Raw genomic sequence first — 144,179 nt, 5'->3', positions numbered from 1 at the left:
TCAATCGATTGGTGCTACCGTTGGAGGTATCCAACGGCTATTTTGCAGTGCTAACGGTTTGCCAATCTCATGAACCCGAGCCATAGGATGAGCTTCCCAAGCTTAGCCGCACCAAGCTCCTTATGTGTGTTTCACCCAGTCCTGCATGACTCAACAACATATCAAAACAATATGAAAGTCTAAGTTAAACTCTTTGATACACACATTAAAACCATGATCAAACTTGGGTCGATTGCACTAATGCTTACGACCAGTGCGGCGACGACGCACGAGCTCGGGGCAAAGACATTCGACGACAGAGGGAGGAGACAACTAGGATGACGGTGGCTATGGCTGTGGCAGCGACGCATCGTCGATGGTGAGACACGCGCTCACATGTGCAAAAGGAGGGGGTGGTAGACAAAGAAAAGCACATAGAGTTTGATAATCTCAAAACTAGGTTTTAATTTAAGGATTTAAAATGATTTTAAAAAATTAAACATTTCCTTATTTAAATAGTATAACTAAAACAAACTTTCCTTTTATCCCATTTATTCCTATCAAATATAAAAGATTTCATTTAAAAATAAAAAAAATTCAAAAAACCTATAAATTCATATAAACCTATTTCTTGATTAATTATCCATTTTGTGTTATTATTTTTCTAAACAAATTCAATTATATCCAATTTTAATCATTTTAATCCATATATATTTTTGATATTTTACACGGCGTCCGATTGACCCAATGGTCTGGTCAGATAATCTGATGGACTTGGCGTTTGACCAACCTAATCGTCCGGTTAGATAACCTCTCAACTACGATAATTGACTATGTTGACTTCAAAGGTTGACCCTTCCTTGACTTTGTCTGTCATATCGGTCGACCCTCTTAACTCTGACCCAACTTGGAAGCTCCACATCATTCGTCGTATCTGTATGAATTCAGAAATTGAGAGTCCCCCACACTTGCTATCTCAAGGATTTATATAGTCATCAGAAGAGCATCTCCACCCTAGGTGTTGCATCATCCTCGTATGCCCCCATACCTCAATCTCAAATCCCAATATTAATTTTTCCTATTTTGACCTTAGTTGCCGACTTCGTCTATCCTCAAGGTCACTCAACCTCGACCTCATTCCCTCATCCTTCAGTTAGGCCTACACTCTACGATCAGGCGCACATTAGAGTAGCATAATTGCCTAGGAACCGTGTGAATGGAGAAACTATCATGCAGTTGTCAGATCTGGTCTACTAGATGTCGGGCATACAAGACATCCCAATTTTCTAGTCAGCTGAGCCATCCCAATTCCCAAGCAGCTCTTCCTTCCCTGCTTACAGCCTAAGATTATCAGCTCAGGTCAACTCAACGAATAAATCTACATTTAGTTTTGTAAATTCAGAATATTTTACCTCTATCTCCAGCAAAATTGTCCAACAACCACCTCAAGTAAACCCTCAACTCAACTGATAAGTCTGAATTTAGTTTTATAAATTCATTATATTTTCCATCAATCTTTGATAAGATTTTCCAACAACCACCTCAAGCAGACCATAACTTGAGCGTCGAAGTGTCCTATCGGGATTGTCAGTGTTAGTCTAATCCTCTTTTAGAGTGTCTTTTTAGGTCCCCTCATCTTTTTGACCGACAATCTCCAAACATTTATGTCAACTCGTTCGTTGATTGATAACTTGACCATCCATTAGACTCATAACTAGTTTGGAACCAACGGTTTGATAGATCGGAATCATCAGGTCGATGGTTCCTGAGGTCGACCCTCAACCTTAACTGTTCAAGACGATTACGATTCACTGTTTGGAACTGCTGGTTTATGATTCATGCATGATTCATCAAAGTTTGTCACGGTTCAATATATATATATATATATATATATATATATATATATATATATATATATATAGCTTGAATTTATTAAGAATAATTATATAATAAAAAATTATTAATTTGTTATTAAATAAATAATTAATATATAAAATTATTTACTGATTTAGTAAACGATTATAAATTAATTCTCTTTTTTTTGCAATTATTAATAATAATATAGCAAAAGAAACTAAAAATAATAATAACTATAGTCTAGTTGGTTAGGATATTTAGTTATAATCTAGATGTTTAATCTCAGTTTAAAAATAAAACCAAAATCAAATTGAATATTTAAAATAGAAAAGGGGAAAGTAGTTAATTTGGACCCGAACCATAACCGGTCCGACACCCCATAGGACCAGTTACGATTTTGGCTTAAGAACCGGGTCACCGAATAACCGATCCATTGACTCGGTTATCAGATCATATCCATGGTCAAGTCCATCATGCATAGTATTGGACCGGGACAGAGGAGATTCTCAAAATATAAATATTCATTTATTTTCAAGCACCAGTAAATCCAATAATGAAACATTCGACATATATAACACATTCTGCATAGCTGCCGTTACAAGTGAGTAGTGACAACCAACGAATGACAGACCAACTTTTGTGCTTATGAGATCACAGATCCAAAATATAAATATTCAATTGAATTTGTTTTCCAAATTAAGTTCATCAAATCCTAGCATAACTCAATAAAACCGCTAGGAGACAAATACACGATGGACCAATATAACAGAACGGTGCAGACGTCGAGGGCGGAGCCACTCGATAGCCTACACGGGTTTTAGCATGGGGGCTGATGAAGTTGAGGAAGAACCGTAGCTCGGATTTGTGATGTGAAAAAGGAAAAATATAGAAAGAGACAGTAGCAGTTACAATTAATTTCGATGCTTTGGATCTTACACTACAAGCGCGCGTTGTATATAAATTACACGAATACGAAGCTTACAATTATAACTTTAAGCTTCTTCCATCGTCATCTTGTACACGGCGGCACGCCTATTAATTAGGCTAAAAGCATGCAAGTTAAGTTAGTTACACACGATCCTGAGAGCCAACTGCACCCGAGCAAACTCTATCAATTTGTCGATCTCATCCGCGCCGATGAAGCCATCTCCGTTGGCGTCGGCATACTTGATCCCTCGCTTCCCCATGCTCCATCCTTTGAGACGCCCGAAGATGCTGGTGATCGCCCTTCGCAGCTCCTCACCGCTTATCCGACCGTCCTTGTCGACGTCAAACCTCCTCAGCCACTCTTTGAACTCATCCACCGTGACGACGTCTTCAACTAAGGCCTTGCCGCCGGCGTATCCGCTGGGCTTGATGGCCATATTCCTGCAATGCTGCAGTTTTAGTAACAAGCAGGAAGCAGTTTATAGGAAGCATGAGCGAGAATTCTATGGGCATTCTATCCAGAATCATGTAAAGTGATGGATGACACACTCACTTTGGAACCCCATTGAAGTACCAATAATTTAGCTAGGACTTTTTTCCTTTTCTTCGTATCAAACCTTGGAAAAGAGGCATATATATAAAAGAGAGCATAAATAAGTGGGTCACGTTCGTAGAGAAAAGTTCAAAAAAGCAGAGAAACTCTTAAAGAAAATAAAAATTAATCAGGTTAGTAACGTTGACAACATGAATATCCTATCGCTGCATCATAGTCCCGGGGGCAACAACGATCAATGATAAATTTTATTATTCATTAATATTTATCCCTAAGAAATACATCTAATGTTCGATATATGTGGATGGAAAAGAGGTGAAAGAGGGAAAAAAACTCCATTATGAATGAGATTTTAGTTCTACATTGTGAGTTTTAAAGCATATTGGTTGGTTTATATTGATTCACATGTATTGATAATGTGAACAAATACATCGAAAGAGACTCTCTTTCACGCATGAATGCGCATGACTTACAAATCCAAGGTCCGAATTATACTAAGCCAAGTTGATTGGTGTGTGAACACGATAATGAAATGTTTGTAAGAAAGGACTAAGTATGGCTATTCAAGCTCAATCTAATGGGTATTAGGCCTAAGATAAATGATCTTCCATTACATTTCAAGGACTACTAGAGTTAATGTGAGGGAAAACTGTTTTAACAACTAACTACCTTTTAAATAAGGTGTCCCGAAAGAAAAATAAATAAGAGTCCTTATGAGTTATGGAATGAAAGACAATCGTCCTATAAATAATTACAAATATAGGGGGTCTTGCCCAAATTTTTTGTGCTTGCTCTGAAAAAGATTAAGATAGGACCAAAGACTGTTGATTGCGTATTTATTGGATATACACGTAACAGTGAATCACAAAAATCAGATATACACAAGAATTTGATAATAGGATCAAGAAGTACCTCGTTCTTCAATAATGTGTTTCCATATAAGACCCGAGAGGAAGTTACCTCCTCAAAACGGGCATATGAAACATAAGGTGAAGATGATGATGAGGAACCAATTGAGGTTAAGTTTAAACAGAGTAAAAGAGCTCAGGTGAAAAAAATCTTATGGAATAAATTTTATCACTTTCATGTTGAAAAGTGAACCCTGTAGTTACTTAGAAGTAGTAAGCTCTTATGATATATCTCATTAGAGAAAGGTAATTGCATCTGAGATAAAATCTATCTTGTAAAATCACACTTGGGAACTTGTTAATCTTCCTTCAGGAAGTAAACCACGAGGTTGTAAATGGATCTTCAAGAAGAAAATAAAGTCAAATGACATAATTAATAAGTATAAGATTAGATTGGTAATCAAAGGATACCGACAACTAAAAGACCTTGATTACTTTGATACGCATTCTCCAGCATCGAGAATAACTTTCATTAGAGTATTGTTGGTTATAGTCACTCTACAGAATCTCAAAATACATCAGATGGATATAAAGATAGTCTTTTTAAATGAGAATTTAGAAGAAGAAATCTACATGAACCAACCTTAGGGGTTTTCTATACCAAGACAATAAAACAAGATTTGTAGATTGATGAAGTCATTATATGATTTGAAATAAACACCAAAGCAGTGACATAAGAAATTTGATAATGCTATAAAAGAATGTGGATTCAAGATTAATAAATGTGATAAATGTATCTACATGAAAGCCACAAAGAATGACTATTTCATTTTGTGTCTATATGTAGGTGACATACTTATTATTGAGAGTAATGATAAAATAATCAAATCTACTAAAGATATGTTGACCTCAAGATTTGACATGAAAGACATGAGCCCAACTGATGTGATTTTAGGAATTAAAATTCTTAGAATAACAGAATAACTTGTTTTTAGTCAGTCTCATTACGTAGACAAAATTTTTAAGAAATTCACTAAGGGTGATACTACATTGACATAAATGCCAATAGATACGAGTCAACATCTATCGAAAAATTAAGATAAAAGTATCTTTCAGATAGAGTACTCTCGAGTGATTGGAAGTCTGATGTACCTGATGAGTTGTACACGACCAGACTTGGCATACGCAGTAAGTAAACTGAGTAGATACACAAGTAATCTCGATATTGAGCACTGAAAGGGATAACAAAAGTACTGAGGTACTTAAGATATACTCATGAATATGGATCACACTATACAAGATATCCTACTATGATCAAAGGATACAGTGATGCGAGTTGGATATCTGATATAAAAGACTTTAAATTTACAAGTGGATATATGTTCACTATTGGAGGTGCAAGAATTTCCTAGAAATCTTCTAAGTAAACTGTTATAACCATATCCATGATGAAATCTGAGTTTGTAGCTCTTAACAAATGCGGTGAAGAGGCTGAATGACTATGACAATTCTTATAAGATATTCCGAGATGGTCGAAACCTGTACCGACAATTTGCATTTATTGAGATAGTCAATCAGTAATTAGTTAGGCACAGAGCCATTTGTATAATGGTAAGTCTAGACATTTATGTCATAGACATAATACTATTAGACAACTACTCTCAATGGGAGTTATCACTGTTGACTATATGAAGTCAAATGATAACCTAGCAAATCTGTTAATCAAGGGGTTAAATAGAGAGTTAGTTGCAAGCTCATCGCGAGGGATAGGCTTGATGCCGATGAGAAATGTTGGTGCAAAGGAAATCCAAAGAATTATGTTCAAAGGGACAACCTAATGTTGGACCGTGAGATTCGATAGAGGGGGAGGGGTGAATATCGATAAACAAAATCGTTCGAAAAGAGTTACGCACAGCGGAAATAAAAGGAAATGCTAACACAAGCTGGTTTTACTTGGTTCGGAGCCTGTGTCGACTCCTACTCCAAGGCCCGCACACAAGGGTGCTTTCGGTGGGCAATCACTAGCAATTCGAAAATTGTTACAAATTAAAGTACATGAATGCTAATGGAAATAAAGCAAATACCGACAAGAATTTAACCAAACAGGGAAGGAGCGTGTTGTCGGAGCTTTGTTAGCGTCGCAGGAGCGCAGAGCAACAGAGCAAGCAGTAGAAGACTTTCTTTCAGTTGTTGTATTGAAGCTCCTCTCTGACCCTCCTTTTATATGAGGCTCGGGGCACCCCGGATCTCTTTCGAGCGCCCTGGTGAGACGTGGCAGGTCCAAGTAATGAGCTCCACGTGGCGATGCGTAATCTAGATAAAATTCACCTCCCGGGCGCCCGGACCACCTTTCTCCAGAAGATAGCTTTCCTACAAGACAAGGTTAGTCCGAGGCAAATAGATAAGGTATATCCTGCAAAACAAAGTGTTAGCACAGTTTATAGGTTTAATATAAAAAGTATGACTTAGATTCCGTCTTTCCGAGACCGGAATCTAGTCACGATCTCGACTTGGATATCCGAAATGGATCTAAGCCGGATCGACGCCTAATGTTCCCTTCCCGGGAACGCGTCCTCACAGTCACTCCCCTCCAGTGACTTACCTTACTTACCTGCCAGACGTCCGGTCAGCCCTTCGACCCGTCTGGACTTCTCGCCAAGTGTCCGGTCAGCCCGTCGACCCGCTTGGACTTCTCGCCAGCTATCCGGTCAGTCCGTCGACCTAGCTGGACTTCTCGCCAAGTGTCCGGTCAGCCCGTCGACCCGCATGGACTTCGTGCCAGACATCCGGTCAGCCCGTTGACCTATCTGGACTTTGTCTGCACACTCGGTCAGAGTGTTAGATCACAACAAACCTAACTTAACCCGATTTGTCATTCATCAAAACCTGAGTTAGACCGTTAGTGCTAACCGCACCAACAATCTCCCCCTTTTTGATGGAATGACAACCTGATTAAGTTAGTAAAAATATACGAGAAAAAGATTAAACATTTTGTTCTAGCATGAGGTTTAAGTTAGTTTTTAATTTTGTTTTTCTAACTTAACCACCTATCCCTCCCCCTTTGGCATTCATCAAATAAGGAAGACAAATTAACCATTCAACAGTACAGAATAAAAAACTGTAGGAGGCTTTTGTTTCTTAACTCTTGTAAATTAACTAAGGTTTTAAAATAGCTAAATTAGCAACATAACTTAGTATTTTAGCACATTTTGAATAATTTTAAGATTAAATTTTCAAAGTAAGTTTCTATTTAAAATCAAAATTTCATGGTTTAAAATTTTCAAAAATCAGTTTTCAAAACCTTAGTTTGTAAAATCTAATTTAAAAATTTACGTTATAGAAGCTAGTATTCAAAAGCAGATTAACAAAACGTAAGTTTCCAGATAAAAAATTTCAAATCTAATTCTATTTTTCAAAACTGATTAAGATTTTTCAGTACTAAGTTTGTTAAATTTACTTTTCGAAACTAATTAAAATTTATTTTTCAAGTCTAAGTTTGCAAAATCCATATTTTCAAAATGAGGTGAAGTTTAATTTTCAAATCAACCTTTAAAGCTAGATCCAATTATTGTAATTTGTGCCAATAAACTTGTAAAGTTAAAACACTGTTTTAAACATAAGCTTTATAAAGATTATTTTGCAAAAGTAAGATTTTCAAAACCAAACACAAATATGAGACTAAATAATTCTCCCCCTAAGCCTGACATCTAAAATAGCTGTCTAATCAATTAGTTACTTACTGACTATCAGAAGATGGCAGCTTTCACTTGGTTAATCAAGTTAAGTTCATTGTGATCAGTTAGTGGTTGACTAAACTGAATAATTTAACTTGATTAATGTAGGTTTTGTATTTAACGCCCAGACTTATATCGATGTACTGACATAAGCATCTTAAGTCTAGGCAATTGGCCTATACATCTCACCCCTTTATAAGTTTGTCAATCACAAGCAAGGTAATCCTAGGGTGTTGGTGAGATGTTCAAATGCTAGTCCTAGGGGAACATGATTTCTAAGGGAATTTTTCTAGTCTAAGGCTAAAGTTGTTTTGAAATTCTAAAAGTTGGAAGGTTTTAAAACAAATGAAAACAAATTTAACCTAGAATTTTAAAGCAATCAATTTGAAAACAATTTTGAATTTAAAAATCCTAGTCTATTAAACACATTCCTAACTGTCTACGCAGATTGCTAAATTCACTTTCAAGGAGTGGTTTTGTGAATATGTCAGCTAAATTGGATTTGGACTCAATGTATTTGAGTTCAATGTCCCCTTTAGTAACATGATCCCTGAGAAGTGATGTCTAATTTCAATATGTTTAGTTCTGGAATGATGCACTGGATTTTTTGTTAGGTTGATTGAGCTAATGTTGTCAATTAAAACTTTGACATTTGTGAGGTTCAAGTTGAAGTCTTTTAGGGTGTGCATCATCCATAATAATTGTGTGACACACTCTCCTATTGCTATATATTCTGACTCAGTTGTAGAAAGGGCAACACAATGTTGCTTTCTACTAAACCAGCTGACAAGTGATGGACCTAATAATTGACATCCGTCACTTGTGCTTTTGCGGTCTAACTTGCATCCAGCATAATCTGAGTCAGAGTACCCTATTAATTCAAAGCTATTAGTCCTAGGATACCAAATGCCTACATTTGTTGTTCCTTTAAGGTATCTAAAGATTCTTTTGACTTGAGTCAGATGGGATTCTTTAGCACAGGTTTGGTATCTCGCACACATACTTACTGCAAATAAGATATCTGGTCGACTTGCAGTTAAGTATAGTAGGCTACCTATGGCACTCCTATAATGTTTTAGATCAACTGGTTTTCCATTGGGATCATCATCTAGGATTGTGTTTACTGTCATAGGTGTTTTCATCTCTTTGGTGTTTTCCATTTCAAATTTCTTAAGTAATTCCTTAGTATATTTTTGTTGATAAATGTAGTTACCTTCGTTCGTTTGTTTGATTTGTAACCCTAAAAAGTAGGTTAATTTGCCTACCAGACTCATTTCAAACTCGTGTTCCATTAAGCTTGTAAATTCATCTAGGAAATCTGAATTTGTTGAACCAAAGATTATGTCATCTACATAAACTTGTGCTATAAAGATATCTTCCTTTATTGTTTTGACAAATAAGGTTGGGTCAATTTGTCCTTGGTTAAATCCTTTAGATATTAGGTAAGATGTTAATCTTTCATACCATGCCCTAGGTGCTTGTTTAAGTCCATATAAGGCTCTTTTTAATTTATAGACATAATCAGGATGTTCTAGACTCTCAAACCCAGGTGGTTGTCCTACGTAGACTTCTTCCTTTATTAGTCCGTTTAGGAATGCTGACTTAACATCCATTTGATATAGTCTAAACCCTTTGTATGCTGCATAACTTAGTAGCATTTTAATGGATTCCAGTCTAGCTACTGGGGCATATGTTTCATCGTAGTCAAGTCCTTCTACTTGACTGAACCCCTTAGCAACTAGCCTAGCTTTATTTCGTGTAATTTCTCCAGTTTCACTTAATTTGTTTCTAAATACCCATTTGGTTTCTATTATTTTTTTATTTTTGGGTGTGGTACCAAGTCTCAAACTTCATTTCGCTCAAATTGAGCTAATTCTTCTTGCATAGCTATGACCCAGTCTGGGTCAAGTAGTGATTCAGCTATGGTTTTGGGTTCAAGTTTTGAAATTAAAGATATTTGACTTAGATTTCTGAAGGATGATCTAGTTTGAACTCTAAGATCTGGGTCACCAATTATTTGATCAGTTGGATGATTTGGGTTGACTCTTATAGTTCTAGGGGGTTGACTTTCCTGAGGTTGTTCTTCCTCTTCAGGACTTAGAGTTTGGTTGATTCCTTCAGAATTATTATTTTGTTGAACAAAATCAATTGGTTGAAGTTGTGTTTGTTCTGGGTTTTGTTTGGATTCTTCAAATTTCACATTAGTGGTTTCTTCAATTCTTAAGGTTACCTTATTGTAAACCCTATAGCCTCTACTTTTTAGGGAGTAGCCTAGAAAGATTTCATTTTCAACTTTAGAGGTGAATTTTCCTAAGTGTTCTCTTGTGTTTAGGATAAAAATGGGACACCCAAATACTCTAAAGTATTTTATATTAGGTTGTTTATTATGATAAACTTCAAAAGATGTTTTGTTATGGATTTTATTTAGTGTTGTTATGTTTTGTACGTAGCAAGTGGTACTGGCAGCTTCTGCCCAAAAGTATTTAGGTAGGTTATATTCATTTAACATTGTTCTAGAGGCTTCAAGTAAGGTTCTATTTTTCCTTTCTACAATCTCATTTTGTTGGGGGGGGTTTTAGGACACGAAAATTCATAATGGTAGCCATTTTCAAGACAAAATTTGTTGAAATTATGATTTTTGAATTTTCCCCCATTATCACTTCTAATTCTTTTAATTTTAAGGTTCTTTTCATTTTCAACTTGTTTACAAAAGTTTGTAAAAATTTCAAAAGTTTGGTCCTTATTTTTTAAGAATTTTACCCAGGTGAACCTAGAGTAGTCATCTATTATCACTAAACAGTATAGACTTCCATTTATTGATTTGACTCCATGGGAGTCAAATAGGTCTAAGTGTAATAGTTCTAGTATTGAGTTGGTTTGTGATTGATTAGTTGGTTTGTGGGTGGATTTTGTCTGTTTACCTTGTTGACAAGCATTACATATGGTTGAGTCTAAGTTAGGTAATTTTGGTAGACCTCTAACTAATCCATTTAGTTTACTTATATTTCTAAAATTTGTGTGTGACATCCTTCTATGCCATAACCAGGTTTCTTCTTTTTGTGTTAAGTGACACTCAATTAAAGAAGTGGTTAAGTTGATTGCATAGATGTTGTCTTTTCTAAACCCTTTTAGGCTTATGTTAGGGTTGTCTAGATGTTTGATTAAGCATTCTGTAGCTAAAAACCTAACCTTATACCTAGTATCACACAGTTGACTGATACTCAAGAGATTATATTTGAAATTTTCAACAAGTAAAATATTTGTAATAATAAAGTCAATTTTTAGTTCTATGTTACCTATACCAATTACCTTGAGTTTGTCATTGTTCCCAAAGGCAACTGTTCCTAGGCTTTTGTAGGTGAGTTGAGTAAATTTTGTGTGATCTCCAGTCATGTATTTGGAGCAACCACTATCTAAAATCCACTTAGTTTCCTACAATAGGTAGGAATTGGGGTTAGTCTAACTATTGAAAAAATGTATCAATAAATTTTTAAGTTAAAGTATTTAAGTTTCAATTTAACATAAACTTTTTAAGTTAAAGAAAATTTGAGTTTTAAAAATAAATTTTTAAGTTAAAAAAAATTTTAAGTTTAATTTTAAAGATTTTTTAAAAAAATTAAGTATAATTTTTAAAATAAATTTTTTAAGTTAAAAAAATTTAAGTTTAATTTTTAAATGAATTTTTAAGTTAAAAAAAATTTAAGTTTAATTTTTAAAATGAATTTTTAAGGAAAAAAATTAAGTTTAATTTTTAAAATGAAAAAAATTTTAAGTTTAATTTTTAAAATGAATTTTTAAGTTAAAAAAATATAAGTTTAATTTTTAAAATAAATTTTTTAAGTAAAAAAATTTAAGTTTAATTTTAAATGAATTTTTAAGTTAAAAAAATTTTAAGTTTAATTTTTAAAATGAATTTTTAAGGAAAAAAAATTTAAGTTTAATTTTTAAAATGAAAAAAATTTAAGTTTAATTTTTAAAATGAATTTAAAAAAATTTTAATTTTAATTTTTAAAAAAATTTGAGTTTAATTTTTAAAATAAATTTTTAAGATAAAAAAAATAAGTTTAATTATGAAAAAAAATTTAAGTTTGATTTTTAAAATAAATTTTAAAAAAATTAATTTAATTTAATTTAATTTTAAATTTAATTTAATTTAATATTTTATTTTATTTAATTTAATTTAATTTAATTTAATTTAATTTAATTTAATTTAATTTATTTTAATTTTAATTTAATTTTAATTTTAATTTTAATTTAATTTAATTTAATTTAATTTAATTTTAATTTTAATTTTAATTTTAATTTTAATTTTAATTTTAATTTTAATTTAATTTTAATTTTAGTTTTAATTTAATTTTAATTTTAGTTTTAATTTTAATTTTAATTTTAATTTAATTTAATTTAATTTTAGTTTTAATTTAATTTAATTTAATTTTAATTTTAATTTAATTTAATTTAATTTTAATTTTAATTTTAATTTAATTTAATTTAATTTTAATTTCAATTTAATTTTAATTTAATTTTAATTTAATTTTAATTTAATTTTATTAATTTAATTTCTTAGTCATCTCACCCGATCTATGTTTTCAATCAGGGAATCCTATAATTTTGTGAGATAAATTAGGTTCAATTTTAAGGTTTGTTTTTAACTTGTGTTAGATTCAGGTTTAGCTTTGGGTTCAACAAATAGGCGTACTCTGGATAAACTTCTGGGCTATGGTGAGTCACTCGGACATCATTAAAGTAATCATGCCTTCGAGGTTTTCCAAATAGTCCTATCCATTGGACTTAGTACAAAACCTTGGTCTAACTAGTTAGGATTCATTAAGGGTAGGTTCGGTCAGTTCCACTTAGCCAGATGCACCAGGTCGAAGTCATATCTTCCTAGACATGCATATACTAAGCTTCCCTAACGTACTATCATCCAAAACTTCACCAGTACCATTTTTCAAGTTAAACTTAAACCCTCTTTAACTAGTCCTAATTACCCTGTCGGGTAGGTTGGTTGAAGTTACCCTGCCGGGTAGGTTAGTTTTGGAGGTGTCGGCTATTCTGGAGCCTCCCCCTGAATTAATGACCATTAATTTAATTTTTGTTCTTTGATTTATGTCTATTTCTTTTATAATTAAAATTAACTTGGTGATAGTCTAATTTTTTATGGGTCTTAGATTTTGAGTTGTTTGATTTAGGTTTGTATTTTGGTTTTGGTTTATTTGAATTTATATAATATACTTTTTCTTTAGGTATGTAGAATTGGTTAAGTCCTACTTGCGTTGTGAGACACGCTTTCGGAACCCAAGCTTTACGTGTTGGTTTGTGTTGGGTTATTAATGATTTAAAGGTTTTAGTCGAACTTGATTTATAACCAAGTCCAGTTTTGTTGTAACTTGCTTTTTTATTGTTTAAAATTAAATCTAAGTTTTTGGACCTCGTTGTGAATTTTTCTAGTATTTCCTTTAGATTATTAATTTCTATTTTTAGTGTTAGATTCTCCTTCTCAAGTGTTAGATTTTGAGTTGGACTTGAGTTTTTGATTTGTTCCTTGAGGTCTTGATTTTCCTTAAGGAGTGATTTATTTTCATTTTCTATTTTTACTAATTTATTGTTTAAGCAGGAAATAATTTTAAAAAATTTTCTATTTAGATTTCGGCATACCTCTTCGGAACCTTCGGAAACAAGTATGGACTCGTGGCTCGATTCGGGTTCGGATCCGTCTTCCGATTCATCCTCCGATTCTTCTTCACGGGCCATCAGCGCGAGGTAACTCTGGTTCTTTTGTTCTTCGGCTTCCGATTCGTCCGATGAAGTGTCGTCCCATGTTGCTTTGAGCGCCTTCTTTTTGGTTAGCTTTGGTTTGTCGTTCTTCAATTTCGGGCACTCGTTCTTGTAGTGGCCCTTTTTGTTGCAACCAAAGCACGTTACGCTTCTTGAATCGATTGGATAGTTGATCTTCTAAAGGTCCTTTTTGCGGAAGCTCCTTTTTCTCATGGTGAACATCTTCCTTACCAGGTTCACCAGGTGTTCTTCGTCTTCAGAGTTCTGATCAGAGTCTTCTTCAGGTTCAGTCTTGTTCTTCTTTTCTTTTGAGGAACCTGCAAATAAGGCTACACCTTTCTCGATCCCGGCGTTAGTTTGCGCATGCAGTTCTAATTCACAGAAGAGTTCATCTAGTTTTAATTTTGATAAATTTTTAGAAATTTTGTAGGCATCCACTATGGATGCCCACAAGGAATTACGCGGAAAGGCGTTTAGGGCGTACCTTATCAGATCCCTATTTTCCATCTGGTGGCATATCGCATGGAGTCCGTTGAGGATGTCCTTGATCCTCGCGTGTAGCTGACTCGCCGTTTCTCCTTCCTGCATTTTTATATTAAATATTCTATTTAATAGTAAATCCCTTTTCGTTACCTTGGCGTCGCTGGTTCCTTCTAGCAGCTCGATCAATTTGTCCTACAGCTCTTTTGCATTCTGATGTGGTCCGACCCGGTTCAGCTCTTCCCTTGTTAAACCACAGTGTAGTGTGTTAATCGCCTTGTTCTCTGTTGATGCCTTCTTTCTCATGTCCGGAGTCCACTGTTCCGGGTCTAGTGGATTTCCGGAGTTGTCGACTGGTGCTCGATAGACTTTAATGACGCTGAACCATTGATCGTAGTCCGTCTTTAGGTAAACTTCCATTCTTTTCTTCCAATACGAGAAGTCATCCCCGTTGAATAGGGGAGGGCGTACTGTGCTGAAGCCTTCCAATTGGGACATTTTTTGATCTGCACAACAAAAACAAGTAGAGAGGTTCCAAGACTTGGTCTTGGATTAGTAGTGCGGGAAAAAATAGCTAAATTGGTGTTGCACCAATTTAGATGTATTTATGACAAAAAGAAATTTCCAAAACAAAAGGTAATTATATCCGTTTGGAATTTTACGAAAAACTGAAATCCGAAGAAAGAAGAAAAAAAATTAAAAACAAATCCCCTCTTGTCTGATTGGTGGTTGCACCAAGTCAGAGCGGTACCTGCTCTGATACCACTTGTTGGACTGTGAGATTCGATAGAGGGGGGTGAATATCGATAAACAAAATCATTCGAAAAGAGTTACGCGCAGCAGAAATAAAAGGACAATGCTAACACAAGCTGGTTTTACTTGGTTCGGAGCCTGTGTTGACTCCTACTCCAAGGCCCGCACACAAGGGTGCTTTCGGTGGGCAATCACTAGCAGTTCGAAAATTGTTACAAATTAAAGTACAGGAATGCTAATGGAAATAAAGAAAATACCGACAAGAATTTAACCAAACAGGGAAGGAGCGTGTTGTCGGAGCTTTGTTAGCGTCGTAGGAGCAAAGAGCAGCAGAGCAAGCAGTAGAAGACTTTCTTTCAGTTGTTGTATTGAAGCTCCTCTCTGACCCTCCTTTTATATGAGGCTCGGGGCGCCCCGGATCCCTTCCGGGCGCCCTGGTGAGACGTCGCAAGTTCAACCAACGAGCTCCACATGGTGACGCGCAATCTGGATAAAATTCACCTCCCGGGCGCCCGGATCCCTTCCGGGCGCCCGGGCGCCCTGGTGAGACGTGGCAGGTCCAACCAACGAGCTCCACATGGCAACGCGCAATCTGGATAAAATTCACCTCCCGGGTGCCCGGACCACCTTTCTCCAGAAGATAGCTTTCCTGCAAGACAAGGTTAGTCCGAGGCAAATAGATAAGGTATATCCTGCAAAACAAAGTGTTAGCACAGTTTATAGGTTTAATATAAAAAGTATGACTTAGATTCCATCTTTCCGAGACCGAAATGTAGTCATGATCTCGACTTGGATATCCGAAATGGATCTAAGCCGGATCGACGCCTAATGTTCCCTTCCCGGGAACGCGTCCTCACAGTCACTCCCCTCCAGTGACTTACCTTACTTACCTGCCAGACGTCCGGTCAGCCCTTCGACCCATCTGGACTTCTCGCCAAGCGTCCGGTCAGCCCATCGACCCGCTTGGACTTCTCGCCAGCTATCCGGCCAGCCCGTCGACCTAGCTGGACTTCTCGCCAAGCGTTCGGTCAGCCCGTCGACCCGGTTGGACTTCGTGCAAGACATCCGGTCAGCCCGTCGACCTGTCTGGACTTTGTCTGCACACTCGGTCAGAGTGTTAGATCACAACAAACCTAACTTAACCCGATTTGTCATTCATCAAAATATGAGTTAGACCATTAGTGCTAACCGCACCAACACCTAATTATACCGACAAAGTTATCACTGTGGGGGAACGACCCAATGTACCAATGAACGATGGAGGTTGAGCACACTACTTTTAATGATCTAGTAGAGTAATGAGTAATACTATTAAGAGATCATCTATGTGAGAAAGAAGTACGGTCACTTTGAAAAGAATTGGAAACACAATTCTTAGAGCTTTTCATAGAATTAGGCGTGCTCATGGCCAAGAACGAACACACTCATGAGAACTAAGTTGTATCAAGGAGAGTCTTGGGTGAGATATGTCAATGCTTACACAGATGGCAAAACAGTTCAAAGACATCGCGTCTACTGTCAGCTAGTAAACAATCAGATCTTCATAAGGGAAAGTTTAAAGGGTAAAACCTATCTGTCCTATATTGGACTCAACTGTTAAATGCTATCACATACTCTATTTCCATTCATATGAGGGAGGTGGAAGAGGAAAGAAGCTTCATTGTGAATGAGACTTTAATCCCATATTGGGAGTTTCAAGGCATATTGGTTGATTTATATTGATTCACATGCATTGATGATGAGAACAAATGAGAGAGACTCTCTCTCACACATAGGTACGTAAGGTGATACAAATTTCTAGCCTGAACTACACTGAACCAAGTTAACTCATGTGTGAGCATGATTTGCATGCGCCTGCACACGCTGAATGTCGAACCGATTAGGGCAAAATTTGCCCAAGGGGAACAACCAACAAGGTAACAGAAGCACTAATCATTGTTAATGGTGATTTCGCAACCTCTATAAAGTGAGACCATGGTCTTGAGCAGCACACACATAGGAAAAGTTGAAGTGCATCTCTTGCTCGGTGGAGTATCCGTGATAGCAGTCGGGTACCTCTCAGTTCTCCGTAACCACAACGATTAACCATTGTATCCTGGAAAATAGATTACCCGAGAAAACCTCGAAGCACAGTCGGAGGTGGAGCGAATTTATTTCAAGGAAACTGTGTCCATTACATGCCTCGATCAGACACTCTACTGCACTACCTAGTCGGTCGATATACTCAATCGGTCACTCAATCTGATCTGTGACTTAGCTGCCTTGCTCACTTGGTTGCTCTGCACCACTCGGCATGATCAGACACTCTGTTGTACTATCCACTCGAGAGCTTTACTCGATCAACGACTCTGCTCCACTGGTCCACTAAGACTCGACATTCGACGGTCTCTACTGCTTGACCTCTTAGTTGCCCGAATATTAGGCCAGCTCGATCGATCTATGTTCTACCCATTCGACTATCGTGTAGTTTGCATTTAGTACTTAATAGAAATTAATCTTCGTTGATAATTTAAGATTATTTATTTAAATATCTTGACAGATAAATTAAATTTAATTGAATATAATTTAAATTTGACTTCGACGGATTTTCCAATAATAACATGTGAAGTAATTAGAATGTTCGGTTTCGCACCTTTTCCCTTTTAGCGCATGGTGAAGCAAATAACCAACTGTTCACTGGCAAGAAAATAAGTACCGCCGAAAGTGGTGAAGGAGAACGACAGTACTCTAAGTAGCAACCAAGACCGATAAAGTATTACGATTCCTATCTAGCCAATGCAAAACAAAGTGTAGGCATTAAAATTAGAATATTCGATTTGAAGCATATAATCAAATGTTCACTGGAAAAATACTGCCGAAAGTGGTGAAGGAGAACGACAATACTCTAAATGGCAACTAAGATCGACATGTTGGACAATCGGAGATATAATGGAAATTTATTGAATTGGCCTGAGTTGGCTTCCTCAAACCACATTTGTTCTACTATACTTAAGGTTAGGACGACTATTTTTCAAAATAGCATAACCATATACCCAACCAAATACTGATGGTTCACTATGAATTAAGAAAATATCCAATATGAATTTTAACAATTAATATTCAACGCGCACAAGTAATATGATGAAATGATGATGAAGGACTCTATCCTACTATCACGATGGAGATTAAAAGAGATCAAAATCAAGACGGTTAAAATACAGATGGCATCGACCGGTCGGACGAAGCATGCCCCGACCGGGAATAAGGTTCCGACCCGTCGTCGCCTTCGACACGGGGAGCAATCAAACAACTGACGCTCAAGGGAGACAATGTACAGAAGCCGAGAAGAGTAACTACCCCGCTCGGTCAAACAACATAGATCAATGTGTGCAGAGTTCAACTTCGGCCGAGCGGCTATCCCGCTCGGCCGCCGCTCGGCCTTGCAGCAGGCTTCAACCGAGCGGCTACCCCGCTCGGCCTGGAAATGGGTCTCGACAGTGGCAAAATGGAACTTCGGCCGAGTAGACACGCACGAGAGTAGCAAGATTCTGATTGACCGGACGGTGCACCAGAGCGGCGAGATCCAGGCCGAGTGGCCATCCCGCTCAGCCAAGCAGTACAGTACGTTGATATCTATCGACATCCTTTTAGGAGTTGGTGCCGCCGACACCGGGCATGGGGCAGTCAGAAGATCGTGCAGCAGAAGCTTTCATTGTCACTTCAAAGATATATTTGCCTTGTTAAGGTACTGTGTCAAGGACACTTTATTGACAAGCCTTTTCAAGGGAAGCTTTGAGAAGCGTGCTCACATTAAGAAGTGTGCTCACCTTGAGAAGCATGTACACGCGCTACTGGAGCTCTATATAAAGGGTGGCCAAGCATCAGTGAAGGTACGTAATACACGCGCTATTCACTGTTTGAGCTACAGTTTTCTTATTGCTCCGCTTTTCACTTCATCATCGGTGACTGACTTGAGCGTCGGAGGGCCAACACCGGGGACCTCTTCCCTAGCTCGGCACTGACATGGTATGTGTTTCAGGTCCGTGCGGAGTCCACCAGAGGTCAGCATGAGCGCCACATCCTCAGCTTTCCGTCTCTTTGACATTCGGACATGATCATATTTGGCGTCGTCTATGGGAATATCACCTAGTTCCGAGCCTAGAAGATGGAGGATGCTGGACAACTTAACATCGTGACGCTCACCCAAGAAGAGCTCGAGATGCTTATTCAAACCCGAGCGGCGAAGATAATCGAGCAGCAACAACAACAGGCGTTAGCCAATTGGTAAGCACCGCAGCCTGCAACATCGGCGGCCGATAGATAAGCGGGCCCGGAAGACAGAGTGGAGAAAATCTCCGTATAGGGGCAGAAACGAAGGTCGACTTACACACAGGGGGAAGCGTCGCCCGCGCCGATCCCCTTTCATCACGCTTTGTTCCAAAGCCCCTCGGAGATAGCCTAGGCACATCAGGAGCGGGGATCGTCTTTGGATGATACTCTTGTTCGGAATGTACGGAAAGGCAAGGCGCCCCGAAGCAACACGTCGCCAGAACAGATCAACCGACAGTTCTCAGAGGAGATCTTAAAGGACCCTCTACCCAGACACTATACCTCGTTGGCGATCGGGACATGCAACGGATCAACCGATCTAGAGGATAATTTGGATCGGTTCGACAACGAGGTCATGTTGCACTAGTATACATATGGGGTGAAGTACATAGTCTTTCTCACAACACTCTCCGGATCGGTGCAACGCTGGTTCCGAAGATAGTCGGACGGCTCGATATGAAGCTTCAAAGATTTTTGAGCCACATTCCAGCATCATTTCGCCAGTAGCCTACGCTACCAGAAGACGAGCGTCAGCCTCTTTACCCTAAAGAAGGGCCTAAGGAAGCGTTCCGAGTGTACATCCAGTTGTTCAACCAAGTGGCCATAGACATCCCCTCGGTCTCATCTGAGATAATAATGAATGCCTTCACCCAGGGGGCTCGTTGAGGGAAATTTCTTCCAATCGCTCGTCAAAAAGCGGCCCAGGGACTTCGACCACATGCTCAAGAAGGCCAATGAGTATATAAGCGTGGAAGAAGCCCAAGTGGCCAGAAGAAAAGAGACGATGACCGAACACTGACCGACAAGCAGCCATCATCCACCCAAGGGGCGCGGCCACACCAGGAGACAAGAGTACATGTCGTACAGCATGTGGCGTCCGGTCGACCGAAGGCATGTAAGGGCAAAGTATGGACGCCGATGTTTTGCTCTTTCCACCAGTCGCCAACCCACAACACTATGATTGTCGCTGTCTGACACCAATCGTCAGCCGACCAGCTCCAAGAGAACACCACCGCTAATCTCCTTCTCCCGATCAGCGTCAAAGACATCGATCTATCGGGCGACGAGGCGAAAGAAAGATGCTCGAGCGGCACGATTAGCACCAATGGAAGGATAGTGTCGATCCGTCCTGAGGCCCGGCCGAGCGAAATAGATACTCCGCTCGGGAAGAAGAGAATAGAAGTAACGTCGCTCGAGGAGAGATAGGCATGATCGCCAGTGGGCCGACCAGCGGCGACAACAACAGAGTCAGGAAGTCGTACACTCGGCGGCTGGAGATCCACGCCGTAGGATGCGGCATGGAGAATGCAAAAGGGCCCGAGATCAGCTTCAACCCCAACGATTTGGAGGGAGTGGAGATCCCTCACAATGACGCGCTGATCATCCGAGCGGTAATTGCTAATTATACTATTCACCGAACTTTTATTGATATAGGGAGTTTGGTGAACATCATCTTCAAGAAGATGTTCGACCAACTACAAATGGATCGAAGTGAGTTGTTGCCCATGACGACCCCACTTTACGGCTTCACGAGCAATGATGTATTATCACTCGGACAAGCCCGACTGACCATCTTGCTCAGAGAAGAGCCACTGAGGAGAACCAGGACCACCAACATCATCGTGGTAAACGTCTCGTCGGCTTACAACGCCATCTTGGGCCGACCGACCCTCAACGAATTCGAGCGGTGGTGTCCACCTATTGTCAGAAGATCAAGTTCCCGGTGGACGACCGAGTGGGTGAGGTTAAAGGCGACCAACTGGCCACTCGGCGATACTATGTCGAGATGGTCAACATCGAGGTGAGAAGCTCTCGGAAGATTCCACGACTGGAGGTAAATGCGATCACCAAAAAACCCCCTACCTTGGTGTACAAAGAAAAGGAGGAGGTTCAGATCCACCCCAGCCGAGTGGAAGCAACAACCTTCATCGCCGCCGACCTGGAGGAGGAGAAGAAGGCAGAGCTGGTCTCCTGCCTTAAGCAAAATCACGATGTGTTCGCCTAGTCAATACATGAGTTGCCCGACATCTCCCCGAGCATGGCTCAGCACGAGCTTCATGTCTAACCGGACGCTCGACCAGTGAAGCAAAAAAAAAGGGATTTCAGCGTAGAGCAAAATGTGATCATTCGGGCGGAGATAGAGAAGCTACTAGAGGCCGACCATATTAGGGAAGTTCAATTCCCAAGCTGGCTAGCTAATGTTGTGTTAATCTCCAAGCTAGGCAACAAATGGTGAGTCTGCATTGACTTCCGCGATCTGAACAAGACCTGCCCAAAGGGCTTCTATCCACTGCCCAGGATAAACCAAATGGTGGACTCAACGGTGGGATGCGAGCTGATCTGCATGTTCGACGCGTACCAAGGATACCACCAAGTGTCGCTCGACTGCAAAGACCAGGAGAAGGTCAGTATCATTACAGCTGACGGAATGTACTGCTACAATGTCATGTCGTTCGGACTCAAGAACACCGAAGCCACTTACCAGAGGCTAATGAACAAGGTGTTCCGATGGCAGATGACAGTAATATGGAGGTATATGCCGATGACATATTAATTAAATCCCTCCGAGCTGCTAACCTATGTGCAGATATCAACGAGACTTGCCGGACGCTGAGGACTTATGGGATAAAACTGAACCCCGGTAAGTGTCTGTTCGGCACAAAGAGTGGTCGCTTCCTGGGCTATATTGTCACCGAGTGGGACATTGAAACCAACCCGAGCAAGGTTAAAACTTTGTGAGATATGTCGTCGCCTCAGAACTTGAAGGAAGCTCACAGGCTGACCGGTCGTATCACAACCCTATCCAGATTCATATCCAAGTCGTCCGATCGGAGCTTGCCATTCTTCAAGGTGCTGCACTGAGCCACGAAATTCCAATGGGATGCTGAGTGCCACCGTGTGCTGGAAGAGCTGAAGGAATATCTAAACTCGCTGCCTATATTAGCCAAGCCAGTTGTTGGTGAGCCACTTTGAATTTACCTATCATCCAACGAATATGTTGTTGGATCGACTCTGGTTAGGCAGAACAACCAAGAGCATCAGCTTATATATTTTTTGAGTCATATATTGAAGGATGTTGAATCTCACTACACCGGTCTTGAAAAACTAGCGTAGGCTTTGATTCTAGCCGCTCGGAGGCTTCATCCGTACTTCCTAGCGCACACAATTATCGTGCTAACTAACAGCACCTAGGGACGAGTCCTTCTCAACCCAGAAGCATCAGGAAGGCTAATCAAATGAACGACCGAGCTAAGCGAGTTCGACATTCAATATCAACTCCAAGCGACAATCAAGGCTCAGGCCCTGGAGGATTTCATCATAGAGGTCCAGAGTGATGAGCCGGCGGTAACATAGAAGATATAAGTGGATGGCTCATCCACTCGGCAAGGCAGCGGAATCGTCATATTGCTTATCTCACCTTGGGAGGACCGGAAGTAGCTATCTATTCGGTTGGACTACAAAGCCACTAATAATGAAGCAGAGAATGAGGCGTTGATAGACGGCCTACAGGCAGCTCGGCATGTGGGAGCAGTTAAAGTCTTCATCCACTCAGACTCCTAGCTTGCCACCCAGTAGTTATCTGGGACGCTCTAAATAAGCAACACTCGGCTGAGCCTCTATGCGGAGGCTTTCGAGAAGCTGAAGACCAACTTCTAGGAGGTCATCATACAAAAGATCCCCCGATCGGAGAACCAAGCGGCGAATGAGCAGGGAAAATTAGCCAGTTTGCTGTCCCTGATCGTCATAGGGAAGCCGATCGAACAAGTCTCGCTCATGGCGCACATCGACCGGATGGAAAGAATAACCTTCCCGAACAACTGGAGGGCGGTCCTAACAGAGTTCCTGTAGTCTGGAGCTACACCTACCGATCCAGAAGAAGCCCGCTTGTTGAAAAAGAGGGTCAGACGATTCACCTTAATCGAGGATCAGCTTTACAAGAAAACCTTCTCCAGGCCCCTCCTCAAGTGCGTTGGATCGGAAGATGTCGAGTACATCCTGCGGGAGGTGCACCAAGGCTCTTGCGGAGGTCATCCGAGTGGCCACGCACTAGCCCATAAGATACTCTTTGCCGGATGTTTTTGGCCGACTCTCCAAGAGGACGTCGCTTGGACAGTGGCCACCTGCTTGTCCTGCCAGAAGTATCACAACCTGCCGCACTGACCGACTGAGGAAATGAAAGCATCCATGGTATCATGCCGGTTCGACCAATGGGACATGGATATCTTTGGGTAATTCCTAATGATGGTCGGTCAACGGAAGTTTTGCTTATTGCGATTGACTACTTCTCTAAGTGGGTGGAAGTCGAGCTGCTTACGAGAATAACCGAGCAAATGGTCATCAAGTTTGTTTGGCAAAACATCATTTGCCAGTTTGGTATCCCATGCCGACACACCGACTAGTATCCGACAATGGAAGACAGTTCGCCGATCAGAAGCTCAGAGAATGGTGCAAGAGCTATGACATCCAATAAGCCTTCACCTCTGTGGCCTACTCTCAGGGCAATGGGCAAGCCGAAGTTGCCAATCGGGAGATCCTCAGAGTTTTACGTGCTCGACTCGACCACATGGGAGGCAGCTGGGTCGATGAGCTCCCTAGTGTGTTGTGGGCCCTCCGCACGACCCTGAAGGAGGCGACCGGAATAAACCCCTTCCATCTGATATACGACGACGAAGCAGTCATCCTTGTGAAGGTTAGAGTAGAATATGATCGAGTGCAGCACTACAATGAAGGAAACGCCGAACGGAGGCTCATGGAACTTGACTTGGTAGACGAAATGCATGCAAAAGTCGTGGTTCGGATAACGGCGTACCAACAGTAGATGAAATAGAACTACAACCGGAGGGTGATCCCGAGGTCCTTCCAGGTCGGCGATCTTGTCTGGAAGAAAGTAAAGCTGGTCGGCAACATCACCAAGCTCGAGGCTCCGTGCGCAAGACCTCTCAAGATCGTGCAGAAGCTCTGTTCAGGCACCTACTATCTGGAGGATGAAGAGGGGAGGCAACTCGAGAGGCCATAGAGCACGAATCATCTTCAACTCTACTGGGCAGGATGAGAGGTGTGCGAGTGAATATTGTATTTTTTTGCATTTCTTGTATGTCTCCCGAACGTAGGGCACAATATGAATAAAAAGTGAAGGCTTCTTGAAATGCATATTCCTCAACGGTCGAGCGACGACCTTAAACCCGGGTCTACATCGAGTCAACATCAACAGTCGAGCGATGACCTTAAACCCTTGTCTCGATCGACGGTCGAGCGGTGACCTTAAACGCTTATCTCCACCAACGGTCGAGCGACGACCTTAAACCCGGGTCTACATCGAGTCTACATCAACGGTCGAGCGGTGGCCATAAACCCTTGTCTCCATCGACGGTCGAGTGGTGACCTTAAACGCATGTCTCCACCAACAGTCGAGCGACGACCTTAAACCCTTGTCTCCATCGATGGTCAAGCGACGACCTTAAACCCTTGTCTCCATCGACGGTCGAACGACGACCTTAAACCCGAGTTTTCATCAACGATCGAGCGGCGACCTTAAACTCGAGTCTTCATATATTCTTCATCAACGGTCGAGCGACGACCTAAAACCTGGGTCTTCATCAACAGTCGAGCAGCGACTATAAAACCTTGAGTCAGAGACTCCCATGCCAATCGGCCGATGATCCTGTCCGAAAGTCGATGAGATGAATGTTGGGGATGCGGCGCTCCTGCTGACCTCCTGTGGACTCCGCTCCCGCCTACAACACAAGCAACGTCAGTGTGAGCCAGGGAAGAGTTCCCTGGCAATGGCCCTCCGACGCTCAAGTCAGTCTCCGGCGAAGTGAGAAGAAGGAGAAACAAGAACTGTAGCGCAACAGTAGAAATCACGTGTAAAACATACCTCCGCCGATGCTTGGACCTCTTTATATAGAGAGCCCCAGAAGTGCACGTCCATGCTTCCCTAGGTAAGCACGTATCTCCAATCTTTCCTTGAAAAGACGTGTCAGTAAAGTATTCCTGACACAGTACCTTAACGGGCCAAGCATATCTCTGAAGTGACAGTGGAAGCTTCTGCCATAAGATCTTCTGTTAGACCATGCCGCCTGTCAGTGGCACTAGCTCCCAAAAGGATGTCGAAAGATATCCTGCCATGCTTGATGCTTGGCTGAGTAGAATGGTCGCCCGATCGGAATTCTGCTACCCCTGCGTTGTCCGCTGCCACGTCGAGCGGGACAACCGTTCAACTGAAAGTCTACTGTCCAAGTGTCGTCCATTGCCAGGCTAAGCGTGATAGTCACTCGGCCGGAAGCCCACTGTCCACATATTCAACTGCTGCCCGAGCGGTATAGCCGTTTGGTAGGCAGTTCAATGTCTGCGTGCTTCGCTGATGTCGAGTTTGTTGCTAGACCGAGCGGAGGAGCCACTCGGCTCGGCTTCTGTAGGTCCCTTAAGCGTCGGTTTGATTACTCCCTGTGCCGAATATGATGGGTTGGTACTTGATCCATGATCGGCATATGACTCGCCCAACTGGCCAACACTGTCCACTCGTTGACCGTCTTGACTTTGACCTCCCCTGTGGCAGCAGGGTGGGGCCCCTCATCATCACCGCATCACAAGCCTCCCGTTCAAGTCTAGTCGAAGGAGGTTGTAGTCCGACTGACTTGATAATTGTGTGAGCAGATTCCCTCTCGATCGGCCTTTATCACCGCAAGCTTCGAGGTGGATTAGATCCTAGCCAATCGGCCTGCTGGGCATGTTGAACGGACATAAGTACGCTCCTTCGATCCAATTGGTAGGACAGAGGTTTGTACTTGTAGAAATTTTCCTGGGCTGTCTTGGGCGAGTGCAATCTGGCTGACATCACCTAAATTTCTTGGAAATCGTGCAAATCCCTGTGCATTAAGGTCGAACGAGCTTCCATGCCATTCCATCATTAAATGTCGACCCATGGTGGTGCGACATGTGTCGTGTCTATCTCCGTCGCACGCCTGACGAGACAGGCGTGATGCGACATTTGACGATTTGAATTCAACGGTGAGAACTTGGCCTGGATTTCCGTGACCTAAATCGGACAGCTCCGGTCGATTGAGCCCGGGCCTTATAAGCCCACTACGCCACTTCCTTCGCACCTTTCGCATGCGAGTTCCTGGCGTCCAAGTTCTTGCTTCTTTCGATCTCTGGCAATCTTTGGTGCTTCTTCTCCGGCGATCCCAGTTTTCTCGATGACCACCCTTCTCCCGTAAGCTGTCTCACCATCGCATCTGTTTCTGATCCTTTTTCGGCTTTTCTCCTTGCTTCGACGACATTCAAGCAACCTTTTTCTATCTTTTTGATCGCCTTTCTTCCTTTTTGCGTCTGTTTTTGCAATGGCCAACTCCTCTCAGTAGCTCGCTCTTGTCCCCGGACTCTGGTACACATCCATGGAGTCTAGGTTTGATGAGGGCGACGCTGAGAGCCTAAGAGACGTTTCTGAAATTCCTTCTGATCATCATATCATCCTACCTTCTTCGTCCGATCTGCCCAGCTACCCACCGACTGACTGCATTTGTTTCTTTCGAGACCAATTTATCACCGGTCTTCGGTTTCCCCTTCATCTCTTCATTCCCGTAGTGTGTAAATATTTTCACATCTCTCTTAACCAACTCATGTCGAACTCCTTCCACTGCTGTGCAGCGTTGTTATTTTGTTTCAGCTGCACGACATCCCTCTTACCCCCGGATCTTTCATTATTTTTATTATCCCAAACTGTCCGATCCAGAGACTTTCCTTTTCCAGTCTAGAGTCGGTCTAGTCTTTTTCGACAAGATGCTGACCTCCAATAAACACCGGAAGGAATACTTTTTCTTCATGCACCTTCTTGAACGGCCAGATTTTTCGACCGGCTGGTAGCTCTAAGTGGTGCCTCAGCCCCCTCTGAAAAGCTACAAGAGCCGATCAGACTACTTGAACGTCGCCTCCATGCTGGTCAGTTAGAAGTATGACATCCATAAGCTATTGCTGGAGGGCGTCTTGTACATCTTTGGCCTGAGTCCGATCTGCACCCGGTTACCAACCAGCCGAGGTATGAAGCTTCTTTAATTCCTCCTTTGATGTTAACTAATTTTTTCTTTTCTTTTGCAGTCGTCGACATGATGCGAGCACGCATGCATTGGAAACGCGAAGCTTAAGGACATCGTGATCGATACGGTGGCCACTGAAGAACTGGAGAGCCAAGGCCTTCAGCAGGTCGGCTCCCACGAAGATCCGCTCGACCTGAGCGAGGAGACACCCGTGGTGGTGGGCAAAGGTGAGGCTAGCCGCGCGCTGAGCGAAGGAGCCACCCCGGGATCGCAACCTTCGACTGGGCAACACCCCACTATTCCTGTCAAGGAGCCAGCGAGCTCAGCCTCCTCTGACGTGCCGTTGAACTGGTGCAAGAGGCGCCGAGCCAAATCCTCATCGTGCTCCACCACTTCGGGGGTGCAGTCCACCAAGTGGGTCGAGACATCGACCCCAACTCTGGTTCAGTAAACGGTGGCCTCCACATCATCTGATTGGACGTCATCCCTTGTTGAGCTTCCACAAGAAACTCTTGTCGCGCCGTCGGTGGCCTTCATGCCGCCGACATCGAAGCCATCAAAGGTAAAGAAGTCTGGCATTAGTCTGGAATCCACCTCCCGACCGTCCGGGCGAGATGCTTCAGCGCAATCGGCCCCAAGCGGCCAGCGCCACATTGCAGCGATCCTCCACCTGCCCACTGAGGAATACAGCGAGCCGAACGCTAGATCTCGAGGCCCTGAGCACCAGATTATCATATAGGGGCCGCTCGCCAAAATCTAGGAGGACGCCCGAGCTCGCGCAGCGATGATGCTGTCGGGCGCTCTGGCGAACAACCACACCAAAATGTCCACTAGAGTAAGTATTTTAATGTAAATTCAGAATTTACCTTCGATCGGCCTTCACAAACTCCTTATTGCTTGTCCACAGTACTGGGTGGAGAGCCTGACCATATGTCATAGGCTTGCATTTTTGGAGGAAGAGGTGAAACAGCTGAAGGCGTCGAGCGGCCAATCCTCCACCGCTTAAGAAAAGATCATGGCCGAAGTGGCTAGACTCCAAGCCGCTATGGAGAAGAGCGATAAACTGCTCGAGGCCGAACGACCCAAGAGCGCCGGGCAAGCCACCATGCTGGAGCGGGTGAATAAGTAGGTCGCCACCGTTGATAACAAGATCGAGTCGGTGATCGCGAGGAAGAACCGAGCCATCGCCGACCTGGATGAAAAGAATAAGGAGGCCCAAGCCCTCGCCTAGAAGCTGAAGGAGGCTGAAGACTTTCTGGTGGTCGAGCGGGATAGTAGCTCGGCCAAAGAAGCGGCCCTTCACGGCTAAATTTCCTCCGCCAAGGATGAGTTGGAGGGCTCTTGGGCGGCATTGATGATTTACCAAGATGCCGAGGGGAGTAGGTTTGAGGCATAAAACAAGCCTACATCTGCTCGGACGCATTCTACGATAAGGTCGCTGACCATGCCCTCCGACTGTTCAACTTGGCGATCAACAAGATGATCGATCAGCTTTGCGAGGGCAGTCATCTGTCGGACGATCTTACTAACAAGATCATAAGTCGGGATAAGCTTACAGCCGCGCTGCCCGACATAGTCCTGGATTACCTTGAGTGAGGCTGAGGGCTTTATCCTTGTAATCTCCCTTTTATAAATTTTGAAGTATTAATGCATGCTTGTCCGTTCGGACGAGGTCTTCTTCCTTGCACATTTTTCGATTTCTGATTATTTGTCAAAGCTCCCAGCTTTGCTCATAATTTTTCTATCAGCCAACCGACCCTCTGACAGCCAAAGTTCGTGTTTACGTGACCTCTCGCTCGGCTGAGGCATGTCCCGAAGGCTAGCGTCATGCGGCTTCCGCATTCTATGAACTTAGGTCGCCGCTCGACCACTGTTGAAGGATTCGTGCAAGACTTGAGCTTAAGGTCGCCGCTTGACCGCTGATGTAGACCTGTGTTTAACGTCGTCGCTTGACGATTTGAGGTTTTAAGGTTGCCGCTTGGCCGCTGATGGGGAGAAGAGTTTAACGTCACCGCTTGATGATTTCGTGGAGACCCGCGTTTAACATCGCCACTTGATGGTTTGGGAGAGACCCACGTTTAACGTCGTCTCTCGACGGTTTAGTGGAGACTCGCGTTTAATGTCGTCACTCGATAGTTTGGTGGAGACTCTCGTTTAACGTCATCGCTCGACGGTCAGTAGAGACAAGGTTTTAACGTCGTCGCTCGACGGTCGGTAGAGACAAGGTTTTAACGTCGTCGCTCGACGGTCGGTGGAGACAAGTTTTTAACGTCGCCACTCGACGGTCAGTGGAGACAAGGTTTTAATGTCGCCGCTCGATGGTTGGTGGAGACATGGTTTTAACGTCGCCACTCGACGGTTTGACGATGACTCGCGTTTAAGGTCACCGATTGACCGTTAAGGGAGGTGCATTTGGCAAACATACAATAGATACAAAGTACAAGATTCACTTGCGCACCTCTCGTCCAGCCCTGTAGGGTTGAAGATGGTTCGCACTCCATGACCTCTCGAGCTGCCTTCCCTCTTCATCCTCCAGATAGTAAGCGCCCGAACGGAGCTTCTGCATGACTTTGAACGGTCTTGCCCATGGTGCCTCGAGCTTGGCAACGTCGCCAACCGTGGATGCTTTCATTTCCTCGGTCGGCCGGTGCGACATATTGTGATACTTTTGGCTGGACAAACATGTGACCACCATCTGAGTGACATCTTCTTGGAGGATTGGCTAGAAATATCCAGCTAGAAGTATTTTTCAGGCTAATACGCGTCCGCCCGGATGACCTCCGCAAGAGACTTGGTGCACCACCTTCAAAATGTATTGAAGGTCCTCTGGTCAGACGCACTTGAGGAGGGGTCGGGAGAAGGCTCTCTTTTAGATCTAGTCGCCGATCAAAGTGAACCATCCAGCCTTCTTTTTTAGCAAGCGAGCTTCCTCCGGATCGGCAGGTGTAGCTCCTGAACGCAAAAACTCAATAAGGGTCATCCTTCAGTCGCTTGGGAAGGTTATTCCCTCCATCCGGTCGATGTACGCCACAAGTGAGACTTGCTCGACCGACTGACCTCTGACAATCGGCCTCAATGAACTGGCTATCTTCACTAACTCATCCGCTGCTTGATTCTTCGATCAGGAGATCTTCTGTATGACGACCTCTTGGAAGTTTGCCTTCATTTTTTCAAAAGCCTCTGCATAGAGTCTTAACCATGTGTTGCTTATCTCAAAGGTCCTAGATAGCTATTGGGTGGTGAGCTGGGAGTTCGAGTGGATGAGGACTTTGAATGCTCCAACGTTCTGAGTTTCCTGTAGGCCGACTATCAGCGCCTCATACACTGCTTCATTATTAGTGGCTTTGTAGTTTAGCCGAACAGACAACTGCATCTGGTCCTCCCGAGGCGAGATAAGTATTATACCGATCTCGCTGCCCTTCCGAGTGGACGAGTCATCCACATATATCTTCCATGTTGCTGTCGGCTCATCATTCTGGACTTTTATGACGAAATCCGCCAAGATCTGGGCCTTGATAGCCGATCAGGGTTGATACTAGATGTCGAACTCGATCAGGCTAATCAAATGGGGAGGCTAATCAGGGTTGATACTAGATTTGGGCCAACATCGCCCATTTGATTAGCCTCCCCCGATGCTTCTAGGTTGAGAAGAACTCGTCCCAGGGCACTGTTGGTCAACACGATGATCGTGTGTGCTAGGAAGTAAGGATGAAGCCTCCGAGCAACTAGAATCAAAGCGTATGCAAGTTTTTCGAGACCAGTGTAGTGAGATTCAGCATCCTTCAATATATGGCTCAGAAAATATACAGGCTACTGATCCTGGATGTTCTGCCTAACTAGAGCTTACTCGACTGCATGCTCATTGGATGACAAATAGATCCAGAGCGGCTCACCCACTACCGGCTTGGCTAATATAGGTAGGGAGTTCAGATATTCCTTCAGCTCCTCCAGCGCTCGATCACACTCGGCATCCCATTGGAATTTTGTGGCTCGGTGAAGGACCTTGAAGAACGTCAAACTTTGATCGAACAACTTGGATATGAACCAGGATAGTGCAGTGATATGCCCGGGATAGTGCACTTGATGGTATCCTTGATACACGTCAAGAATGTAGATTAGCTCGCAGCCCGTCGTCGAGTCCACCATTTGATCTATCTTGGGCAACGAATAGAAGTCCTTTGGGTTGTCCTATTTAAGATCATGGAAGTCGATGCAGATCCGTCATTTGTTGCCCTGCTTGGAGACTAGCACAACATTAGCTAGCTAGCTCGAGAATTAGATTTCCCTGATATGGCCGACCTCCAGTAGCTTCTCTATCTCCGTCCGGATGATCACATTCTGCTCCGCGATAAAATCCCTTTTCCTTTGCTTGACCGGCCGAGCGTCCGGTCAGACATGAAACTTAAGCTGGGCCACACTCGGGGAGATGCTAGGCAGCTCATGTGTCGACCAGGCGAACACATCGTGATTTTGTATGAGGCAAGTGATCAGCTCTGCCTTCTTCTCCTCCTCCAGGTCGACGACAATGATGGTCGTGGCTTCCGATCGGCTTGGGTGGATCTGAACCTCCTCCTTTTCTTCATATACTAAACAGGGAGGTTTTTCAGTGATAGCACTAACCTCTAGCTGTGCAATTTTTTGAGCAGCTTTGGTCTCAGTTTTGACCATCTCCACATAGCAATGCCGAGCAACCAGTTGGTCGCCTTTGACCTCGCTCACCTGATCGTCCACTGGGAACTTCACCTTCTGACAGTAAGTCGACACTACTTCTCGGAATACGTTGAGGGTCGGTCGGCCCAAGATGATGTTGTAAGCCGATGGCACGTCTACTACTATGAAGTTAGTAGTTCGGGTCCTCCTCAACGGCTCCTCTCCCAGTGAGATGGCCAACCTTGCTTGGCCGATCGGCAAAACCTCGTTGTCTGTGAAGTCGTAAAGTGGGGTCACCATTGGCAACAGCTCGCTTCGATTAATCTGTAGCTGTTCGAACACTTTTTTGAAAATGATGTTCACCGAACTTCCCGTGTCGACGAAGGTCCAGTGAATAGTATAGTTGGTGATCGTCGCTCAAATGATCAGAGCATCGTTATAAGGGATCACGAACCCTTCCAGATCTCTGGGGTTGAAGCTGATCTGAGGACCTTCGGCCTTCTCCTTGCTGCACCCTACGGCATGGATCTCCAACCGCCGAGCGTACGACTTCTGGGCTCGGTTGGAGTTGTCGCCGATCGGCCCTCCGACGATCATGCCTATCTCTCCTCGAGAAGCGTTGTTCCTATTTTCCTCTTCCCAGACGGATGGTCTGTTTCGCTCGATCGGGATCCTGGAGGGATCGACTCCTTCCCTTCATTGATGGTGATGGCACTCGAGCTCCCTTCTTTCTTCCTCTCAATGCCTGGTCAATCGATGTCGATCTCGTCGATCAAGGGATGGGGAGCGGCAGCGATTGTTAGAGTGTATACTGAAAGCCTAAGCTTTTGTAAACATTTATTTAGAATAAAGAATTACATTTGGTCAAATTGTCTACATTTGTTTGTAGTTGTTCAATTAATTTATATTGTAGATAACATAGTATGTGGTGTCATGTACAGAAGATGATGTTATCAGTACCTTATAAATTATAAACAGTAGCTCACGACCAAAATGGAAGGGAACAAACCATTGGAAGGTCGTAGTGTAATTAAGAATTAGTTTATCTTAACTATATAATTACACTAGTACACTTAGAGTATATTGAATAGGACCATTAGAGGTCGTTTCTTTTATACTGACTTTATAAAGGAACAAAGACCTCAGTTATTATGGAAGTGTGTGCTCTTAATCATAATATAATAACAAGCACATATATTTGATATTTATTTATTTAATTTATCAATGGGTGAGATTTAGTTCGATAAATCAATAAGCCCGATAAGTTGGGAAATGATATCACTTATAATGTGTGTTGTTGATTATAGAAGGAAACTGTGTCCTAGTGATCTAGGTTGATAATGTCCCCAAGAAGAGCTCATAAGGATTATCATGTTAAACCCTGCAGGTGGACTCAGTCCGACATGACGATAAGGTTGAGTGGTACTATTCTTGGATTAAAATATTAATTAAATGAGTTGTCAGTAACTCACTTAATTAGTGGGCATTCGACATCTTAAACACAGGGAGACTAACACACTCATAATAAGAAGGAGCCCAAAAATATAATTTGGGATTGGTGCGGTAGTTCAATAATAGTTCTCTAGTGGAATGAATTATTATTGATAAAATTAAGTTGTGTGTTCGGGGCGAACACGGGATGCTTAATTTTATCGGGAGACCAAAATCAATTCCTCCTCTCGGTCCCTATCGTAGCCTCTTATTTATAGAGTATTATACCCACCTATACCCACCTTCATACCCATGGTGTAGGGGTCGGCCAAGCTAGCTTGTGGATCAAGCTAAGGCTGGCCAAGCCTTGGTCCATGGGTGGTCGGCCCTAGCTTGAACCCAAGTTAAGGTGGCCGGCCCTATTAAATTAAAAAAGAATTTTAATTTTAAATTTTTCTTATGTGAAAGATATAATTTATTGGAGAGATTAAAAATTAAAATATCTCTTTTATAAGGTTCTACAAAAGATTAAAGAAAGATATTAAATCTCTTTCCTTATTTGTAGATTGGAAAGATATTTTATTTTTCTTCTTTATAAATTATTCACATGTTGAAAAATTAAAATTATAGAAATTTATTTTTATCAACCATGAAGGGATTTTAAAGGGAAATTTTATTTTTTAAAAATTTTCGAAGACAAATAAGGAATTTTTAATTGTTGATTGAAAATTGTCTTGTTTACTCTCCATGAGGTGGTCGGCCATGACATGAGGGATTAGGAAATTTTGTTTAATTTTTCTTAACTAATTCATGTCAAGGAAAGTTAAGGAAATTTTATTGTAATTAAATTTCCTTATTTGCCAAAGGTAAGGATTATAAAAGAGGGGGTTATGGGAGCCTTCAAGGTGAATAACCTCTATTATTTTCTCCCTCTTTTCTTCCTTGGTGTGGCCGGCCTCATCCTTTCTCTTCTCTCCATCCTTGTGGCCGAAACTTCCTTTGCTCTTGGAGATTAAGTGGTGGCCGGTTTCTAGCTTGGAGAAGAAGGAGAGAAAGCTTTCATCCCTTGGAGCTTGGTTGATTGAATCTCTTCATCCTTGGAGGTGCTCTTGTTGTGGCCGAACCTTGCAAGGAGGAGAAGAAGGTGCTTTGGTGGTTTCTCATCTCGGAAGATCGTTGCCCACACAACGTCCGAGGTTAGAAGAGGAATATGGTAGAAGACCTAGAGGTTTTTTGCTTGCAAAAGAAAAGGTATACTAGTATTTAATTTCCGCATCATACTAGTTTTATCTTCATGTAAAAATACCAAATACAAGAGGCATGCGATTCTAGTATTTCGAATTTGTTTTCGATGTTGTGTTCTTTGTTTTTCTTTTCCTTGTGATTTGATTGTTCTTTTCGGTTAACCTAAAGTTATTTAAGGAAATTAAATATTAGCTTTCCTTAAAAGGCTTTGTCTAGGCGGTGGTGGTTGTTCTCATATCCAAGAAGGTTATGTGCCTCGCCATGTAGTCCTGGAAGCCAATTTTGGAAATTAATATTTAATGGAATTAATAATCTAGGTGATTTGGATCGAACGTGTTAAGTTTCACAGGAGATCCAAGTCTAAACCTAAAAGAATAAATAGATTAAACTTTGGATCAAACGTGTTAAGTTCCGCAGGCAATTCAAGTTTAATTTAAAAGAACACATGGTAGCTAGGAAAAGGTTCAGACCTTTGTACAAAATTTTTGTACAGTGGAACCATTAGGTTTTCCGAGTAGCAACCAACAGCGATATCCTCTTGGAGCCGATTGGCTGACGATTAGTGTCAGTCCTCGGCAGTCCCGCGTGTTGTGCGTCGTCGACTGGTGGAATGAACAGAACATAAGCATCCATACCTTGCCCTTCGAGGCCTTTGGTCGACCGGACGCCACATGTTGTACAACATGTGCCCTGGTCTCCTGGTGCGGTCGTGGTCCTTTAGCCCTCGGCCCCTTAAGCGACAGATAGCTGCTAGCATATCGACGCTCGATCGGCGCCTCCTTTCTTCTAGCCACCTGGGCTTCTTCCACATTGATGTACTTGTTGGCCTTCTTGAGCATGTAGTCGAAGTCCCTTGGTGGCTTCCTTATGAGTGACCGGAAAAAATCTCCCTCGGCGAGCCCCTGGGTGAAGAGATTCATCATGGTCTCGGACGAGACTGAGGGGATGTCTATGGTCACTTGGTTGAAGCGCTGAATGTACACTCGAAGCGCTTCCTTGGGCCCTTGGTTCAAGGCGAAGAGGCTAACGCTCGTCTTTTGGTAGTTTCGATTGTTGGCGAAGTGATGCTGGAAGACTGCTCGGAAGTCTATGAAGCTTCGTATCGAGCCATCCGACAGTCTTCTGAACCAGCGCTGCGCCGATCCAGAGAGGGTCGTAAGAAAGACTCTGCACTTCACTCTATCCATGTACTGGTGCAGCGTAGCCTCATTGTCAAACCGTTCCAGATGATTATCTGGGTCGGTCGACCCGTTGTACGTTCTGATCGCCAACGGGGTGTAGTGTTAGGACAGTTGATCCTGCAAGATCTCCTCTGAGAACTGCCTGCTGATCCGTTCGGGAGACGTGGTGCTTCGGGGCGCTTTGCCTTTCTGTGCGTCCCGAACGGGCACATCGTCTGAAGATGATCCCCGCTCCTGATGTGCGTGGGCTATCTCCGAGGGGGTTTGGAACAGAGCTCAATGGAAGGGAATCGGTGCTGGCGGCGCTTCCTCTTGGGTGTTGGTCGACCTTCAGTTCTACCCCACACGAAGAGTTGCTTCGCCTGATCTTCTTGCCCTGCTCGTCTATCGACCGCCGATGTTGTAGGCTGCGACGCTAGCTGATCGGCTAGCGCCTATTTTTATTGTTGCTCTATCATTTTTGTTGCTCGTGCTTGTACGAGCATCTCCAGCTCCTCCTAAGTGAGCGTTATAGTGGTTAGTCGTCCAGCGTCTTCCATTTTCTCAGCTTGAATTCAAGTGACGTTCTCACAAACGGCGTCAAATATGATCCTGTCTGAAAGTAAATGAGATGGATGCTGGGAATGTGGCGCTCCTGCTAACCTCCTGTGGACTCCGCTCCCCCTACAACACAAGCAACGTTAGTGCCAAGCTAGGGAAGAGGTTCTCGGCGATGGCCCTCAGACACTCAAGTCAGTCTCCGGCGAATCGAGAAGAAGGAGAAACGAAAACTGTAGCACAACAATAGAAATCGCTTGTAAAATATACCTCCGCCGATACTTGGACCCCCTTTATATAGAGAGCCCAGGAAGCGTGAGTGCATGCTTCCCAAGGTGAGCATGCATCTCCAAGATTTTTCTGAAAAGACGTGTTAGTAAAGTGTCCCTGACATAGTACCTTAACAGGTTGAGCATATCTCTGAAGTGATAGTAGAAGCTTCCGCCGTACGATCTTCTGTCTGACCATGGCGCCTGTCAATGGCACTAGCTCCCAAAAGGATGTCGAAAGATATCTTGTCATGCCTGTTGCTTGACCGAGCGGAATGGACGCTCGGTCAGAATTCTGCTACCCATGCGCTATTCGCTGCCATGCCGAGCGAGATAACTGTTCGGCTGAAAGTCCACTGTCCAAGTGTCATCCGTTGTTGGGTCGAGCGGAATAGCCGCTCGGCCAGAAGCCCACTGTCCACATACTCAACTGCTGCCCGAGCGGGATAGTCGCTTGGTGGGCAGTTTAATGTCTGTGTGCTCCGCTGATGTCGAGTCTGCTGCTAGACCGAGCGGAGGAGCCGCTCAGCTTGACTTCTGTAGGTCCCTTGAGCGTCAGTTTGATTACTGCCTATGCCGAAGACGATGGGTCAGTACTCAATCCCCGATCGACATATGACTTGCTTGACCGGCCAACACTGTCCACTCATTGACTGTCTTGACTTTGACCTCCCCCGTGGCAGCAGGGTGGGGCCCCTCATCATCACTGCATCAGTCGGGTTTGAGTTTTATTAAAGCCACGGGATCTAGAAGAGCAATCTTCACTGGTCTTGAACCAGCATATCAGATTTCAAATCTCCCCTATTTGGGGTTGAGTGGTCTCTACTCGGATTTCTTACCTCTCCTGTTCAGGGTCGAGTGATCTTCACTAGTCTTGGACCAGCGTCTGATTTCGAATCTCTCCCATCTCCCATCCGGGGTCGAGTGAGCTTCACTGGTCTTGGACTAGCATTCGGATTTCAAATCTCCCCCATTCGGGGTCGAGTGATCTTCACTGGTCCTGGACCAGCGTCTAATTTAAAATCTCCCATGTCCAGGGTTGAGTAAGCTTCACTGGTCTTGGACCAGTATATCGGATTTCAAATCTCCCTCGTTCGGGGTCGAGTGATCTTCACTAGTCTTGGACTAGTCTGATTTCAAATCTCCCCCATTTGAGATCGAGTGAGCTTCATTGGTATCGAACCAGCACACTGTATTCCTTATCTCCCCCGTTCAGGGTCGAGCGGTCTGTAAAAAGTTCGTCTTTAAAATATAGTGGTGTTCGTCACTATTCTTCGAAATACTCCAGGATTGATCAAAAATTCATAGAATTTCCTCGTAAAAGTGGAAAACATACAAGGAGGTAAACCTTGTCCGAACAGACAAGCATGCATTTAAACTTCAAAATTTTTTGACATTTTATAGGGACTCTCGGCCTCACTCATGGTAGTCTAGGACGTCGTCAGGCAGTGCAGTCGTGAGTTTATCCTAGCTGATGACGTTACTGGTCAGAGCTGTCGGTAGGTGGCCTTCCTCGCGAAGCTGGTTGATCATCACATCAATGTCCAAATCAAAGAGGTGCAGAGCTCGATCGGCGACCTTCTCATTGAAAACATCCAAGCGGAGGTAATGCTTTTTCATAGCCTCGAAACGGCTAGGCTAGGCTTCTTGGTAGGTCTTCAACATCGCTCAGGAGGCCTCTAGCTCATCATTGGCGATGGCCAATGCAGTATCCTTGGAGGTGAGTTGGCCGCAAAGGGTCGTTTCTTCGACCGACCGGCTATTTCGCTCGATGACCAGGAAGTCCTCATCTTCCTTGAGTTTTTGAGTGAGGGCCCAGGCCTCCTTATTCTTCAGATCGAGATGTTCGATGGCCCGATTCTTCCTTGCATTGGCCGACTCAATTTTATTGTCAAAAATGACGACCTGCTTATTGAGTTGCTCCAACATCGTGGCTTGCCCAGCGCTCTTGGCCCGTTCGACCTTGAGAAGTTTGTTGCTCTTCTCCAGAGCGACCCGCAGTTTAGCCACCTCGGCATTTGTTTGTTCTTGAATGGTGGAGGATTGAGCGTTCGACGCCTTCATTTGCTTCACCTCCTCCTCCAAAAAGGCGAGCCTTTGGCACATGGCCAGGCTCTCCACCTAGTACTGCAAACAAAGCAAATATAAGCGTCGATCGGAAGTAAACTATGTAAATGTATAACTTACCCTCTGGTTGTGGTTGTCCACGAGTGCCCGGGCATCTTCTCATATTTTGGTGAGTGACCCTTGGATGATGATCTGGTGCTCTGGAGCTCGGGACTCAGCGCTGGATTCGTGCCACTCCTCGGTCGGCAGATGCAGGATCATCGTAATGTGGCGCTCACCGCTTGGGGTTGACTATGCAAAAGTGGCACGCTCGGACCACCATGATGAAGAAGCCAGTCGGATGCCCAACTTCTTGGTCTTCGACTTTGGTGGCAAGAAGGCCACCGGCGGCGCACAGACTATGCCCTGAGGAAGACCGGATAGGGAGGGTGTCTGATCCGACGACTCAGGGGCAGTGGACTCTTGAATGGGAGCAGGGGTCGACGTCTCCACCCGTTCGGTGGACCGTACCCCGGAAGTGGCGGAGCGAGAAGAAGGCTCCACCCAGCGCCTCTTGCACCTGGCCAGTGGCTCGTCTGAGGAAGCTGAACCCGAAGCCCCCTTGACTTCAACGAGCGACTGCTATTCAGAAGGTTGGGAGCCCCCGATCGCTCCACCACTCGCTAGAGCGAGAGTCGCCTCGCTCTCATCCTGTGGCTCGTCTTGCGAGCCGACTGACTGCAGGTCGCGGCTCCCTAGTTCTTCGACAGCAACCGCGTTGATCATGGCGTCTGCGAGCTTTGCCTTGCCGGCTAGACGTGCGCGCAGCATGACTTCTGTTGCACGAAAGGAAGAAAAATCAGTTAGAATCAAAGAAAGGAGTGAAGTAATTTCATACCTAGGCTGGTCGGCAGCCGGGTGCGAATCGGACTCAGGTCAAAGATATAAAGAATACCCTCCAGCAGCAGTTTGTGGATGTCGTATTTCTGACCGACCAACATTGCGGCTGCGTTGAGGTAGTCCGAGGAGGCTGAGGCGCCACGTCGAGCTGCTAGGAGATGGAAAAGTCTGGTCGCTCGGGAAAGGGCTCGAAAAAGAAGTACTTCTTCTAGTGTTTGTTGGAAGTCGGCATTTTATCAAAGAAGACCAAATCCACTCGTGCTTGGAAAAGGAAAGTCTCCGACTCGGAAGATTTGGGGTAATAAAAGTAATGGAAGAGCCGGGATGAGGAGAATGTCGTGCAGACGAAAGAGAACCACCACTCCGCATAGTAGCCGAAAGGAGTTCGGCACTAGCTGATGGAGGGAGACTCGAAATGTAAAATACGGTGCCCAAATAATAATTAAATAATAAGGTTTAATGGACGAATAATTTTAACAGAATTTTTAGGAATTTTTAGAAATTTTCTGGGATTTAATGGGAGCTCGTATGACGTAATCAAAGGGGATGCATTACTGGGCTCGAGAAAAGCCTGTTTGGAATACCCGTAAGTAGGAGTTAATTGAGGAATGAATCTAGGCTTTAATTAGAAAATCCCTAAGTTATAAAAAAGGGAAAATTCCCTTGCCCTAACTCCCGATACGGCGCCAACTCCTCATCCTTCGCCTCTCCCTCGCCCAAGCACCGCACGCAACCAGCGATCTCCTCCTCCTCGCCCAAGCAAACGACAGCCGGTGACTCATCCCTCTCGAGCCACAGCGTCGACCTTCTTCTTTGCGAGCCGAGCCCTAGCTTTGGGCAACGCCACCATCATCTTCAACCGAGCTCTTCTCATCGCCGAATGCTGCTTCTTCCTCGAGCCTCGACTCTGCAAGCACCAGCCGGCCTCTCCTCCTCACGCTAGCACCGGGACGCTTCGACGAGCCAACCACCGACGCTGATCCACTTCTCTCTGTGTCGTGCCCTACCTGATCCGGTTAGTACACTTCCTTATGCAACTGTGAGATCTGTGAGGTATGAGAATAGAACCTAGGAGATGCTGGAATGTCTCTTGACGAGCTCCGATTGCTTCATTCCGTGATGTTTTTGCCCGATTTAGGGTTTCCGTGATGTTTTCCGCAACGTTTGGACTCAAGTTTGTGAGGTTACCTTCCGATTTTCTGTAGATGGTGGATGGTCTTGTTTTCTGATCAAGTTCTTGAGGAATCGATTTTTCTGGGTTCATATTCTAGATCGTCCTGTTGAATTTGACTTCATCCCTGCAGTTGTTGTGAGTTTTCTTCGGCAAGCAACCTATTTGTTTAAATGTCTAACCGAGAGGTTGAATTGGTGGAATGAATTGAGCTTTGAGAATTCTGTGGTCTACTTTCAGTTGATTAATCCTCTGATTTCGGGTGATCGAGATGGAACTGAATGTGGACTGGTTTCCGTTGTTTGATTCGATTCTAGGGTGCCTAATTAGGAAATGAAGGGAGTTAACTCATTAGATGGAGGTCACGGGCCGTACTGTTCTTTTGGGTTGGCTTGGGCTTTTGATTGGTTTCTCATGGAACAGGTAGCAAGCTAGTGAATTAGGTGCACTGTTTTTGTGAAGGCTTGCAATTCCTTTTCTTTTCTGAACAGATTTGATAGATGATGAATCGATTTCAAGTATATTCTTATGTTTTACCGATGTGTCTAGATTTTTGTATGGGGTGGTTCAGTTTTCTCTAGCCATTATAGTTTTGCTGTGAATGGTTATGATGTTCTATTTCCCTTGATGTTCTAGGGTTCATGAATGGAGTCATGCCTACCCAATACGAATGACTAGTTAATGATGTGCACTTGTGGTGATATTATTAAATTGAGTTTGGGTTTAGCTAGTGTGGTTATGCAGTTAGTTAAATTGTACATTATGTGATTTACAGGACTGTAATTCGAGACGAGCACTTCGACGTGGGGATTGTTTAGCTCGGTCTACATTTAAGGCGGGTATTTCTGGCTTGTCTCTTTAGTCCTTTGAACTTGGTGCATGAGTTATTTTTGGATAAGAACTGCCTTACCTTGACTCCACTCATAATTTTTCCGATGCTTGATATTTCCACTCAAAATCTTTGAGTTACTCGTTTTTATATCCATACAGTCTCTTTGGTTATCCATGATCAGTAGCAGATACTAGATACCATGTTTGTATGCTTTGACTGTTATTGATTTATATATTATGTTGAGCATGCTGGCTTCATGTAGCATACCTGTTTCTGCTTATATATATATATGATGACTGTTGCATTATTCGCATCATGTCATTGTATGCATGCCGCATCCTCGGCCACTCGAGAGAGTGGTAGCTGGAGTTGATGCCGCTTGTCCTGTCGTGCCACACTCGGCCATTCGTGTGAGTGGTAGCTGGAGTATGAGCAGCAGGGACCCCACCGCAGATGTAGCTAGTTAGCTACTATGCAACTGTCCCCTCGCCCATTCGTGTGAGTGGTAGCTGGAGTGGTGTACAGTCTGTCACTGACCCGGCCTCTCGACCATACAGGGGTCATGGTGCAGAGAGGTGGGCGGGAGTGACCATCCGTGTATACGCTATTATTATATTTGCTTGGGTTGCTGTTGTTTATATATGCTGTTATTGCTTATTTACTGCTGTTGTATACATACGCTGCTATTGCTTGTATATACCTTGCTTGTTGTCTCTGTAGTTATGAGTAGTACTGTAGCATATTAGTACCAGTTCTGTCCTACTATACCTAGCCTAGGATATGGTTTCAGGTATGAGTGATTACTTTGGTCCTATTGTAGTATCTGCTATTTCTGTATGAGAATGTATACTCTTGGCTCACTTTCTAGTTATATGTTATGTTCATGCACTATCTCTTTCCTTACCCGCTGAGTTCCAATACTCACCACCCCGTAAAATGGTTTTCTTTCGTCAGGTAACAGGTAGATGAGTCATGGATGCTTGGAGAGTCCCAGCTGCCAGTCCCACGACACACTCGAGGATAGCTTCTTTTTCTGGTTTTGATTGCTAACGCAATTTATGTTTTGGTTTTGTGAACTTGGTATTGTATGCTTCGATATGGATTTTGGAGTCCAGTCTGGTGGTTGTAGGTAATTTAGTTAGTGACTTTGTCGGTCCTACATTTGTTTTCTTTTTGTGATTTCCGCTGCGTTTACATTCAACCGTGTAGGCTAAGTATTTATCATTCTGTCTTCCGCTGTGTGTGTTTCTATTTTGTTCCAGCCGTTTAGGCTGATGGTTATAGATGGTGTTTATGTGTTATTTCATTTTGTCCAGCCGAGTAGGCTGAGTATATTAAATTGAGTGGTTGTGTTGTTTCCTTTTTCTATGGTATATATATTCCAGCCGAGTGTAGCTGATGTATATTTTGTATGTAGTAATGTTTCATATTGTCCGTCGTACAGGGGAGGTGCTGTCGAAATTTCTTCGGACAGGGACCCCCCGGGGCGTGACACGAAAATATTTACACACGGAAGAAAAGAATGGGTGGATGGGAAATCGCAGACCGATAGTAAAATGATCTCGAAAGAAGGTGATATAGCTGGGCGGCGGAGAATTCGGCCGATTGGAAGGAGAAGGAATGATGACTTCATATTCAGGAGGAAGCTCAAAAGTGGCTTTTATACTCTCAGAGTCGCTAGCATTGAACCGGGACTCGGTAGAAGTATACTAGGGCCCCGGGATGCCGGCGGGAGGCTGCGATGAACTTGTCATTGCAAAACAAGAAAAAAAGGAGAAGAAGTGGAGTGGCGGAATGGTCGCCAGAACACATAGATGCTGAAAAAGACGATGGCAAGGAAACACAGAAGTCGGAAGACACGAAAGCAAAGGGTCGGCGGAGGGAGCTTACTCAAAATGGGTCGCCGGTGACACAACGAAGGAAGAAAAATCGCAGGAGAACAAGGCCGGAAGGTCGCCGGAGGCCGAAGGAAACACAGAAAAATCGCTGGAAGATGCCAAAGCGTAGAGGAGGAACACGACGTAACTGGCTTATAAGCCTCGAGGTCGACTGACCGGAGCAGTCCGATCTAGGTCGCAAAACCCTAGGCTAAGATCTCACCATTGAATTCAAACTGCCAAACGTCACATCAATACCTTATCACGTCAAGTGTGCGGCAGCAGCGGGCGTGACACATGGCGCATCGCCATGAGTTGGCATTTAATGAAGGCGTGGGAGCATGTCCAGCCTTAATGTGCGGAGATTTGCATGATTTCCCAAAAATCTGGGTAACGTAAGCCCTGCTCGTGCTCGCCCAAGATAGTCCAAGCAAAGATTTACAAGTACAAACCTTCGTTGTGCCGATCGAATTGAGGGAGCATACCTACGGCCGAACGACAAACTTCAACAGGCCAGTCGAGAGGAAATCTACTCTGACAATTGTCCAGTCAGTCGGACTTACAACCTCCTTCAACTAGACTTGAGGGGGAGGCTTGTGTTGCGGAGATAATGAAGGGCCCCACTCCGCTGTCACGCAGAGGTCAAAGGACGTCAAAGTCAAGGCGGTCAACACACAGATGGCATCGGCCGATCGGGTGAAGCATGCCCCGACCGGGAATAAGGCTCCGACCCGCCGTCACCTTCGACACAAGGAGCAATCAAACAACCGACGTTCAAGGGAGACAATGTACAAAAGTCGAGCCGAGCAACTACCCCGCTTGGCCAAACAACAGAGATCGATGTGTGCAGAGTTCAACTTCGACCTAGCGGCTATCTCCCTCGGCCTACCAACGGGTCTTGACAGTGGCAGAATGGAACTTTGGTCGAGTAGACTAGAGCTGTCAGACGGGTCAACCCATGAGGGGGCCGGTCGACTCGTGGCGGGTCAACCATTTGGCGGGGTGGGGTGGGGCGGGCCGTCAACTTGACGGGTTGGGAAATTTCCAACCCAACCCAATCCAAGGCGGGTCGCGGGTTTGACGGGTCAACCCGCGGGCCTATCAAATTTTTTAAGAAAATTTAAAAAAAAAAAATAGTTCATATCTTCAATGTTTTACTTTGGAAATATTTTATCAATCAAATGTATTCATAAACAAGTATTTTAAATATAAATGGACATAAACAAGTACTTATGTTGGGTCAAAAGTACTATTTTTATTTTAAAATTATAACAAAGAAAGATAATAAACTGGCATAAAATTGTGCAACGAAGAGGAATAGTAATTAAGACTCCTGGCTATGCGTCGAGCAGTTTAGATCAGTGGTACCTTGGCTGTGCGTGCGTAAAGAATCAAATAAGAAGGTCATCTACTTTTAAAAAGGTCATCTTGTTTGGGTACACACACCAAGCTCTTCATTGTGCATAATATATGTTTCAGATTTATCCCATAAACGAATCAAATAAGTAGGTCATCTACTTTTAAGATTAATCGACTTTGTGTGCATATATATTTTTGTAACTTTTGTCTATCACACTCAACTTCACAAGTATGGGCTTTTCCTAATTAGTATTCTTCTCAACGAAGAAGATAATGAAATGTTACAATTTAACCCCTGGTACTCTCGCAGTTGCAACATTGACTACTGATATAAACTGCTTACATGTGTTTCTCAACCCGCGGGCCAACCCAAGCCCATTGCGGGCCGACCCGCGCGGGTCGCGGGCCTAGGCGGGTCGGCCCGCGGCGGACTTGGGTTGATAAAATTCCAACCCAACCTGCTTAAATTGTTTGGCGGGACATGCCAACCCAATGGGTCTAACCCAAATTGGTGGCTCTAGAGCAGACACGCATAGGAGTAGCAAGGTTATGGCCTACCAGACGGTGCACCAGAGCTGCGAGATCTAGGCCGAGCGGTCATCCCGCTCGGCCAAGCAGTACAGTACGTTGATATCCATCGAGATCCTTTTGGGAGTTGGTGCCACCGACACCGAGCATGGGGCGGGCAGCTAGAAAATCGTACGGTGGAAGCTTCCACTATCACTTCAAAGATATGCTCGACCCGTTAATGTACTGTGTCAGGGACACTTTATCGATAAGTCTTTTCAGGGGAAGCTTTGAGAAGCGTGCTCACCTTGGGAAGTGTGCACGCGTGCTACTGGAGCTCTATATAAAGGGGGGTCCAAGCATCGGCGGGGTACATAATACATGCACTATTCACTTTTTGTACTACAGTCTTCTTGTTGCTCCGCTTTCCACTTCATCGTCGGTAACTAACTTGAGCGTCGGAGGGTCAACGCCGGGGACCCCTTCCTTGACTCAGCACTAACGTGGTATGTGTTGCAGGTCCGCGCGGAGTCCACCAGAGGTCAGCGTCAACGTCACATCCCCAGCTTTCCATCTCTTCGACATTCAGACAGGATTATCATATTTGCACATGAATTAATTTAGTTCAGTACAATCTAAGTTCTAGATTTACATCCCATGTAGCTCACGTGTGTGAAAGAATCTTTCCTCGTACATATGAATTATTATAAATTAATCAAATTTGACTCCAGACGGGATAGTGATTATTATTTGGGCTAACGAAAATGAGGATTTGAAAAGAAAACAAGAAGAGAAACTAGAAAAACAAAGAAAATCGATCGTTCTCTATGTTTTACCAAAAAATAAAATTTTATTAAGAACAGAGGATAATCTCTCAAACTGCTAAAGAGATACTTAATTGGATAAATCCTGACTAATAATAATAAGTAAAACGGCTAAAAATAACCAAAATACTAAAAAAAAATGATCAAAAAAAATAGTAAAAATAATGTTTGGACCCTCTGAAAAAGAACTACATGATATTTTTCGAATCCAAAATTTAGGGATTACCGTCTAAATTAGCTTCATTTCAAGACAAGCATCACTTAGTTCTGATTAGCGATGTAAATAGACCTCACAGGTCATCCGAGTTGGTATGTGGTGGGATGCTTGCCACATGAGGTCGCGGGGTCAAAACTCAGGGTAGTTGGGATGTAAATCTCCGGTCCCTGTGCAACTCACCCCACCTGCCACATGCTCGCTCAGGATTCTATGATTTACCTCCCTCGTGATGGCCTTGGGTCGGGTGCGGCGGGGGCGCTGGGACGAGCGATTTCACCTTTTGCCACATGATTAGCGATGTAAATAAATCAAATTGAGTCGACATGAAGATATTGATATTTAAATTCGAGCTCAAAATATATATATATATATATATATGATAATGATATTCAAACCTCAAACATATAAATAATTTTAGCTCGAGTTCAATTCAAAACAAAATTCTAGCTAAGTTTAAATTAAGATCCGAGCATATTCAAACTATAATTTAAAATTACTTAAATTTAAATTTAGTTTAAATTATTTAAACCTTAATTGAAATATATTTAAGATAAAATTATATAAAAATAATTAAAGTTTAATTTGAATTTGGACTTATGAATAGTTAAATAAAATATTATAAATTTAAATTAGACTAAAAAAATTATAAAACATATTTAAATTCGACTCAAATTCGATAATTTAAAATACGAATCGAATATCTTATTTAGTTTTCACGTTAGTTTTAATATTCGAATAAAAAATTATAATCTCTGAAATTCCGAAAGGCATTTAGTTAATGTCAGACTAAAATTCTCAGACACATCTCTTCCATCCATCTGTCATTTCCATTTACATTTCTAGCATGACATACAGGGAACAGGGAACAGGGAACAGGGAACAGGGAACAGGGAACAGCTGTCGGAGATTTTGCTGTTGAGCTTTAGTGATGAGTTGGTGATCAGTCCATACTCCACGTTTGGGTAAGTGGCGCATAGGCTCGCCGGTCTATGGCCGTGGGTTAGCTGCAGCTGAAGCACAGCAAGAATGTGGATCCGCCTTGCGCGAAGTCGTTGTCGACCGAGCCCTGCTTCCACTTCACCTCGTCGTACGACTGCAAGGCGAGGAGGCAGATTGACAATGGGACTGTGATGGGTCATGTGAACGAACCATGCACTGTGAGGATTTCCCATGAGGTATTAGGGTGGTCGAGAAGGGGGTGAGATGAGTGTAACTACTCTCTTATTCCGTATTTCACTTGATTTAGTTGGATTTGAGATAACCGTATTGTTTTTAGTCGATTCTATAGATTGGCACTTTGAGAATCACCAAAAGGTTTAGTTTGTTTGCATTCCCACATGTAATCACGATTGATTTTCCTGCATATGAAATGTCCTATTCGACATGACAATCTATGCATCTAAATACTCCCAAATAGACATAGAAGAAGTGAACAAAATAACGTTAGAACAAATATTTTTCATGGTTCTATATGTTCTGGCAATAACTTATTTTAATAATTTTTTATATCCTCTTTATAGACACTTTTCTCTCTTTGTAAATGGTAATGAAGAAATCATGCATTTATTACAACTGTTTCTTTTATTTTCTGAACTCTATTCAAATTAGTAACAAAAAACAAGAGCATCAAAATTAGCCACCAAAATTGCCTCAAATTTATATATCTATATTAACTTAATCCTTTCGTAATTTGCTAATTATTTGGTTAGATAACTAACACATTGTCTACCTAACCATTAAACTCCAACAGTCTTATTTGAATAAGATTTTTGAGCAATACTAATTTCTTTATATTAAGTTTAAATATAATAAATAAATTAGAGAGCTATTATGTAAAATTTTGAAGCATGCATTTATCTTAATATGAAATTGTATCTATATTCAAATGTCTTTAACAAGGATTATAGTTACATCAATGCTTTTCAGAGGAGTTAAAATTCTTAGACAGTATGATATGGACTCATCGGGCTTACTTATTTTTAGTGTCATTCTTAGTTTGATAAGATTGAAAATATACACACAAGCAAAGGTCTTGTACAATCTATAGAACACAAATTTTTAAAATTTAAAAATATTCAAATCCAAAATCAAAATAAGCAATTGGAAAGTGCGTTAGGACACTCTGGGAGCATAGGCCTTATCTTTAATCCGAAATCAGTAATAGAAGAGATCAAAACAGAAGAGCAAAGATGATTACCTTTTAAGATTTGCAAAAGTATGAAATAATGAGGTAATCCAGCACTCCAACAGTATAGAGGGTGCCTTTGAGAGAGGGCATGTAATCATCGCAGCGAGGGAGGAAAGGCGCGGTGAAGAGGACTTCAATGAGGAGAATCGTGAGAACATATCAGCAAGAAGAATGTGGGCACTTCAGCAAAGAGAATTGTGGAGGCTTCGGCGAGAGCTTAGACAAGGAAATGAAGAAAAAATTAATTTTAGAATATATATATATAAGCTTATTTAAAATGACCCTAGGTATTTATAGACCCTTAGTAACCATGGCCAGGCCGGCTCTATATGTAATCTAAATATCTAAATTAAAAAAAAATGAAATCTTCATGTTTAATGAACCAGCTTAACAGCGTCACTAGTTGTCCTACAATGTTATATGTACGAACTCCATTGGCTAAGGAATTGAACATATGTTTAATGATGACAGTTTGTTTCTATGCAAATACTAAATCCACTTCAAATTTTTTTACAATGACATGAAATATTATTAGTTATTAAAAGACTTCTATGTATAATACTAGTCTTGCGCGTTCTTTACTCTATTCCCACTCCTTGTCCAACCCGTCGACCGTTACAAAACACCTTTGGAGAGAAAAAAAAACAAAAGGATAATTAAAAAAATAAGAAAAGCAAAATACTCCGCGATTGAGTCTGCCCACTGCGAGTTAGGATCGGGCCACGGCCTCCACCAGCTTCTCCAGCTTAAGCGCGACCGCAGGCGGTAGTTTCACAACCGGCGAGCATCGCTCCCTTCCCCTCGGCCGGAGGAGATTGAGGTCCAGCGCATCGGAGATGTCGTCGGAGCTCCACCCTGCCAGGCGGAGCGAGTCGGAGCACCAGCCCGCTTTCACCAGCAGAGCGTCGAGCACCACCTCGGCGTCGATTGCGAACGACGTGTCCGGCTGGTCGCCACTGTCGAAGACCCTTGAGGCCGGCACGTGGACCATCTCACGGATGTCGCATTCGCCCCACCCACCTTGCCTCAATACGGATCCGATGCCATCGAGGTAACCCCCGACCCAGTCCGGCAGCCTCGGGGTGCGGATCTCCACGAAGCGCTCCGGATCTGGAGGAGACGACGGCGATGAAGACGAGGAGACCGCATCCGAAGCTGAGGAGGAGGACGAAGAAGAGGAGCTACGGCGGCGGCGGTCGGATGCGGCGTCGCTCCAGAACTCGATCCAACGGCAGGCGTCGAGGCTGGGGAGAGGGCAAGAGAAATCTGCGTGCGGGGAAGTGGGCCAATGACGCTGGAAGAAGTCGGCGAAGTCGAGGGCGCAGCAGAACACACGAGAGTCGTCGACGTAGAAAACAGGGTTCCCGGCGAGAGCCGGGAGGCAGGGGATATAGCAGCGGCCGAAGAGCGGTAGGAGAAGAGGTGCGCGGCGGAGAGCGGCACGGGCCCGGCGGAGGGCCCGTGCAGGGTCGGCAGGGCGGGAGCCCCAGGAGCGCGGCCATAAGGTTCCGCAGGCGACCTGGAAGGCTGCGGCCGCGCGAGGGAGGCAGAGGAGGCGACCGGGGCCGGGCGCACGCCAATCCGGGAAGCCAGGGCCCGAGGGGATCCCTAGGGCGAGGAGCGCGCGGAGGTCCGGGGGGATGGAGAAGGCGAGGTCAGCCTCAAGGCAGGCGAGCTCTGGCTCGGAGAGTCCTGGGCAGAGGGGGACGGAGGCGGCGCGGAGGTGGGAGAGAACGCCCTCGGCGATGGGGCGGAGGGATAGGATGCCGAGGCGGTGAGTTGCGGCGGCGTGGGACGCTGTGGCCGCGCGGACGGAGAGGCGGCGGAGGCCGGCGGCGTGGGACGGGCTAAGGGCGGCCATCCGACGGTGTACGTCGACCATGGAAGGTACGTTGGTCCGTGGCGATGCCTTGGCAGCTTTTGAGGAGGTAACTTCTTCCTCTTTCGAAAGCTTTTGCTGTCCACACCGCACCGGGTGTCCTACGGAACAAGATGAGCTTTTTTAAAAAGTAGGGAGGAACGAGGAGCGTGGGGGATAGCGTTATATAGGCGCCGCAGTGCCAGTGGGGCGTGAGTTTGTTGCATCCCATGGCCTTGCCGTTTCTCTGGGAAAAACTATTTACCACCGTTATTTTTTTTAATTATCAGATTGATACTTTTGTTAATGCCCATATTTCAACAAGCTACTCTATCTATAAAGACTAAACCATTTCGAAAGCAACAAATATGAAACAATATTGTGCTATCAAGAGCCTTCTTGATGGAACTCCATAAAGGGCAAAGGTTCCTCTTGGTTTATCCAACGTGGAGCTCATTGATAGAGATCGGAGATGTTAATTGTTATGTACTTTCTTTAAAAATATAACAATATCCATATGCATCTTAAACAAATCCAAAAATTTGAAACCACTGTTCTTAGTTTACATGAATAAACAAGGTACCTCAAATTATAAGACCTATGAGCATCCTACTAAGGCTCTGCACTCCGCAGAATTTATTTAACCAAATGGGGGAAACATGGGATTTCGGTACAAGGGAATTAGCCAGTTAATTAATTTAGTGGGCTTTATTTCACTGGACTGGAACGCCAGTGTGAAGCGGTTGAAAAAGAAAGCAGGCCACGAACAGAGCAGGTAAATTGATCGCAGCAGTCATTTATGACACGCCCTGCACGTCTTTCAATGGACGCACGCACGCCTGGCACGAGGGATCGCGTGGACTAGCTTAAAAATTTGCATTCCTTTCTCCTTCGCCACCCATTTGTACGCATAAACTTCTTAATTAAGATGATTGTATATCTCCTTACCTGGGAGGTCAGTCCCTAACGGTTATTTTTCACCGGTTATTGATGGTAAAAAAGTGAATACGTTCACCTCCAACGTCCCCGTCAATCCGTCCCAAGGTCAACACGGAAAAGATAAATCACGGACGACTACTAACCTTTAGAATAGTGACTAGCACATCAGGTTATGATCCTAGAGCAACTATCCATCTATGTATCAATTGTGTTAATCTTATCCCCCTTGAAATGGTACGATTATTAAGACATAAAATATTATCCTATTAGGTTGTAGAGTTGAAATTCGATATATATATTTTTCTTAATATTTTGACCACTGCACTAATGATTAATAATCATCTATAATTTATCTCTTCTGTATTGTCCTAAAAATAAATTTACAGAGATACTGAAATGAATGAATAACCTTTTATCACATCAATTGTGTCAATTTTTTTAGAACAATATTTAAATGTAAAGCTGAGTGTATATAATTGATGTGCTAAAGAAGGGGCTCGATCAAAAGTCAAATTTAGCTGAGTCAAAAGTAGGGATAACAACGGAATGAATTCAGACCAAGTTTGATCAAGAAGGAGCTCAATCAAAAGTCAAATTCGACTGAGTCAAAAGTAGGGATGGCAACGGGACATATTCGAGCCAAGTTTGACCAATCCCAAAATTCGCCCTGTCAGAAAAAAAATGAATCCAAATCTGGACCCAACCTGCCTACTTTTTCAACCCACTCGGCCCCGACCCCGTTCAAAACCCGACGGATCCGGGGCGGGTTAGACCTGTCAACCGCTAAGTTATATATATATATATATATATATACACACACAAAGCGGGTTCAGTGCGAGTTCATTGAAACTCGTAACCTGCCCCGAATCCACTTCTAAACCCGATCAACGGGTTTAGACCTGCCTTGTAACCTATTTGACCGGATTTAAACCCGCCTCGAACAGGACGAGTTTAATGCGGGGTCGGGTTTAAACCCGGTCTGTTGTCATCCCTAGTTAAAAGTAAGATCAGACCTCCCTTATCAGAAAGGGGGCCCAAGCTAGGTCAAGACAAGCCTGAGTGTGACCTGACCTTGACACCCGGCTCGGCAAGCGATCTGACCTTGACACTGGGGTCAATAGAAGTCCAACTTCCCAACACTCGGTCTCTCCCTATTCCGAGACCACTACCACTCGGCGCTCAACTCCTGACTTCAATACCAATATCTCTCAACACTTGTGTAAGGAGGATGAAGTCAATCAAGGACATGGAGAACGTGTGTAGGCGATACATCTCCTCAACCTAAACATGGTTATATGGGTCTGCACCCCGGTGATGGCGTGACACCCCTTCAATCCGAACATGGAGAAAGTGAAGAATGTGGGCTCAAATTCCTCCCCTTGGGTAAGAGTATAAATGAAAACTCACTCCCATAGGCGCAAGTATCCTCTCGCAATTTCGATTATTGCTTTACTCGATATAACACTTCTTCTTATTCATGATCTAATCATTGAATTATGACTTGGGCGTCGAAGTGGCTACGCTAGAATCCACCTTAGCCTCCATTCTAACTAAGGGTACAAATGAGCCAAATTCAATCGAATAATATGAAAATATTGATATTTGAGTTCAAACTATATCTATATATAATATTTGAATTCGATTCAAAGCTCGAAAATACTAATAATTTTAACTCGAATTCAATTCAAAATAGTATTCAAGATCGAGTTGGTTCAAATTGTTCAAACTATAATTCGAATAGAATTGAGCTAAAGCTCAAAATGTCTTAAATTCATGTTCAATTTGAATTATTCAAACTTTAATTTAAGTATATTTAAATTAAAATTGTATAAAAATAATTGAATAATCGAATAAAATATTATAACTTCAAATTCATCTCAAAAAAAACTATCGAACATATTCGAGTTCAACTTAAATTCGATAATTTTAAATATGAATCAAATATTTTTGAAACCGGCTCAAAAATCTCACGAACATGTCCAATACATTTGTATACTAATTCTAACTCTAAACTATTACAGAGATTCACCTCGAAGACCTCGGACCCATCACCAACCTTCTCAATTAGTGGTTCCCTCATCCTTGACCTCGGACCGGATCATTAATGATTGCTTAAAGCATGCTTAGTTGATAAATGAAAGGTCGTTGTTAAGCCTGTTAATTGGCTGCGGTTTTTACTGCTAGTTGGTGCTTCTGAGATAAGACAACGACCTCCAAAGGATTAAAGATACCTCTTTATTGGTAGTGGGCATGCATTATAAGAGTTACAGATTCGTTGCTTCTCTAATATTTCTGAAATATTCTAACTTCACTATCACTTAATCCTCCCTATAAGAATTAAGGCACTGGTACAATATGAACTTTGCTTTGAGTTGAACTTTCATTTACGTGTTTATGATCATAAGCTTATGGCCTTTAGCTAAACTCAAGAAGTCTGCAATCATTACCCCCTGTGTGCTTCTACAAGGGCAGGTCAGCTTTATCTTGTAGCTAAAGGTCTAAAGCATGCTTGGAATCTTCAAATAGAAGACAAAAAGGGTTTACAGAGTTGCATGGGGATATGGAAAAAATGACCTGACTATAAGATTAAAGTAGAGGACTTTAAATATTTTGTCCATTTATAAACATTTAGACATGCAATGCAGGGACCATGGTAGCTTCTTATCCAAATAGTCATCTCAGGCATGACCAGAAAGCAAAAATGGTGTCAAGGTCCGATAAATTAACTAACCTAAGTTCTAGCTACAGATCGTACCCACTCACAAAAGTAATAATTCAGGGAAATTTAGAGTGATTTTTATACGAGGCCTAACGATATCATGCAACTATAAGATGAAGCCTTGCACCAAGGGAATTGTTCGTAGAGGTGAATAACTTTCAAAGGGTGTGCTTGTGTAGACTTGTCCAAGGAGCTCATTGTGTCCCTAAGAACAATGTTTCTTCTCTCAAAGTTGCTATTCTATGCTACTACCTCAAACTGTCTTTTCTTACTTTGTTTCTGCACGGCAATTAGCTAGATTAATATTCTATTATTGCCAAATATATTATAATTGGTAGACAGCAATCTATCAAGTCCAAGAGACCGGATAAATTATTTTGAAACATATGGGAATAGAACAGATATAAACCTACAGAAACCAGGAAAAAATTTTACTGAAAAAGCCCTTGATGGATTTAGAATGGGAGAATCTGAAACCTGCAGCACTAGTAAAAGTTTTATCTATTAGAGATGTGTTTATGAAGAGTACTAAGGCTTGTTTAGCAGTGCTAATCATATAAACATATAGAGCTCCAAAGTGGGAAAGAGAGATATCACTATCAGACACCTGATCAAAGAGAAAAAAGAAGATGCTAATTCACTTTCTTTTTGTTGGTTTCTATTAAATAAAGAAGTGTGTTACTGTGGTACTGAAACTAAATGATGCCTTCTTGAAGGCGCAACTTAAAGTTCAATTCATGCCTATTTCTTGTGCAATCCTGATAATGGGAAGCCCCCACGGGCGGGATCAACTGGTTATGACATGGATTCTTGCAGCATGAGTCGAGAGGTCGAGGGTCTGCGGCAGCAAATGCGATAACATCAATATCTGTCCGTGCTAAACACCTGAGACCACCATGTCATAGCTGGGCCCGTATTCACCGTGATTTACTCCCTCTCATACTTGTGGGGCCGGGTTGAGGGGGCCGCTAGGTTGGCGGTTCGAACCTTTTGCAGCTGATAATGGGAAGGAAGCCCTCTGGGCTCTTTATTTATGTTAGAAGATAAAAAACACGATGATGATGACAAGGACACATGTCACTGGAAAAGGATCTTACTGCTAAATCTTTATGGCATCAGGGAAAAAGTGAATTAAGCTAGGTGGTGAATGTTCACTCAAGTCCTTTTCTGCATGAATAGTACGATCTTCAAAGTGTTTTTATCGTTGTGTTTGATACTGAAATCTACTTCTTTTTTCCTGTCTCACTGATGTACTGGGTCACCATTAAAAAGCTTTCTAATGCTTCGTGGAGGATGGATTTTGCCTGAACCAAGCGCACTAAAACGATAACTTTGACATCTCAGAAATGTAAACCATACAATATAAGAATTTTATTCTACCCTGGTATAAATGATAAAATGGTAAGGTCAAGAGAAGTGAATCGATGGAAGTAATCTACTATCTTATTTCCAATATCTTACTGTAAATCGGTGCTGGTCACTTTTACTGTCCTGATAAGGCCTAAAGTACTGCACACTGATAAAGGTCTATATAAAACTTTGGATCCTAAAATATGAAGATTAAAAAGGAGTTGAGCAGTTGCAACTTGCTGATGAAAAAAATGGCCTCAGTTTGATCATTCAAATGGTGAGCTGCTGTAGCAAGTTGTACCAACATTAAAATTAAGGAATTATTATTATTTTTCAATGCTCTATAAAATTTAGGCATGCAACAGCATCTCATTCTGCTCCCAAAAAGTAAAAGCAACTTCTTTCATGCACGACTAGGAAACAGAAACGATGGTAAGGCCCACTAATAACTTACCTATGTTCTAGTTACTGACGCCCACTGATAAAAGCAATAAAGATGGAGGTTTAGGCTGACAAATTATATCTGAGTTTCATGGTAACAAGCTGAAGCATTTCTGCTTAGTGCCCAATACCTCATTGGACAACATGTAAGTATATTCCAAGGGAATGTAGTCTGCAGAGGCTAAATAACTTACAAAATCTGTTGTGCTAGTTCGCCAACGAGACAAAAATCTTTAGCCAAAGATGCGAGTAATAAAGAGAATAGACATATCGAGTAGTGATTCGACCTCTGTAATTTAATTCTTGAGCATCAGATAGTTGATCAATCCATTAGCTTGTGAGTATTAACAAATGTAGGTTGGCTGAAATTTAAAATGAATAATCAAATTTGCATCATAATAAAAAACAATCAAATCCAGGACACCAATCAATATTTTCATTCGAGAGAAACAAGAATAAGATACACCTACACCAGTCCATGTGAAGCTTTACAAGAACCCTCTTAGTGTGGACTGGAGATGGAAGAATATGACGCTTATGGCATGAACCGTTGAAGGTGCTCTGGAAAAGTACCAAGTAGGGCCGGGGCGTCATGAAACACCCCATTACATGACGTGCAAATAATCAACGCTTGAGAAAGGTTTTGGATAGAGATGAGTGACTGCGAGAGTGTGCACTAAGGATAGAAGTCACATGCACTAATCATATATGTTTAGCTTGGAAGTGGGAAATAGAGATTTCGCTATCACACAAATTTTAAAAAAAAAACACTTGATCAAAGAGAGGAGAAGATGCCAATTTACTTTTTGAGTTGGTTAAAGAGGTATCTTCGTGCAGTGCTATAACAAAATGATGCCTCAGGTTATAAAGATGGATTGATGGAAGTCTCTTTTTTTTTTTTTTTTTTTTGCTTTTGAAATCCCGATGGTGTGCGAGAAGCTCTTTTTGTTCTTTAATAGGATAAAGATGATGATGTCCAGAATATTTCATTGTAAAAGGATATTACTACTTAATCTTGTTGCCTCAAAGAAGAACTAACAAAGCTTCATTTACTAATGACGGTTTACTAATTTCAAGTTCCTAATCCTTTCCAAGATTTGGAAAGGTGTATTTATTGATACAAACCGCAGGAACTTTGAATTCTTGGCAGTTTTGTCAAATTCTGCTCAAGGAAATACAACAACAAAAACAACAACAATCAAGTCTTATCCCATTAGGTGGGGTCGGTTATATGGATCCTTTTACGCCATTGAGCTCTATCTCCTACTATATTATCATCTATACTTAAATAAATTATCTTATTTTATTGTTGCTAACTAAGTCTTTTTTGATCTTCCTCTTCCTCATTTGATATGCGTGTTTGTTATAGTTTCACATCGCCTAACTGGAGCATTTATTAGTCATCTAAGTACATATCTGTATCATCTTAAACGTGTCTCTTAGAGTTTTTCCTCAATAGATGTAATTCCGACTCTCTCTAATACTCTCATTTTTTTATTCTGTCAATCATCGTATGTCCACACATCCACCTTAACGCCCTCATCTCTGCAACTCTCATCTTCCGCTCATGTACTCAAGTCACAGTCTAACATTTAACTCCATATAACATACTAGGTCTAACTGTGATTTTATATATCTTTCCTTTAAATTTTAGAGGTACTTTACACTCAAGAAAATCTTAGAGCAAAAATAAAAGTCCCCTAAAGAATCCAACCACAATTTGAGATTTACCCTTTCTTCTTCTTCTTCCTATATTTGAATTTTCTCAAGGGAATTGGGTGTTAAATTTGATGGAGTAATGCTACAAACTGAAAAGGAAACTCATTTCAAATGGTACTAAAATGAGAGCACTACACTTACGATCTATCTTAACTTAAATTCTTGTCTTTCTAGTTGAGATAGATTGAGATAAATAATCATATCGAGTATTACTTTTCTATCCTATCTCGAAAAAGTTAGTTTGCTTAATCATACTTATCCTTTTCTATATTGTTGTGCAGTTAACATCAATGATCAAATTTAAGTTTAGATAAATGATAAATGAATTAAAGTTAGATGTTGTGTGATCTAACCTTTCTACCAAGTGTGCAGGAATTGATGGGTCTGACACCAAGCTGAAATTCAGTTAGGTCTAGAGGACCTGATAGCTGATGTAGAAATCCAGATAGTGTTGGTTGCTACTCGGAAAACCTAATGGTTCCACTGTACAAAAATTTTGTACAAAGGTCTGAACCTTTTCCTAGCTACCATGTGTTCTTTTAAATTAAACTCGGATCGCCTGCGGAACTTAACACGTTTGATCCTAAGTTTAATTTATTTGTTCTTTTAGGTTTAGACTTGGATCTCCTGCGGAACTTAACACGTTCGATCCAAATCACCTAGGTTATTAATTCCATTAAATATTAATTTCCAAAATTGGCTTCCAGGACTGCATGGCGAGGCACATGGCCTTCTTGGATATGGGAACAACCACCACCGCCTAGACAAAGCCTTTTAAGGAAAGCTAATATTTAATTTCTTTAAATAACTTTAGGTCAACCAAAAGGAACAATCAAATCACAAGGAAAAGAAAAACAAAAGAACACAACATCGAAAACTAATTCGAAATACTAGAATCGCATGCCTCTTGTATTTGGTATTTTTACATGGAGATAAAACTAACATGAAGCGGAAAACTATATTAGTTATACCTTACTTAGTAGATAATGACCTCTTGATCTTCTACCGTATTCCTCTTCTAATCCCGGACGTTGTGTGCGCAACGATCTTCCGAGACGAGAACCACCAAGGCACCTTCTTCTTCTTTGCAAGGTTCGGCCACCACATGACTCCAAGAAAGGATGAGGTTCGGCCGCCGCCACCAAGCTCCAAGGGATGCAAGAGCGAAGCCTCCTTTCTCTCCTTTTCTCCAAGCTAGATCCGGCCACCACAAGGACTCCAAGAGAACAAGATGGTTCGGCCACAAGAAGGAGAAGAGAGAAGAGGAAGAGGCCGGCCACCAAGGAAGAAAGGGAGGAAAAGAATAATAGAGTTGTTCACCATAAAGCCTCCTCTACCCCCTCTTTTATAATCCTTGATCTTGGCAAATAAGGAAATTTAAATAAAAACTTCCTTAATTCTTTTGCCATGTAAAGGAAAAATTTATTTAATTAAAAATATTTTTTCTTTTCATTACAACATGGCCGGCCACTAATTTCCCCAAATCAAGGAGAGTTTTAATTAAACAAGAATTAAAACTTCCTAATTTGTTTCCGGAAATTTATAAAAACTTCTCCAATAATTTTATCCCTTCATGATTGGTTTATAAAAAGGAAATTTAATAAATTAAAATCTTTCTTTTAAACATGTGGATAAAAAGAAAGTTATCTCTAAAAATTAAAATCTCTTTTAATCTACAAATAAGGAAAGATATCAAATCTTTTCTTAATCTTTTGTAGAAACTTATAAAAGAGAATATTTAATTTTTAAACTCTCTTTTAAATCATGAACATGGTTAAAAAGGAAAGTTTTCTTAAAATTTAAAATCCACCTTTTAATCAACAAATAAGGAAACATTTCAAATTTTAAACTCTCTTTTAAACATGTAGATGATTTACAAATAAGGAAAGTTTTTACCAAAAATTAAAACCATCCTTTTAATCTACAAATAAGGAAAGAGATTAATCTCTTCTCTTAATCTTTTGTAGAAAGTTATAAAAGGAAATTTTTAATTTTAAACTCTCTTTTAAAACCATGATATCCACATAAGAAATAATTTTAATAAAAAAACCTTTTTAATATTTTAGTGGCCGGCCACCTAAGCTTGGGACCCAAGCTTTGGCCGGCCACCAACTTGGCTCATCCACTTGGTCTTGGCCGGCCCTAGCTTGGGTTCCAAGCTAGCTTGGCCGGCCCCATTGGATGGGTAAGAAGGTAGGTATGTGGTGAGTATAAATCTCTATATACAAGAGGCTACGATAGGGACCGAGAGGAGGAATTGGTTTTGGTCTCCCGATGAAATTAAGCATCCCGTGTTCGCCCCGAACACACAACTTAATTTCATCAATAATAATTCATTCCACTAAAGAACTATTATTGAACTACCGCACCAATCCCAAATTACATTTTGGGCTCCTTCTTATTATGAGTGTATTTGTCTCCCTGTGTTTAAGATGTCGAATGTCCACTAATTAAATAAGTTACTGACAACTCACTTAATTAATATCTAGCTCCAAGAGTAGTACCACTCAACTTCATCGTCATGTCGGACTAAGTCCACCTGTAGGGTTTAACATGACAATCCTTATGAGCTCCTCTTGGGGACATTCTCAACCTAGATTACTAGGACACAGTTTCCTTCTATAATCAACAACACACACTATAAGTTATATCATTTCCCAACTTATCGGGCTTATTGATTTATCGAACTAAATCTCACCCATTGATAAATTAAAAAATAAATATCAAATATATGTGCTTGTTATTATATTAGGATTAAGAGCACACACTTCCATAATAACTGAGGTCTTTGTTCCTTTATAAAGTCAGTATAAAAGAAACGACCTCTAATGGTCCTACTCAATACACTCTAAGTGTACTAGTGTAATTATATAGTTAAGATAAACTAATACCTAATTACACTACGACCTTCCAATGGCTTGTTCCTTTCCATCTTGGTCGTGAGCTACTGTTTATAATTTATAAGGTACTGATAACATGATCCTATGTGTGTGACACCACACACCATGTTATCTACAATATAAATTAATTGAACAACTACATTTATCATAAATGTAGACATTTGACCAATGTGATTCTTATTTCTAGATAAATGTTTATACCAAAAGCTAGGCTTTTAGTATACATCCTAACAGATAGGTCAAGGACTGGCGGAAAGTTCGACTGGGTCCGCGGGACCTGACAGCTGGTCGAAGTCCAGTTGGGTCTACGGACTTGACAACTGGCGGGAAGACCTGATAGGTTAAAAGGGAGTCAAGCGATTCTGCATAGTAAATAAGGTAAGTCACGAGGAGAGTGTCTAGTGAGGACAAATCCCAATTAGGGACATTAAGCTCAGGTCCAGTTTAGGTCCATTTTGGAAACCTAGACTGAGACCGTAACTAGATCGGTCTCGGAAAGACGGAATCTAATTAATAATGCTTATAAATTGTGCTAACTTTGTTTTGCAGGTTAAATAATTTTCTGTTAACATAACATATTTTTGCAACAGCAAAAAACAAGTTAACCCTTGAATGAATAGTATTTGAGGCACCTCGAAGGGTCTTGGAGGCGCCTCGGAGTGGTTGGGAGGCGCCTTGTATCCAGTGTAGACACCCTCGTGTGGATAGACTTTGCGAATAAAGTTTCGCTGCAAAGAAATGCTCTAGATAGCGCTAGAGGCGCCACAGAGTGCTTCGAAGGCTCCTCGGAGAGTATAGAAGGCGTCCTCAAGTGGATAAAAGCCGCAATTCGCGTGACTTATCGCAACTGAAGTTTTGGCTATCAGATTTACTGCTGGAGGTGTCTCAAACAAAGTTGGAGGCGCCCTTAACAGCCTATATAAGCCTTGTTCGAGTAGCCTTCAAGCATTATCTCCTCTACGAGCTACAAAGACCATTCTGCTGTTGTCGAATGTGTGAACACATTCGACTGCTACTTTGCTACTACTCCGCGACTTCCAACTGCTACCGGGAGACCGCCACCAACTCCTGAGCGCTTTCGGATCTTCTTTATGCGAGTTGGTAATGAAGTTAAATATTGTTTTTTATTATTACTTGCAAAAAGGGAGTGTAGACTGTTACACTTCTCTTCCTTCGGTATTCTGTATTCAATTCTCTCTTTCGACGATTCTGAAAGAGGTTTATAGTGGATTACCCAGCGATATTGTCCGAGGGATTGTGGGTCTTAAAGTAGGAGTCACCGGAAGCTTCGAACCAAGTAACTCCTCGAGTACTTGTGTTTTTTCGGTTCTATTTCGTTTTATTCCGCTGCGTACTTAATCTTTAATTTCGAAAAAGAAGAAAGTTTCTCTTTAACACATGATTCATCCCCCCCCCCCCTTCCCCTCCTCTCACATGCCACCGATCTTACAATTGGTATCAGAGTCATATTCGCTCTAATTGGTACAACCACCAATTGAACAGGGGGATTCTTTCTGTCTTCTTTCATTTCGACTTTTTCGAATCTATCTAAATTAGTATAATTTTCTCATTGCAATTTCTTTGAATTGCTCGAATTGGTGCAACACCAATTGAGTTTTCTTATCTTTATCATTTTCCACATTACTAATCCAAGACCTAGTCTTGAGATTTCTTTATTGCATATTTTTTTTTTGCAAGGTTCTAATGGCTCAAAGCGAAGGCTTTAGCACCGCGCGCCCTCTACTCTTCACCGAGGACTACTTCTCGTATTGAAAAAGGAGAATGGAGGTATACCTCAAGACGGGCATTGACCAATGGTTCTCGATCCGACACGAGTACCAGGCACCGGTTGACGAAGAAACCCAAGTACCTCTCGACCTAGAGAATTGGAACCCATACATGAAGAAGAAAGCTCAGATCAACTCCAAAGCACTCAACACCCTCCAGTATGGACTGACCAAGGAGGAACTCAACCGGGCCGACCCATTTAAAAATGCAAAGGAGCTCTGGGACAAGCTAATTGAACTGTACGAGGGTCCCAACGACATAAAGGTAACAAAACGAGATCTTTTATTAAATTCATTATTCAATATTAAAATACAAGATGGAGAAACAGCAACATAACTTCATGCAAGGATCAAAAATATCCTCAACGAGTTGCACCTCATCGGCCACGAGCTTCAAAATCGAGACATCATAAGATATGTTCTAAATTCGTTTCCCCGAAATGCACTGCGGGCATCTATAGTAGATGCCTATAAAATTTCGAAGAATTTAAATAAACTTAAATTAGATGAATTATTTTGTTAACTAGAACTACATGAACAAACTAGCACCCAAATGACCGAGAAAGGTGTAGCTTTCCTTACAGGTTCTACAAAGCAGACAAAGAACAAGACCAAGCAAAAGGCAGAATCTGAATCTGACTCATACTCAAATGCAGAAGAGCAATTGGTGAACATGGTAAGGAGAATGTTCACCAAGAAGAAGGACTTTAGCACGAAGGACCTTCAAAAGATGATCAATCTCAACATTAACAAGTCAAGCATCACCTGCTTCGGTTGCAACAAAAAAGGCCACTATAAGCATGAGTGTTCGAACATTAAGGAAGATAAATCTAAGAACTTCAAGAAAAAGAAGGCACTCAAAGCAACTTGGGACGAGTCGTCTTTGGAAGAATCGGACAACGACGAATCGAAGCAACACAACTATCTTGCACTGATGACAACCGGACCAAAATCAGAAAGTGAATCGGAATAAGACAAAGAGTTAGAATATGAGTCGAGCCATGAGTCTGCACTCCTTTCCGAAGGTTCCATCGAGGTAAACACTACTCTTAGCTCTAAATTTTTTAAACTTATGGCATGTCTAGATAGAAAATTAACTATTGCTGAAAATCAAGTAAGCATACTTAGTAAAGAAAATAACAAACTAAAAGAACAACTTAAATCAAACCTCGAACCAAGTCGGCTTGAAAATTCAACTCAAAATATTAAACTTAAAGAAGAAAACTCAACACTAAAATCTGAAATTGCAAACCTTAAAAGTTTACTAGAAAAATTCACAACAAGATCCAATACCTAAATATGATACTTGGATCACAACGAGTTGTGTACAACAAATTCAAACTCGGATACAAGTCCAGCTCAACAAATAAAATATTTATATCACTAGTAAACCAAAATAAAAAACTAACCAAAACTTGGATTCCAAAAGCTTGTCTAAGTAAAACCAAATCAAAATCAATACTACGTACCTAAAAATGAAATACATTATATAAGAACAAAACGAGAAAATATCTTAAATAAATCTAATAAACTAAAACCAAAATACAAATTTAAATCAGCTAAACCAAATTTGGGTTACCAGTCCAAGTTAAAACAAAAAGGTAAAACTCACAAACCAAACTATAATCAAGGATACTATAACTATAAAACAAATCGACATAAACCTACAACTTAAATCTAAGTTCAATAATTCAAGGGGAGATACTACACTAGTTGGCACATCTAAAACAATAGTCTACCCGATAGGGTAATTAGGACTAGACAAAAAAGATAACTTGACTTTTGTCCAACCCAGTACCAGGGTGGGGCGAGATGATAGTACGTTAGAGAAGCTTAGTCTAGGGAGTCAATTAGGGTAAGGCGTACCCTTCTTGGTCTACTTAGCTAAGAGAAACTAACTGAAGCTACCTCGCCAAATCCTAAACTAGTTATACCAAGGTTTATTAATAGGAAAATTAAATGTCTAATTTCTTAAAAAGGCTTTGTCTAGAAATGGTCGTTGCTCCGATATCCAACTGTGCTTCGCCACAGCCTGAAAGCCGATTTTTTAAATGCGCATTTAATTGACTGAAAATTAAACCTAAATCTAACATAAAATCAAACTATTTTCAAATAAATATTCAATTAATTCATCTCACAAAATTATAGGAATATCTTGGTTAAACCACTTGATCAGTGAGATGATTAAGGTAAAATGAAAATTATAAATAAAATTAAAACTTAAAACTAAAATTAAAATGAAAACTTAAATTAAAAATTAAAACTAAAATTGAAACTTAAATTAAAACTTAAATTAAACTTAAAATCAAAACTCAAAAATTAAAAATTAAAACTTAACATCAAAAGTAAAATTAAAATTAACAACTAAAATTAAAACTTAAATTAAAATGAAAATTAAAGTTAAAAACTAAAATTAAAACTTAAATTACAATCAAAATTAATAAAACTTAATTTAAACTTACTTAAAATGAATTAATACTTAACTTAAAAAAAATTTTAAAAAAATATCAGAAAAGACAAAGGCGCTTCTAGTTGAGTCGGAGGCGCCCCGCAGTAAGGCGGCAAAACTCTCGCTAAAACACTTGAAGGCGACTTCATCAACCTTGAAGTCACCCTCTATACCATCAGTTTGAAAGCGCCTCCCATCCCGATTTTAACAGCGAACGGAGGGTTTCTCTGTTCAGGAAAACAACTTCGAGAAGGAGCCTCCAACCGATTTCTTCACCTCCTTTTTCCCCTTTTCACCTCCTAAACTTCATATATGCCTCATAGGTATCCTCTATATCTAAATATTCATTTCTTTATATTTGCATGTTTTCTTTGAATATTTATATGTATGTATCACTTTAGGAAATGACGAAACATTAATCCGTCCCACACTAAAATTTAGGTACCTAAGTAGGACATTTTTTTCTATTATTGTACCCCTATTATAAAAGTTATAGACTACTATAAGTTAGATAGATTGGTTTACCGTAATCATTCTGTCAACCTATGTCCAATTTTATAACAATTTAGTTAAGATAGATGACTTGACATATTCTACTAGAGTAGCCGGTAAGGACTTTAGGTTCTCACCTACTCTACTGTATGATAGTTTGGGACTTAGGCGGTCCACATGTCTATTTTTATGTTACCCTAGTAGGGACTTGCCATTTGGCGAACCCTACTCTTATATTATATTAGATACCATCCATATGTATTTTTTTTTGGAGGAAAGAGTACCCATTATGATAGACTGTAGATCTCTTTCTCTCTCAAGGTTTAGGACTATGCCTTATATAGAGTCCTTACTACCTACATTTTGTCGATCACATCTCGTGATGTTGTGACGATGCAACCATCACATTCTTTCTTCCTTTATGCACTATGCAAGAGACTAGACATCGACATTGCATTACATCTATTTCAAAATGTCATTCGGGCATTCAGTCTCATCACTAGGGGACGAGTTCATACGTTCTACTGCCACATTTTGGCATTCATATTTTCGACTATAGGAGTAGACATGACCTAGGGTACACACACTCCCCTTAGCGAGTATGATGAGATTGGATAGCATCAGTTTGCATTAGTACACATAGAGGTTACCGCTCAAGGGGGGCTGACTTGGAGAGCAGGTCCTCAGCCAGCCATTCTGGACGAGGTCGATGAGGGCATCCCACCAGTCATTCCAGCCAAGGTCGACGAGGCAGCAGCAGCTATGGAGGAAGAGATGCTAGAGTTTACATTTGACAAATTCTTTGCACCTCTTACAACCACGACCCAACCTTAGACCTCACTTTCCATAGATGAGCGCCTTGCTAGACTGGAGGAGTCTTCCACACAGAACCGACAGTCAATCTCGAAGGGATTCACCTCTTTTCACAACGAGATAACCATTGGATTTAAGCAGATAGACCAACAGATGCAAGTCGTACTTCAAGCTTTATGTGTGACTGATCAGCCCCTCCACCTGCCGATGATGATTAGACTTTATTTTGCTCAATGCACATGTATATATTGTTTGCTTGACTTGATCTATCTACTTGACCTATTTAGTTACTTATTGATTACTTTCTTTGGATATTCTAGTAATTTTTTTTTTAAATCTAATTAAAGAATAGGATGTCTTTTTAAAAAAAAAATAATAATTTCAAAGTTCTAGGACACTTCTACTTCTACTTTTTAAAAATCCCCATTTTTCTAGTTTTCAAAAAACTATTATGGACTTAGACTATGTCTTCTCTTAGACAGCATGATCCTATAGCTTTAGTAACCAGCATCTCACAAACACATTAGGGTTATCTTGCTTGTGTATTCAAAAACATAGAATGGTGTGAGATGCTTAGGACTTTGCCTTTATATCAGTGCATCAAAATAAGTCTAGAAATAACTAAAAATACATTGATCAAGTTAATTGGTCCATTTTAGTAAATAACTAGTTAAATTAACATACTTGACTTGACTAACCAAGTGAACACTACTATCTTCTGTGAGCTAGCTAGTAGCTAAAGGTTAGACATTTAAAGACTATTTTTAGATGAATATTATTTTCAAAGTAATATCAGGTTAAAGGGAAGGATCTATTTGGACAACTTAAAAATATTTTGAAAATTTATGTTTGAAAATTACCTTGAAATTATTTTGAAAAAATGTCTTGCAAAATGCTTTTAGAACTGGCTTTCAAAACTTGCTTTGAAAATACTCTTAGGGGGCGTTTGGTTTAGGGTAATAGGAGTGGGGAATGGGAATGGGAATCATTGATTCCCATTGTTAATGTTTGGATTATAGGAATAGGAATACAAATAAGGGAATGAATCCTTGAAATTGGGTAATGACTCATTCCCATGTACCTCCCTTTCAATGAGTCATTACCTTATTTTCATCAATCAAAATATTCCCTTATTCCAAAAATACCCTTGACTTAAAACTAAAAATTTTCTCCATTAATATCAAATATCAAAGTATATTTATTTATTTTTTCTTTCATATCACTTATCTCTCCTTATTCTCTCTCATTATATTTTCTCTCTCATCATAGTTTCTCTCTCATCATTTTATCACACACTTTCTCTCTCCTTAATCTCTCCTATCACACTCTCTTTCTTTTTTTTTTCTCATTACACTTTCTCTCTCATCATACTTTCTCTCTCCTCAATTTCTTCCATCGCACTCTCTTCCTTCTTTTGTTCTTCATCATACTTTCTCTCTCATCACACTTTCTCTCTCCTCAATCTCTCCCATCACACTCTCTTTTCTCTTTTTTCTCATCATACTTTCTCTCTCATCATACTTTCTCTCTCCTCAATCTCTCTTATCATACTTCTTCCTTTTTTCCTCAACACACTTTCTCTCTCATCATACTTTCTCTCTCCTCAATTTCTCTTATCACACTTACGCCTTTTTTCCTCAACACACTTTCTCTCTCATCATACTTTCTCTCTCCTCAATCTCTCCCATCATATTCACTTCTCTTTTTCTCTCACCATAATTTCTCTCTCCTCAATCTCTCTCATCACACTCTCTCTCCTTATTTTTTCTCTCTATATTTTCTCTCTCTTCATCCTCTCCTATCATACTTTCTCTCACATCATATTTTCTCTCATCATGCTCTCTCCAATCACACTCTCTTTTTTCATTTTCTCTCATCACACTTTCTCTCTCTTCATTCTTTCTTAGCACACTTTCTCTCTCATAATACTTTCTCTCTCATCATTCTCTTTCATCATATTTTTCTCTCACATTCATCTTTCTCTCACATCTAATTTTTTCTCTTATTTTCCTTTAAGGGTAAAAAAGGAAACTTTGATTTATTCCGATAGAAGATATACAACTAACCAAACATTGCTTTTAAGAGTGATATCCATGCTCATACCCATTCCCATTCCACAATACAATGATTCCCATTCCGATTCCTATTCCTAGGAAAGAACCAAACGCCCATATATGTTTTGGAAAAATGGTTTGAAAAACTCTTTTAAAAATTTGCTTTGAAAAAATTAACTTTCAAAAATTGCCTTGAAAATTAACTTTAAAAAATTACTTTGCAAATGTTTTCAAAATTATTTTACTTTAACAAATTTCTTTGAAAACACTTAAAATAAATGTGTGCAAAATTTCTACAAAGTGTTTGAAAACTACTTTAAAATTTAGGTGAAATATTCTTTGAAAAAATGTTCAAAATTTACTTTAACAACTTTCTTGAAAATTAGTTGCAAATTCTCAAAGTAAATTGTTTTTCAATATTCTTTTACTTGAAAACCAGTTACTTAAGGAAAGAACTATCAAAATTATTTTTTTCAATTTCTTTGCAACAATGTTATCTTTGAATTTTTAAATCCTCCCTGAAATAGACCTGCAAATTTTTTAAAGAAAAAAAAAAGTTTATTGCTTGACATGCTTACTTGCTCTATTTATCTGTTATACTCTCTCTTACTTATTTGCATGTTTTTTTGATAAACGCTAAAGGGGGAGGGCAAGGGTTAAGTAAGAAAAACTAAAGGTAAATCTAACTAATTTGGATATCTTAACCCTAAAATGATCAAGAGAATAAACATAAATTGAAGTTACTTATTTTTTTTCTCTCTCTTGAATCATTGTTTATTGCTATTTCCTTTTGCATATTTTTCTAACTTTAACGCAGGTTGTCATTGCATCAAAAAGGAGGAGATTGCTAGTGCAGTTGTCACAAATGATCAAACCTAAGTTTTGATGAATGACAAATGAATTAAAGTTAGATGTTGTGTGATCTAACTTTTCTACCAAGTGTGCAGGACTTGATGGGTCTGACACCAGGCTGAAATCCAAGTAGGTCTGGATAACCTGATAGCTAGTGTAGAAGTCCAGATAGGTCAAGGAGTGACCTGATATCTGGCGAAAAGTCTAGCTGGGTCTGTGAGACCTGATAGCTAGCCGAAGTCTAGTTAAGTCTGCAGACCTGACAACTGGCGGAAAGACCTAGTAGGCCAAAAGGGAGTCAAGAGATTCTGCATGGTAAGTAATGTAAGTCACTGGAGGAGAGTGTCTAGTGAAGACGAGCCCTAATTAGGGACTTTAGGCGCAAGTCCAGCTTAGGTCCATTCATGGTTTAAAATTTCGAGCCGTGCCGGAGTTTCGGTCCCAGACCAGAACGATACAGTTTCAGTATCGTATCGTACCGTGCCGATACAGTTTTGGTAGTTTTTAATTTTAAATATAAATGTAAGGCAAAACAAATAAATCTATTTTTCTTTTAAGAAAATTGATATATGAACAACTCAAATTAAAATTGATACATCATAATACAATACCTTACTAATACCAAAAGGAATGACGTGAATCAGATTGAAGCATTGGTTCTTGCAGCATTCTGGTTAAATCAACTCCATAGTTTTCCAATGCCCAGATTAAATAATCATCCCATGACATGCAATATTGATATTGATTTCTCCACATGTCCATCAGCATGTCTCGATTGACCACTGAAAGCTGAATTTGAACTGGCACCACTGGAATTGGAACTGGTACAGGTACAGGCACAGGATAAGGATAAGCATACGTCCCTGAGCTCTGATATGATGGATCGCCATATGATGCATCAGAACTATAATAAGAAGGTTGAGAGTACGATGAACTTCGATCAGAATCAATCTCAGCTAAACTCTCCCACATATCATGATAATCATGAGCTTTCTTTTGTTTGTCACCCTTAGATCGACGTTGATACTGAGATTTAATAATTCTACCTCTATGATCTTTATCTTGGGTTGCATGTGTGTAATCTTTCTCACATGTCCAAGGCTCCGGTGCCGGAGTAGGAGGAACATAAGTGCTACAGCCACCAGATGCATCACCACTGCCATCACTTCCATTAGTACTTGCACTGCTATTGACGTCACTATCATCATTACGAACTTCTCGTCGGACTATAGTGTCAGAAGGTGATGATGTTTCATCACTATCATCATGCTCTTGCTCATCAATTGCATTGAGTGGATTTTCACTAATTCTCAATGGGCCACTTTCTTTAAAAGCTGGAGTTCTGACTTTTCTTTTCTCTTGAGTAAAAATTGCAGAAGTTTTACCTTTGTCTTTATCTGCGGACTTTGGTTGACTTTGAGGTTGAGATGATTGAGAACGTCTCGGTCGTGATCCGGAAAATCGAAATTCTTGGTCAAAAGCCTCATCATTATATTCTTCGCTGACATCTCCTCTAGCTTGTATGTTTTCAATCTCTTGAATAAGAAATTGAGATGGTCGTGGTGGATCTCCAGTTTCATCAAGTAAGGGATTCTCAGCCTCCACGGCACTCCACCAATCCATCATTGGATCATCCTCAGTTTGGACAAATCCAATATCAAATGGGTCTACATCACTAGATTCTTGTTTTTCCAGTTCTCGTTCTTCTGTAATCGCTCTTAGTTGAAGACGCATATTATAATGAACGTAGACCATCTTCTCCAAGCGACGATAAGAAAGACGATTGTGTACTTTTGTATGAATGAGGGAGAAAGTTGACCAATTTCTTTCGCAACCACTTGAAGACGTTGTCTGTGAGAGAATTTGTACTGCAATCTTTTTTAAATTTGGGGCTGATCCTCCATATTGTAACCACCACTCAGCTGTAAGATAAATAAGAATAAAATTAAAATAGTATTTATATTTATTGACAAAAAATAGTAATAATTTTTTCTATATTTACCTGCATCCATTTTATATCTGCATGACACTGCAAAAGAATCGCTAAAAGAACCATATGCTTCTCGAAATAATCGACTTTCATTAATAGCCTCAGCAGCTAATTCTCTATTTTTTTGGAGTCTTGATATTACATTTCTGAGGGCTACTAATAGATCTTCATTTGTGGCAAGATTATAACGATATTGATATGCCGGATTGAGATAATAACCTAAAATAATTAAGCATATATATAATTATTAATAGTAATATTAAAAATTCTTTATCATAAAAAATACGCACCTGCTAAATGAATATGTTTTCCCATTTGGTTGTCCCACCTTGTAGTGATTATATCAATATAATATTGATACTTGGTTGGAGATTGTAGACGTCTCTTAATTTCCTCTTTTGCTTCGTGAATTAGACGGTAGACGTTGCCCATTTGTGGCTTCTTGTCCATATCAACTTTTCGTAGAACGACGTACAAGGGTTCCACTGCTATAAGAATATCTGAAATATAGTCCCAAAATCTAGCAGATATAATAATTTTTTGTACCTCCCTTCCTTCAGTAGAACTAGAGTATCGAGAGGTTTCCCAATCTTCAGAAGTGAACATGGCTTTCAATCCGACTTTTTTCTGAAATAATGATTTTAATAGGAGAAAGTGAGTTGCAAACCTAGTTGCTCCTGGTCGTAGAATCTCCCCATTAATAAATTTCCTCATTAATCCGTGAACCCAATGATGATTATAAAGGAATTTTGTTAACGATTGACCTTTTTTCAATACCTTCTTTACTATATCGAGTTTACCAATATCTGCCATCATCAAATCAACATAGTGTGCTGCGCATGGTGTCCAAAATAACGTTTGATATTTTTGCTCCAGTAATTCTCCAGCCCTCTTGAAGTTGGCACCATTGTCTGTAATTACTTGCACTATATGTTCTGCACCTATCTCTTGAACTACGTTATCCATCAAATGATATATATAAGATACATCATGATAATCTGCAGTTGCATCAACAGATTTATGAAAAATCACCTTTCTATTGTAGTATAGCAGAAAATTAATAATGCTCATCCGTGTAGGTCCTGTCCAACCATCACACATTAATGTAACCCCATATAAGCTCCATTGCTTCTTGCATGATAGGATCCAAGTTTTGATTTCCTCCACTTGTTCATCTAAATACGGACCAGCAATTTCATATGCAGTCGGAGGTTGAATACCAGGTCCAGATTTTTGAATGTTGGACACCATGCTGCGGTAGTATGTGTTATTTGCTGCATTGGGAGGAATTCGATTAAAATGAAAAAATTTAGCAATACTTTGACCTATTGATTTCTTCTTCTCCCTTGTATAAGCATCATCAATCCTAGTCTGTTTGTTAGCTTGGTCCGGGAATGCTAGTGGATCAATATCAGCAATATCAACTGCACGCCTTCGTCCCATAGAAGGAAAGAAACGACCGATACCACCTTGTGTTGAAGTAACACGAACACTTTCACTCCTCCCCAATGTTGCTGCAGTAGTTGAGCCACTTCCACTAGCACCAGCTGAGCCACTTCCACTAGCACTAATACCACTATGTTGCATATGTCGCTCATATTCATATTGAGTTCGAGAGGCACTAAGAGCTGCTAAAAATTCTTCATCATTTGGATCTTCACCACGACCTTCAAATTCATCATAAACTGGTGCTTGAGAGCTTCGCCTATCAAGCATTTCACGTTGTTGTTGTTGTTTATGCTTTAATTCTTTTTTGCCATCAAGTTCATCTTTCATTGCACGACGAATTTCTTGAGACACTTTTGGGCATCTAGAGACATCTGGATATCCACCAGCAAGATGTTGTTTTAGGCGTGTGATCCCACCACCACGTCCAATCATATCGCAATGCAGACATTGCCAATGAAATCGATTTTCTAATCGACGTGCATGTCTCCAAGCTGGATCATAAGATTGTTGTTTTGGTGCCATTACCTATGCGTTATAAAAATGTAAATATTCATAACTATAAAAATTAATAAAATTAAAATTTTAATTAATAAATATGATAATTATATTATTATTTATCAATTTCATTAATTATCAATTAATTTATATAATATATATCTATATAGTTAGTGTTTATATATTTTGTACCATATATAATAAAATTACTATTTATATATTTATATATTATTTTAAAACTAAATTTATTCAAAACATCTAAAATTATATATTTTTAAAAATATGATTAATAAATAAATAATTTAAATTATTTAATCAATTAATAAACAGTTTAACAATTTTTCTTATAAAATTTTTTAATATATCACAAATTAAATTATTTAAGTAAACATGAAATAATTAATTTTGATATATATAAAGAATAATTAATAGATAAAATTTACTATAAATTAGTTAATAAATAAAAATTTTAAATTACTTATTCAATTCATAATCAATTTATTTTCCTCATAAAATTTTCTAGGATATCACAAATTAAATTATTTAAGTATACAGCTAATAAAGTATGTAGATATTAAATAATTAATAGATAAATTTTAATAGATTTTTTGATAGATTTTATTTGTATTTTTAAAAAATATTTTTAAAATATTAATTTAGATATAATTATAAAAATTAATTATTAGTTCACTTAATTATTTATTTATTTATTTATAAAAATATACTAATTCATGATGATTTATTTAGAAAAAATACATTACAGTTTAATAAAAAAATATGAAAAATTAACAAAAAAAAAAGACTAAAAATATGTATAAAATAAGTAAAAATAAAATGCAAGTGAGTTATAACATGCCTAAATAAATTTTATGTCATTAATGATCAAATTACTAATATTTGACTAATTTAAGTTAATTTACTTAAGATAATATTAAGGAATTAATTAGAAAGTTAAAAATTAATAAAAAGGATATAAACTTCGATACTGAAAAATAGCTAAAATTAAGTTAATTTTTTAAAACTCCAACTCATAAAGGAAATTGATCATCTATTTAAGTTATAATCTACTTTATATAATTCTGTTTATAAATATTCTATATAAGTTTTATATTAAATAATTAAATGATTTAAATACTATAATTTATATTACAGAAAAATTAAATTTATTTAACAGATTCAAATTTATTTTAATTTTTAATCATTCATAAAAATTTTAAACTATTTATAGATTTTATATAAGTTTTATATTACATAATTAAATTATTTAAATACTATAATTTATATTACAGAAAAATTAAATTTATTTAACAGATTCAAATTTATTTTAATTTTTAATCATTTATAAAATTTTTAAACTATTTATAGATTTTATATAAGTTTTATATTAAATAATTAAATTATTTAAATACTATAATTTATATTACAGAAAAATTAAATTTATTTAAAAGATTCAAATTTATTTTAATTTTTAATCATTTATAAAATTTTTAAACTATTTATAGATTTTTAAATTATTTTAAAATTTTAAACTATTTTATTTATAAAATTAATTTAATATTTAATTTTTTTAATAAATTATAAATTCAAAGTTTTTAATTAAAATATTTTTATTTTTTATAGTTTTAATAATAAATAATAATAATAATATGAATTTATATGTCATAATTATATTAGTTAATTATAATTTATATAATAATTAATTAGAAATTATACATATTTTAAATAATTTATTACATATGTATATAATTTTAATTTGATTTTTAATCAATTACAAATATGAATTTAAAATCTAAATACTTTTATTATTAATAAAAATAAATTTATATCTTATAATTATATTAGTTAATTGACAATTTATTTAATTTATATTAATTTATATATATAATTATCGTTTATATCATAATTAATTAGAAAATAGAAATTAGAAATTATATATATATTATATAATTTTTTATAGAAATTTAATATAACACTGTTATAATAATTATAACAGTTATAAACGAAACCCTATTCCTTTATAACACTATTATAACATTGTTATAATAATTATAACATATAAATAAATATTTTATTTTAATATAACGGTTTTAATTAAAACCGTTATATTAAAATTTTTATTAAATGAAACCCTATTCCTCAGCAAAGTCGCGATCATCGCGATTCCGCCGCCATCCTCCTCCTCCTCTGCTCTGCTCGCGATTCAGAGTTTCTACTTTTAAATTGATAATTTACTTTGTTACCTGCCGAAGATATGTGATCGCCGCCTCACTGCCTCGCCGCCTCGCTGCCTCGACCCAATCTCCGTCGCTGATGCTTCCAGGTAAGTTTTCGTCGTTTATATAAGTTTTTTCCCTGATTAAAGTGATCTCGTGATCGACAGAAGGAATCCAATCGATTCCTTTTGTCGCGCACTCTGCTGCAACTGGACGCACGCGAAGACGCATGCGATGACGATCCGAACTTCACGCCCTTGTGTTGTGTCGGTCGCGTGCTGTCTCAGTTGCGTGCCGGTGTCGGTCCCCTGTCGGAACGGTAAAAGCCGTGAGTTTCGGGCGGAACGGTTCGGTATTTAAAACCATGGGTCCATTTTAGAAACCTAGACTGAGACTGAGACTGTGACTAGTCTCGAGAAAACAGGATATAATTAATAATGCCTATAAATTGTGCTAACTTTGTTTTGCAGGTTAAATATATTTCTGTTAGCCTAACATATTTTTACAGGAGTAAAGGCCAAGTTAAGTCTCGGATGAACAATGTCCAAGATGCTTCGAAGGGTCTTGGAGGCCCCTCGGAGTGGTGGGGAGGCGCCATGTATCCAATGGAAGCGCCCTCGCATGGATACACATTGCAGATAAAGTTTCGCTGCGGGGAGACGCCTTAGGTGCCTCAGAGTGCTTCGGAGGCGCCTCGAAGAGCATGGAAGGTGCCCTCGAGTGGATGGAAGTCATAGTTCGTGCAACTTATCGCAACCCAAGTTTTAGCGATCAAATTTGTTGCTGAAGGCACCTCAAACGAAGCTGGAGGCACCCTCAACAGCTTATATGAGCCCTGTTTGAGCAACCTTCAAGCATTATCTCCTCTACAAGCTGCAAAGACCATTCTGCTATTGCGAATACGTTTGACTACTGTTGTGCTACTACTCCGTGACTTTCAACTGCTACTAACAGACCGACACCAATTCCTGAGCACTTCCAGATCTTCTTTCTGCGAGTTGGTAATGAAGTTAAATATTGTTTTTTTATTATTACTTGCAAAAATGGAGTGTAGACTATTACACTTCCCTTCCTTCGATATTTTGTATTTGATTCCTTTTTTCGACGGTTCCGAAAGATGTTATAGTGGATTACCTATTGATACGATCCGAGAGATCATGAGTCCTGGAGTAGGAGTCGTTGAAGGCTCCGAACCAAGTAACTCCTCGTCTCCTCATGTAGCTGTGTTTTTTTTGTTCTATTTTGTTTTATTCTGCTGCATACTTAATCTTTAATTTCGAAAAAGAACAAAGTGTTTTTTTTAACACGTGATTCACCCCCACCCCCCTTGACGTTATGTGTCACCGATCCTACATATACCCTGGGTAATAATACCCCTCTAACACAACATGCTCCACCTATATGGGTAGCTCAATTTCGGCAAACCTAGTACACGTGACCCTGCTTCAAATCAGAATTGGGCATAACCCATACACGACCTATGATACGCAACCCTAAAGATCCAATAACTTGTTAAGGTTTTAGAGAAAGATTATCTATAAATAACACAACTAATAGTGGTATTAGAGGGAAATCTCTGGTATCTAAACCTAATCTTAATTTTTTTTTCTTTTTCTACATTTTTATTGTTCTATTTCTTCATGACACCCATGGTGCCTTAAACATCAAAGAGGTGATTAACTCAAAAAAAATTCAACATTAAAATCAAATAATAGGGTATTGGAATTAGTTTTTTTTAAGTATTTATAAATATATCGTAGTTACTTGTTTTAATACATCTCAACTAAATATGTAATACTCCAAGATATTGACACAATTAGGTCTAGAACACTTACAAATACATGATATCAATACATTTCTTTAACTTTGACTTCATTTCTCCCTTTTATTGTTGTAGGCAGCATTCTTTGTGCTTCCCCTCTCCTCTTGTTTACGTTGTATTCATTTTCATCCCATGATCAATAAATGGATAAGTTTGGTTAAGCCACAAAATTGATAACAATTAGACACAAAAAATATATGTTTTAGTCTAATCAATCGATAACACTTGAAACAAAAACAGATAGTGTGTGGTCAATCTACTACAGATCACACGCAATATCCGATAATATGAGATCACTATTAGAAAAATATTTAAAACTACTTATATTGATGCATATGACTAACATAACACGCTCGAAGGAATATGGAAGTTACTTGGAAACACAGCAGAAATTCAAAAATGCATCAATAAGGAAAGATGTAGATGTACAAAGGAAGTCATTTATGTAACCTTTTATTCTGCAACACTCCACAGTGGCATAAGATCGAACACCTCGCCAGCGCATGCGTCAATGCCTACGTTGCACCAGCTTGGTAACCGAGAAGGCCGCCACTTCCAATTAAGCGAAAGCTTTGAGCCTGAACGCGGAGGCCGTCCCAATAAGAATAAGGGCCGTGATCTCGATGGAAAGAGAGCAGAGGAGTGGAAGGGAGACAGCGGTGAGAGAGGACGTATCCATTTCGGCACTTGGGCTCGAGCGTTTGGGCCATTATAGATCGTTATCTTATTGGGTCGGAGATCAATCCGAAGTGATTGACATGATCTTATTGATATTCTTTGAATAGTTTAGTTAATATCATATTATAGAATCATTTTCTGAAAAATATATTATATGCTATCTTTTATAATTTTTTATTAGTCCCCAGGCTATGATAGATCATTCAAATTATCATCCAAAAATTAATAATGTAAATCACTGTTATAATATATTTATAGAAATATTTCTTATAAATAAGGATGTAATCAAAAGATGTTAAACTTCTGGATTGACCGTCACATTCATTAATTAATTTTTTAAATTATATTTTTTTATATGATGTTAATTCTAATAGGCTTTGGTTGGATGATGACAATTGGAGGAAATGAAGAAAATTATTAGTATAGAGGATATTTGAAGTATGTGTATGAGTATAGATATGGGGGTCCTCTCGGAGCGGTGCGATGGTTAAGACATGGGGTGTTGCCACATGAGGTTTTGAGGTCGAAACTCGGCGTGACCGAGCATAACCTCCCCTATGTCTTGACCATTTGTATTAATGGCTAGTAGTCATCCGTGATTTACCTCCTTCGTGTTGGCCTAGGGACGGGTTGGCGGGGGCGCTGGGGGCGAGTGAATCGCCTTCTGCCACATGAGTATAGATATGGGTATGCAATATTCGATCTCTGATGGATATAGAGACGAGGATGAAAATAAAAAAAAAATATCTGATGGAGATGAGGATAGGAATAAAGACAGATATAATAAATAGGAATTGAAGTGAAATCTCACTTAAATTAGATCCTTTCATCCCCAGTGCTGGTGCATGGTTCCTTGATCTGATCTCTTCTCTGGCACAACATACAAAAGCATTCAGTTAAGCGAGGCCTCACGTATGCTTCCAAACATCACAGACGTCTACGCTCAGGCGTTTTTCTACTTTTTGATGCATGCGGTACAGGAGCTCTGTCATGCACCTGTTCAACGGCTTCACATGCTCTACACATCCAATTCCAATCCATCGATCCTTTTATGATCTTCCCTTCCATATGCTTCATCCACTTTCACTACTACTTTTTTTTTTTATTCTTCTTTTCCCTTTAGATCATCATTTAGTTCCCCATGAGCTACCATCGATCAACTTTTATTTTCTCACTCCCTGGCTTTGGCGCGCATATCCATGCGTGCCTGTGACTTGAGGAGAAGAGAAGAAGACTCCGTGGAGTCCACTCCAAAGTCCAAAGCTTTAGTGGCATAGTCAACTTTAATCACTCCCTTACTGACTTTACAACATACGATATCGATAAAGCAATTTAACTGCTTTAATTTTCAGCAAAAGGCACCTCTCTCACTTTGTCAATGGCTAGCTCCTCGATTAATTTGGATCTCGGGCCGAGAGAAAAGTAAAGAGAACCCGATGAGATGACAACGATCTATGGAGCTGGAGCAAAGATCCGGCAGATTGCTAGCCATACTGATACCGCACTGTTCCGTGCCATGGCACGTTGAGGCAGCAGGAATAATATACCTCTTTTTTTTTTGGCACTCTGCCCGACGTAGTGTGGAAGGGCCAAAACAATAATATACACCCTGATTATTCATGATTCATTGCCATTACTAGATGGAAGGTTCAAAAGGAAATTAAAACGCTAAGAAGAAGGCGAATAATTCCGTGAAATAGGGGTCTGGAAGCGTACATGTAGCGACTTAAAATCGACTGACACGACTGAAGGTTGGTGGTCAGATTTGAATTAATTGGGCACATGCATTGACTGCTGCCAGCAGCCTAAATTGTTCTCTCTGCTGTTGGTTCGCTTTCTTATTGCGTTGCTCCTTGGCATTTTGTGTGGACAGAGAAATGGGGCAGCGCCAGGACAGGGAATCTCTGAGAGCTATCACGTTCCCCAGGCGTCGATCGGTTTAGTTATTTGCAAAAAAACTAAGAAAGAAAGGAAAAAACAAAAACATCGGCAAATTACCGCGTAGGTAAGTTTCTAGATATTTAAATCATCTATTTGAGTTTTAAAATTATATCTCATACTTTTCTATGCCTGGTTAGCTTAATTTTTTTTAAATAGATTAATTTTTTTTTAAATGATTTGAGTTAAAAAAAAAATTACTAATGTTTGAAGGTATGCATATAATCAGAAAAATTAAATAAATACATAAGACCCGATTTTATATTATTCCAAAGTCTCTAAATCTATCAACTAATTTTAGCTAAAACCAACTGATGAATCTAAAATCTCCGAATGACATGAAATTATTAGGGTTGATTTGCAGTTAGGGGGTGGATAGCTCGTCGTGTTTCATTTGCTTGCCTCGTTGTTGTTGATATACAACGGAAAGACTCAAAACAACACTCACAACGCTAACACAAGAATTTACTTGGTATCCACCTCAAAAAGATATAACTAATCTAAGGATTCAGCCCTCACTCACTCATCCACTATGAAAACACTCCTTCTCGGTAACTACCGAAGGCGGAGAAGCATTGTACAACGCTCACAATACAACAAGAAGAAAAAGACAAGTAAATACAAGTAAAATCTTACAAGATTTACAACATGAAGCCGAAACCCTAGTTTCTTCTTCTTACTTGAATACACCTCTTGACTTGCTTGGAAGTGTACCAATACTCCTCTCTAAGCCTCCAAGATCTGGTGTGTGTCGATGAGCTCGGTGGAGAAAGTCGCGTGAGGTTGGGGATGAAGCTCGCAAAGAACTGCTAAAGAAACCGCTCGCCAACGGCTTTAACCTGCGCAACGGTTACATCCCAATCGATTAAACAATCAATTGAGGAGGCTTGAATCGATCGGTCGATCGATTTAGAGCGCCTCTGTGCTCTACTGGAAAATGCCTGAATCGATCTTCCGATCGGTTCAGCATTTATCGCATCGCGTGCGATTTCCAACTGCCAATCGATCAGCTGATCGATTGACGGTGCCCAATCGATTGGGTAGACTTCTGTGCATACAATATAAGCTCTCAATCGATCAACCGATCGATTGGGTTGTTGTTTATCGGACCACTCTTCCAATCGATCGGCTCATCGATTGTGCTTCGATTCAATCAATCAGTTGATCGATTGACCACCCTTGACTTGCTTAACTCAAGCTCAAGAGTCCCCAATTCCAACATCCGGTCAACCTGTCACGCCCCGGAGGAGTCTCTGTCCGAAGAAATTTCGGCAGCATCTCCCCTGTACGGCGGACAATCTGAAACTTTTCTACAAGCACTATATACCTCAGCCACATGCGGCTGGAATAATAACATTAAAAGAAAACAAACACCACGCAGTTAATATCAAATTCAGCCTCTGGCTGACACAACCACGCAGTTAAAAATTAAGCAGCCCACTAGGCTGTACCAAAACCAAAACACAAAACTGCTAGCCGGCTAGACTTACACAACCAATAACATAAATACAAAATACCACATAACAACGTCAACACTCCAAAAATAAAACCAGAGTACAGAGCTAAACAAACCGATACATAAAACAAACAAAAACATACGTGAACCGATAAGTCCTCTGATGAGACGTGGGGACCAGCAGACAGGATGCTCCAAGCGACACCATAAATAACCTGGTACCTGAAAAATATAGAGTCCACGGGGGTGAGTTCAACAACTCAGCGAATACCAATAGACATGCCTAGTAAGATATATCTAACAGCAATAAACATGGAATACAGCTTCCTAATCATATATCTAGGAAAGATGCAAAACTGAAAGGTAACTAAGGAAGCTGTACTCACCAGGAACTTCTATCCAAACAAAAGGGTCGTCAAACCGGAAGTCCTAAATCTCGTATGCATGTCAAACATATGCATCCAACCAAATGCAGCAAATAAATGCAGAAAACACAATCACAAGAAATAAATGCATCAATGCATATGATGTCAATGATGCGTCCGGTCACCCCGACGCCAGCCATCTCACACACAAATGGCGAGACCGAGTGGGTAGGGTTGTGACTGTCGTCACTACTCCCGATGAGTGACCGAGTGGACGGATGTTGTCGAGTACTCCTGTCCTGTGACCCCAAATCATAAATGGGGGAGCTCAATGCTCTCAACTCCCGGTACACGATGACGGGGAGGAATCCCTGCCGGCTAACACGTTGTGTCACACTACCCATGAGCGGACCAACGTAGCCAAACAAAGTCCCTGCTGCAACACACACTGCCTGAATCGACCACTAACCCATGAGTGGTGGTGTGTGCAGATCCATGTAACTGGCGATGTGCTCAACAACAATGGAGTCGACTATCGCACAGCATGCAATCATGATGCATGACACTAAGCATGGCAAAAACTGATCAACATAACCATATCCATACATACAAAATGGGTACTGTAAAAGCGATGGTCACATACCAAGATCTAGAGTACACAGGTCAGATAGAATATCAAAAACCCTATGTCCTGAACATAATAAGTATGGAATATCCTGATCAGCATAGAAAAATCCATATATACATAATATGGGTACCACAGTATCAGTAAGTCAAATCCACGGATCTAGGGTATACAAGTCCTCTAAGGTATAACAACCTAGACCCAAATCATATCCCTCTTCCATAGCATATGTACCAACAATATACACAGATCAAAGAATCAGGGTCTAAACACCCGAATCATATATGATATACAAATAGAGGTACACAAATCTGATATGGCACAAAAACCTAAGTATCAGATAATCTAGATATACAGGCCAGAAACAACAATCCAAATCCTAGTCCTAACCTCAGTAAGCATGGTATGTCACTCTAGAAACTAAGATACTCATAGTATCAAGATAATCATGGCAACAAATCACGAGATATAAGCACGGATACATCACAGGTGACAAACCTAACATGCTAAGGATATCAAACAGTGACATACCAACGGCAAACATGTTCATTGCATGTAGTTATAAAATACTATGCATATCCAATGACAATATCATAAAAGATAAGTCAAGAGGTACCCGCCTCAAATGTAGATCGAGCTAATCAACCTCTATGTCGAAGTGCTCGTCCTGAATCCGAATCCTGTAATAAATCGTACGGTTTAGCCAAGTTTTATTTGTAAATAAAATAGCTAAACCCAAAATCCTTATTTACCAGAAACCCTAACTATTCCAAGTTTTCATTTTATGTGTAATTTTAGCAAGGGTAAATTCCTCCTATAAACAAACACAATTAATCATCCATTAAATATGACTTATCCCTCCATTAAATCTGTTTCTCAGTAAATCTAGCATCACAAATCAACACAACCAATCCAAACTATCATTTCATAAATGAAATGGAATCCTACACATTTCTTACCTCAATCCAAATATGCAGCCACTGTTGATGCTAGAACAAGGGAAATTGTTGGTTGGAGTAGCTGTCGGAACCAAGAGCACAGAACCTCACTGTTGGAGTCTACCTTAACAATCAGATCAAGTAAGGGAATCAAGAAATTCAACAAGATAATCTATCTCTAGTCAATTTCCAGCAATAATTCTGCACACTACCTCTTCTCCAATCTTATTACCTCATTCCACAAGCAAAGGCAAGAAAGTGCAACATCTGACCAGGAGGAAAAAGGAACGAAACTGATCCACCCCATTCCCTAAACAAGAACAAGAAGGATTAATGTAGAACAGAGCCCAATCAACCGAAATCTGGCAACACTATACCTTAAAGATCGATGTTAGGGCACGGAAGGTGAAGCCCACTGTGGCCCTGTGCCGGCAATGAAGAGTCTCGGTGCTAGGCGGTGGCTCAGCTTCACAGAGAAGAGGAAGAAGTAGGGACCTTGGCTGGCGACGGCGGCAATGACCAGCGTCGGCGTCAGCGTCGGCGCTGCACAGAGTAAAGAGAAGAGAAATGGCGCCGGTTGGTGGAGCAATTAGGGCAAGCTTGGCGTCGGGGATGGCTCGGAAAGGAATGGCTAGGGCGCGCGTGAGGGGAGGAGAGGAAATCGCCGGTGTCGCATGGGTTAGGGCACGGGGTCGGGGGTAACTTTTCCTCATTTAAATGGGTAGCCTAAACAGGCTTTTCCCATGACCCACTTTTATCTCCATAAACTCGTCCATACAAGCTCCGAAAAATTCCCAGAAAATTCCTAAAAATTCCGAAAAATTCCCCTATCGTTATCCGACATTTTTTTTCCCGGTATTTTACACAACCGTGACCTGTTGGAACTCCTCATGCCTAGCATCCGATCAATCTTGACCTGCCGGGACTTCTTCACCAAGTTCCGGTCAATCCTTTGACCCACTTGGATTTTTCTCCTCGTGCCAAGTGTCCAGTCAACCTTGACTCACTTGGATTTACCATCTCGTGTCGAGTGTCTGGTCCTCCATGACCCACTTGGACTTCCACCAGATGTCCGGTCACCGTTGACTCATCTGGATTTTCTCGTGCTAAGTATCTGGTCAATCCTTTAACCTACTTGGGCTTCCCAAGACCAGGTGTCCGATCAACCTTTACCCACCTGCATTTTCATGTGTCTGGCTTTACTCACCAGGTCTTTCCATCTATCTAGCTTCACTCACTAAGATTTTCCATCTGGCTAACTTCACTCACTAGGACTTTCACCTAGCTTCACTCACCAAGATTTTCAACTGCCCCGCTTCACTCACCAGGACTTCCCCTTGCCTAGCCTCCAGTTAGGACTTTCCCAGTCAAGTGTCCGGTCAACCCTTTGACCTACTTGACTCTTCATTACATCAGATTGATCAAACATTGACCAAAGGGGAATTGCTTCAACAATCTCCCCAATCGGATGATTGCTTCTGCAATCTCAATATATTGTTAAACATCGAAACTCAAACATCATGACTCAATCTTGAGCCAACTCAAGCTCAGTCAACCTTGACCCAGAGATATTGCACCAACAGAAATCAAGTCATATGTGTTCATCTAGTTTTTCTAACTATATTCATGCTCCAATTTGACATATTATATTAAGAGTAATAATTTTTTAAATACGAATGTGTCTAAAAAATCTAATTTATTGTTAAAAAATCATTACTTCTAATCTATCATGATATCTAAAGACATAGATACAATTAAAATAAGAAATAAACAAAACAAATAAAATCTTAGAATTATTCTAAGCTCTCTATCCATGACAATCTTCCTCTCTTCTATGTTCTTAAATTCCACACTAGCTCTCAGGTACCCGTGATTTAAATTCTAATTATGGTGTATTTATAGGATTTTTTTTTTCAAATGGAGGGTATAATCAAAGGATGCTGGGTTTCTGGATTGACCGTCGCATTCACTTCCCGATTTATCCTGATGGTCGATGGAAAATTTTCATGGGACCGGACCGATCACCCTAGAGATAGTCAATAAAATTAACTTTGATTAGCTTAATCATGGGTTTAGAACCGTGTAATGGTCATTTGTTGACCGAATTAATTTAGAGAAAGTGACTGCTATATATATACTTTCTTTCTTATTTTTTCAGTGTAGTATTTTAGAAATCGGACAACACCACGCTGACTGATAAGAGCAATAAGGATCAAAATTAATTAACTAATTATCCAATCTTAATATATGACATATTTAAATGACATAAAAATATTATAGTCTATCGTACATGCATTAATTAAAATTCAAACGTTTCTTTTTCATGATAAATTTGTTATAGAATCAAAAAGGATACGATACATTAATGATTAATCCTTACATAGTGATTACTTAAATACTTCCATGCACGGTCCAGTTACGTTCTCAAAATAGATTAGTTAAGATCGCTATTTACATTAATTAACTACTCTCAATAAACACAGGAGAAAAATTAAAAGCTAACAACATACACTACGAAGAAGCTCGCTAATTAATCGACCAACAAAGATTATAAACAAGGAATTAAAGACGTCCCAAATTAATCAAGAAGATTAATGGGGATCATGATGACGGCGTTAGATTTAATTCCAACTCGTCCTTTTCTACCACGAGGCGTAGCTTGGTCGACGGCGGTGGCTCGTCGTCGTCGACGACTTGGAAGCTGAGTCGCTTAGAACGGCCGGCGGAGCCTAGGGGCACCCCGAACAGCTTCGGCTCTGTGATGCCGCTCTCCAATTCGTTCTTATTAGTGTCGTCATCGAGCTGCGGCGGCGGCGGGGACGTCGGCTCCTCTGCGATGGTGAGGGAGCTGCTCGAAGCCGGGCTTCCGGGGTGTCCGCCCGTCGCCGCTATGCGGTGGTTGGAGGAGAAGAGCAAGCCGGAGCTGGGAGCCACCGGCTGCACGTGGTTCTGCACGAAGTAGATGATGTCGTTGTAAAGCTTCCGCATGTGCGCCAGCTCCGCCACCAGCGCTGTGTTGCTCCTCTGCAGCCGATCGTTCTCCTCCACCAACGCTGCGGCGCTCGGCGCTCTGATGGCATTCCCGGAGACCTCATTGCCGCCGCCGAGGAGGAGGAGGCGGGAAGAGGGGGCCTCGCCGGCCGGCTTCCAGCCATGTGCGGCGACGGCGAGGCGGTAGTCGTCGAAGTGGGAGTAAAAAGGGAACAAGCTGGAGGAGGACGCCGACAAGGGAAAGACAGAGGAAGAAGAGGAGGCGGCAGAGCAGGTCTTCCGGCGGTGGATCTCACAGAGGAGGTGCTTCTCTCCTTTACGGAAGAACTCGTTGGCGAACTCCCATCTTTCCGGCACCACCTTTCGAAACCCCTGCAACAACAACAACAAATTAAATCATGAAGTATCTACTCAATCGGTCGATGAATCCGAACAGAGCAATGCGGTATATAGATCATACATAAGTGTTGAGTTGGCGGACGAAGCTGGAGAAGTTGTTGTGCTTGAAGAAGTTGGGGAGGATGTCGCGGGCGAACTCGGGAGGGCGCCACACGACGAAGGTCGAAACGCGGTCGTCGCCCCAGGAGACGATGTGGTCTGTGGCGGGATCGTCCACCAGCTGATACGTCTTCGTCAGGAACGGCGCCGGAACCGGCTTGTGAGCCGCCTCCGCTCCTCCAGCCGCCTCCGCCGCCGCCGCTTCCCAACACCGCTCCATCATCGATCAGTGCCGTTTACTTGGGAGTGGGTTTCAATATTAATACTGCATACGTCGGCCGAGGCGGGAACGGGAAGGGGGTGGAATGTGTGTCCTTGTCGGTGCTGTGGAGACTTGAGACTTGAGATCGGAGAGATGGAAATGGAAATGGGTGGAATGTGCCGTTGTTTGGGGTTTGGGATTCAAGTTTTAAGATAAGCCCGTGAAGGAGGGCGGGATTTCCTTTTTATTTAATTTTATTCTACCTTTCGTGGTGAGAAGTCGTTCGTGCTTTCGAATTTGTAAGGCTTATAAGATACCTGATATGAAGATTGTAACAGTCGTTTTATGAGGGGGTCGGATCTTCTGGACCAGAAATTCCTGGTCCACCCCTGGACCACATATCTGGTATAAAATCCTTCCTCACGTGCAATGCGCGTGCACGAAAAAAGCCCTATCCTCTTCCAACTCGCGTCGCCTCCCTCCGTCGCTTCCCTCCCATTGCCTCCCTCGTCGCCCGACCTCCTTCCAGCGCCGACTCCAGCAGCGCCACCTCCCTCTAGCGCCGACTCCAGCAGTGCCGCCTCCCTCCAGCGCCGACTCCAGTAGCGCCGCCTCCCTCTAGCGCCGGCTCCAGGAGCGCCGCCTCCCTCCCTCCAGCGCCGCTTCCCTCCTGTTGCCCTAGCCCCGGCAACTTCGACATGTGGAACGACCGGGACGGGCCGCAGGTGTTCTGCTCGCCCGTCGACGAGCTGCCGTCGACCAGGTTCTTCCCCGAGGGCGCCGTGCACAGCGTGAAGCCCTACGGAGTCGCAGCGGGGCCGAGCGAGGACGGAGAAACGGATGATTGGATTCCCAGCGGCGAAAGAGGAAGGAGTAGGAGGAGATCAAGAAGAGCATTGGATTCACATGAAGATGAATCTACCGACGTCACAGTGAAGAATCTGGACGAGGAGACGCATAAAAATACAACCTTTACATCAAAGAGCTCACGACCTTTGAAACATGAATTCTTAGGAATTGCTTGGTTGCATTAGTCAATATTTTCAGCTCAATACCAAAACCAAAGATTCATCAACCCATACAGTTCAACAGAATCATTTTATGCTAACGGGAGAGAAATATCAAAACTTGTTATCTGAGATTAGGGTAAAATCATACCGCAAATAAGCCCTAAGGCCGGCAGAGGTCGAGGAGTTTGAGAGAGGGTGAGGGCTCGGAGGAGTAGGAGAAGAGGGTCGTCGCCGGCGGATCGCTGGGTTCTGCTCAGGGAGGTCTAACGGCGGCAGAGGTCGAGGATTTTGAGAGAGGGCGAGGGCTCGGAGGAGTAGGAGAAGAGGGTCGTCGCCGGCGGATCGCTGGTTCTGCTTAGGGAGGTCACAGGAGGGTCGCAAGAGGACGCGGCGCTCCGCTCTCAGGGATGCCGGAGAAGGTGTCGGGTCGCGAGACGTGAGGTTAGGGCGTCGTTGCTGCGTTTCTGCGTTTGTGTTTTCTGCCCTGCTTTGTGCACGTGAAAATCACGTGATTCAACTTTTTATAGGTGTTTTGTGGTCCAGGGAGGGACCAGGGCAGGGAGGGACCAGAGGATCCGCGCTGTTTTATGAGATAGGCATAGATTGTGCTCGGTTGGCTCATCAAAAACTAAGCTGTAACCCTCCCAAATCTCAGATCTCATTTGAGATTGTGCACATGGGAGTAATCATTTTATTACTCAGCATTTTCTCCTTGAATAACAATAATTTCGAACACCGAATCTTTTAAGAAAAAAAGAAGTAGAGAATGATGATTTTTAATTACTAATTAATTTCTTTCAGTCAAGGCCTATAAATTGCATCATAGGATCGATCAATGGCCACGTTCGCGGCACACAACGCTATCTGTCCATTGGTGGGGCAGCAGCACACAGGAGTGGCTTTGGATGCTCACCCTAATCCACTGTGCGTGCATTCATTAAGAAATGAGAGGAAAGGCGCGCTTCGCAGAGGTCAGAACAGAGCATGTGTGGTGTGGAGGAGCTACGAAGGGAGCAACAGCAGCAGCAGATGTTCCGTCTCCCAATGCCAGTTCAAGCTTGAATCAGTACTGGGGATTCTCTCTGAACTACAGCATCCATGGCATGTATGCAACGTACTGTAAACACGATCAGAGAAAAAAAAAAGAAGGCATCTTTTCCAAAATGCTTCCTGGGTCGACTCTTTTCAGTATATTATTGAGGATTTTTTATTCAGCGTCTGCACAATTCAGAAAAAGAATATCTAGTGTTGAGAATTAATATATTTCCAGTATTGTGGCATATTCAGTCGGTGAGTCTATAGATTGAGGATCATTTTTAGTCCTTCCTTAAAGGTTACCTAAAAAACGGAGGTTCATTTCAGTAATGCGCGTTACATACTTAACCAAAAGACTATTAAAGAGCAGTCCTTAAAGATTAAGGCTCATATATATTTAACTTTGTCAACTACAGTGCAGCAACAAGTACATTTATGTATTTATTTTCATGTTGACCCTGCCTAAGATCGTAGATAAACGAGTTCAATGGCGGAGCCACCTTCAACCCTACCCGAACTGTAGCCCAAGGGCCGATAGCAGTTAGAAAGGAAAAAAACCGAGGTTTACCATGGGAGAATGAAAGAAAATGTGAAAGAAAAAGAAAGCAGCCCGGGTGACGTTGACGTCGGCATAGCCCACAATCTGGGTAGATCATCCGAGCTGGCTCCGGCGATGGCTGAGTTAGCGTGGGCGTTGACTTTATCATCGTTCACCTTTACACAACCAGGACTTGTCGAGAGATCCATTGGAGCCTGGGGAGAGAACACTAGAAAGAGAGAGTTAGAATGACAGCCGGGGTTCCTAACGCAGTTAATCTGACACTCAAATAAATTTTCGATAAGGAAAAATTAAGAAGAAGAACAACAATAGTTTCGGATTTTCTTGAAATTTGTGTATGTGCATGCATAGTTGCACCTGTATGAGCGAATGACCTTTTATAAAGTTATTGTTATACCATCACGTTCTCTATGTGTTTCGAGATTTCAGCTTACATTACCTACGTTTCCTCACATAAACAGATACATTTTTCAAATGTGCTTCAAAGAAAATGATTATGTTATCCGTATATTCTACAAGCAATGGTACAAATACGGAGTCTGTCCGGAATCAGGAGCAGCATAGAGTCAAGAACAACATGGAGTCATTCACCATAAATGTGTTGGATATTGAGGCCTTAAAAGGACCAAAACGATTTAGAGGAAGGAAGCCATCAATTGTTGAAAGTCATAATTGACTTCAAAATTGAAATCTAAGATTCGCGTAGATAGATTTAGACTATTAATTTGCTCAAAACCGATTAAGGGTGAATGAGAAATTAATGTTTAAAGTCAGCCCAAAATAACATTTATTATTCATTAATAAAGTGCATGGGAGAATAGTGTTAGGACCAAAAGTAGCTAGAGGGGGGGGGGGGGGGGAATAGCTCGTCGCGTTCACTCGTTGCTCGGCGTTGCTTGTTGCTTCAAAGATGTGCAGCGGAAAATACAGAAACAATCACACAACGCTAACACGGTTGGTTTACTTGGTATCCACCTCACAAGAGGTGACTAATCCAAGGATCCACACCAACACACACACCCTCCACTAAATAAAACTCTCCTTTATGGTAACTACCAAGGGCAGAGAAGCCCTACAAGACTCAATACAAGAAGAGAGGGAAAGGATACAAGCTTACAAGCTTACAATGAGTATAAACCCTAACCCTAGCTTCTCTTCTTGGCTTTGATCCGCCTCTTGACTTGGAAAACTTCCAAGATCCTTCAAGAACTGGCGATCTGAGCTTTGTGAGTGCTGTGGAGGAGCTGGCGAGAAATCTGGAGTGAATCGGAGAAGAGATGCCGAAGGAAATGAACGCCTGCGGCCTTTATCGACGCCAACGGTCGGATCCCGATCGATTCGAATGTTCCCAATCGATCGGGGAGGCTTTGGATCGATCCACGGATCGATCCAGCGCTTATCGCTCGAAGAAGCCGCGTCCACGGATCGATCCCGCGCTTATCGCGCGACGCAGAAGCGTACCCATCGATCCACTAACCGATTGGGTCATCTGGATCGATCCACGGATCGATCCAGAGGCTCTCTGTTCGCTAGAAAAGGCCTGGATCGATCCACTGATCGATCCACCTCCTGGATCGATCCACTGATTGATCCAACACTTGGTTTTGCCCAAAACCAAGTTCCAAGCCTCTCAAACCAACATCCGGTCAACCTTGACCTGTTGGTACATCATGCCTAGCATCTGGTCACTCCTTTGACCTGCTAGGACTTCCCACCAAGTGTCCGGTCAATCCCTTTGACCCACTTAGACTTTTCTATTCATGCCAAGTATCTGGTCACTCCCTTGACCTACTTGGACTCCCATCAGATGTCTGGTCAATCCTTTGACCTATCTGTATTTCCTCGTGCCAAGTATCCGGTCAATCCTTTGACCTACTTGGACTTCCCAACACCGGATGTCCGATCATCCTCGATCCATCTGGATTTTCCTGCACGGCTTCACTCACGGGACTTTCACCTAGCTTCACTCACTAGGGTTTTCCATCCGCCAGCTTCACTCACTAGGGCTTTCACCTGGCTTCACTCACGGGACTTTCACCTAGCTTCACTCACTAGGGTTTTCCTTCTGGCTTCACTCACCAGGACTTTCACCTAGCTTCACTCACTAGGGTTTTCACCTGGTTTCACTCACCAGGACTTTCACCTAGCTTCACTCACTAGGGTTTTCCTTCTGCCTGGCTTCACTCACCAGGACTTCCCTGTCAAGTATCCGGTCAACCTTGACCTACTTGACTCTTCTTCAATCAATTTCTTATTGTCAAACATCTAAACTCAAACCAAGACTCAGCTTGGTCACCCAGGTCAACCTTGACCTGAGGGATGTTGCACCAACAAATAGTCCCACATCGGAAATTCTCGATGTGTATTCTCTACTTATTAATGAAGATGTGTTAATGGAGTTAACACAAAAATAAAAGGACAGGTTACCCCTTAGCCCAGGGCGAGCAGGTGCTCGCACCTGTGAGCCCGCCACCCGCCACGTGCGCTTTGTCGGCGCAATTTGCACTTACCTGACGTGGCAGCACCTATGCGGCATCCTCGTGGGCAAAGGGAGATGACTGGACAGTTGACTTAGGGAATGGATGGCTACCGTTGATCAACATTGATCAAATAGGTATGATGGATCGCTTGTGATGCGATCTAGAGTGTTGGATCGCAAAGAGTAACGATCTGACGGCCTGGGATGAGACTTGATCTGAAGCATCGAATCAATGGATCCAGATCCGATGACCGATGACAATAGGCGGGATCTGAGGGTACATTGCAGTGCCTACGTGGCACTCGGGTGATGTGTCAGGCTCGTACCTGACGTGGCAGCACCTATGCGGCATCCTCGTGGGCAAAGGGAGATGACTGGACAGTTGACTTAGGGAATGGATGGCTACCGTTGATCAACGTTGATCAAATAGGTATGATGGATCGCTTGTGATGCGATCTAGAGCGTTGGATCGCAAAGAGTAACGATCTGACGGCCTGGGATGAGACTTGATCTGAAGCATCGAATCAATGGATCCAGATCTGATGACCGATGACAATAGGCGGGATCTGAGGGTCACAACTCCTCAGATCTGATGGATGAGATTGAAGTGGGCTTGGTGAAGGGTTGTAAGCATCGAATCAATGGATCCAGATCCGATGACCGATGACAATAGGCGGGATCTGAGGGTCACAACTCCTCAGATCTGATGGATGAGATTGAAGTGGGTTTGGTGAAGAGTTACAACCCTTCAGAATGGATGATCTAGATCGATCCAGCCCAAGGAACACATCCACTCACCTAAAGGACAATCAACCTCTTCATTCAGTATAAATAGAACTCTCCAGATGATGGAAAATTCACTCAATCCTCTCTTCTCTTCCTCAAGCATTCATATCATCTTATGCATTCAAGAGTCCAAGAAGTCTACTAGAAGGTTCGCTAGTCTCGGAAGTCGGAGTGCTACGATTCCGAGACGTTCGTCGTCGTTGTATCTTGGGAACGAATTGCAACAATCCGTTAAGCACCGTAGCGGAGCAATATCGTTTACGGAGATAGTGTCGAACACTAGCCTCGACGATCAGTTTGCATACTCCAGAAGCTACCCGGGGTTCAACAGTCGTAAACGATATTCCTGCAAACTGATATGGCTGCCAACGACATTCCGACAGCCGTTCCGACCGCCATTCCGACAATCATTCCGCACGGAGAAAAGCCAGAGAAATTCACCGGAACCGACTTCAAAAGATGGCAGCAGAAGATGCTGTTTTATCTAACAACGCTAAACCTTGTACGGTTTTTGCACGAAGACACGCCAGCCGCTACGGAAGGTAGTAAGGTTGCTAGCGATGCGTCGTCTCACGGAGATTTTCTGTGCCGCAATTATATACTCAACGCCTTGGACAACACGTTATATAACGTATATTGTTCTCTGGAGACGGCGAAATCTTTGTGGGAATCCCTTGAGAAGAAATACAAGACCGAAAATGCTGGATTGAAGAAATTCATCGTCGGTCAGTTTTTGGATTTCAAGATGGTGGACTCAAAAAGCGTCTCATCTCAAGTCCAAGATATGCAATTAATACTGCATGTTCTGGACGCCGAAGGCATGAAGCTGAACGAGACATTCGCAGTTGCTGCGGTAATTGAGAAGCTCCCTCCGTCATGGAAGGATTTCAAGAATTACCTAAAGCACAAGCAAAAGGAGATAGGGCTGCAAGACCTGATCCTGAGGCTACGAATAGAGGAGGATAATCGAAAGTTATCCGACTCCAGAGGAACCAAGCGGACTATAGACGAAATGTCCAACCTGGTCGAGCCGAACGCCAAAAAGCCGAAGCAGTTCAAAAAGAAGGCTCAAGCAAAGAAGTTCAAAGGCTCCTGCTACAACTGTGGAAAGGCAGGACACCTATCCAAGGACTGCAGACGCCCAAAGAAGCCAACCAAGGGGCCAAAGGATGTTGCGAATCATGTCGCAACCTCTCTTGAGGACTTGGATCTCACTGCGGTTGTATTTGAAGCCAACTTGATGGATACCAACCTGAAGCAGTGGTTCATTGATACTGGAGCAACTCGTCATATCTGTTCCGATAAAGCGATGTTCTCCAAGTATACTCCAATAAATGGCAGGAAACTCTATATGGGTAATTCCATGACGTCGCCAATTATTGGACTTGGAAAGGTTGTTCTGAAGATGACGTCCGGAAAGGAGCTAACACTCATTGATGTACTCCATGTTCCCGACATCAGTAAGAACCTAGTTTCTGGAGCGGCATTGGTCAAGGCCGGATTTAGGCTAGTGTTCCAGTCAAACAACTTTGTACTTACGAAAAATGGTGTCTTCGTAGGAAAGGGGTACCTAGAAAAGGGTCTATTCAAAATGGTTGTAATGCCTGTACTCCGAAATTTTGATGGTAATAAAATAAATGCTTCCAGCTATGTTGTTGAGTGTTTTAATTTATGGCATGATCGACTCGGACATGTGAATAATAATACTCTCAAACGTCTCGTCAAATTAAATTTATTACCAAATGTCAATGTTGACGGAACACATAAATGTGAAGTGTGCGTGGAAGCGAAAATGACGAAACTACCTTTTCATTCGGTGGAAAGGACAACAACTCCTCTAGAGTTAATACATAGTGATCTATGTGACTTGAAATTTGTGTAAACTAGAGGAGGTAAAAAATATTTTATTACTTTTATCGATGATTGCACAAAGTTCTGTTATGTCTTTCTTTTAAGAAGTAAAGACAAAGCTCTAGAGGCGTTCAGAACCTATAAAACAGAAGTTGAAAATCAACTTGATAAACGAATTAAAATAATTAGAAGCGATAGAGGTGGAGAATATGGTGCACCGTTTGATGAATTTTGTACAGAATCTGGCATTATCCATCAAACAACGGAGCCTTACTCACCACAATCAAACGGTGTTGTCGAACGTAAAAATCGGACACTAAAAGAAATGATGAATGCCTTGTTGATAAATTCAGGCTTACCTCAAAACTTGTGGGGGGAAGCAATATTATCGGCAAATCACATTCTCAACAGAATCCCTCATAAGAAAAATGATAAAACTCCATATGAACTATGGAAAGGCCGCGAGCCATCGTACAAATACCTGAAAGTGTGGGGGTGCTTGGCAAAGGTCGAAGTACCTAAACCAAAGCAAGTAAAGATCGGACCTAAAACGTTCGATGTGATATTTGTCGGATATGCCCATAATAGTAGTGCATATCGTTTCCTAGTTCACAAATCAGACATTCCTGATATACATGTGGGAACAACCATAGAATCTCGGAATGCAATATTCTTTGAAAACGTATTCCCAAATAAAAAGGAAAACGTTGAAAGTGATAACAACGGAAGTTCAAACAAAAATGACATTACCGAACTTAGCTGTTATAAAAGAACTATTGACGATCAAAGTGAAAAGTCACGTCGTAGCAAACGGGCTAGAGTTGAGAAATCGTTCGGGCCAGATTTCATGACTTTCATGTCAGAAATGGAACCAAGAACATTAAGTGAAGCTCTCTCTAGACCCGATGCTCCAATGTGGAAAGAAGCTGTCAATAGTGAAATTGAGTCTATCATGAATAATCATACTTGGGAATTAGTAGACCTTCCTTCTGGTAATAAACCATTAGGTTGTAAGTGGATACTAAAACGTAAGTATAAAGCTGATGGATCAATTGACAAGTATAAGGCCAGACTTGTAGCCAAGGGGTACAAGCAAGAGAAAGGCCTTAATTACTTCGATACATACTCACCGGTGACAAGGATTACGTCCATACGAGTGCTATTAGCCATTGCAGCACTGTATAACCTTGAAATACATCAAATGGATGTTAAGACTGCGTTCTTAAATGGTGAGTTGGAAGAAGAAATTTATATGGAGCAACCCGAAGGGTTCATGGCTCTTGGAAATGAGAAAAAGGTGTGTCGACTTGTTAAGTCATTGTACGGACTTAAGCAAGCGCCTAAATAATGGCACGGAAAATTTGATAAAGTAATGCTGTCAAACGAATTCAGAATAAATGAATGTGACAAATGCATTTATGTCAAAAACACACCTGAAGGCTATGTAATTGTCTGTCTATACGTAGACGACATGCTAATAATGGGCAGTAATCATGATGTAATCATGACTACAAAGAAAATGTTGACCAGAAATTTTGATATGAAAGATATGGGTCAAGTAGATGTTATATTGGGAATTAAAATTCTCAGGACATCAGAAGAGATAGTTTTAACACAATCCCATTATGTAGAATCTGTATTGAAAAAATTCAATGCGTACGATCTCTCTACAGTGAAAACACCTATGGATCTAAGTCAACACTTAGCGAAAAACCATGGTGAGACCATATCGCAGTTGGAATATTCTCGGATAATAGACAGTTTGATGTATCTCACAAACTACACACGTCCGGATATTGCCTGTACGGTCAACAGACTGAGTCATTTTACGAGTAATCCAAACGACACCCATTGGAAAGCATTGATGCGAGTTCTCAGATATTTGAAATATACTATGAACTATGGATTACATTAGGGAAAATATCCCGCTGTGTTGGAAGGATATTGTGATGCTAATTGGATATCAGATACAAAAGACTCCAAATCCACTAGTGGATACGTATTCACGATCGGTGGGGAGCAGTATCTTGGAAATCCACTAAGCAGACTTGCATTGCTCGGTCAACTATGGAATCCGAGTTTATAGCACTAGACAAAGCAGCTGAGGAAGCTGAATGGCTGCGGAATTTCTTGGAAGATATTCCTAGCTGGGTGAAACCTGTGTCTGCCGTACTAATCCACTGTGATAGTCAATCGGCGATTGGAAGGGCACAGAGTAATATGTATAATGGGAAGTCACGACATATACGTCGTAGACATAATACCATTAGACAGTTGATCTCGAATGGAGTGATTGCAATCGACTATGTTAAGTCCAAAGATAATTTGGCAGATCCTCTAACGAAGGGGTTGAGTCGAGATCAAGTATACTGCTCATCAAGAGGAATGAGATTAAAAATCTACAACTGAAAATGACTGTAGCGGTAACCCAACCTTGTTGACTGGAGATCCCAAGATCTTGGTTCAATGGGACAACGAAGTTATAGAAGTTGTGGTCCAACACATTAGATAGTTTATCTCTATCCCAATCCTAGGATGAATTTGTGCTGTCCTACCTCATGTAGTGAGGTTAAGCTTATGCTTTTAGTGACTTCTATACCTGATAAGGTGGAGTATGGTAGGATACTCTTGATAGAAGTGTCACCTATGTGAGTGTGAAGACAGGCCGCTTCAATGAAACACTCATGAATCCAAGATGGTATCCATGGCCGAAACGGAACCAACCATGAGAACCTAAAGTAGGTGAGATAGATCTCTGTGTGGGTGTTATTGTCTCAGTATACACTGAGCAGTTCAAGACATCACGTTCACTGCGCAGCCTAGTATACTCGATAGCATTTCACTACGGAAGGTTCAAAGCCACAAGCTACCTCTCCCGATGCAGTGACTTATCGATTGGACTCTTGTAAAATGTCAGCATGCATACACGCATTGCATTAATTTCCATTCATGTGGGGGATTGTTGGATATTGGGGCCTTAAATGGACCAAAACGATTTAGAGGAAGGAAGCCATCAATTGTTGAAAGCCGTAATTGACTTCAAAATTGAAATCTATGATTCGCGTAGATAGATTTAGACTATTAATTTGCTCAAAATCGATTAAGGGTGAATGAGAAATTAATGTTTAAAGTCAGCCCAAAATAACATTTATTATTCATTAATAAATTGCATGGGAGAATAGTCCCACATCGGAAATTCTCGATGTGTATTCTCTACTTATTAATGAAGATGTGTTAATGGAGTTAACACAAAAATAAAAGGACAGGTTACCCCTTAGCCCAGGGCGAGCAGGTGCTCGTACCTGTGAGCCCGCCACCCGCCACGTGTGCAATGGGCACTTTGTAGGGTCACTTTGCACTTCTCGTCGCGATGAGCATTGAGGAGCTTAAATTTATTCTCCAGGTGACATGTCAGGCCCGTACCTGACGTGGCAGCACCTATGCGGCATCCTCGTGGGCAAAGGGAGATGACTGGACAGTTGACTTAGGGAATGGATGACTACCGTTGATCAACGTTGATCAAATAGGTATGATGGATCGCTTGTGATGCGATCTAGAGCGTTGGATCGCAAAGAGTAACGATCTAACGGCCTGGGATGAGACTTGATCTGAAGCATCGAATCAATGGATCCAGAACAATAGGCGGGATCTGAGGGTCACAACTCCTCAGATCTGATGGATGAGATTGAAGTGGGCTTGGTGAAGGGTTACAACCCTTCAGAATGGATGATCTAGATCGATCCAGCCCAAGGAACACATCCACTTACCCAAAGGACAATCAACCTCTTCATTCAGTATAAATAGAACTCTCCAGATGATGGAAAATTCACTCAATCCTCTCTTCTCTTCCTCAAGCATTCATATCATCTTGTGCATTCAAGAGTCCAAGAAGTCTACTAGAAGGTTCGCTGGTCTCAGAAGTCGGAGTGCTACGATTCCGAGACATTCGTCGTCGTTGTATCTTGGGAACGAATTGCAACAATCCGTTAAGCACCGTAGCGGAGCAATATCGTTTACGGAGATAGTGTCGGACACTAGCCTCGACGATCAGTTTGCATACTCCAGAAGCTATCCGGGGATCAACAAAATGTAGTAGCAAAAGAAAATTAATTTCCATGAAATTAACTAAAAAAATTGAAAAGTAATTTCAGCTAACGAGTGTTGAATTTATAGCACTGCCTTTTTTTTTTTAATATCTCAGTACATTTTTTGTTTTCATAGTGTAAACAGGAACAGAGGAGCTTCAATCCATAACAAAATTCATAAATACCTACTTAAATATTCGATATAACACGCATTCATGAACTTTTGATTGTTCTGAAATTACTATTGTTTTGACAGAAGCACGCTGTGATATCTAACCAATTACCCACACAATTAACCCTAGGTAAATTAAGAAATCAAATTGGCCATTACTTGAGAGGATATTTTCGTCTTTTTAGTACAACATAAATCATCTCGATCAACACCAAAAAAGAAATCGTCTCAACCTTTTTCTTTTATATAACTTTCGTCCATTAATATAGATTAAACAACGAGGTCCACAAGTACATCAAGCTAAATTCTAGAATCCTACATCAATCTTACTACCACTCGTAGGCACAATTAATTGGATGTTTTGTTTCAACAAAAGCAATTAATTATGCATATGACGTGTTGTAAATGACAAATGAAAATACAAAACTATGCCATAAGTATAGACATCTATTGTTCTGAAAAGGCTGCCTTCTTTTGTGTGTGTCAGCATATATATATTATAATGAAGTGACACTAGCAAGTGGGAACTTTGGAATCCTACCGGCTATCAAAGGCAGTGTTATAGTGAGGGAGATGTTCTCATCGGTATCCTGTCGCTTTACTGGCTCGTGTCGCTTTCCCTGCTCTTTGCCTGTGAGAGGAACACGAGAACTGCGGCAGTTTTCTATAGTTGGCTTGTGTCTTTGCTGCGAGATGCCCATCCTCTGAGCCAGCGTTCTTATCTCAATAATTTTTATTGGGTGCATGGTTCACGAGATAAAAGAATTGCATGCAAGATATCTTCTGCTCCCACCGATGCTTCTCGTCTTTTCCTGTCAGAAAACAAATCGTATATGTATGTGTACATGGTAAAAAGTTGTCACTGTACAATAAAATTATCAAACCTTGGCCACGTGATGTGTTTTGCTTCAGAAATGAATTTGATATTGCGAGTATGAGATTATCAAGAGGGAGAAGGGAAGTTGGGCAATCACAACGGTGTCAGATCCAACACTAAATAAGAGGGCGATGGGGTTGCAGGCAGATGAATAAAGAGCGGAAAGAGTTGAGAAGAGGAGGTGAAGTGAGCTCTAATGCCGAGGGAGGGAGGCACAAAGGCTGTTGCCATCACATGCTCATCACATTGTTCTCTTCTTCTTCTGCACTTCTTTTTATAATTCCGTCACTGGAGTTGACCCCACCTTCTTCAACCCCACTGCCATTGTCCTGCGTCGCATTCAATTCTTCCTGCCCTTCTCACCTGCCTTTTTCTTCCTCCAACTTGCTTTTCTTAGACGGACTAAATTACAAGGGGGAAAGGGGCGGTAAATAATGGAAAAGGAAAGAAAAAGAAACAGGACTCTTCCATACATCTTGTATACTGATGTGAACCGATTGTCCACATTACCTTGCAATGTACTCATCTATCAAATATGATATTGAATTGGGACAAAATCTTGTAATGTTATTCATCCTTGTATGAGGCCATAGTCCTGATAGTTGGCAGTTAACACTACAACCATGTTGTATCTAACTCTACAATGATACAATATATACATACTACACATACATGAAATTGGGGAAGCAATCCATTTGGAATATTATTATGCCAAAGTAGCTCTAGTAACTTAGGGTCGAAAGTGTAATTGTATACAAATGAAGGTGATATTAGACTGGGTGTGGATAGGAAAGAGGCAAACTGATGAAGTCTTGGTGATTATTCTCTGTCATGAGAAGAAACCCAGACGCTGTAATTGATGACTATGATAGAAATCATCAAAACCAATTATCCGTCACAAAACCCCCTCAATTGAAGATGTTCAGCACGTTCACAATTTGGATCAAAGATAAAATAAATTGCTCTTGGCAAATTTACCAGTAGGCGCTCGTGGGCTTTGGTTAATTTCAAAAGAGCACACCACAGTATTCATTGTGGGAATGGAGAAGATATGAGTGAACGGTATCAAAGGTGTTGAAAATATTAGAGTGAATGATATCAAAGGAGTCAAAAACATAATTTGAAAAGGAAACATGTGCTAGATATTTGGTGTGAATGCATATAATACTGCAGAAACTATGCCTAAAATACCTTTATTCAATAGAGGAGAAAGCTATAACAAGGAGACATATGTGACGTGTTAATGTCAATACAAGCATTAATAGTTTTCAGAGGATAAAATATTGTGAAACATAGGGCAAACTAAGAGGAAATTCAGTCATAATAGAAATAAACTAACTAAATTCACATCCTTTCCCAACTAGCTTACCGTCAGAGTGGAAGAAAACTAGTAGTCAAAGCATGCATGCTTCACTGGTTGACCAATGGAAATTAAATTCACCTGTAATTTGGAACATAATTGTTTCAAGTGAACTTCGTCAAATAAAGTTGAAAATATCAAGTTTACATATATCGTTTAAATATTTTTTGTGTGAAAAGGCTTAGTGTGAAATGCCAATAAAAAGTCATAATAAGCACAAATTTATTTTTATCTAAATAGTGAGACAAATATAACTTGATGTGTGATGACTTCCCAAATACATAACTTGCATAGTAAATTTAGGTTTGGATGTTTTCCATCTTATTTACTTTCTCGATGATATACTTCAGGACAAAGGTTCTGCACCTCTATTGCTATGGAAGCCATGGAAGAGGAGACACAAAATTAAATGGAATATATATCAAACTAATAAAATTCGATCAAGACCTACATCCATTGAGAAATCATGTAGCTGAACATAGAAAACTAGCACCAGTCTTATAAACTTCTTTTACAAACATCATAAAGTCTTCAGCCTAAGGTCACAATTTCATTGTTTGATGTCTCCAACAGCAGAAATCATGTGACTCAGGAATTAACAAGTTCAGATTCAAACTGCCTACGAAGCTGAAGAGATTGGTTGTAGAGATTAGGATCAAGGCCATCAACAATTCTTCCTACACGTGCCTGCAAGATTGCCTGGAAATAGAAAATAAAGTTGTGTCAAAGAATCAATTTCAGGGTGCCATAAATTAGAACTAACTCAGGAAGATCATACCACATCTTCTGGCAGAATGTGAAGTTCTCCAATAAATTGGTAGTAGGAACCAAAGCGGAAGCTGAGGTCCCTCAAATGCACGGTATTTATCTTAAAGCTGATGTTTGCATCGGCAATGACTGCTACGGCAGTGTCCTCACTATATGCATGTAGCCTGAGGAGCAGGTAAATAATAGTCGGAATTGCACGAATTTTGAAAGGCTTCCAATCACAAGCATCAAACAATAGCCAGAAATAACAATGAATTAAAACATTCATAGAAACAAATCAACTTGATGTAATGTACCAAAGTCTAAAAAATAGAAACACTAGATAGATAATATTCAGGAAAGGTCAGACTAGACTGAAGCATTAAATTGGCAAATAGAAACGGTAAACATACACATCAGTTCTCCTGGAAAAATAGTGGGGGCATCACACACCCATTGTAGTACATCTTGTTACCTTTAAGCACTAAATGAAAAACATGAAGATCACTTTTAAAAGGCAGCCACCTAGGAGGTATCGGCAAGGGACTATTTCACCTAATTGCTAGATGGCCCTGTTGGGCGACTCTTTTAAAAAGCGACTCAAACAGACTGCCTAGGTGGCCTAAGAGGCTTAGGAGGTTTGTCGAGGCAGTGCAATCAGGTCTACGGAAAAGAAATGTTTTTTTTCATAAGTTGTTAGTTCATTTGCTCAAGCATTCCACCCCATGCAACTTTCACTTCCCCTTTTTCACCTGATATCAACAGACTACGTTGATTTTTCACCATTTCTGACTATTTTTTTTCCTTATCTATCTCCCCTAAGCATGTTCACCATTTTCTTGTCCTTATATCATTACATGTCTAGTGCTTAATTATTAATTGTGACTCATTTTAATTAATTAAAAATATAATTGTTATATATATATCTATTCCTCTCATCCATATTTTAATATTATTTTAAAGAGACCGCCTAAGCACCCACCTACTGCTTATGCATTAGATGGTGAGTCCACCATCTTCTACAGTTCTACCTACACCTACTTTTAATAGTTTTCTTACTACTTGACTTAGCCCAGTCGAATTTCAGGAATTAGAAGTTTATGCAACCTATGAACCCATTCATAGCTGCAAACTGATCGCATATACTCATGTACCAAAAAAGAGTGAAATAAGCATTTTGTTACTTAAAAGTTCACAATCTCTACTACTCAACTCACTGAAATCGGTTGAAAATACATGACTATCAGATTCTCAGAGGTTTAAAAAAATGATTAAAAAGAATGTTGTCACTTGTCAGTACTTACATTCCAGTAACTCGAAGAGAAGCGCCTTGCTTAAAAAATTGTGAACCTGATTCTATTTCCTTCAAAAGAACTGGAACAGCAGGTTTGATTATCGATGTTGCCATCATTCAAATTTTTCAGAAGTCTCAGAACAGAAAATATGCACCTGATAATTAATGTTAGGCAGGTTACAAGACATTAAATGCAGAATCCTTTTAATGAAAATTTAGAAGTGATCAAACAATTGAGTACCTAAAGTCTTAAGCTACATAAAATACGCCAATCTTGAGTTTAACAGTTACTATGATATTTCTAAGGATTAGAGCACAATATTGATTAGTAATTACTCTATTTCTCAAACATAATAAAAGTGAATCGATGAGCATTCACATGTTGAACAATGCAAACTGAATACTGAATGATTCAATTTCTATTTTAGTCAATCAGAAAGCAACAATATGGCATCAATCAAGCTTGACTTACAAATTGGTAGCAGGATAAATCATATGCCTATGGAAGCAGGAAGCTATTACCACACTGATCTTTAGGCTATGCTTTCAATTGTTATCGAAGATGAAGCATATTATGCACAAAGGTATAAAACTAATATTAAAGATTAATTCAAGATTAGTTGGATAAATAAACTAACCTATAACAAGAACACTAGAGAATGGTAATGTTGCAACATAGTTGTTTAAGAAAAGAAGAAGATAAAGTGCCCCTACATATTATATACTTAAACTAAGGTTATATAAAATGTAAATCCTGTATTTAGAAATAGTAGACAGTTGGCCGCAGGAGAAAACTTTCCACCCAAGATACGCTATGCAAGATCCAAAACAAGGGAATAAATTCTAAAAATGAAACTATACCGTTGCTCTCCATTGCTTGAGCTAGCAAGGACTTCCTCTTATTCCTCTCTCCTTTGTTGCCCTTCTGTGGGGCAAGCACATCATGAGTTGAGAGGGAATACAGGACCTTTCCGTTATATGGATGCAAATGTAAACTCTAAAATAACCGCCATAAAAAGCTATCAGAGATTTAAGCCTACATAGTCATCCATCACATCACAATGAAATCATTCCATGATTCAATCACACATGCACACCGTATAATTTAACACTTAGGGTTGAGCTTATGTAACTCGATTTTAATTAAAACAAAATTCAGTTATTAATAAATATTCGCCAAAAATCATAGAAAATTCCAACATTGGCACCATTATTAAAACTGTTGTCAGCTGGCAAAAGTAGCTAACCAAATTATTAACCAATGTACCATGAAAATGTTTGAATGTAGAAGGATAAGCACAGTAGCTCATGCTGCATGGAATACGACACCCGGAATGCTTCTTCCAGTATCGAATATATAATCGCTGTCTGTGCGGTGATCACTGATAATGCACTTACAGCTTGTAGTAAGTTTTTCCCATAAATCGATCATGCAATTACGGATGAAAGATCTTAGAGTCTAGTGCAACATAATTAGGGATTTCCGCCCCTATCTAAACAAGTTGCTCGATATTTCAACTGTAATCTGCAAAGGACAAACTACTAGGGTGGCGAGCAATCCCGTGGCGTACTGCTACACAGAGGAGGAGGAGGAGGAGGAGGAGGAGGAGAGAAGAGCAACAAAAAAAAAATAAAAGAAATGGGAGTTCGGAATTTACACGTTCTTGGATGCCGAGGTTACCGATCGATTGTAGTTTCGGCAGGGGGCGTTCTTGTTTCTGGGCTCTTTGGCAGCTGGATCTCCTCTAGGGTGGAGCCAGTGGAGACCGGGGGGAGTTAAAGAGATGGTGATTGAAAGCTGGATCTCCTCTAGGGTGGAGCCAGTGGAGGCCGGGGGGAGTTAAGGAGATAGTGATTGAGTAGGTTTTCTAGTGGGCCGGATCTGGAAAATCCTTACGACGCGCTGTCGGGCCTCGTTTCTCGCTGCATCGGTCCAAATAAGTCAGCCAGTGGAGACCGGGGGGAGTTAAAGAGATGGTGATTGAAAGCTGGATCTCCTCTAGGGTGGAGCCAGTGGAGGCCGGGGGGAGTTAAGGAGATAGTGATTGAGTAGGTTTTCTAGTGGGCCGGATCTGGAAAATCCTTACGACGCGCTGTCGGGCCTCGTTTCTCGCTGCATCGGTCCAAATAAGTCAATATGAATCACGCATGATTTGGGGCGGTCTAAAAGATTTGGGCTTACTGTTTTTGTTTCCCTCAGATTAAAGGAAAAATATCATTTACCCCTAAACTTTACCCTTTTTTTCAAATTGAACATCAAAAGTTTAAGATCATCAAAATGTTTTCCAAGTTTAAAAAATATTATCACTTTACTCCCTGACATAATAATATGTGGCAGTTCTTAACTCCAATAAATGGGGCATATGTATATCATGCCAATTAAGTTAATATTGTTAGCAATTGGAGGTAAAATAATAAAAATTTCAAATTCTGAAAGTATTAGGGCTGAGGCCTCAACGGATCATTCTTAAATATCATGATTTAATAAATAAAAAAATTGAATATAAAAGGAGATCAAATACTAGTAGCGGAATCCGATGGTTTCAAATGAACCTTCGTGAAGGCCGGCTCCACAGAGAGGCCCTATAGAATTTCCTCCCCAGATAATCACCTCGCGTCCAACCATGCTGATTCAAAACAGTAAACAGTGATCCTGGGGAATATAGACAGCAAACCCATAGCAGCTAGTAGGAGGCAGAAACTCACGTGGATCAGTTATGCACAGAGAGCAATATTCAACAATCAAATTTGAGCACACTATAATATGCTACCATAAGTCAACGACGGAATCAAGAGACCATAGGAACAAAAATTTTCTAGACAGAATAAATCCCTTTCCACATAAATTCCATGTCTTGAAAGAATAATACGTGAATACATTACAAATATATGTACAACATTTCGAATAAGCTGGACTTGATTCAACAAAACAAAACACAGAACAAGAAAAATTAGAAAACAACTGGAATAGCTCATCCATGTTGCATTGACAAACCAACAAGTTCAAGTAGCTCAGTGAGTTACCATTACTCCCAACTCCAATCAAGTTAGACCAATTACGTTTTTCTGCATCATGATTTGTTCATAATCAAATTCAATTTCCCTGGGTGCATAATGTCTTTTCATGTTTTGTTGATGTTCTTCTCACATACCAGTGTTCATGATAAATTAACCGTGTTGGACGTCAAATAGACTTGGCAATTGAAGTGCTTCCCTCACAACTTCTCAATCCCAAAGGGACTGCTGGATAACAAACATTTGAACAACCTCCCTCAAGCCATATAATTTCTTATGAATTGAATTTCAGAAATTCAACCTTGTTTTTCCTATAATACTGCCTTCTCCGAGCTATCTGCTATCTGCTACCTGCCTCTTTTGTCTGAGACCTTGGTTGCTGGACGCAGGTTTCTGCAAAGGTCTTAACGCAGCCATGATCTCTGAAAATGAGGGCCGCATCTTTGGGTTTCTGCAAAACGTACAAGTGAAAGGTTAATGGAGGAAAATATATTAAACCAGGGCAAAGTATAAGATGAAAGGAATACCATAGAAGGTTCTCTCTTTACCATTGACAAGCATGGTGTCATTACTACAGGTCCAGAGGAATACTACTATATTTATTCTCAAAAGAGAAGAGAAAAGATACGACTAAATTCATAGTTCAAAGCAACTGCATTAAGTTAGAAAACCATTTGTTTATGCTGTCCAAATCACAGTTTGAAGGAAAGCATGCGGGGAAAGATGTCATATTCAAAGGTAGTGAAACCATATAACTTCATCTGCTCTTTAATGATACAATTAAATTACACTGCCTACCTTTTAGGTATCACTAACTTGTTAGTATAATCAAACACATAAATAATTGGTCTTCCAACTCACATTTGCCAGCACTTCTTTATGATCCCTGCTATGATTGGATCTATGTCATCTGGAATATCTAGACAGCGGTCCTGAAATCCAACAGCACCAACAACCTGCATGGGATTCAAACCTTCCCATGGCTGTTGCAAGGTACAGAGCTCCCATAAGATAACTCCAAAGCTAAAGACATCGCATCTGGATTGTGGAAAAAGAAAAGAAAGCCAATAGCATGGTGTGAGGCCATATAATGTAAAAAATTGCAGCATCATGCATGAGTTGAACATACTTCTCATCTGAAGGTTCATTGCGTAGAACTTCTGGTGCCATCCACTCAGCCTGAAGCAAAGTAATGTCAATATAAATTGTTGTGGTACAAGTTACAACTGAACATAAAGCACAAGCACCATGAGCATAATAATTCGCAATAATCATATCTGATATTATTTAAGGAGGATCTGTTTCTTAGTGATAAAAACTGGGTTCTAAGTAGGAGCAAATGAGCTCAGATAACTTCTCGAAGAAAAGATGTATAGAGCCATCATCTTACTACTAAGCATAGCATAGAATATAGTTTGATAAATTGTCAAATTTGATACTAACGATATTTCAGTTGGTTTATCACCTATGGCATAGGTATAGGGCACTTTTCTAGCTTCAACAAATATAATTATGTGTATTATATTATATGACAATAATATGCCATATACTACACAATTCCAATTAGTTGCTAATGTCAGCACTTTCATGAGCTGAACTCACTCCATACAAATTTGAGAGGGTATACAAAGAAACTAGATGATCCCATTCCTAAGTTTTCATGGTTCTTCACACTACAGTTGGTAAAGAAACTGCCTAAAAAAATAAACATGCTGAAGAATCAGAAAGGAAATGAGAAGAAATTTGCAACTATACTTGAAAAGTGAATCTGCCAGAATCTGCAAATATACATGTATATATGTATATGATTATGGGAAAAAAGTGGATGGCTGTTTACTTACTGTTCCGGCTGTTGACCTTGAAGAAAGGAAGGTATTGTGCTTTATTCGAGATAAACCAAAGTCACAGACCTATAACATGAGTACGTTGGCAACAAAATTAACTGAAACAAATTTAAATAACAAGAAAATAGCAAATTCATGATTTACAAACACACTATATATATATATATATATATATCAAAGGAACACACAGGAAGCTAGGTTACCTTCACGACCCAATTCTTGTCCACGAGAAGGTTTGGAGACTTAAGATCACGGTGGACTATAACAGGAGTACAGTTGTGAAGATAATTCATTCCACGGGCCTTGTAATAAAAAAGGGGGGAAAATTAGTAGGACAAGATATCAGATTTACAGCACACCAAAATCTAACTATATGATACAAAATGATGCTGAGAATGAGTTCTGTAATCATACAATATCAAGAGCCATTCTTAAGCGTCTCCTTTCATCAAGTTGATTATTGGGACGGTGAATTAATCGGAACAAACTGCCTCTGCAATGCAGATTACATGCTTCAAAACACTAGTAACATCAACACAGTTAAAGCTTGTTAAACAAAGCAGATATATTAGATAAAAAAACATACCATTATGAGTATAACAAAAGGAAATATGAATATGGAAAAAAAAAAACAAATTGTACATTAAAAAAAGGCCTGGCAATTGATCATGTTTACATTGCAACTCTACCATTAATGGACAATAAGCACCCTCATATTTAGTAACCACATATAATTCAAAGAAATATGGTCATGCCACATTTACCAAATATGACTAGTGAGTCAATTTTAGCACAAAAATATAACTTACTATTAGATTTCTTTAGTTAAACCAACTAGGATTCAAACAAATGTCTTTGACATTTTTGACCTTTTGGGATGTCAAAGTATGAACTTCACCATAAGACAACATCCAGTATGTATGACTCAGTAACTACCATCTGAGCATGCTCATCTAGGTTATCCATATGAGATTATCATGTCTGCAAAAACATTATAAATTCCAGAGCAGTGAAGAACAATTCCAGCCAAATTTAGACGAGCGATCAGTTCTTCTACATAAGCACTTCAGAAACCAACAATTCTAAAGGCATGTATTCCTATTTTCCCAAGCCAGAAAATGTTGAGAGAGAAGGGTTAAAAAAACTCTCCCTTGAAAATTTAAAATCCTTGCACAAGGGGAGGTTCTTCAAATATTAGGTGCAAAAAGAACTTAGCAGCAACAAGAAAATGGAATTGGAGCAACCACCTAAGCAAGAACATATCATAGACTTCAATTCCTCTCATTAACTATAGATGTTTGTGTCAAAGAAAACATGCTTTAGATCATTGAGGAGTGCAAGTAGCCCTTTTTTTAGTCTGAGATCTAGATATTGGGCAAAGCAACACAAGAAAATTTTGTCAAGAAAACAGTAACATAGGAAAATTAACAATCCCCATACCCGATATTGTATATTCATAATATGCTAGGTTTCCAATTTGTCTGAAATTTGAGTGTTCTCCTATTTGGAAAGGAGCCCATATTCAATAAAACTTGCTTCCAGAATAGATAGATTCCTAACTTTGGGGCATAGCCCCATTCTACTAATCCTTCTAAGTTCTAACTCATCCTAAATAAAACTTGGCTGACTTTTAGGAGTTCAAGTTACCACCATGACATTTCCTGAGACGCTCCAAATGTATTTTTAATTGCAGCCTATTCAAGCCCTCTAGTTGTTGAGGATTAACAGGGCTATAAGATACTAATTTCTTTCCTCCTTACCATCACACAAATATATGCGTGTTTCAATGCTTGTTTAATATGGAGTAAGAATAATATATTGGAATTTACTCTGATTTTTTTTCCCAAGTACAGAATCCAATGTATTTGTCATACAGAAAATAAGTTGCAAGGATAATCTTTTTGTTATAGAAATTAAAACAGCCAATAGGATACACATGCAACTCATGGAATAATTGATAAACAGGAGGATTCACATGCTAACATTTACGTTGATCGTGTTTCCTGTTAATTCTTCTTTTATTAGTGTAAAATTGAAATTTATTGAATATGAAGCCTAAGCTGCTGCCATATAAATTTGTCCAATGAACCCCAGCTTGGAACAAGTCATATGAAACAAAATATAGAACATTGTTCATCGAGTATAATCTCAAAAGCAGACATGTAGAAACCACTACTGTCTGAAATCTTACATGACATTCATTACATTAGTAGGTCACAAAATTACTCAAGCTGACAAACGAACAAAGACAATTATAATCCTGAAGGAAAAAGGTACCTATGTAGAAATTCAGTAACAATTGACAGATTAGGTACACGAGTTATTGCACCCATGAATAGAACAACATTTGGATGTCGTAACCGTTTCATTATTCACACCTGAAATAAAAAACAACATCAACATACATGTTAAAAAATGAAACTTGAACTCAATGCAAGATAACAGTAAATGCACATCCTTTTTTAATTATCATGAATACAGTTTTCTTTAAATAGAAAAGAGGTTAGAAGTGGTGTACCACAAACACAACCTAAACTAGACTAGCTGTCAATGATAGGAACCTATTCTACACTTGTCTACAAGCTGGAGCAAAATATCTGAGGGACTTTCACAGGCTTTCAAAAGATGCCCCATGTCAAACTTGTTAGCTTAACAGAATGATAAGCTCCCAGAGGCACAGTGCAATAATCAGCGAAGTCATTCTTCACTAAAAGTACAGGTATTGACAGAATGCAATCTAAATGAAGTGACAACAGACAACCACCTCAGACAACATCCCCGGTGCAGGGTTGAGTTGGCTAGTACGGGACAGAGTTGCTACCATAGGGCAAGAGTTTGAACCTCGGCAAAGCCGAGAATAAAAAGCCCTCCCCGCACTGGCCAACTACAGCTTCCCGATTTATCTCCTCACAGATGGTCGTGAGGCTGACCGTGGCGAATTCCACCTTTTGCTACCATTGATATATTCATAAAATACAGGATTATTAGAGGTATAAGTTGTATTTTATCATCACATTATATAATCAAAGGCTAACAAATTTTATTGTTAATTGTTCCATTAGGAGCTTTACTCACACATCTCACAACCCTTCAGCCTAGAACAAGCAACAACTATTTCATGTTAACATTTCTGAGTGCTGGGCAAATCAGTACAAGATCTGTTTAATCAAATGGAATCATCTTCCCCAAACAATCCCTATAGCTAAATCCCAACACAAGTGGTCAATTTTTATATACAATACCAGGGATTTTACTGTCTTCAAAGTCTCAAACTTTATATTATCAAAAGATTGTTGAGAATTACTTCCAGCAGCTTGGAAAATGGACTTCAAGGAAGCTGAATTATGTATTAACAGATATTCAACATGAAATTTGCCCCAAATGTCAAACAGTAAGATAACTTGAATCATGTCAAAACATGAAACCGGATATAGCATAACGTGTGCTATGAAGCCCTAACAGTAATACTCAGGTTGATCAACACTAACATGAATAGGGAGTCTAGGTCTATTCAATAATTAACAACACAGCAATGAAAACTTGAGATATCTCTACCTCGCTTATAAATTCTTCAAGTGCATCGCTAGAGATATCTTGATGCAAAAACCTTTTAACAGCAACTTCCTTTATCAGGTCAAAAATAAGCACATCAGTAGATACACAAATAAATAAGTACATTAAAACAAAAAGGAATATAAGATAGATGTTTTCATAGAACAAGGCTAGGAAAATATTTCTGCCTATAAGGCTAGGAAAATATTCATTGTCGATTCTAACAATATAACAAAGAATTTTCCAATTCAAGAATGAAAAGTTCATTTTCAGATTTGTCAACTATTGATAAGGCATATGAATAGTTCTGAATGTTGAAATTATTTCCAATATTCATCTATTTTTTTGTTACTTCAAAATTGTGGCAATAAGTTTGGTAAAAAATTGTCAGAGTTTTTCCTTGAGGAGAATAAATTACTTCCCTTAGTAAGGGTTAAGGTATCATTTTGTGCAGACTTTTGGTCCCTTGTCAAAACACTATGATTTCAGCAAGTAAAAGAAATTGAAGATCACATGCAAGTTATAAATGATTTGAAGCTTGTAATCAGCTATTTTCTCCTATAGATATGTGACCACACAAATATAACAACATCAATGTAGCAACTAAGTTAATTTCTTGAAGAACAAAAACTACTTTTTCAACAAAAATACTTACTGTTCCGTGCCAATCTCCGTGATACACCTCCCCAAAAGAACCTAAGTAGGAAAAAAGACACAAATTACTAAAAGTAATATCAAAAAATGATTGGATGTTCTTTTCTTATTAAAAGTTCAGAGAAAACCAAGGAAAAGATGTAACTTTACATTTAATTAAGGGTTCCTCAGAAACATACCAAGCCCTATTCGTTCACCAAGAATAATATCTTCCCATATTATTTCAAATTCTACAACATCCTGCAGTGCATTTTCAGATTTTGTACTTTCTGTTCCAATGGATTTATCAGAAGTACAATCCATTTCTTGATGAGAATCACCGGACCTTTCTTTTGTATTAACTTCATAATTACCATGACAGCTTGCTTGCTGTTCATTGATAGAAATAACTTCATTCTTCTCTGTTAGATTTGGGCCATTGCCTCCAGAAATACACTGCATCCTGGAACATGGTTCCAAATGTTCATATTGTTTGCTGACAGCAGCCGTTGTAGCCACAACTGCTGCAGCAGTGGCAGTGGCTGCCGCAGCAACAGGAACTTCCAAATTCATGTCAGAGTTTGATTTTGCTGCCGCAACTACCATTGAAGATGCAACAACAGCAGCTGTTGCAGCAGCAGCAGCAACAGGCATATGTCTAACAAGCTGCAATGGAGATTCCTGCAGCAATGGTTCATCAGAAACTTCATATACAGGATTGTTAATGGCTTCTCTTGAATCAAGATTGCGAGAAAGATTGAATCTATCTGCAGATTTAGCAGCATCCATTTGTGACCTAGAGAGAAATACTTTCTGATGGATCATGTGGCTAGGAAGCTGAGGCAGGAAGGGCCCACGACAACCAGTTTCAATTTTCTGTTTTAACTTATGCTTAGTTATCTTCCTCTTGTTTTTATCTTCGATTGAATGCATTTCTTCAGCCAGTGGATCTTCTATTTCTGGAGTACAAATCTCAGTGAACAAGTTAGGGGGTGCAGCCACACCACTTTCCAACAACACATCCTGTAACTTTTGAGCTAATTTTGGATTTTCTTTAGCAGCATTAATCATGTATTCTGATACATTCTTCAATTTCATCCTTTGGACAGTTGAAGAACTAATGCCTTCGGTCCAAGAAGGTGACCGTGGATGCTTTGAATTACCAGATGTATCTGGAGTTTTTGACATGGCAACATTGAGAATAGTTGAAGATTTGGCTGGGTTATTCATGTCAGCTTGAATGTACCTATTGTTTTGATGACTTAAGTCACATGGGTTTACCCGAGCTGAATTTGGATCTTTTTGGCAATTAGACATTGAGCCTTGTTCGATAAATGGCTCATTCTCAGTGCTACAGTCAGCAGAGTTTGCCACCCTACTACCTGATAAGGCTGTATCAGTTTCATTAGATAATCTTGTGAAAGATTGAATCGTAATGGTCGCTTCTTTTGGTTCACCAATCAGTCCTATACTATCTGGTGCGATAAGAGTACCAGGCTCTGACATCAAATCAACAATATAGTCCCTGTTGTGTGCAAAGTGAAACATGTTGATTATCAATGGGACCCATATTAGTATATGTAGCATTATACCCATTAAAAAACCAATAATCCATTTTTTAAAAAAAAAAAATAATAAAATCCACCATGCAAACAGCCTCAAGCTCTTGATTTCTGCTTGGAATCTTCATTTGAGATAGGAGCCTCCCCTTTACTTGAATGGTAACTTCATTGAGTTAGAGGACAAACCAATGGGCAATTGATCAAAAAGGAGAGTTGACCAAAGGGGGATATTGGTTGTGTATCTCATCATATTCAAATTTCACCCCTAAGTTGTGAGGTGTAACATGATAATTTGTCGACTTTTGTTAAACTATTAGTTGTGTGAGACGTGTACAATGAGCACAAGAAGAAGTGACTGTGTATACCCAATGGAGAACAACAAATTAAGAGGAGGAAGTTTTGTATGATAACCTAAGAGAGACATTGTGGATAAGCCGTGAAGTTGGTAAATTACCCTGTTTTTGGTGGTGTCAAAATCCTAAATACCTTAAGCCAGTATTAACCTTGAGTTGAATCCTGGTAGCCAAATGAGCGTCATTGTAACGACCCGACCCTTTGGCCTCTTGGGCGGCCCTTGCGGCGGCCCACTGACGGCCCTTATGTCGTCGGCCCATTTGGCGACCTTTTATGTCGTCGACTGACGACCCTTTGGCAACATCTAGAAGGCCTTATTAAATCTTTAATTGGATTTGTGTTTTTTTTTTAAGTTTCTTAATATGAGACTGCTTCTTGATAATACTTTTGTATTCTTTACGCATATAAAATCTAATATGTTATACTGATTTATCATGAACAAAAAACTGAACGATTAATGAGGTATGATTAGATACATCTCACTATTGATACATGATTAGAAATGTTTTTCCCATACAATGATAATGAGAAATATGTACATTGACTTAAGGACTTGACAGACCTATCAAATCTGTAATTTAAATAAGTTACGTCATGTTGGGAACCATGCCTTGTGTATGGTTGACTCTCTAAGCAAAAATATAATAGAGATCTCTTTGGGCACTAAGTTTAGGTTGATGTCAGTGGGTCTTGCTATATCTAAGGATCATATTTTCAAAGACTGTAGCATGTGGGGTTATAGTATCTATCTAGCTCTAGTCCATATGACTAAAGATATTGTGGATTGGTGAGAGATGGGTGTTACTAATGTGCGTAGATTATATATGTTTTTAGGCATTGTTTGACGCACATCTACTTGTATTTCATGAGTGTAATCTATGTTTATTGCACATTATTTCATTATTATGTCATTCTTTCATTCTATTTGTTCGGAGATCTGCTCATTGCTTGTTTTTATGGATAGGACATAAATTGGAACAAAAATGGAGCAAAGATACATTGAAGCAATTTGTGAAGATCCAGCAACCTGGTCGTGCCCCTAGCACGGCCGTGTGCCCTCTCCCAAAGAAGAACAGGGCAGGTCGTGCCCTAGAGGCATGACCATGCCTCCATCAACAGCTGTCCAGGGGGCGGCCGTGTGAAACCACACGGTCATGCCCCCTTCAAGGCCACGTTGTCCCTTCTGGCACAATCGTGCCCCTCATTTCCAGGGAAGCACATGGCCCAGCAATGCCAAAAGGCATGGTTGTGCCTCATTGCCAAAGAAGAACCAGGGGCAAATCGTGTTGTTTCACATGGCCATGCCTCTCATCCTCGTGGCACCACATGCCACGGTCGTGCCCGGAGGCATGACCGTGTGGCGGAGAACACGAGGAGTTAATGCCCCTACTATAAAAGGGGATTTTCTCCCCTTTTCACTCATCTTGGGTTTGGAGTTTCACCTCCATTCCTTGGGAAGGGTTCTCCTCTCTTTGAGGAACCCTAGGGCTTCCATCTTCGTTGATCTGCACGATTCGTCCACCTCCGAAACTAGGACTTCATCCGAGGAGACTGACAACGCATGGATAAACATTCATCCCTTCTTTATCTTGTATTTTTATTGTAGGATGCTTTATTTCTTGTCTCTCGGTTGTATTTCCTACGCAATGGAGTAGATTCTCCGGATTCTAGGAGTAGGGAGTAATTACGATGTGATGTTGATGTATGAACTATGTATTTGATTATTTCTTTGTTCAATAATATGGTTTATAGTCTTATTCTATTGTGTTGTGGTTTTTATGTGTTTGACGAAATATGTGTGAGGTCAATACACTTAGATTTAGAGGATCAGTCACTGTGTAAAGGAGGTACTCTGGATTGCATGACCAGGAGGCATTGTGACAAAAGGTATCTCACGGGAAATTATCTTGGAAATCGAATAAAACACCATTCTATTTAGAATCGTTTGTAGTTGATTTACTAACCTTTCTTCCAACGAAATTAATGCCTCAATGGTCTGATACCGATCACAAGCAGAAAGAGATCAATTCCCACAATCCAAATGCTTAAATTGTGATATGATGCTTTGCCAAAAGAAAAATGAAGTCATGATGAGAAAAAAAAAACTCTTGCTCCGTTTTTTTTCCCTATCTCCCTATATATACCATCCCGAGACAATGGTGCAGTGGTTATACCTTTCAACGGATAAGTAAAGGATCTAAGGTTCAAATATCAACTGCAGCGTACAACCTTTTATTCAATTGACAATATTTGACACCCACCATGAAAAAAAATCTTGTATGGTCTCTTCCTTGAAATTCTTATTTTGGGATAAGATGGTATCATAGTTAAAAATAGTAGCTAAGTGTATTCGGTGAGTCAAAAGAACATGCACCACTAAGTAAGGAATTTTGATGGTGAATGAGAAAATAGAAGAGAACGTAAAAGACAAACAAATAGCTTATAAGGAATCATATATTTGTAAGAGTGAAGAAAACCTAAAAAAATATACAATAGCAAAAAAAGAAGCAAAGAGAGTAGTGAATGAAGCAAAGAATGAAACTTTTGAACGATTATATCAAAAATTAGATACAAAAGAAGGAGAAAGAGACATTTATAAAATAACTAAAATGAGAAAAAAGAAGACAAGGGATCTTAGCCAAATAAAATGTATTAAAGATGAATATAATAGAGTACTAGTAAACGATGGAGAAATAAAAGAGTGGTAGTAGAGATATTTTCATCAACGTTTTAATAAACGTTTAGGTGACTAACTTAAGTAATTTAAGTAGGTCAAATGAGCATAGAAATTTAAATTTTTATCGTAGAATTCAAACTTCAGAAGTAGAACAAGCTTTAAATGGGATGCACAATGGAAAAGTCGTTGGACGAGATAATATTCTGATAGAGGTATGAAAGTGCTTAGAGAAACAAGGTATTCAATGAGTTACAAAATTATTTAACATGATATTGAAAACGAAAAAAATGTTTGATCAATGAAGGATAAGTACTTTAGTTCCCTTATATAAGAATAAGGGAGACATACCAAATTGTGCAAACTATAGGGGTATTAAAATAATGTGGCATATCATAACACTTTGAAAAAAAAATAATAGAAAAAGATTAAGGAGACCACGGTGACCAAAAAATCAATTTGAGTTCATGCCTGAAAGGTCGACAATAGAAGTTATCCATCTTATTAGACAATTAATTGAAAAATATCGAGAGCGAAAACAAGATTTACTCATGGTATTCATTAACTATGAAAAAGCTTATGACAGAGTCCCAAGAAAAATTATATGGAGAATACTAGAAAAGAAGAGTGTTAGAATAACATATATTGAACTAATAAAAGATATGTACGAGGATGTAACGAAGTAACTGAAGCATTTTCAATAAAGATTGAGTTACATGAAGGATTAGCTCTAAGTCTCTATCTTTTTACACTAATTATGGACGAACTCAAGAGACATTACCGTGGTGTATATTATTTGCAGATGCTATTATTTTGGTAGATAAAACATGTGAAGGAGTAAATGTTAAACTAGAATTTTGATAGGAAACACTAGAAGAGAAAGAGTTTAGGCTTAGTAGAATAAAGACAGAATATATGGAATTTAAGTTTAGCAATATTAGATATAATGAGACAATTGTTACGATAGGAGATGACGAGTTATCCGGAATCGAAAGCTTTAGATATTTAGGATCATTTTTGCAAAATGATGAAGGGATTGAGAGAGATATCTTACATAGAATATAAGCAGGATGGTTGAAATGGAGGAGAGCGTCGGGTGTTTTATGTGGCCGTAAAGTACTTATAAAACTTAAAGAAAAATTCTACAAAACCGCAGTTAGACTTGCTATGTTATATGGAACTGAATGTTGGGTTATGACTCGAGTACATGAGTAGAAGATGAGAGTTGCATAGATGAGGATGATAAGGTGGATGTGTGGGCATATGAGAATGAACAAGATAAGAAATGAGAGCATTAGAGAGAAAGTCGGAGTTGCATCTATTAAGGGAAAACTAGAGAGACACGTTTAAAATGGTACGGGCATGTACTTAAACGACTAATGAATGCTTCAGTTAGGCAATGTGAAACTATAACAAACACGCATATCAAACGAGGAAGAGGAAGACCAAAACATACTTGGTTAGTAACAATAAAATAAAATAAAATTTATTTAAGTATAGATGATGATATAGTTGGAGATATAGCTCAATGGCGTAAAAGGATCCATATAGCCGACCTCACCAAGTGGGATAAGGCTTAGTTGTTATTGTTGTTGTTGTATCTCCCAATATACATGTAAGTGGGATCAAAAGGGGTTATTAGAAATAAAACCACTCCCTCCAAAACATTCAAATTCTAATATTTGAATGCAATTGGGTCGGGTCGGGTCAGTCCTCATAGGCGACCCGTTTAGCCAATATCCTTTTTTTTCTTACATCTCCCATCCGCACAAGAGGGCTAGACTTCTTCAATTTCTATATATATATATATATATATATATTCGCAATTATGTTTTAACAACAAAGTTAAACATAATTAGCTGGCTTATGAATATAAAACTATAAGTACCCTGTGGTAATTTTGATGTAATCAACCAAGTCAAGTTAAATCTTGTTGTGGTTTGATGCACTATGTCTGAGTGTATAGAAACTTAGGAGCACAGGAGGTCGAGCGAAAGACGTAGCTAGCGAGAAGAACGGTACGGGAGAGAGTCGACTGACTCGGTGCGTCCGAGGGACGAGGCGCTACAAAAGAGTGCGCTGGCAAACGAGAAGGAGACGTGCGACGTTTCCGAGGGACGAGATGTCGGAGCGGAAGGTTGCTCGAGAATGCCGGAAAATGAGTTCGGGTGAGCCCTATTCCAGATGGCCGAAATCACCCAAGTGAGCAAAGCCAGAGCGAAAGACGTAGCTAGCGAGAAGGGCGGTACGAGAGAGAATCGACAGACTCGGTGCGTCTGAGGGACGAGGCGCTACAGAAGAGTGCGTTGGCAGACGAGAAGGAGACGCGCGGCATTTCCGAGGGACGAGATGCCGGAGCGAACGTTGCTCGAGAATGCCGGAAAATGGGTTCGGGTGAACCCTATTCCAGATGGCTGAAATCACCCAAACGAGCAAAGACAGAGTGAAAGACTCGGACGAAAAGTCAACTTCAGGTTGACTAGAGTCCAGGCGTCGGGAACTATTCCGGACTCCCAAAGTCAGGCGTCCGGACCGGCTTGGTCCAACTAGGGCGCCTTGGTGACGCGCCTCTATGCGAAAGTGGCCCGGGCTCCCGGAACCCTTCCAGCGCCCGAACCAGAGATTTTATCCACGTCCAGGTGCCTGGACCCTTCCAGGCGCCTCGATCATGACTATAAATACAGCCTTGATCTCAGTAGCTAAACACAACACTTGTAAATGTTCTATTGTAATTGAGTACTTTAGAGCAAGTAAGAGGCTTCTCCGTCTGAAGGAGACTTTAGTGGGCTTTCAACGTCTTGGATTAGCAATCTTATGATTGCAAACCAAGTAAAATTTCTGTGTCTCTTTCTCTTATTAATTTACTTGTTATTTCCTTTTTGTACAAATGTTTATGTTGATAAAGCTATAAGTCGAGAAAGGTGTTTGTTTTTTTTATTTCAGGCTATTCACCCCTCTCTAGCCGACCGCAAGGGACCAACAAGTGGTATAGAGCAAGGACGCTTCAAGAGGACTAACTGCCGACTGAAACACAAGAGATGACCGAACCAAATATCTACCCACCGAAGTTCGAGGGGGAATTCACAAACTGAAAAAAGAAAATAGAAGTATTTTTTAAAACAGATTTTGAATTATTGATTATTATGAAATATGATTTATTAGCTAAGGACAAAAAAGAATAACAGTGGATGAAGAAAGAGCAAGCTAACTTCGTTGCAAACAGGCAGAGTTCCCTCTACTAAGCATTTTACCGCCACAAGAAGTCAACGGATCGGAGCCTACGAGTCAGCCAAGGAGCTCTAGAAGAAATTCCTGGAACTACATGAAGGGACCTCGGAGGCAAAACTCGCTAGACGGGACCTGCTCCGGAACCAGATCAGTAACCTCTAGTTAGAAGAAGGCGAAACCATCGCACACCTCCACTCAAGGATCAAGGAACTCATCACCAGACTCATGAATCTCGGAAAATAAATAACCAACCAAAATTCGCTAAGGTGCACACTTAACGCTTTTCCTATGACTCCCAAATGGTCAACTTTAGTAGATGCATATTACATCTCTAAGGATTTAGAAGAATTATTTTCTACACTTAAAGTGCATAAAACTATATGTGTAGATCTGAAAGAGCCCAATCACAATATTGCCTTTGCAAAAATGGACGAATCAGAATCCGAAACAACTCTGATGATGATGAAGCAGCATTCATGGTAAGAAAGTTCAAAAAGTTCTTTAAAACTAATAACTTCAGTCAAGTGCAGTGTAAAAGAAGAAAAAAAAAAGAAAAGATGCTACCACTGCAATGAAGAAGGGCACGTCAAAGATAACTGTCCAAAATTGAAGAGCAAGGACAAGGACAAGAGCAAGGATAAAAGGCCAACTCAGAAAAGGCATAAGAACATAAAGGCGACATGGGACAAACTTCATCAGAATAAAAAATCGAAGCCTACGCCGGAGTTGCGCTGATGGCAAGTCACCAAGAAACAAGGTCTTTGGAAATGAGTATCGAAAGCATCGATGAAGGAGCAACGTCAGAGGAAAGTAGTTCTACAAGGGGCATCAGAAATCAACAAGATAAGTCAAGTACGGTCTCTACCTCCTGACCTGTTATTTAAGTTTATAAAAATGTTGTCAAAATTTTTTTTGTAAATTAGAAATTAAAAATAGAAAACTTAAAGAAGAAAATGAAGAACTAAAACTAACCTTAGCAACATCTTGTCGATTAGAAGATTTTGACAAAATAAAAATAGAAAATGAGAATTTAAAAGAACAAATACAAAATTTGAAAACTTTTGCATGTTCAAATTTTTCTGCTTCAAATTTTAGGAACTATAAAGGACTAAACTGGTACTTACGATATCATCAAGCCATCAAGGCCAAGTTAGAAAATTGTCATCAAAATATATCTCTAGAAAATTTTTAATTAATCCAGTTGGAAGGAACCCATATTGGGTCCCAAAATCATGCCTTAATTGAATTTTTATGCATGTCATACTTTAAATTGATTTAATTTTTGTTGCTTGCTTAGAATTATCAAATAAATTGTTTTCCATAATTTCTGTTAGAAATTAATTTGATCCAAATTTATCCGAGAAAGAAGATTTAACTACTCATTTATAGGAAAATTTTTAAAAAAAATTTTACCGTTGTAATATTTTTCTATGATTTTTTTTTTAAATTTGTATTTTTTTAATTTAAAATTATTTTGTAGGGTTATTTTTGCAAAATTTATTTTTTGTGAAACTTTCTCATGTTCTCTATCTAAGAAAATATTTTCGAAATTTTTTGACCGTTGGTGAATTTTCTATGAATTATTTATCCAAATATAAACTTTTAATATTAAATATTCTCGAAAAGTTATTTTTTGAAAATTTCCTTTTTCTGTTCAAATTTTTCTACTTCAAATTTTAGGAACTATAAAGGACTAAACTGGTACTTACGATATCATCAAGGCCAAGTTAGAAAATTGTCATCAAAATATATCCTTAAAAATTTTTTAATTAATCCAGTTGGAAGGAACCCATATTGGGTCCCAAAATCATGCCTTAATTGAATTTTTATGCATGTCATAATTTAATTGATTTAATTTTTGTTGCTTGCTTAGAATTAGCAAATAAATTGTTTTCCATAATTTTTGTTAGAAATTAATTTGATCCAAATTTTTCCGAGAAAGAAGATTTAATTACTCATCTATAGGAAAAAATTTTAAATTTTTTTTACCGTTGTATTATTTTTCTATGATTTTTTTTTAAATTTAAAATTATTTCGTAGGGTTATTTTTGCAAAATTTATTTTTTGTGAAACTTTCTCATGTTCTCTATCTAAGAAAGTATTTTTGGAATTTTTTGACCGTTGGTGAATTTTCTATGAATTATTTATCCAAATGCAAACTTTTAATATTAAATATTCTCGAAAAGTTATTTTTTGAAAACTTCCTTTTTTTGCAAAGCTACTTGCTATATCATCCTTGTGCAGAAAAATATTTTATTTCTACTTAAAGTATTTTTTAAAAAAAAATACTCAGAAATTTTTTCAAGATTTTGCGAGCTTAAAAACTATTTTTAAGAATTTTTTCAAAAATACATCCTTGTGTAGAAAATATTTTATTTCTGCTTAAATTAATTTAATAATTTAGTAAAAAAAATTTATAGCCTTGATTATGTATGTTTTACCACTATAAAAATTTTCAAAATTTTTCTAAGATTGAAAATATTTTTCCAAATTTTTTTTTTCAAAAATGGTTTATAAATTATAAAAATCGACATTTTCGAACTTTAAACTTAATGATTTTTTTTCTAGATGATAATCACCTTATTTTTATCCCTTAGATTCGGTTTGAATTTTATTTCAAGTTATTTTCATGGCATACCCTATTTTTAATGTGATCAAAGGGGGAGATTTAGAGATTAAGTCTAGGGGGAGGGTACTTTTTTTTTTTTTTTTGAAAATCATGCACTTGCAATTTTTTGTTAATTGGTTTTGGTTTACCCTAACTTGACTTGGGGTTACTCATATCAAAAAGAGAGAGATTGTAAGTACCCCGTGGTAGTTTTAATGTGATCAACCAAGTCAAGTTAGGTCCTATTGTGGTTTGATGTCATGTGTCTGAGTGTGCAGAAACTTAGGAGCACAGGAGATCGAGCGAAAGACGCAGCTAGCGAGAAGGGCGACACGGGTTCGGTGAGTCGAGGGACGAGGCGATGTGGAAGAGTATGTTGTCGGACGAGAAGGAGGCACGCAGTGTTTCCGAGGGATGAGAAGCCGGAATGGAGGGTTGCTCGAGAAGACGGAAAATGAGTTCGGTTGAGCCCTATTTCGGACGGCCGAAATCATCAAACCGAGTGAAGCCGAAGCAGAAGACCTAGACGAAAAGTCAACTTCAGGTTGACTGGAGTCCGGGTGCCCAGAGCTATTCCAGACTCCCGGAGTCCGGGCACCCGGAGCTTCTCCGAGCGTCCGGACTAGTTTGGTCCAGCGGGACACCTTGGCGACGCGCCCCTTTGCGAAAGTAGTCCGGGGCCCGGAACCCTTCCAGGCGCCCGGACCAGAGATTTTATCTAGATCCGTTGCGATGTGATCCGTTGCGATGCGATCCGTTGCGACGTGGATAAAATTTTATCCACGTAATAGCGCCTGGAACCCTTCGAGACGTCCCGATTAGGGCTATAAATACAGTCCTGATCCCAGTAGTTAAACACAACATTTGTAAACGTTCTACTTTCAGTTTAGCTTTGTAATTGAGTGTTTTAACTGCTGTAAGATGCTTCTCCGCCTGAAGGAGACTTTAGTGGGCTTTCAACGTTTTGGATTAGCAATCTTCTTATTGCAAACCAAGTAAAATCTCTGTGTCTCTTTCTCTTATTAACTTGCTTGTTATTTCCTTTTTATACAAGTGTTTATGTTGATAAAGCTATAAGTCGAGAAAGGTGTTCGATTTTTGTATTTCAGGCTATTCACCCCCCTCTAGTCAGCCGCAAGGGACTAACAAAAACAAGTGTCAAAATAAATCTTCCTTTCCCACTCGAGTATTTCAATCTTTAATTTTATCTGCTTTCTTAGACATGTACCGTATTGCTAAATCATTCATAGCTATTGGTAGCATGCAAAAGTAGCATCACTATAAATAAATAAAACAGTTGAAAGTCTTAAGGGTATTAGATTAGGATTGTATATATATCAACCCATGGATCTCACACAATGAGTTGGGATTCAACTACTCATTTTCCAAGTAGTCACTTTAGCACACGTGGTATGAAACACATGGTGTGATATGTTCCTTCCTCTTTGGAAATGTATATCATAATAAAATATTCACATCATGCAGATCTTAGTTCAAGTGTGTCTCAACACTTAATTTGAGTTGTCTCCTCATTTATCCTCCAACATGTATCAATATAACGAAAAACTCTGATTTGGCTATTAAGCAAGTTTAATGGATTGTGCGAAAATCCATTTTGATTATAATAAAAAATTTATGAAGTAATCTCATCTTAGTAATATATTTACTAAGGCAACATAGGTATGGATTTGTTCACAACAAAATCAATATTGTCTCATCTATCTCTGCATGTTTCTTAGCATCAGAGGCGATTGCTCGTGTGAGAGAAACAATCTCAACTTGTCAAATATACCTTTAATGTGCAAATAAATGACTCATAAAGTAAATTTGTACACATAATGCATAATAAAACATTATTATAATAATGAGCACGATGTCTTAAATACTTATGTGTTCAGTTACAATCACATCCTACACAATCGAGATCTAACATGATTTATAAATATGTCTCTTGGTATTAGCTTAGTAAGAGGATCGGTCACCATCATTCGCGTAGGCATGTATTTCAAAATCACCTCCTGCTTTTCAACTATATCTCTAATAATGTTGTACTTCGTGTCGAAATGTTTGGTTTTTTCATGTTATTTAGGGTCTTTTGTATAAGCAATTGTTGATTGATTATCGCAATAAACTGTTACCGCTCCCACTGGATTGGTTACTACACTCAAATGACTTATGAATCTTTTCAACCAAACACTTTCTTACACTACAGAAGCACATGTCACAAATTCTGCTCGTGGATAGAGACACATGATTGTTTCTTGCTTCTCCAAGATATGCATCCACCATTTACCAAAAAAGCATATCCTGAGGTGGATTTACGTTCATTTAAATCACCACCCCAGTTTGCATATGTGTATCCCATTAGTGTTAGATCCTTTCCTTAATAACATAGGAAATAATTTATAGTGCCTTTTAGGTATTTCAAAATTCTTTTAACTGCACTCTAGTGTCTTCTTCTTGGATTAAATTGATACCTACTGACCAAACTAGAGCTGTCAAATGAGTCAACAGGTGGCGGGGCGGGGCGGGTCGGCCCGTGATGGGGCTAGCCAGCCCAGGGCGAGCCAGCCATTTGGCGGGGCAAGGCGGGTCGACCCGTCATCTTAAAGGGTTGGGAAATCCCCAACCCAACCCAATTCAAGACGAGTTGTGGGTTAGGTGGGTCAACCGCCTATAAAAAAATTTAAAAAAAACAAAAAAAGTTTCATATCTTCAACGTTTTACTTCGAAAAGATTTCATCAATCAAATATATCCCGAAACAGATATTCTAAAGGTAAATGGACATAAACGAGTACATATGTTCGATGAAAAGTATTATTTTTTATTTCAAAATTATAACAAAGAAAGATAATAAATTGACATAAAACTTAGCTTAGATGTGTTTCTCAACCTGCGGGCCAACTCAAGCCTATGCCCATCATGGGCCTAAGCAGGTCGGCCCGCGGCGGTCGTGGGCTGATAAAATTCCAACCCAGCCTACTTAAATTGTTTGGCGGGGTGGGCTAACTCGACGAACCCAACCCAAATTGACGGCTCTAGACCAGACCCATAACATAACAAATATCAAGACGAGAACACATCATTGCATACATCAAACTTCCAACTGCACTAGAATATGGCACTTTAGACATCTCATGGATTTGTTCAACAGTGTTTGGGCACATCTCACGACTTAAGTTCTCACCTTTGGCCACAACATTATCAATGGGCTTGCAATTTTACATTCTAAATTGCTTTAGAACCTATTTAATATAAGATTCTTCAGACAATACAAGAAGTCTCTTAGAACGATCTCTGTGAATTTTAACACTTAGAATGTAATTTGCTTCACCCATGTCCTTCATTTCAAAATTCGAGGACAACCACTTCTTAATAGTTTCGATATACTTTGTCATTTCCCGCTAACAATATGTCATCAACATTAAGAGATAGAATTACAAACTTTTTATTAAATCTTTTCACATAAACACAATGATCTTCATCAATCATAATAAAATCATATGAGATCATTACTTTGTGAAATCTCAAATACCATTGTCTAGAAGACTGCTTAAGACCATAAGTTGATCTATTCAATTTACAAACTTTATTTTCTTGACCTTTAATTATAAAACCTACGGGCTATTTCATGTAGATTTCTTCCTTAAGTTCTCCATTGACAAAAGCAGTCTTTACATCCATTTGATATAATTCTAAATCCAAATTAATAACTATGGCCAACAACAGACAAATAGAAGTAAATCTCACTACTGGCGAAAAAAGTTTCTTCATAATCAATACCCTCTTGTTGAGTATAACCCTTTACCACTAGTCGAGCCTTATACCTCTCTATTGTTCCATCAACCTTTCGCTTAATATTAAGAACTCATTTGTTTCCAATAGTTTTACAACCATGTGGAATTTCAACTAGTTTCCAAACATTGTTTGATTTCATTGAATCCATTTCTTCTTCCATTGCATTCAACCATTTGTCCCTCAAAGGACAAGATCCTCGTCTACGTTTTTAGGCTCTTCTTCATCAATTGAAGATATGATATAAGTATGCCCAACAATCTCATAATGACATTTAGGCATACCTTTCCTATTACTTTTCCGAATTTGAGGATTAGATGAATCAACATGATCCGGATTACTCCTCCTCATATCATAAGAATCATCGTGATCAGAATTATTCCCATTAGGATTGCTCTCACTCGGATCAAATGAATCACTATGATCAGGATTTCTCCCACTGGAATCAAACAATAACTCATCCACTTGAGCTTTTGATGATTCATGTGGCAACAACCCGTTATCTGAATCGGATAACCCAAATAAAGGTTCATTCCCCTTTATCATCTCTCTTAGAAAAATCATTCTCCAAAAATTTTACATTTCATGATTTAATCTCAGTAATGCTTCCATCATCTTGTTCACCAATGAACACGTAACCCTTAGAATGCTCAGAGTATCTGATCAAAATACATTTCTTTCCTTGAGGACCCTACTTTCTGTATTTACTTGTAGAATCATAAATATAAGCAGTTGATCTCCAAGTTACTGGTCCGGTTTCCGACCCGTCCAAAGTTCATATGGCGTTGAAGGAACTGACTTTAAAGGTACCTTGTTCAGGATATAGATCGCAGCTAATAAAGCATCTCTCCAAAGGGAAATAGACAAATTAGCTTATGTCATCATGGACCTCGTCATATCTAACAATGTTCTATTCCTTCTCTCAACAACACCATTTTAATCAATTGTCTAATTATGCCATTTTCATTACACAGATCCTTAAATTGATTTGATAGATATTCACGTTCTCTATCAATTCTCAAAGCCTTTACTGTCTTATGCATTTGATTTTCCACTTCATTTACATAGCGTCTAAAACATTCCAATGCTTCAGATTTATGTAAAATCAAATATACATGACCATAACGAGTGAAATCTTCTATAAATGTAATGAAGTAAGAAGCTCCATATCTAGCCCTCACACTCATTGGACCACATATATCTGAATGAATCAATTGCAAAGGAAATTATGCCCTAATTGTTTTTCCAAATGGTTTTTATATCATTTTACCAGCAAGACAATGCTCGCAATTAGACAAATCAACTTTAGAAAGAGAACCTAATAGTCCTACTTTTATTAGCCGATTCATCCTCTCTTGCCCAATGTGACCTAATTTAGAATGCCAAATATAAGCATCCACATTTGCATTACTAGATGTCCACAACCATAATATATAGTGTTATAGTAGATACGAACTAAATTACTACTAAAGTTCAAACTGAATCCTAATCCCAAAAGAACAACAGATACTAGATTTCGTCGAATTTTTGGTACATAGAGGACATCATGTGAGATAAAAGTTCATCCTACATGCAACTCAAGTTTGCAAGTATCAATGCCTTTGACTTCAACTTTAGCATTATTTCCTAGATATATCCATCTTGTGCCACAAGGAACTCGGTGAAAATCTATAAACGTTTCACAATCTCTAATCACATGGTCTGTTGCTCCTAAGTCTAGAATCCGCACAGGATAGGATTCAGTTAGTAAAACAGTACTAGAAACACATATAGTACTCACAAAAGTGTTAGTAAGTGCTACCTTTTTAGGCTCAAGGCACTCACGAGTGAAATGACCAAATACTTGGTAATTGTAGCACTTTATTTTGCTCTTATCTTTCTTTTTCCCAAACCTCTTACGCTTATTCTTTTGGTTTGGCTTGAAATTGTTCTTCTTGAACCCTTCCACAACATTCTTCCCTTTCTTATTTTTCTTCCCGCTCTTAAAGCGTTTAAAGCCCAAAGCTTTCTTGGAACTAGATTCAGCCACAAAAGAACTTGATATGGACTTAGCAGCACCAAGCCGCTCATCCTCAAGTTCAACATGGCGAGCAGCATTAGAGAAAGTCTTAATGCTATTGCTATCATTGTCAGTCAGATTAACTTTCAGATGCTCCCACTTGTCAGGAAGAGAACGGTTCAAAGTTTGATCCTGTTGCTCATCAGAGAGCATATGACCAGCTGATTTCAATTCACGTATCATGTTTGACATAATTCATAAATGTTGTTTGATGCTCTGGTCAACTGGTTTCTTGTAAGTGTCAAACTTGGTAGTCAATTGCCTCAAATGGGTGACTGTAGTACCTCCGTACTTCTCCCTTAAGTACACCTAAATGTCATGAGCAGTAGGATGCTGCTCACATTCATAGATGAGATCATCAATTACAGAGCTAACTAAAATAGCACGAGAAGTGGAATCTTTCTTTTTTCATACCTGATAAGCTTCTTGATCTCTCCTCTTTTGAGCATTGTTCCCGACACTGGGACTTGCATGATTTGGTTGATACCCTCTAAGGCACTTTGCTCATCAAGCACATAGCAGATCATTGATCCGCTTTGGTTAAGTATTTCATCAATTATGCTCTTCCAACATCCAAGCAGAGAATCTTGTAGAATTTGAACTATATCATCATGTTCAAAATAATGATCCAAATATATAAGATATAATCATTTCTCCTCCCAAACTTTAAGATGTTGAGGTATCGTGTGCATATAATCCATTTCATAATGCTTAAACATATGCAACTTTGCTATTCTTTCCGGGGACACTTTGGACTTTAGCTGCTCCCCGGAGGATGCTAAGAGTTTATTTAATTCTAGTCATATCTATACTATGGGGAAAAAAATGTATTAGATTGGACACAAAACCAACCCTTAATGTCTATTTAATCGAATATAAGCCAAAACGCAATTAATTGAATCAATAGATCATAAAGTTTAATTCCAATTAAACCCGTGAATTAATTGAAACATAATATTTCATAGTTGTTGCAGCATGCAATATTTCACTTCCCATTACAATATAACACCTGTGAATTAATAATTCTAATCAATTGCAACATATTTAAAAACAACGTTTATTTTTTTTTTTGGAAAAAACAAAAAAACATGGATCCAAAAAGTTAATAAAAAATATGCCTTTAACATACAATAATTAAAACCCGTTATTTTGCTTGTACTGCCGAATCACGAAACCTCAAGTTTCATTTTTTTTTTCTCGCCATTACCAGTGTCGTTTCGTCTTCTCTGCCGCCAGCATCTACGCCTTTCACCCATCGGCCAATATCGGAGACAAACCCCATGACATTCTCTACTGCACTCAATGCTCAAAGATAGCCGTCGATCGCGACTGCTCCCAGCGATGGCAGCAATCGCGACTCGTGATTGCATCTAGTGAAGGCGACATATCACAACACTTGGGGACGACAACTGTAACGGTTCTAGTAGCGAAATCAAGTGCAGAATGTTTTAAAGATTTCAACACAAAGCCCTTTTTTTCATAGGAAATTAGTAATGGGAAAACATAATCTGTGTTCAGAAATCAACATGCTCATGGCATCCTCTTGCAATCAGTAATGGGAAACACGCATATGAACATGCATATCATCCGAATCAACCAAAATGCATTTCAATGTATCAAAATCGAGTTAGAAATTCAACTAATTAATTCTTTAATACCAATGACGGAAAATTATCTTGGAAATCGAATAAAACACCATTCGTTTTAGAATCGTTTGTAGTTGATTTACTAACCTTTCGTCTAGTGAAATTGATGCCTCAATGGTTCGATACCGATTACGAGCGGAAAGGAATCAATTCCCATAATCCAGATGCTTAAATTGTGATATGATGCTTTGCTTAAAAAAAAATGAAGTTACTGAGAGAAAAAACTCTTGCTCTGTTTTTTTTCCGTATCTCCCTATATACATGCAAGTGGGACCAAAAGAGGTTATCAAAAATAAAACCACTCCTTCCAAAACATTCAAATTCTAATATTTGAATGCAATCGGGTTGAGTCGGGTTAGTCCTTATGGGCGACCCATTTAGCCAATAACCTTTTTTTCTTACAATATCCCTTTAACTAGGCTTTCTAGAGTATCACCTTGAAACGGAGGTCAATTCTCAACGAGGGAAGTTAATTAGAGTTTGATGGGTTTTCCCCAACTTAATGTTAGAAAACGACTTGTAGATTATATGATCGGGGGCCCTCGGGCATCCCTTTAATCGGACTTTCTAGAGTTACTTCTTGACTTAATGGCGTTGGAACTGGGTGTTGACTCTCTAGTGCGATCTTCGTGGGGTTGTGTCAGACTTTGGTTAGAATCCCTACAAGAGTGTAAGCAAGGAGTTCAGAGATGAACAATTCACAGGACATTAACTAGTATCATAGTGGAATCGAAATCCTAGAATCTATCATCCACCAATCCAACTTCACCTCCTTCTGTGTTCACTTATGCTCACACGCTTTCCCTCTCTCTACTCTCTCTTTCCTCCTCTCTTTCTCTTCTCTCAACAACTCTCTCTCTTTATCAAACGCTCATGAATCAACTTTCAATTGTCTAGATAATTCTCCATACGAAATCAACTAGTGTTTAATCAACAGTCTATGTGGTTCGATATCTTTTTATTACTGATGACGTGGTCATGCACTTGCGGTTGTATAATTAGTTTTTGGCGCCGTTGCCGATGACTGTTTCTGATTAACATTAGTTGATTAGCATATGATTTACTCTAAATATTTTTTCTTTTCTTTTTGTTTTTAAATTCCACATTTATTTTTTTAAAACCAATCCAAAATTTGTTGGATGCCTTCATTACTTTATATCTTTTATATCCATGTGCTAGGTTATGATTACTCCCTATGTCTGATTATTTTATTGTAATTGTTTCAGGTGAGACCAGGACCGGTGCAACTTAATGCAACGTATAATTTAAATGACAAGCAAAATGAGAACATCTGTAGAGTTTGTGGTAGCTCATTCCATTCAGCTGCTATATATCAGTTCTTCCAAAAAAAAACTGCTAGCTCCAAAATGGAACTTTAGTACTTATTCCAACCTCAATATCAAGACATATATGATTCAGTTCCTAGTACTTCTAGCTATGACTAGGGAGATCAACAAACTCAGAACTTTCAACTCCAACATACTTTTGAGCAAAATTACAACCGCGGCAACATATCCCTGACCCACCTCAATACTACAATTAAGATTAAATGGATCATCAAAATTTTGATTATAATTGCATACAAAATGTCGAGCAATCTTCTCAAGTAAATTATAGTCTGACAGAATTTCAAGATGATTCGCTGTTAAATGAACCACATCAATTTCAGCAAGGTGAGCCAACTCACTAGGAAGGACTCTAAGGCTTAAAAACTCCATCTCCGTCAAATGATGACAACATTTCAAGAATTAGAAGAGCTCATGGTGCAACGAGGGATCTTGTTTCTCCGATCCCTCGGCAAGTTAATGTCTCAAGTCCAAATTTGGAGTTCCAGTTAAATGATGTTTTGGAGGGGATGGATGGTAAAGTTGATGGTGATTCTGCTTATGATTTTGCGGCTTTACAGGACTCCTCTACTGTTTTGCATGGCAATAATATATTAGATGATACTCCAGACATTGATATGACCTTTGATGTATGTTCAACCAACCTTGTTGGGATTATAGATGAGGCAGATGATGATATTAGAGTGCAACCCTCTGAGTGGGAAGTAATGGATAGCTGGAGACCCAGAACTAGATACTCCCACTTTTGCATATGCCTCACTTTCTTCTAAACAAGGTCTCACCATCAACTATAATAATTGCACTCTTGGCCTGGATACTTCAACTGTACCTTCTCCAACCTCCCGAGAGAATCTTCAAAGAGAAGAAGAAAGAGAGAGTGGTTCCTCACAATATATTTCTCATGATGAAAGCTCCCTCCGCATTATGGGCCATTAGCAAGAAAGTCCGGAGATATCTTACTCCAGCAAGATCGCGATTTAAGTGAACCAAATAAGAGGTCGAGTTAGCGCTTCTCAAGAGGCAACCCAAATTCTTTCTTATTTTCATTTAAGATTTTCTTTACTTTACTTTTTCCTTAACCTAATCCCTCTATTTGGTTTTTCTTGTCTATCTTCTTTTTGTAGGATTCAAGGTTGTGGAGGAATGAGAATACCAAATAGAGAAGTATCTTCAGTACAAATGTCTCAACTATTTAGAGTTCATCACTTGATAACTTCTCTAACTTCAAAACCTCTTCTATATTACATTCCTAGTTTTCATTGGAACAATGAAAAATTTAAATCTGGGAGTTCAATTTAATTTTTTCTCATATTTCATTACATTCCTTTTCGCATAATAAAAAAAATTTTTGGATGCATCATACATCACGTTATGATTGTTTGTTCCTTAATACAAAATTACTAGCATACTTGTTCTAGATTTCATGCAGTTTATTGTTACTTATGATGTTAGTATATTTAGTGATCTATCTTTTTCTATCTATGTTAGCATAAAATGAGAAATGTTTTTATGGTAAGAGTTAAAGTATTGGCCTTATTTTGGGATCTCCCCACACTTTGTCTAGTTTTGATGATAGATAATTCTGAAAATAGTCATAATTTATAGAACTTGATTAGTACTAGTGTTTCCTTAGTGATTTTTCAAACTATATTTTGATTTCTGGATGAGACTCGAATTATGTCAACTCATTTGAAAAAAATCAAAATATCCCTACATTTGCATTCATGTGCATGTGTTCAAGTGTTGCACCTTGCAATCACTTAGAGAAAAAAATGAAAAAAAATGAATAAGGGATATAAAAAAATAATTATCATGAGTGGAACCTAGTGAATTATCTCTTTGAGACTGAGTTAGGCTATTAGAGAAATAGCTGTTATGTTTCTCTTGATATCGAGCACGCCTTTGAGACCCTGGGTAGATTGAGAATGATGAACCATGCGAGTGGCAGGTAAAGCATAAGGATCATGGTCTTATGACGACTTGACTAGGCTTAGGGATTGAAACTTGAAAAATTTAGACCACTATTTACACTGAGCCTGAAGAACTATTTCTTAGACCATATTCAAACAACTTTTGTATCTTGCTCACTAATGAAATCATTTGATAGGATTAGACTGACTCGCTAGAGATTATGATACACTATTTAACCACATGAATCTAAATTACAGGTTTTTGCTTGAGGACAAGCAAAGGTTTAAGTCGGAGGTGTGGTGTGCGTCGATTATATATAGCATTGTTTAACGCACATCTACTTATATTTTATGAGTATAATATATTTTTGTTGCACCATATTTCATTATTATGTCATACTTCCATTCTATTTGTTCGGAGATCTACTTTTTTGCTTGTTTTTATTGACAGAACACAAATTAGAATGAAAATGGAACAAAAGCACATATTGAAGCAACTTGTGATGATCTAGCAACTAGGTCATTCCCTTGGCACGGTCGTGTGCCCTCTCCCGAAGCAGAACAGGGGCAGGTCGTGCCCTAGAAGCACGGTCGTGCCTCAATCAGCAGTTGTCCAAGGGCGTGCATGTAAAACCACATGGATGTGCCCCCTTCCAGAGCAAGGCTCGAGTCGTGCCTTCTGGCACGGTCATGCCCCCCATTTCCAGGGAAGCACAGGGCTCGGTCATGCCAAGAGGCACGGCCGCCTCCTTGCCAGAGAAGAACAAGGGGCAGGCTGTGTTGTTTCACACGGTTGTGCCCCTCACCCTTGTGGCACCATATGCCACGATCATGCCTCCAGGCGCGGCCGTGTGGTGGAGAACACGAAGGAGTCGTGCCCCCTGCTATAAAAAGGGATTTTTTTTCCCTTTTCACTCATCTTGGGTTTAGGGTTTCACCCTCATTCCTAGGGAAGGGTTCTCCCCTCTTTGAGGAACCCTAGGGCTTCCATCTTCACCGATCCACCCAATCCGTCCACCTCCGAAGCTAGAACTTCATCCGAGGAGACCGAGAACCCATTGATAAGCATTCCTCCCTTCTTTATCTTGTATTTTGATTGTAGGATGCTTTATTTCTCGTCTTTTGGTTGTATTTCCTACGCAATGGAGTAGATTACCTGGATTATAGGAGTAGGGAGTAATTATAATGCGATGTTGATGTATGAACTATGTATTTGGTCATTTCTTTGTTCAATGATATATGTTATAGCCTGGTTCTATTGTGTTGTGCCTTGTATATGTTTGACGAAATGTGTGTGAGGTCAATACACTTAGATGTAGAGAATCGATCACTGTGTAGAGGAAGTACTTTGGATTGTATGACTAGGGGCTTTGTGACAGAAGGTATCTCTTTAACCGGACTTTCTAGAGTATCACCTTGAAACGGAAGTCAATTCTCTACAAAGGAAATTAATTAGAGTTTGATGAGTTTTCCCCAACTTAATGTTAGGAAGTAACTTGTGTAATCTAGAGATTGTATGACTGGGTCCCGTGACAGATGGTATCCCTTTAACCAGACTTTCTAGATTACCTCTTCTACTTAATATTATTAATCTACCGTTAGGAAGCACATTAGACAACTGTAGAGATTGTATGACCGGGGCTATCCTTTTAACTGGACTTTCTAGAGTTGCTTCCTTACTTAATGGCATTAGAACTGAGTGTTGACTCTCCGATATGATCTTCGCAAGGTTGTGTCAGACTTTGGTTAAAATTCCTACAAGAGTGTATGTAAGGAGTTCAGGAGATAAATAATTCATTGAGGCATTAACTAGTATCACAGTAAATTCAAAACCCTATAATCTATCATCCACCAATCCAACTTCACCTCCTTCTGTGTTCACTTGTGCTCACACTCTTTCCCTCTCTCTACTCTCTCTTTCCTCCTCTCTTTCTCTTCTCTCAACAACTCTCTCTCTTTCTCAAGCGCTCGTGAACCAACTTTTGATTTTCTAGACAATTCACCATGCGAAATCAACTAGTACTTAATCAACAGTCCCTGTGGTTCGATATCTTTTTATTACTGACGATATGGTCGTGCACTTGTGACTGTACAACATTACCTAACCAAAGATCACATAACTGTAGATATTGTGAGCTTTGTGACAATTGGGCATTGATGCTTGATTGAAGATCATATGGTTAAAAACTTCTGACTTAACAGCCAAAACAATCCCTTGATTGATATGGGTCAAGCACACCTTTTTTGTCATATATCATTAGGATTCCCCATCTAAGAAGTGTAATATTGAGTTTGGTTCATTTTACAACGAATATGTATGAAATGTCATGATGTATTTGCATTGTCGCTTCTTATTTATAAACTTGTCTACCTTTTGTTGGATTCTTCTAGCAGACTCTTGTATCAATTTTATCAAGAATCCTACTCTTACATTTTCCTTTGCAAATCAACCCAAGGCTAGTGGAGGACTTTGAATCAGGTTGTTAAGCTCATTGCTACTTTGTTTCTCTTAGACACAATGAATACTAGAATTGAATCTTTAAGGTGTCCTTTTTTAAATCTTTTCTGTTTTTACTATTTTGATGACCATGTGCTTATTATGTTTCAACATGCTGTATTTCCTTTTGCAACTATGAGATATTTTGTACTGTTCAAATATTATACTCTGTGTTTCATTTGTTAATGATATCCCATGATGTTGAGTGTCAATGAGCTTTGAATGTTGAGCTTCGACTGTTGTCTATCATTCCAGAGCACAATCCCTTGACCAGGTCAAGGCCATTTATCAGAGTGGTCATCCTCAGTCATGAGAAGGGAACTCACTCGTGGTGTGACATGAAGTTAAAAACTTTGGTATGAAAATTGGCTTCCAATCGACATTTTGAATTTTTAAGCTAAGAAGTACCAAATTCTACCTAGCTCTCCTTCCCTCTCCAAAAAATCAATCATCCATATTGACTAAGCCATTCGTTACTTCAGAGACTTACTTCAAATGGCTACAAAAGCAGAAGAATTAATAGAATGAAAGTGTGTCTTTTGAGCATGCAGGTGTTACCTTCCATCATTAAGTTTCACAGTAGCTAGAGCACCATCATCTGAACCTATATATTGCTTCCCTTTCATTAACCGACAAGAAATTCCCAGACTATCAGCCAAAACCTACAACACATAATATTTTAATTTAACAAACTGAGGTAAAGACTAAAACCAAGAAATCTAGCAACAAATTTAAAATTTTAGAGGCTAATTGCCCATTTTAGCAAGCTATGCATTTTTATGTCAATTTAGCTTCTGCTTGCTCACAATTCATGTCTATGATAGGAAATAAAAATTTTAAAAAATAATTTATCAGATTGTTCCTCAAGGAATCTACAGCGTCATATGACAAGGAAACATTTTTATTTTTTAGGGAATAGCCAAATAATAAATTTTCATTTATCCATATAAAAAGTGCTAGAACAAATTTGAACATCAAAAAGTCAACATCAGATCTGCGATACTAAAATTGTATGAGAGTAAGATTCCCACTAAATTTTGTGGTTCATCTTACACAAGCTAAATTGAGAGGCAACTAATGAACCAATTGAAGGACAAGATCATAACAGTAGAGAAATAGTGTTTTGTTATTGTTATAGAAAGGAGATTAATCAAAACCCATGAAAATGTAGCCTCTAAGTCCAATTAATAATCAAAATTATAGGTATGGGGAGTCTATTATTTAGACAGTCCCACTCAAGCTAGAGCATAGATATGCATGCTCTTTTTGTTACACAAATACAAACAAAGGCCTTCTTTTCGCACTATTACAAGCCAATTAAGGGGCTGCGTAAAAAATCATAATTTATAATTCAAATGAAGTATATGTTATGAAGCATGCCGATCGTTTTGGATACAAAATATCAAGTGAAATGGCAATCAACTTTAATGTGTGTAGTGCATTCATAAACCATTAGACTACTTAAAACGTAAATGGCTGCTTGATTATCAAATGTATATTCAGTAGTTTAGTGCTTACAAATTTGAGATCGTCAAGTAAAGACTTAAAATAAATCATTGCACAGATTTTGGATATCCTTTCTCAATATTCTACTTCTCACTAAATTGAGATATAACAGTGTTGCTGTTTGTCATGTTACCAAATTGCCTCGAGATATATACAAAATTCTGAAGCAACCCTTCTATAAATAATAGATTTCAACATAATCAACAAAAAATACTTCAATATTTAGATTGTCATACTCCTTATAAAATAAATCTATCATTGAAGGAGAGACTTGGCACAATGGTAAAGTTGTTGCCCTAAAGGTCACAGGTTCGAATCCTGGAAACAGCCTCTTGCAAAAAGCAAGGAAAGGCTGCGTACAATGGATCCTTCGCCAGGACCCCGCATGGCGGGAACTTCATGCACCGGGCTGCCCTAAATTGAACATCTTTTAATATACTACTAAATTCTTAATATTGCATCCCAGTAGCACCTTTTAGTCTTTTGTGAGAAATGAGCTACAACACCAATTACTAAATATCTATGATTCCCATCAATTTCTATTAAAAAAAATGGCATCAAGATAATTGTCAAATTACAATTCTGATAGTGCCATCAGACAAAAACTAAATTATCTGGTTTTCTTCACTTATAACAAACTTTGTAGTAATCGCTTCACAAAACATTTCAAACCACGTTCAAGGAATTATTTGTAGGTTCCTCTGTATGAACTTCTCCAGAAAGATTGTCAACTGAAAAAAAAATTGATATCTATCTGAAACATTCATTAAAATAAGCGAATTGAGAAGAGCAATAAGAGAGAATGCTCAAAGTAATCAACACCATAAATCTGAGTGCAAATTTTGGCAACTAATTTTGTCAAGTCAAACAACAAACACCCAACAACAAGGAGTTGTGCACCACAAGAAAGAGAAACAAGCTCCTTAATCTTTGTCATAGCAAAGCACAAATCTTGATATCCATTGTCGATTTTTAGCAAGGAACTTAATGGCTTTGTATGCAAGTAGACTCAAAAGCAATTGTTACTTTTGCAGGAAATGAGATGAGTAATAAATAGATTCCATAAGTGAGGAATTATTTTTACCTTCCTAGATAACTAACCATGGTATTCCATTAACACAAGTTTTAGGTGTACTTAGCTAATCTTTTATTGCAAATTAAGATATATTTGCAACTATACACAGTAAAGCTAAGACAATTTCTTATAAAGCTATTAAAAAGATTAAAAGGCAAAGAGACGCTAACCTTGAACATTAAAGCACGATGACGGGCTAAACCGACCGTCAGATGTCCAAGGGGAAGCACAATGCTTCCAGTAGTCGATATTAAATAGTGTCTAAGATTCTGATATGATTTCAACATGCTTTCAGGATCAGAAACTTTTCCACCCATATAGTGAGCTACTATAAAGGCAACCTTCTGCACCAAGAGACCACCTGATGAATCTGAAGAATCAGCCCCTAACTTTTTAGCCATTAGTAACACTTTCTGTTCAAGTTTGGAAAGGTCAGCATCTTCTTTTTTGTTTACCAATGCAGCTTCCCAACCAATATTGTCAGAGATTGGTATTTGTTGCAAATACATAAGGGAAGGCATTTCCAAAAATGTTGACCCAATTGAAGCAGGATAAAGATCATAGAAACCATCCAAGATCTTGTCGTCATAATCAAGAACATTATAACTCTGTCAATGATAACGAAATCAGAAATGTCAATGATAGTAAAAGCTGAAAATGGATGATAGCAGTTGCATCACTAGGCACACATAAACACTAGCAAGAAATCAGTATAGCTGAAGAATATTTGCTTGCAATGATCAGAAAAATGCAATCATAGGGTGAAAAGTTCCATGAAAAAAAATAAATTAGACTAGCCACAGATAGTGGTATAAAGTACATTGGTTTACACTGATCACACAACACACAAACGAGATTCTAACACATATGAGCACCAAATAAATGGAACCGGGAGTTACAAAAGTGAAATTAGGATATAAAATTTTTATAACATGGTCATGCAAACTAAATCATGCTAGAGCATAGATATACCCGACTTAATACATAAATTTGAAAAAAAAAAAAAAAAAAAAAGAGCTGCTAAAGGTATCAAACGAAGATATGGAAAATGACAGATTATGGGGAAAAGAAAAATTATAATTCTGGTATTTACTCTAAAAGTGAGAAATGGAAAATTGGAGAAAGTCAGCATGGGAGAAGATGCTAAAAGGGAATAACATTCTGATATTGGCATTGCTAAGAGAAAAAAAAAATTAAAAAGAAGCAACTGTTGGAAAAGATTAAGGGTAAAATCCATTATCAGGTCCATTACAACTTAAAAGAAAGCAAACAAGGCAAGGATTTGGAAAAAGATAAAGATTCAACAATTACTCCTTCAGAAGACAGAGGAAGAAGATATGTTGGGAGAGAAAGAGAGAGAGATTAATTTTCCTTTAATTTTGCAACTAATAAATAAAATGACGGATGAAAAAGAAACTAGCAACAAAGGAGAAGTGTTGGAATTCTCAAAAAAACAAATGTTGTTGAAAAAGTTTTCAGAGATAGGAAAAAGGAAGGAGAGTTATTGGATTCTCAAGGGGAACTTTAGTACCATGTCTAGAATTTGGAGGGAGAATGAAATCCAACACATGGTTGAAATCTCCTTCAATATTTAAGCTCAGTCCAACTCAGTTGTAAAGGCATCTTAAACTGTAAAACTATAGGCTTAAATTTGTGCAAATAAACTATTGAGTAAGGTAATTTGCAATAAAACCCTAACAATATCTTGTGCTGATGATTGGAAATTCAACAGTGGTGATAGATATAAAATATGATGGTCATAGCAAACCGCACATGTCATTCACCTCAGTAACAGATTCATTGTTGCAATAGACGTCACATTTGAAACCTAAAAGTTTAGGACTTGAACATTTTAATTAGGAAGAACATAGTTTCCCTGTTAAAGAAAAGCCCATTACTCATCACTAGCTGATCAATATGGATGAAAATTCAATAGTGGGTGGAATTCATACTAATCATCAAGGACAACAAAGCATTGCTAGAGTGAGACCAAATAAAAAAGTTTAACTTGAATAAGAACTAAAGACAATAAGACAAATTGATTCATAAATCTTAGACTGGCTACCCAACAAGAACGATTCTGAAGTGTCAAATAAGAGCCTTGAAGCATAACGAAATAGAAAACGTCAACAAATAAATAAAAAAAATAAACAAATAATAAGAACGCTATAACGGTGGCATGCAATTCTGAAACATTTAACGATGCGCAAACAGATAGAGCATGAGTAATTAGAGAGAACATAATGAGACAAGAAAGCTCGTAGAAATTAACCCAGTATCGATAAGAAAGGATTTCCGGTGGGGAGTTCTCCGGTGGGCAGGAACCCAGACTAATCTGCTTCACAGCCTCGATCTGGGCCGCCTCCGGATCCTCTCTTGCGCTAAGCTCAAGAGCGAGCTGGATTTGGTACTCCTCGTCCATTTCCTGGTCCGTAGGCTTGCTCGACTCGGAATCTTCAGCAGGTGAATTAGATAGCTCTTCGGAAGCGACCAAGGAAACCGCACTCGGCAATTCCCTCTGATCCACTCTCTGCCCGATAGCAAACGACGAGGAAGAGGAGGAAGAAGAGGAGGGAGGGGTAATGGCTTGCCTACCAGAGACCGAATTCAACCAGTTACTGAATCCGGATAAGGGCTTCTGTTCGGGTTGAGAGTGGGGTGCCTTGGCGCCGGTGGCAGAGGGGCAGACTTTGATCGGGGAGGAGGAAGGCGAGGGCGATGCTTCCCCGTCTTCCGAGTGACTCGGCACGATATGGAGCTTCTTGAGGAGGTTCTTCATCGTACACAAGGCACGACTCCTCTCATCCCCAACTCACTCCTTCTTCAGTCCCCTTCTCCTTCTCAATTCGATCCTCAATCAGGCCTTGTTCATCTCCCCGATTGTAGCCGGCGGTGGGCGATGGCTATGCCGAATCCCTCATTGGATCTCCGCTTTCTTTTAATCGGTTGCTCGCTTTCCCGGTCGAGTGGGGAAGGAGGATGACAGCGTCAGCAGCAGACGACGAAAGGGGGAAAGCAGTAAGCGCCGCGGACATCAAAAGATGATGACTCTGCCGACGACGACAAAGTGGACGAGGGTGATGCGTTACGTACGCATTCCACTACCGGCTGTGCCATTGGATATGCAAGTGGGATCTCTTTCACTGAAAAGGTACGAAATCGCGTGCGACAATCATAGTGGTGGCGACGTTCAAGAATTAGGATATTATGTATTCATCCCTGGGGATTAAGTGCTTTGAACGATGGATCACCGTTGCATGCGTGACATGACGGGCCCAGGGACGGATCCGACGTTGATCGAGAAGCGATAGCACCTGCCCCGGGAATGAACGCTTTGGCAGACGCGCGACCACTTGAGCCTGCTGGCACATGCGTATCGCCACTTTGAGTAGTTTAGATTAGTCTGGACCCATCGGCTCCCGGATTGGATGTTGGGCGTTGCGATCCGTGTTGGCTAAAAATAGGCATATCCGTAAAAGGGTGAAAGGAAGGTATAAAAATGCACGCCGAATCTTAAAATCGTCACATCAATGTTCCAACAACAAGTAAAAGTACGCTCAACTTCTTGTATACACAACTACCAGTCGTATTAAATAATAATAAGCCGTAAGCCGTTCCGGACAATGATATAATAGTCAGGTTCTTTACTGATAACTAAGAGCTATAAAGTTTCAATTTTAGCTATAGTGTATTATTATAAGAGATTTTTTCTTTGGTAAAAAATAAATCTAAGAATGTTAATTATCTGAATTGATCTCTATTGGTATTTTTATTGAAATTCTGTGATAATTTTGATGTGATCAACTAAGTTAAGTTATGTCCTGTTATGTTTGACCCTTATGTCTAAGTATGTAGGAGTTTAAAAACACAAGAAGTTGAGCGGAAGACACAGCTAGCAAGAACGATGGCACGGGAAAGGAACCGAAGGATTCGGTGCATCCGAGAGACGAGGTGCTACGGAAGAATACACCGGTGAACGAGAAGAACGTGTGTGACGTTCCGAGGGACGAGAAGTCGGAGTGGAAGTCTGCTCGAGGAGAAAATCGAAAAATGGGTCCGGGTGAGCCCTATTTTAGATGGTTGCGATCACCTAGGCGATCGGAACAACAGAAGAGTGAAAGGAGGCTGGAATTATTGTTGGAGGCGCCTTCAAAGTGAATTGAAGACGTCTTCGCACCTTCATTGTGGAAGGTGTCTTCGATGAACAGTACGAAGACGTCTTCCAGCCAATGACGGATCTAGGAATTTAAGTATGGAGGGGCGATCGCGGTATGAGCTGAGCACGATTAATTTTTTTTAACGGTCAATTAATTATATGTAATTAAAAAAATATTTTTTAAATAACTTCGCATACAGCTTGTCGTCATGGATATGTTTCATCCAATTACTTAACAACACCTCGAATTAAATTCTCATGATTAGTAAAGATATAAATACCTTGATATTTTCTCTATCGATGGGTAAAATAATAAGCTCACCGAATAAGAGTCAATTGCTAGAGGACATATATTTTTGAAAAAAAAAAACCTCCAATCTTCTAACTATTTGAGAGTGAACTGAAAATTAATCTGAGAACAAACGATAAAAAAATACTTATAGGAACGAATTCATCTTTTAACTTAAAAAAAAAAATTAGAGGTGTCTTATTACAGAATTTATATTATTTTATTTTTAAAGAACTTAAAATTTATATAAGTTAGCCCATTAAATCGGGTGACCATCCTAAGTTAATAGTACGGTAAAAGAAAGAGGCGTCATCTTTCGCAACCTCTGCATCAGGAGCTTCTCTTCCTCTTGGAACCTCGATCCTGTGGCGACACAAACCCGGAGCTGAAAAGACACCATCGCCGTCGCCGCCTCTTTATCCTTTTATCAACACAATCTAAGCAGCAGACCCACCGGGGCGATCCAAAGATGGTTGGCCTCTTCATTTTCTCCGTTGTTGGCCTTGGATTCCGCTTCCTCGCCGCCCTCGAGAGTCACAACTCGCCTGGAACCCAGTAATAGTAAGGGTTCCACCGCCGACAAAGGGGGGCGACTGCCGACGCTGCCCCCCCCCCCCCCTCCCTCAGTGGATCCGCCCTTGCTTCTAGCCCTATAGAAGGCGTCTTCGACCAGGCTAATTTTACCGTTGCCAAGGGATAAAGCTTTATTCTTTGGCACCTCGCTGGAGGCGCCTTCCAACCACGAATAAAATTTTTTAGGGCTATAAAAAGACTCCTGGATCTAGTAAATAGATAACAACTCCTGTATTCTTTTTCTAGCAATAGTTTGAGCAATTAACAAGTGTAAGAGGCTTCTCCGCCTTCACTAAAGGAGAGTTTTAGAGCTTTCTTAGTCCTTGGATTAACAATCACCTAAGTTGTAACCAAGTAAATCCTACGTCTATTTCTTTATTTTCTTATTGTTTATTTTAATTATACTATTGCTGTTAATCTGAGTTGAACGGACGAGAGGTGTTTGTTTTACTTTTTGACAGATAAACTCAATCTCCTCTTGTCGACCTTAACTGGTCCAACAAGTGGTATCAGAACCAAGTTACCTCAGAAGGACTAACCGTCGATTGAAACAACGAGATGATGGCCAGTGCAAGCACTCACCCACCAAAATTTGAGGGAGACTTCACACAATGGAAACGCCGAATGGAGGTGTTCTTTAAAATGGATTTTGAAATTTTATTAATCATGAAATATGGTTTCGCAGTTCCGAAAGACAAAGAAGAATATCAATGGATGAAGAAGGAGCAAGTCGACTTCATGGCGAATGGTAAAGCAAAATTCCATCTTTAGCGTCCTTCCACACCAGGAAGTCAATTAAATCAACAGTTACAACTCCGCCAAAGAGCTCTGAGAGATGTTCCAAGAACTCCATGAACGCACTTCTGAAGCAAACTTGGCAAGGCGAGACATCCTCCAAGTCCAGCTGACAAACTTGCGAATGAACAATGGAGTAAAGGTAGCGTAACTCCAAGCACGAATCAAAAAGCTCATCACTCAGCTCAACAATCTCAGAGAAACGGTAACGAATCGAGATTCAATTCGGTATGCGCTCAACGCCTTCTCGAGAACTCCAGAGTAGTCATCCTTAGTAGATGCATACTAC

The 144,179-nt window shown here is 39.8% G+C and overlaps 4 protein-coding genes and 1 pseudogene across 8 annotated transcripts; all 5 read right to left on the bottom strand.

The window, feature by feature from the left end:
* Positions 1 to 2,817: 2,817 nt before the first annotated feature.
* LOC122000132 (calcium-binding protein CML37-like) lies at positions 2,818 to 3,210 on the bottom strand. Its single transcript, XM_042554659.1, has one exon. It carries the CDS (start codon positions 3,198 to 3,200, stop codon positions 2,901 to 2,903), a length of 300 nt encoding a protein of 99 aa, XP_042410593.1. The 5' UTR covers positions 3,201 to 3,210; the 3' UTR covers positions 2,818 to 2,900.
* A 44,938-nt stretch (positions 3,211 to 48,148) lies between these two features.
* LOC122000119 lies at positions 48,149 to 50,514 on the bottom strand. Its single transcript, XM_042554654.1, has 2 exons — positions 49,167 to 50,514; positions 48,149 to 48,700 (listed from the first exon to the last, which is right to left on the bottom strand). Exon 1 carries the CDS (start codon positions 50,364 to 50,366, stop codon positions 49,194 to 49,196), a length of 1,173 nt encoding a protein of 390 aa, XP_042410588.1. The 5' UTR covers positions 50,367 to 50,514; the 3' UTR covers positions 48,149 to 48,700; positions 49,167 to 49,193.
* A 34,728-nt stretch (positions 50,515 to 85,242) lies between these two features.
* LOC122019543 (heat stress transcription factor B-4c-like) lies at positions 85,243 to 88,047 on the bottom strand. 2 transcript variants are annotated; one of them, XM_042577011.1, is made up of 3 exons: positions 87,676 to 88,047; positions 86,278 to 87,458; positions 85,243 to 86,189 (listed from the first exon to the last, which is right to left on the bottom strand). In XM_042577011.1, the coding sequence occupies exons 2-3, from the start codon at positions 86,536 to 86,538 to the stop codon at positions 85,428 to 85,430; spliced, it is 1,023 nt and encodes a 340-aa protein (XP_042432945.1). In that variant the 5' UTR covers positions 86,539 to 87,458; positions 87,676 to 88,047; the 3' UTR covers positions 85,243 to 85,427. The 2 variants fall into 2 exon arrangements, with proteins under 2 accessions (XP_042432945.1, XP_042432937.1); XM_042577003.1 differs by having other exon boundaries at positions 86,278 to 88,047.
* A 13,080-nt stretch (positions 88,048 to 101,127) lies between these two features.
* Positions 101,128 to 104,617, bottom strand: LOC122019514 (CST complex subunit TEN1-like). 4 transcript variants are annotated; one of them, XM_042576979.1, is made up of 5 exons: positions 104,431 to 104,609; positions 103,634 to 103,769; positions 102,783 to 102,927; positions 101,510 to 101,663; positions 101,128 to 101,430 (listed from the first exon to the last, which is right to left on the bottom strand). In XM_042576979.1, exons 3-5 carry the CDS (start codon positions 102,887 to 102,889, stop codon positions 101,320 to 101,322), a joined length of 372 nt encoding a protein of 123 aa, XP_042432913.1. In that variant the 5' UTR covers positions 102,890 to 102,927; positions 103,634 to 103,769; positions 104,431 to 104,609; the 3' UTR covers positions 101,128 to 101,319. The 4 variants fall into 4 exon arrangements, with proteins under 4 accessions (XP_042432913.1, XP_042432909.1, XP_042432928.1 ...); XM_042576975.1 differs by having other exon boundaries at positions 103,634 to 103,697; XM_042576994.1 differs by lacking the exon at positions 103,634 to 103,769 and having other exon boundaries at positions 104,431 to 104,617.
* Positions 104,618 to 105,627: 1,010 nt separating this feature from the next.
* Positions 105,628 to 141,123, bottom strand: LOC122019503 (annotated as a pseudogene).
* Between the last annotated feature and the right edge of the window lie 3,056 nt (positions 141,124 to 144,179).

This window comes from Zingiber officinale, chromosome 1A (genome assembly GCF_018446385.1).
Source record: "Zingiber officinale cultivar Zhangliang chromosome 1A, Zo_v1.1, whole genome shotgun sequence".
Lineage (NCBI taxonomy): Eukaryota > Viridiplantae > Streptophyta > Magnoliopsida > Zingiberales > Zingiberaceae > Zingiber > Zingiber officinale.
Note: the sequence above shows the minus strand (reverse complement) of the source record. Positions and strands in the feature narration are given on the sequence as shown.

Bases quoted from the DNA above. Each gene is read 5' to 3' on its own strand.
- LOC122019514 (XM_042576994.1), bottom strand. From the start codon at position 102,889: ATGATGGCAACATCGATAATCAAACCTGCTGTTCCAGTTCTTTTGAAG. The intron at 101,664-102,782 runs GTAAGTACTGAC...CCTGCTCCTCAG, and splicing joins TCTCTTCGAGTTACTGGAAT to GCTACATGCATATAGTGAGG. The intron at 101,431-101,509 runs GTATGATCTTCC...TTCTATTTCCAG, and splicing joins ACATTCTGCCAGAAGATGTG to GCAATCTTGCAGGCACGTGT.
- LOC122000132 (XM_042554659.1), bottom strand. From the start codon at position 3,200: ATGGCCATCAAGCCCAGCGGATACGCCGGCGGCAAGGCCTTAGTTGAA.
- LOC122000119 (XM_042554654.1), bottom strand. From the start codon at position 50,366: ATGGTCGACGTACACCGTCGGATGGCCGCCCTTAGCCCGTCCCACGCC.
- LOC122019543 (XM_042577003.1), bottom strand. From the start codon at position 86,538: ATGATGGAGCGGTGTTGGGAAGCGGCGGCGGCGGAGGCGGCTGGAGGA. The intron at 86,190-86,277 runs GTATGATCTATA...TTGTTGTTGCAG, and splicing joins TCCGCCAACTCAACACTTAT to GGGTTTCGAAAGGTGGTGCC.